This window comes from Pipistrellus kuhlii, unplaced genomic scaffold (genome assembly GCF_014108245.1).
Source record: "Pipistrellus kuhlii isolate mPipKuh1 unplaced genomic scaffold, mPipKuh1.p scaffold_m20_p_12, whole genome shotgun sequence".
NCBI classification, from domain to species: Eukaryota; Metazoa; Chordata; class Mammalia; order Chiroptera; family Vespertilionidae; genus Pipistrellus; species Pipistrellus kuhlii.
The window spans coordinates 28,338,293-28,482,471 of NW_023425427.1; the positions used below are offsets into that span (position 1 = coordinate 28,338,293).

The 144,179-nt window shown below is 38.1% G+C and overlaps 1 protein-coding gene across 1 annotated transcript; it reads right to left on the reverse strand.

Moving 5' to 3' along the window:
• Positions 1-2,915: 2,915 nt before the first annotated feature.
• On the reverse strand, positions 2,916-115,979 carry TMC1 (transmembrane channel like 1). Its single transcript, XM_036433796.2, has 20 exons — positions 115,822-115,979; positions 93,244-93,291; positions 89,788-89,959; positions 84,527-84,655; positions 68,637-68,727; positions 66,830-66,911; positions 56,514-56,620; positions 53,086-53,184; positions 40,783-40,925; positions 35,923-36,067; positions 34,935-35,129; positions 32,237-32,416; positions 31,956-32,117; positions 31,020-31,148; positions 22,357-22,424; positions 17,352-17,591; positions 11,908-12,033; positions 7,897-7,975; positions 7,746-7,797; positions 2,916-4,472 (listed from the first exon to the last, which is right to left on the reverse strand). Exons 1-20 carry the CDS (start codon positions 115,835-115,837, stop codon positions 4,450-4,452), a joined length of 2,286 nt encoding a protein of 761 aa, XP_036289689.1. The 5' UTR covers positions 115,838-115,979; the 3' UTR covers positions 2,916-4,449.
• Between the last annotated feature and the right edge of the window lie 28,200 nt (positions 115,980-144,179).

Here is a 144,179-nt window from a genome sequence, read left to right on the forward strand (position 1 = left end):
GAAAAGGATTCTTCCGGTTCCCAGATTTGTCAATTCCTGGCTGGGCCACCTTGAGCAAAAACACTATATCATTAAGCCACCACATTCTTTCATTCTCATCGTTTCTTGTATTTAGCCAATCCTATGCTTTTTCGTCTTTTAACAAAATAGTGTAAAAATGGAGTATGTAGAGCAGGTATGGATTATACTCAAAACTCTTTTGAAAGTGGTGTTTATTTCTCTAAAACAAGGGAATTATGATTGAGCTTTCAACTATCTAGTGCATAGTGATTTAAACACCTTTTACGGAGTCCCACTCACTCCCCACACGAGGTCTTAAACAATCAAAACCTTTCAAAGCACTGCCCTCTGGTTGACCCTTTCTTATCAGTTATGTTTCTGTTCTGATTCCATTGTCACCTCTCAGACAAGCTTCCCTGATTACCTTGCTAAAGCAACCTTCCCAGCCACTCTATCACATTTAATTCATTGTACCTTTTTTCTTAGTCATTGTCAGTAGCAGAAGTTGCTTTTGCTTCATTTTCAAGCATTTACTTGTGTGTTTATTCAGTTTGTTTTTGTGATGGTTTATTGTCTATATCCTCTTTATGGAAAGAGATCTGTTGTGTTCAATGCTGGGCTCCAGAGCCTAGTACAGTGCCTGACACTAAGTGCCCCACAGATACGCACTTTGTAGAGTAGTGCTTCCCACCCCATACTGAAGACTGGATGGTTATATATATTCCTACCTGTTATCTCCAAGGAGATTACACCCAGTCAGAAAACGAATAATCATAACAACAACAACAAAATCACACGGCCAATGGGTAACACTTTTAGTTGGGAACATCAGGAACAGCACTTGAAATCAAACTTTGGCCATCACTCCTAGTCCAGTGCTCTTTCCCTCCACCACTCAGCCCCCGCAATTATCTAGGAGCCTGCTGAGTTAAGATACATGGGGGCCCATCTGTGATAAAGGTCTAAAAGGCTGTTTTCACTAGGTCTTATCTATTGTTCCACTAGGGCCGTGGTCAGCAAACTGCAGTTCGAGAGCCACATGCAGCTCTTTGGCCTCTTAAGTGTGGCTCTTCCACAAAATATCATGGCCTGGGCGAGTCTGTTTTGAAAAAGTGGTGTTAGAGGAAATTTAACTTTAAAAAATGTGGCTCTCAAAAGAAATTTCAATCGTTGTACTGTTGATATTTGACTCTGTTGACTAATGAGTTTGCTGACCATTGCACTAGGGGCAAATAATCCCCATGGAATCACCTCACTCCACATTCAGTTGTGATCAGTTGAAATTCCAGCCATGGGTCCTTTTGCAGCGGGCCGGTTTTCATCTGCTGATGAACTATTTCAGGGTCACTTACACGTTTCTGAATTCCATCTCAAACATATTTATTAACCCTGAGATCAATAACTCAAACACCTTCCCCTTCAACCTATCTCCATGTGACTAATTCTCATTTCAGCGATGCCCTTAATTACTTCACAGAGTTTATAAGATGGTCAAGCAGAAAAATTGATTATACCATGATTGCAAATATTTTGCGCTCCTTAAAAACAAGGATGACAACCATGGTTACTGCTAAGCACTAGCTACATCCTAGGCACTGTACTATGTTCTATGCAGGCTTTATCTCTTTTAACCTCAAATAGAGAAGCCCTATGGAGTAGGACTCTTATTATCCCTATTTTAGAGATGAGAGATTTTGAGAGATTGAACAATTTCCTTAAAGTCACATGACATGTGTCCATATTTGCCTATTTTAAATGAGGATGCACATTCCCATGAAATGTTTGGTTGACCAACAAACAAAACATCAATGCAAAATTGCTTAATTATGAGCAACATAATGAACAATGTTTTGGTGCCTCCTAACCTGCAGTATGGAATCAAAAGATACCTTTTGCAGCTCTAATATTATCACTAATATTGCAAGCCAGCACTGAGCCCCGAGTCTGGCTGAGGCATTTAGATACATAAGTATGAACCAATGCCAAATTAGAATGAGTTAGCTATGTTTATTCAGCATCTACCTTCAAAAGTTCTAAAGTTTTGTAAAAATATCCAAAGTCCTATTAAGCAATTTTATTTTTTGATTGCAAATCCTGTATTCCTGTTTCCAGCAGAAACTACACAGCACAGAGAATAAAGCTGGGGAGCTCCTTCTTTTTGGTGCAATGCTTCATTGAACACAGTCCCACCCTCCCAAAACAACTTCCCAAACCCTGCAAATCCTGACCCATAGTGTTTCTGCCTACTGCAATGGGCAGGTCACCTGATTTGTGCTTGTTTTATTTATTCTTTTCTATATAAAAGGGGCACAATTATATCCTATCTCACTGGAAATCATACAGTTAGAATTTTGCTTTCCCTTTGAAGATTAAGGCATCCAAAATAGCTGCCAATTAATAATTATCCAGCATACTGGTGAATATATTTTCCTATCTGAAGTACTACATGATCTTGAATTAGTCTTTCCATTTCTTTCTCATTGCTTAACTTAAGCATAATGTGCTAGCTGGTGTAGAATATGTTTATTTACAAAAGAAATCTAGTTAATAAAATGGACTATAATAATGGAGTCTTATTAAAACGATGTATCTAGGTCCACAGGTACTTGTCCATGTACTAGAAATTGAAAGGGTAAATTTTTCTTAAAATGCTTAACTTAAATAAGGTAGGTATTTAGGTGCAATGAAAATCAAACTTATTTTTAACTTAGAGGAAGACGGAAATTGCATACCATAAGCATTTGTTCAAAAAAGTACGTTGCTCTTAGGAGATGAAATCCTTGGGGACAGTTTGTCATCTCTCATCATCTTCCTTATAAATTAGATCAAGAATAAGGGAGTGTAATTCCCATTGTAAATTTGGCAACACACATAAACCAATTCCCTAATCTTATTACTGCACAGTACTCCAATGATCCAAGTAAAAATAAGCACTAGCTTTATTAAATCATCTTCATTATAATCTAATGAGACAATAAAATCAGCATATCAACAAATAATTTCATTTCTTACATCATAGTAATATTTTCATGCAGATAACAGAAGTTTTTGTTTCACAATGCAACTGCTGTAAGTTAAATTGATTCAATTTAATTAATAAGCATTTATTCAGAGCCTACCTGTGCACAGCACTATACTAGGTGTACAAAAGAGAAGATAAGATTCCCTGCTCATTGGAAGCTTACAATCTGGATAGGAAAGATCCACACATACAAGAGACAATAAAGAAACATTACAATTCGCAGCAAAGTCAATAAATTAATAAAATCTGAATTAAAAACACAAGAGTCCAAATGAAGACTATCAAGGGAGTGATACAATTGGGAATAAAGACTAGTCTGGATAATTTGACCGGAGGAAGCAAGCCTGGACTTTGGTGTGATGGAGCACATGGGTTGGTAGAGGAACAGGGTGACCATTTGATGGCCAGTAAAAGATAGAAAAGGAGATATTCAAAGACAGGGCAATACAAACCAGCAAGTCAATTGCAGGGAATGGCAGGCAAATTGGCTTACCTCTGGAAAAGGATATGAGCTAGGAGATGTAATTGAAGTCATACAGGCCGGCTAAGAACATTCCAAGTCAAGTTAAACTTTAAATAAATAATAATGCTTAAGCACATCTATAAGCTGAAGCTCCACCCCCCTATAAAAGTGTTTTCCTAACCTTAACAAAAAGCAAAGCAAAACTATGCAATACGAGAATCTAAACTCAGGAGATATGATCATTGGAGGTCAAATGATCAGACTGTGATATAATAGCAATCACTTGTGGTATCTTTTTTTTTTTTTTTTTTACTCATAAAAGTTGGGTTGTCTAAGACCCATGTACCTCCTCAGCCTTGTGTTGATCTGGTCCTTAATTCACTTAGATATTTCTTCAAAAACAGCCATTTTATTTTATATTAAATCCAGCAGCAAATAAAAAGGCCTTGGGTATATGCTTGTGTGGGTCATGGACGGGAAGACAAGTACGGGGGAAAAAAGATAAAAACAGTGTGTTAATGAATGTTTAAAATGAGTACTTAATAAAGATATTTCTAAACCTGGAAAAAGAAGGTATAGTAGTTCTGCTCCCAGACAAGAACACTAAGGCAAAAGAAATGTACAAAGTGAAATGGGCATAAGGTTTCCAAATTAAACTATATTACTGAACCAAGTCCTCTTTTAAATTCAATTTGTTAGAGAAAAAAAAATAATGTCAGGGAAATTGGTCAGGGGAGAAAATGGCAGTGTGGGAACAAATCCTTAATTTGGATTAAGGTGGGGATCCTTCTTGTCTCAGTAGGTCTGGTGATGACTTATTGACCAGTCTGACCTTGATAATCCAGCAGAGTCAAAACAGGAGCATAGCAACTCCACAATGCTTGTTCCTGGGCCTTCACATAAGTCATTGCCTTTAAATAGCAAGGAGAAGAGTACTTCTGGGTCCCCAGCATATCTGTGAAAGTTACTGGCCACCAGCAGCTGCAGCTGTTCAAAATAAATACATTAATTAATAATAAAAGAGAGAGAAGATAAGAAGGAAGCAAATAAAGATGTTGCTTTCAGTGAGCTTAATGATTCTGAATGAGGTACCTTAAATCTATATTTTCCAAATGTGTTGCACATTGAACTTCTTTTTTTTAATTAATCAAAAATTTTAAAAATGTACTTTCATTGATTTCAGAGAGGCAGGGTGAGGAAGTGAGAGAGAAACATCAATGATGAGAGAGAATCACTGATGGGATGATTCCTGCATGACTCCTACTGAGGATTGAGCCTACATTACAACCCAGGCATGTGCCCTGACCGGGAATTGAACAGTGACCTCCTGGTTCATAAGTTGATGCTCAACCACGGAACCACACCAGCCAGGCCAGTTTCCTTTTTTAAGGTTATTTTTAAAATATTTATTGCTGAGAGTATTATAGTTGTCCTTCCCTATTGCTTCCCTCCACCCAGTTCCTGTCCCTCCCCAAGCCTTCACCACCCTATTGTCTATGTCCATAGGTAATACATATATATATATATATATATACATATATATATATATGTATTTAAGTTCTTTGGTTAATCTCTCCCCGCTCATACTCCTTTCCCTCTGAGATTTGTCAGTCTGTTCCATGTTTCCATGCCTCTGGTTCTATTTTATTCATCAGTTTATTTTGTTCATTAGATTCCACATATAAGTGAGATCGTGTGATATTTGTCTTTTTCTGTCTGGCTTATTTCACTTAACATAATGATCTCCCTCCAGGTCCCTCCATGCTGTCTCAAAGGGTAATAAGTTCTTATCTTTTTACAGCTGCATAGTATTCCATTGCATAAATGTACCATAGCTTTTTTATCCATTCATCTACTGAGGGATGTGTGGGCTATTTCCAGATCTGAACTATTATAAATAATGCTGCTATGAACTTAGGGGTGCATATATTTGTCTGACTTGATTCTTAAGATATAGTCCTAGAAGTGAGATCACAGTGGTTAAATGGGAGTTCCATTTTTAATTTTTTGAAGAAACTCCACACTCTTTTCCACAGTGGCTGCACTGTTTCTCTCTCTATCCCTTCTCTCTCTCTAAAAAGTTAATTTAAAAAAAAAAATCCTCTGGTGAGGGTTTAAAAAACAAATAAATAACAAATAAATAAAATGGGCAAAGAACCTGAATAGACATTTTTCCAAAGATGCATACAAATGGCCAAGAGGTACTCAATATCATTTAATCATCACAGAAATGAAAATTAAAACTGCAATGAGATACCATTTAATACCTATTAAAATGTCCATTACCAAAAAGACAAGAGATAAGTACTGATGAGCATGCCAAGAAAAGAGAACCCTTTGTACACTGCTGGTGAGAATGTAAACTGGTACAATTACTGTAGAAAATAGTATAGAGATTCCTTAAAAAATTAAAAATAGCCCTAGCTGGCTTGGCTCAGTGGATAGAGCATCAGCCTGCGGACTGAAGGGTCCCAGGTTTGATTCTAGCCAAGGGCACATGTCTGGGTTGCGGGCTCCATCCCCAGTAGGGGGCATGCAGGAGGAAGCCAACCAATGATTCTCTCTCATCAATGATGTTTCTCTCCTTCTCCCTTCCTCTCTGAAATCAATAAAGAAATATTTTTAAAAATTAAAAATAGGACTATCATATGATCCAGCAATCTTACTTCTGGATATATAGCCAAAGAAAATGAAATCATCAGTATTCCCACATTTATTCTAATATTATTAACAATAGCCAATGTATGCAAACTACCCAAGTCTCTATCTTGTCTCACGATGGATAAATGAATTAAAAATGTGATATATATACAGGACCTTCTGGACAAAACCAGGGCTGCAGGGAAACCTGGATCCTGGGTGCCTGACAATGGCTGGAGGGAAGCCTGGGTCCTGGGTGCCGGAGGGAAGCCGGTGCCAGCAGCCAAGAGAAGGAAGGCCTACTCTCACATGAGTTTTGTGCATCGGGCCTCTAGTTAATTAATAAATAATAAATAATAAACTGTTTTGTGTACTCATAACTATAAACTGACTTTTGCCTACCCATGTGGGGTGTGTGTGTGTGTATATGAGTGTATGAGTGTATGTATATGAGTGTGTGTGCGTATATATCCCAATGTCCCAATGGAATATAATAGTATTCAGCTTTATAAAAGAAGGCAATTCTGCCATTTGTGACAATATAGATGAAATGAGAGGATATTATGCTAAGTGACATAAGCCAGACAGAGAAAGACAAACACTACTGCATGGTATCTTTTATATGTGTAATCTAATACTAGCAACAAACTTGACCTCAGAGAAACAGAGAGGAGAATGGTGGTTGTCAGCAGCATGGGGGACAGGGGAAGAGGGGAAGGGTGGTGAAAGGGTATGGATTTTTAGTTATAAGATGAATGAGGTCTGAGCCTGTGATGTACAACATAGTCCCTGTATATAGTTAATACTGTACTATATAGCAGAAATTCTCTAAAAGAACAGAACTTAAGCATTCTCACCAAAACAAATAAAAAGGTAAATATGTGAAGTGCTGGATGTATTAATTCCCTCAATGGTGAGAATCCTTTCATAATGTATGTGCTCATCAAATCATAACATGTACACTTTAAATGTATTACAATTTTATTTGTGAATTATACCTCAATAATGCTGAAAAAAATGTAATGCATTTAAGAAAAAAAGTGGCTTAGTGACAAAAAAAAAATCTAAGGAAAACATAACTATTTTTCCATGTGGAACACAAAGCAGAGTAATTGTGAAAAATAGAAATATGCTTGGCTCTAATATTTTAAAAATTAACAAGATTAAAAAGAAAGGAAGGTTAATGAATCAGAAAAGGCTTTGACAATCAATGGTAGTGAGCTCAGAGGACCTTCATGGGATACTCCCAGTGTGTTTTTCTAGGTACAAAAATGTTCAAATGGACAGAAGAGAGTCTGCATTTGTATCTTATTTGTATATGACTATATTGTGGGGATTTTTGTTTTGGTTTTTATTTTTCCAGTCATTTTGCAAGATCACTTTTCTGTCACTACTGCTGAGTTGACATCCTGTATGTTCCTTTCTCCCGCTGGGACAACAAGCAAACCCCTGGAGAAGAAGCCTGAGAAGGCTAGGAGGGCAGACAGCAAGAATGGGGAATGAGTTGCTTAGTTAGGGTAATTATGCCACTGGGCGGCAAATGCCCCATTTAAAGAAAGAAGAGAGATCACACTGTGTGTAGGCAGAGAAGAAAATTGCAAACATAAACACATCTCCAACCTGCTCGAGCCGCTGCCATCTTTTTGTTTCGCAGTTTGTTCTCCAGAGCTTGCTACACAATGAGAACGGAGGGAAGAAAAACATGAAATTTGCTGGTGTTTCCCACTACCTCCATAAAGGCGGTAATTCTGTGAAATACATTGTAACCCACCTGTTTCATCTTCCTTTGTAGATCCAGGTTGGCTGCCTTCTGGCCCTTTGCAGTAGCATTCAGATAATAGATGGTCAAACTAAATTTTTAAAAAAGATAAGATAGATGGCATTTTTTTTCAGTTTCTTATTATTCCTCTCAAATTTACAGCCAGTCATAGAATGCTGGCACTGGAGTAGACTTTAAGGTATATTCTACTCTAAACCTCTTATTTAAAAGACAGGGTGAGCCTTAGCCAGTTTGGCTCAGTGGATAGAGTGTCGGCCTTGGGACTGAAGGATCATGGGTTCAGTCAGTCAAGAGCATGTACCTTGGTGTCATTAATGTCCCTCTCTCTGTGCATCTCTCCCTCCCTTATACTTTCTAAATATCAATGGAAAAATATCTTCAGGTGAGGATTAACAACAATAACTAGAAAGACTGGTTGAGGCACAGAGAGGTTAAAGAAGCGCACTCAGTTACACGGGGACTGGGCAGGAGAGAACCTGGGATGTTGACCCTCGAGTCTTGCTCTCCACAGCCAGGGGCTCTGTTCACTGTGCCTCGCTGCTGAATGTTGGCCACTTCTTGGAAATGTATTAACATCGGTTTAAATTATAGTTGAACGTAACATTTTAAATGGACGTCAATGGCCTCCAAGAGAATGGACTAACTACTGCAGCTTAGGAAATGTGTCGAATAAAGAGGAAACTGACTTTCTGCCTTCAATTCCTTCCTTTGGCTTTTATAACTAAGAATACAATCCTGTGTCATAATTAATTAACATAAATTTTTTTCTGTGTATTGTTTGTATTTCTTCCGCCTTCAAAAAGAAGATTCTTTAAAAAGGAATATTCTTGCCTTTAAAGTGACATTTACATTTCTAGGAAGAGCAAATTCCAGCCAAGCATTGCTGCAAAAATCAATATGCTCGTCTTTACTTAAAGCAAAACAAATAAACAAAAAGAAAGAAAAAAAATGCAATTTAAAAAAAGTAACTGGCATTGCTCTTTGTTGCAAATAACTGGATACTGAAGACATTTCCTCTGCTCACCAACGTGCCAGATTATATCCTTTGTGAGCCATCTGGTGCTGGCAACACAATTACTGATATGGCTTAGCTGAGTTTGTTTACCTCCTATGTGAGTGGCAGGAGTTTGAATGAAATTACATACATGAAAGCATTAGGTACAGTATCTGGCATAAAGTTGATGTTCAACAAATGTGTGTGTGTGTGTGTGTGTGTGTGTGTGTGTGTGTGTGTGGTACATGTGTGTGCATGTGTTATCTATAATAATAAAAGTATAATATGCAAATAGACTGACGGCCGAACAGTGGAACTACCGTTCGCACGCCCTTCTGGACGACATTCCGGATGACCTTCTGGATGAAGCTAGGGCTGGGAAGGTCTACTCTTGCCCGAATTTCGTGCACTGGGCCTCTAGTAGTAGTATAAAGCTTTTCTTAGAGTAGTGCCCAGAATAGGAGGGGAAACTCAGAGACCTCACAAGTCATTTGCAGTGCTCAATTTCTCTGTTCATTCTCCACTTCTTTTCCCATCTTGTGAAGTACCTTAAATGTGTATTCTTTATAAGTCATTTTCTCAACTCCAAAGGAATAAACTTCCTGCCTAGAGCTAACCTAAACTCTACTCAGTTACCCAAAACCACCTAAGATTATTTAATAGGTCCCACTGGGGAAATTCAAAAGGCTTTTAACATTCTCTAATTAAAGGCAATAAAAAGCCAACCTAGTTGCTTGGGCCCCATAAAGTGGAACAAGAGACCTCAGGATTTAAAAAATAAAATCACCAACAAAACTGAAATTTGGCTTTTAAATGAGAATATGAGAACTGAAATTAACCTTTCAGTCTCTCTATCTGACCTTCTTCTATCCCGCCTGCTTTCTTCTAGACCCAGTCACTCTATATGAGGTAGGCGAATGGTGGCCTCCAGGGCAAATCTGATTCTTGGCCTGTGTCATAAGGCCCATGAGCTAAGAATTTATATAATATCCTCAATTTTACTTCTTGGTCCACAAAGCCTAAAATATCTTGGTCCTCTGCAGCCCTTTAAGAACAAATCTGCTTACCCTGGGAATAGAGCATCCCTGACACATGCCTTCCAATCCTGAACATGCCCACTCATCCCAAACTCAGTGCTTGGTACTGCAAATGAGTGGGGGGAATAAGAGGTAGGAAACACACATGGGTTTGAATCCACTTATTAGCCATTAGATTTGGGGAAGATCTTCATGTGCTATCAATAATAAAGGCCAACTTCTTAAGATTCTTGTGCAAATTAAATGAGTTAATATGTGGGTAAGCACCTGCAGCAAAGGTCATGTCAGCTCCTTTTCTGCTCCCCACGACAGCTTATGAAAGACTTAGCTAGTGGCACTGGAACATTGTTGCTCCTTTGCTTAAAAATAAACCTATCAACTAGTTAAGAATATAGTCATAAAACCTGACATTAAGTTGTGTGTGTGTGTGTGTGTGTGTGTGTGTGTGTGTAATGAGATCTCATTTATACCATCACAGAGCTTTGACTTTTAAAAGCTGCAGGATACAAAACGTTCTCAGAAGCGCTCTATTGTGAAAACATGGAGCAGGAAAACTCACGTCAAGGCCATCTGGGAGAACATGCTGCCTCCTGCTTGTCATTTTCCAACACATCTGCACCAGAGACTTACTATCAGATCCTAAATACCACCCCATGACCCAGGTTTTAGTGGATAATAGTCACCTTTCTGAAGAATAAAGAAATATCTAAGCTATAGTCTCTTACTTTCTTAAAAAATTAGAATGGGATTTTGCAGAAAAGTTTCAGGTATCCAATTGAAATGAAACAAGTTGAGCTCCATTTCACCTAATTGAAAAATACTAGTCTCTAAAGAAAATAGTAATCTGTTTCCTGTTTAATTATCGCCCATAGTCTAGCACCTCTCCTTCAAAGAAGGCAACAGGTGTAAAGGGGTGAATGTTGGATTTACGGTCCAAGTCCTATGATTAGTATTTTGCTCTGGTCTCATATGGGGGAAATCACTTCCCCCCTCTGTCAGTTTCTTCATTTATACAATTGAAGAATATAACACATGCCTTCGCTGATGTGGCCTGCGACCATGACCATCACTAAGACAAAGGGAATAAGGTGCCTCAGACCCAGCTCATTTACCTCAAACTGTTGGGAGGTGTCTCACTAAGATTTCCTTTCATTGAAACGAATCCAACCCTTGTGTCAGCCTTGTTTCCAGTGTCCCTGAGGATGGTTTCATACGTGCCCTTCTTGACTGAGAGCAGTGGCAGTTCCAAACGTTCTATTGAGGAAGGTCTTGGGGAATAACGATAGCTTTTCCACAAGTCATATATTTTTACTTAGAATCTAAGTTTATCTGTGGTGGTCAAGAGTCCGAAGCCAGCGAAAGGAACATGGAAACAAAAGCTCCCTTCCAAGTTCTCCTCTAAGTATTACCTCTGACTTTGAAGGGACCAACTGGGTGACCTTTCCAAGACCTTCTGGTCCTCTGGACCTATTACTACAGACACACAGCTACTGACGGCTTCCTAGGTACCAGGACACGGTGATTTTTTAAATCCCCTTAAGCCCTGATCCCTGAAACATATTCTCAACCGGATTATTAACTTAGAGGCTCATCACTTCTGTGTGTGCACAGCCATCTGCTTTATGGAACAAGAAAAGGAGGGGGGAAGCTCAATGTGCTGATTACATCTAGCATTTGGCCCTTATGCTTCCCTTGCTTGTAGCTGTTTATCGATCATTATTTTGGTTACTTGGGAACAAATCTCATAATCCTAGGCAGGCAAAGACAGATGCAGATGGCTGTGAATTATGTCCAAGAGGATCTGAATAGGGCTCATAAACATTAGCCTCTCACGACCATGGAAATCAGCACTGAATCAGGTTAGGCTCTAGCACAGCCCCTGGAGAGAGGGAGAGAGCAGAGAAGGCTGAAATGGAAAGAGTGCCAAGAAGCACATGACAAAGGCCCTTTCTCTTAGGAGAAAGCACTTACACCATCACCAAAACCACAGCAATGACCAGTCCAGGATTAGAGAGCTGTCTCAAGATCTTCGCCATCCAGCTTGGGAAATCATGCTCCAGTGTTTCTCCAATGACTTCAAACATCCTATTTTTGCCACTGGAGAAAAAAAAAAAAGTTTATTTAAAACATATGGGAACCATGGTTACAGAAAAAAAGAATAAGAAAAACTAGAAATTTTTTGCAAACACTGCCTAGATACTCGTTAAGGTTAGGAATCTGATGTTTCGCTATAACTCATGGATGAGATGTGATACATTTCATCCCAACATAAACACATAATCAAAGCCTGTAGGAAATTCACCACAGAATCAGGAGATAAATTGTAAAAGCTGTATGTCTAAGATTTTGATTGAATTGTGTTTTATAAATAGCTTATCAGTCTACCCCTCAGCCAGCTCTCCTTATAGAAGAACACTTTCTTTGGGCTGAATAAACAGAGTGCTCAGTTTTTTTTTAATTTGCTGTGGAGATGAGCATAAGGAATAGCTTAATGGAATCAAATCCAAAAATAACCCAATACATCTTTTCCGTGCCATAGCTTCTATTTCATTTTCCACCAAATCTCCTTGATGAGAGCTATTAATAGGTAACCACACTGAATGATGAGTCCTTTCTCTCTCAGTATTTCTTCTAGGCAGGTCTTTAAAAAGTACCAATTCAGTTCCATTGCCAAGCACATAAAATGGGAGGAGAAGGAAAAATGAGCTTTAAAAGCCAAGGTCCTAAATGGGCTCATTCTCAACCCATTAAAATGAGACCAAAACACTATAAACTAGAAAAATGAGAAGAGATGCCTGTCTTAACTTAGTACATAATATTAAAATTATAAAGCAATATCCATCCTGCTAACTTATTTTTTTGTTATGCATATTGATTTTACTATGAAAAGATGTAATTTTCAGAAAAGACCCTAGGCGTTTTTATCACAAAGTTTTATGTATCATCAGAATAATGGTTGGTGTAACACAATATAATATCTTAGCTTCACTATTTTTTTATCTTTCAACATTCTCAATTACTAAATGAACATCCTCAATTACTAAATGAACATGAGCTGATCAATTTCTTTCTCCTGATCTAATAATATTTTTCAATAGCCTGAGAATGACTCCATAATTATCTTCTCAGGTGTGGCTGGACTACTGAGGTATAAATTTTTATTCACAATAAAGAGTTCCACACTAATTAGAAAAGCCTAAGGTACATAAAGGAGAATGAAGTTTATAGACAAGTTAAGATGATAGCAATTTATCACCTCCGCTAAAGTTTATTATCTTCAATATCTATATCCCAGTCATAGGGAATACAGTCGCTGTGAAAAGGTAAATGAGGAGAGAAGATAAGACAATCTACTCTCCCTTCTCCAGCTTGTCTGGCTGGAATGTGGTTAGAATGGGAATTGGGAATTGGAATTGTACAAAATATACCCTACCTACAAAGGTCTTTGCATCCTAGTGTGTACCAAGTGCAAAGTTATTGGCAACTCTGGGGATTCCTGAATAACTTTTCCAGGTCAGGTCTCTTACCAAAAATACTAGTAGAGCTCTCTTAATGTTATACCAACTATAGAAGCATATATAAATTCTTGTCAATACCTTTTTCTGACAGGTAAGCCAACATATGTCACTTCACAATATTTTCAGAAATCCTTTCCAGTCTGCTGTGACCATAAAGTCAAGTGAAATGCTACTGCACTTACTCTATAGTTTTCCCATGAGCATAGCTCCATCTGCCCTACATTGGTACAGAGCACACCTGTCTTTCCAGCCAGACTGGAAGCTCCGCAGAATGAAAGTCTATGCCCAAGTTAACCCCACTTCTGGCTTTGTGTTTAGTGTACAATTCATTAATTCAAGTTACTGGCTAACACTCTACTATGTTCTGGACTCAGAAAGATGAAAACATTCCCCACCTCTGGGAGTCAGCTACAATATTAAGAAAAATAGGTACATAGAATAATAGGATTGCAAATAAGTGGTGTAATAGTAGGATCACAATACAGTATAAACCTAAACATATTGTATGATCTCACTTATTTTTTAAAATCTTCATCAAAAGAAAACCAGAATGCAAAATACCAAACTGTTGAAAGTTGGTATGTCAGGACTTTGTGGGTTTGGGGTAGTCTTGTGTTTTTTGTTTTGTTTTGTTTTGTTTTGGTGAAAATGTTTCTACAATTTCCAGGTTTTTAGTACAAACACATATCACTTTTGCAGTCAGATGAAAATATATCTATAATAATAAAAGCATAATATGCTAATTAGACCAGACAGCAAAACAACCCTCTGAATGTTATTCTGGACATCCTTGTGGATGAAGCTGCAGTGGCTGGGACCAAGGCAGAGATGGTTAGAGGCGATCAGGCAGGCAGGCAAGCAGTAAGAGGCGATGAGGCAGGCAGGCAGGCAAGTGGTTAGGAGCCAGCGGTCCTGGATTCTGAGAGGGATATCCGAATGCCAGTTTTGGCCCGATCACACAGGGATCCCTGTAGGATCTGGCCTAACCTGGCAGTCGGACATCCCCTGAGGGGTCCTGGATTGCAAGAGAGTGCAAGCCAGGCTGAGGGACTCCCCCCCCCCCCCGCCCCCATGCATAGATTTTGTGCACCAGGCCTCTAGTAAATACATAATTACCATGATGTTAGCAGGGAGGGATGGGAGAACATAGAGAAGTCGAAAATGTTCAAGATTATTAATGAGAGGGCTGAGGGAGAAATATCAGGTGTTAGGAAATATGGTGGAGCATTTAGAAGATTCTTGTTCATCCAAACACCAAAGAAATGTTTGTGTGGTTTTTTTTTTTAAATTATTTAACTGTTTAAGGTAAATCAATGTAATAGTCTATTGGAATGATTTTCTGGGAAACTCACCCTCCCTAGCCAGGTCTTGTGAAACCAGAACAAGCTAAACTATCTCATCAAATTGCTTTGCAGAATGGATATTTTTAGTTATTGTAGTAGCCACCACACCTGAAAATACACCTGCATCTAGGAGCAACTAGATGGCGTCTCCATTAGCCTACTTTAAATGCATATTTGCCAACTGGCTGCCCGCCCAGGCACCAGGAAGTGTCAGACACCCTTTACTCAACGGGCTGGGCAAATCGCCTTAAACTCAGAGTCCCTAAGGATGGTAAGTCATGACCATTTTCACCTAATTTCTAAAGCAGAAACCCCTTTTAAACTTTTAAGTCTAAACAAATTTTTTAAAGTATATATTCTTTTGCCCCCAAATGAGAAAACTGGCAGGAAAAAAAAAAACACAAAACTATCTAAATAGGACAGAGATAGCCCCTTCTCCAATGCTCTATTAAAAATACTTAAATTTTCTTGATCTCAAAATAGTGATATATATTTAGTAATTCTGCCTAAGTTTTCCAATTAGAAAATACTTGTTCAAAATCATATATTATGCCTTAGACACAGACTGATTTTTTCCCCCATTACAACCATAGTAACTCGTGATATAATGCGAAGCAGAGGAGTTAGAGCTCAAAAATATAAAACTGTTCAGTCACTCTTAGTGTTGAGCTCAATGATATTTTTAATGTGAATATACCTGTATAACCACCACTCAGCTATGTGTTGATGTTGTGGGGTTTCCCTTATAGGAAGTTAAGTTCTTTTGATATGCTTTCCTAAGGATCAATTTCCAATTAAAAAGTTAGCAGCACACCTGAAACTTATCCTGAATACTTAGTTATGGGGTAATTTGCAGTTAACCAATATTTGTATGGCTTACCTCTTGAACTTTGTACTCTGAAATTTATCCAGGATTTATTAAGACCAATCTCTTTCAAAACTGCAATTTCATATTTAGTCTCCAGATGTCACTCTCTGCATTATTTATTTCATCCCCCTGGGGTGGGGGGTGGGGGTGGGGAATGAATAGGACTTGTCAACATCAGCTTCCTGAATTGACAGACCTCCAGCTGTTTTTGCCCAATCCACTGGCTTAACATTTTCTTTCTTTCTTTTCCAGTAAAGCAATAATAACTCAAACTATTATTAGAGTAAAATGCCTCCATTATACTTCAGCAGATGGGCAACAAACCTTTTGACTTTAATTTAGTAACTTGGGTTTGACAGCATGACAGGGAAATTATATGTGGCCATTATGGCATCACAGTTGACATTCACATGGCTTTTCACATTCATATTTTCTTCACAAAAAAGGAGGAATAACTCAAATGTACACTGCCCAGTGACTCAACATGCAGATCTTTGGGGGGGGGGGGGGGGGGACACACTTGTGGGAGATGCATCCCTTTAGGATGAAGTCCAATCTTCCAGATCCTGGGAACGTTGCTGTCTTGATAAATGTCAGAGAGCAAACAATGTCAGAAAACTGGAGAAGGTACTTTTCCAACTTGGATGAAAGTGCTTTCTTGACTCTTTATATTACTGCTTGAGTGATTTATCTTTGTTATTTAGGGAGAATTATGTGAGAAACAACTTTAATAGTTTATTGGCATGTGGCATGGATTATAAATTGTGAGACCCTCTTTATGTTATTATCTAACTAGAGGCCTAGTATACAACTGGGGGGTGGGGAGTGTCTTTCGGCCCAACCTCTGCCCTCTTGCAGGCCGGGACCCTTTGGGGGATGTCTGCCTGCCAGCTTAAGCCCTATCTCCCTGGGCCTCTCACAGTCTGGAGCTCTCACAGTCCGGGACCCATCGCTCCTTACCCCTTACCGCCAGCCTGCAGCAGAGGTAGGAGAGACTCCTGCCGCCACCGCTGGGTTCACCAGCAGTGAGCCTGGCTTCTGGCTGAGTGGAGCTCCCCCTGTGGGAGCGCACTGACCACCAGGGGGCGGACACTCAATGCAGAAGCTGCCCCCTTGTGGTCAGTGCACATCACAGAAACCGATTGTTCTGCTGTTTGGTCAATTTGCATATTACATTTTTATTATATAGGATAATGATTCCATGTCATAGGTGGCATGTGGTTAGTCTGCTATATTTATTTACGTTATATTTTATTTTTTCAATGTGGTGGTCCACATGAGACACAGCAATAGCTTCAATTGTCTGGATATGAAGGCCCAGCATCAAGAAAACCTTCACCTCCAGACTAGCTCTTTGTTATCTCCTTAAATGGAAATAGCTCAGATTAATTGTCCATATTTTACCTAGGCAGAACCTGGAGCAGTTAAATCATTTTCCCTTTTATGTTCCCCACATGAGAAAATTGATGGAACTTACCTAAAAATCTCCATGGCACAGAATGAGCCAGAATACCCAATACTCGTGCTACATACAAAAATGCCCCCTAGTGGCCAGTGTGCACATAATTAATTAATTAACACAGCCTTTGTTCGAACACCACCAAAATAACTCATACAATGACTGACCATTCCTTTGCCCAAACCTGAAAGAAAACTATGCCCAAATGGAATTTCAAAGACAAGAACCTGAAGGGGCCACAGTCAAAAGATGGCGGGAGGGAGACGATCATGTACAGGACAGGCATGGTGGACAGGAAGAGGATGAGCAAGAGCATGCCCAGGTAGAAATTATTCTTTCTGGAAGCTTTGAAGACTCTGGCCTCGGGGACGTTGCAACACATCACGGCCCAGCCCTGGAAGTACATGGATGTGTGGAGTCGAAGGATATTGATGCCTGGGAGGCTGGGAGCAAAGAAAGAGCCCATCCTAGAAAGGAAAGCAGAGCTCAGGTCAATTCAGGTCTTCCCTGCAGAACAAGGCCACACAGCACCTGTTTGTTTCACATCATGCTTATCTGCCAAAGGCAGAAAATGCCACTCTCAACCACACAAGCTCTTTTTATAAATAATGCATGTCCATCTTCTATACACATTTTACCATCGCCCCCATTATTATAGGTATTGTATGCATACTTCCTTCATAGAAACAATATAGATTACTAATCATATCTACTATTATTAGTAATTTTAAGTTATAACAGAGTAAACTATATATTTATGACATTTGTTTTCCTTCTGTCTCCTACTTCTAAAATAGACTTAATTTCTCATATAATTATTTAACATAGCCAAAAAATGAACTTTTTAATAACTGGCTCTTAAAAGGCACTCATTCCATTCAAATAAACTGCACATTTGGATTAAGTACTTTTGTCATGATGACAAATTCTCATTTAATGAAAGAGAAAGTATTACATCATGTATAGGAAATACTAGTGCTAAGAATCTTCTGATATTAGCCATGAATGAGAAAATGTGAATTTATTTGACTGTGTACACAAAATATAAGCATGGTCTCTTTGCAAATCAGGTGTGCCTTTCAGCGGTACTCTGCTGTGCTGATCCCCAGCTTTTCTGGAACCAAGAACGGGGGAAAAGCGCTTGAGAGTGTATGTGTGTGCATTTCCATTGAATGGTTTTATTTGTGGCTGGCATGTTGTTTTAGAGCTGATGGGAATAATGTATTTGTGTCTAATATGCTATGTTTTGTTGATATCCCACAGCAAAGCTTTATGTGCTTTTGATATAAAAATTCAACACATCTCAATTTTGTTTATCTGTCTACATTTTTACTTTAGCTTGTCCTGGAAATCCACTGCTTTGTATATAAGATCTTTTAAAAGTATTTTAAATAAGAACCACTTAGAAAACTTCACTAAGGTCATTCTTACTTTATGCCATCATTGGTTATTGCAACAAAATAAATTTTAATTTTCTTTGATGAGAAAATTCATTAGCACCATATTAATAGAAATTAATGAGTCCAAAACCAAAAAGAGGTTTTAGATGCTACTTATTTTAAAAGTTTAAGCAGAGTCCCATTTTTAAAACTGTCCAAACTATAATAAAGACCTGAACATTTCAAGTTAGAATTATAACTTTAATCCATTCAATGTAAATTTGGTATATTATCTGGGGATTGGAGCTGAGTTAGATGAAGAAATTAGTTTCTGCTATAATTGAACTTGTGCAACCCAACATTCAACAATTTCATTGAAAAGTGAAATCTTGTCACAATTCATATTGTCTTACTAGGATTCCATACAACAGGTCTGAATGATATTTCAACATACTGCATTGAATTGACAAGAGACTTCATAGGAAGTTAAACTAATATTTTTTTACTAGTAAATGGTATGAACTTTGGGTGATAATAACATGTTCAGATAGTTCTTCAGTTGTAACAAATGTAGCACTCTGTGTGGATTCAATAATGGGCAGTCTAATTTTGGGGTCTGTGTTTCATTGCTGATCAACTTAGTCTATCTGTGGGCACAATTTTGTACATAATTCAAGTCCAAGACTTGTCTAAAGTCACATATATTTGCATCTATACATATACATGCATCATTTTTTTTAATTTAAATTCTTTATTGTTTAAAGTATTACATAAGTCTCCCCCAACTTGACCTCTCCCCGGCTGCTCCCACCCCCAACACATGCCCTCACCTCCCCACTGTCTGTGTCTACTGGTTATGCTCATATGCATGCATACAAGTCCTTTGGTTGATCTCTTACCCTCCCCCACATGCATCATTTGTCTGTATGCATACATATGTACACACTTACTATATGTATGTACATCTATAGAGAAATAAATTTAAAAATTTCCAAATGAATATCAAATGGCACAGAGCCATTATCAGAACAAATGGCACAGAGACATAACCTAGAAAAACAGGTCCTGGCACAGTGATATCAGAACCTTAATGCTCACCCGATCATTGTTCATGATTCACCACTAATCAGCTTGGCTCACTAAGTCCCTTACCCAGACTTGATCCCGTCATCTGTCAGGCAAAGATCACAGTAATACCTTAGCCTAATAAAATGCTTTTCTTCCAAGAAGATCAAAGCAGATGAAAGCTTCTTTTATTTAGCTTCTCTTATTACTCTAGTGACATGGTACATGTCAGGCAAATTATTCACGTGTGATCAACTGAGAAAATGAGGTAGTGAAAGGGGAAAGATTGGCAGGAGGGTATACAATGAGGCAATGTTGGAGCAAAGTCCAAACCCATCTTCTCTCTCGCTGTGTGTTCTGCTACCTCTGCATCCTGTTACAGTACAGATAACTTGTGCTTTTGTCACTTAAAAATATGATTACAAAAGCCTATGCTGCCCATTTCAAAAATAATGAGGAATCTCAGAGGGAAGGGGGGTGGCGAGGGAAGAGATTAACCAAAGAAGGTATATGCATATTTGCATAACTCATGGACACAGACAATAGTGCTATGAATATCTGGGGGGTGAGGCAGAAAGGGGGAAGACAGTTTGGGGAATAAAGGGGGCATCTGTAATACTTCCAATAATAAAGATAAATTTACAAAATAAATGTATAATATAAAGTTTTACTGATGATTTCAGTCAATTCATAACAAACTGATTTTGACCTATAAATGTTTGACTTTAATAACATCAGAGTAAGGAATGTCCACTATTCAGAAACTCCTAAAGCAGTAATTGAATGTCTCTAGTCACAAATGAAAGAAATTAGATTCAAAATCCCCATGCTCTTTTGTTGGTTTCTGCAACAGGTGGTCAAACCCAGTTATCAGATCCTAATGCCTCATGAAATAGATTACCATGTGTGAGTGCCCCTGTGCAGGAAAGGGAAGCTGCACATTCCCCACCCCTCCCTCAGCAACTTCCTGGGAGTTAGATAAGAGAAGTTGTACAAGGGTTGGCCTGAAGGTGAGTAACAGTTCTTTTGCTTCTGGAACTCTGGTGTGTGCCTACCTTTGTCACTCAAAAAGCACATTCACTTTCTAAAGTCCTCCTCAGACCCATCAGAAGCAAGACTTTCAACAGCTCAAGGATGAATACATGGAAAGCAATAGTGCAATACTGCAGAGATTTTGATAATGGATCTACCTCTGAGCAAAGAAGGTTTTTAGATATTTAACTATGTTAATATGAACAATAGCGATATATAGAAACAGTTATGAAATTGCAAGTGAAACCAATCAGGCAGCCATTATAACAGCTTTTTTAATAATGAAAAGGAATTTCTAGGCAAATGTGTTGTCTAAATTTTGAAAGAACAAGAACATGTCCGCACAAATGGCACCCCCCCCCCCCCCCCTCCCCGAGCCTAAGGGATTTATGGCACTCTGCATGAGCCAGGGAGTTTTGAAACTGCTATCACACAGTGCTTTCTCATGCCTGTAGTGGCAATGTTGGAGCCCTGCATCAGCCACATTATAGACAGCAGAATCCTCCCCAGGAAAGAAAAGATCTAGGACCCACAGAAGCTGTTGCCTTGACTCTCTGTTAGTCATATGTTGGACCACCTTGACTTTCCTGTGTGTGGAGAATAAAAGATGCATTTCACTCCTTCATGACTCTTTGGACACATGAGCCATAACTTGCGAATTTAACCAAGAAGTACATTTAAAACACACCTGACAATGGATAACTTAATCTTTGCTTTGCAGTGATTGATCTAATGAGGCCCAGGAACTTGACAAGAATGGGTCTTTGGCTATGGTCTTTATATTGATAAAGTAAAACAATTTTAACATTTGCAGAAGGTCCAGCCTCACAAAGGTTTAATAATTCAGGACAGCCATGGTTGAAAGATTTGAGTAACATAAGATGCTTGTGCAAAAACTGAACTCGTCACTAGTACTTGTACCTAGGACAATGGTGTGATCAGTGGCACAATATTATATTAGACATCTATCAATGGGATAAAGAAGATCGATTGTAACTGCCTGTGGGGTTGGCATGATCTTAGTTGAGTGACAGATTTATAAGGCACATGGTCCCCAGATGAATTGCATGCTGTGATTCAATTTTTAAACTAAAAAAATGGCTTTGACTATATCAATTCATCTTAACCTGTCAAGGTTTTCAGAGAGAATGATTTCATTTTATAAAAGATATGATAATCCTTTGTACATCAAAAGGAATACTTCTGATGTGCAAATGGCCCTGTGAATCAAGTTCAAAAATAACAATCATATTTTTAACTTGACCTTCCTAAAACATATGTTTTCTCTCTATAAATTATTGGATTTGGTAAGATACTATTTTTAACAGTAGCTACAAGTTGTATTTTAAATGTATTCAATAGTTATGACAAGACAAAATCAGTTTCTCAGAAAGATCTCACATTAATTTATCCCATACTTACCATGTAGTAATGTGATCATCAATATTTCATTGTTAGATCCTAGAGTCACAGGACAGAATATGCAAAACGCTTTCCAATAATCTACCAACCAGAACACAGATGCCCATCACTTGATGAAGGAGGCTGGGCCAAACAGGCAGATCTACCTTTGAGGACCAAGACTGAAGATTTGAAAAAGAAAAATGTAAACGATTCAGAGCCATTCATCCTACAAAGGCAGATGTTGACTTAGACACAGATTGTGATCTCCTTTGACACCGGGTTCCCATGTTTTACGCAATATTGATTTTGGAGGCTTTTCAAAAAGTGGTAGACTATCCAACAGTTGGCCTACCAGATCATGCCTTGGTTGAAGATCAGAGCGAGGACATTGCCACTGATGTCAAATTCGGTGTATGAAGGCTAGAAGAGATATGGACATTCATTGGATTAGTACCTCACTGGGTAAATATTGAAAGGCAAGTGGTTTATGCTTCTGCATAAGTATGGCTAAACTCTCAACTATTTTCTTACAGCATAAATAGCAGGATGATCAATATAAAATAATTAGCAATAAGTTAAGTAATAAAGCACTCTTTTAGCATTGTAAAACTCATTTTAAAATGCTGCCATTCAGTGCTATGAAAGCATGGTGATGCACGCTCTCAAACACTGCTGGGGAGAGTAAATATCAGAGCAGCCTGTTAGAAAAACAATTTAAGGATGCATATTTAAAGCTTTAAACACCTCACTCCTGTTAACCCTGTTAAGTCTCAGAATGTGTCCTAACAAAGCTATCTTAAATGTTGAAAAACATAAACAAGCAGAGATGAAGCCATCTTAATATCTGATATTGGTTCAGTAACTGAAGTTTATCTATAATATGATATATATCACAGCTAATTACATCATTGTTGGAAGAATGTTTTCATACTTAAGAGAAAACTATATTTTAACATTAAACGAAAAATATACAATATTATTCATTCATTATTTTATAACTCTTTATGAAACTATGTATAAAGAAAAGACTTGGAAGTACTCAACAAAATCAATAGTTATTTTGTGTTGCCGAAACCAGTTTGGCTCAATGGATAGAGCGTCGGCCTGTAGACTGAAAGGTCCCAGGTTCGATTCTGGTTAAGGGCATGTACCTTGATTGCGGGCACATCCCCAGTTGGGGGTGTGCAAGAGGCAGCTGATTGATGATTCTCTCTCATCGATGTTTCTAACTCTCTATCCCTCTCTCTTCCTCTCTGTAAAAAATCAATAAAATATATTTTTTAAAAATAGTTACTTTGTGTTGGGGATAGGTTATAGCTTTTATTTTCTTCAAGTTTTGCATATTGTAAAATATTTTTCAATAAAAATATGTGAATTTCTTTTAATATAAAATAAATATTAAGAGTACAACCAAAGTTAAAGAAGTTATTTGCACAGTGTTTGTCTCTGGGATAATACCATCCTGCTTAAGGCAGCAAGGACCAGGCAGTTCTTTGTGCAAAGGGGCCATTGATAGGAACTGAGATAGGTATCTGTCCAAGGATGGCCCATCCAAAGGCTTCCTGGTGACGTATTAGGCATCCTATAAGGAAAACTTCTATCAATGGGATAAATGCTAATTAGCAAAGGCAATAAAGTTTGCTTCTACTTAATTTTTTAAAACTATACACTTATTGATTCCAGAGAGGAAAGGAAAGAGAGATAGAAACATTGACAATGAGAAAGAATCATTGATCAGCTGACTCCTGCATGCCCTACACTGGGGATCGAGCCCGCAAGCCAGACATGTGCCCTGACCGTGAATCAAACTGTGACTTCCTGATTTATAGGTTGATGCTCAACCACTGATCCACTACAGCAGGGCTTCTTCTATTTGATTTAAAATAGAGAATAGTCAGGAAGGAGACTGAGGCATTGGTAACAAGAGCAAAAGAGAACAGCAAAAAGATAGGAAGTGAAAGGACTGAGAGACCATGAGCATCGCAGGTCCCTGTCACTGCCCCAGATGTTGACATCTGCACATGTAACTTCAAGCCATATGTATCCTTATAACTCCCTCCCCAACACACACACACACACACACACACACACACACACACACACACACAACATGTAAATGTCTGTTATTCCCAAACCCAAGAACCCAAACATATAGTTGTAAGAAGGTAGATATTTGCTAAAGAATTCTTGAATCTAGGTCAACCTCATCACTTTCCCAAAGGCAGTGGTACTCTCCTAGTCAACTGAAGGATACAAGCAATGTGCCTTGTTAATAGATTCAGGGGATAAACAGCAAATGGCATAACAAAAATGATTAAATTATAAGATAAAAACAATACAGAATGAATCAATATATAGCCCTATTATACTAGGCAGAACAAAGATGACCTGGATGATTTCAGCACAAATTCACTCAAGATACTGCTAAATTATATAGAGAATGTTTGTTAATTACCTAGACCCATAACATTCATAAGATGCTAAAAAAAAAAAAAAAAAAAAAAAAAAAAAAAAAAAAAAAAAAAAAAAAAAAAAAAAAAAAAAGAGGCTTTGTTGACAGTTTTTGTCATAAAATCAACAATGAAAAAAAAACATGGCCTTCATGGAGAAAAAGAAATTGCTTCTAATCATGAGAAACATCAATTCTGAGTCTCTCTCCTTCCCCAGGAGAACTTCACTCTGGATCATATATTCTCCTCTCCTGGAGCCCTGAGAGATCACTTAACAGGTTTGACAAATGCTCAGCTGGGTGGCCTGTGACATCTGTGCACTTAGCGCAGCTCTGCTCTGTGTTAGTTCCAAAATCAAACCTTCAATGTTGGCCTCTTAGAAAAGTGTCATGATTTAGCCCAATAAACCACAGACAGTGAAAAAAATCCAACCTTTTAGGACTACATTTCTTTTATTCACACAAGCACTCAAGCCTCTTAAAGGTCATATGAGATAAGATATTTTTGTTATCAGGTGAGTAGAAAAGCTCAAAGGACACACAGGGTACCTGTTTGCAATGAGGGCAGCTGGAGAAATAGAAGCTTTGATGCATAAATTGACAAAGAGTATAGAGCAGCCCTACCATCGCAGGTGGCTTGGTGATACAGATACCTGACAGGCATGCAGACCTGAGAGTAAGACTCTGCCCAACCATTTCCTAGCTGGGTGAACTGGGCCGGTCACTAAGCTCTCCTGGCCTCAGTTTCCTCATAGATAAATTTATTAAACAAATTAGATTAGGGGTTGGTACACTATGGCCCAGAAACCATAGCTGGAGGATGGGGGGAAGAGGCTTAAAATTTTAAGCTTCTAATTATGGCTTGGACTTCCTGATGACCAGGCCTCATCCTGAAGCTCTCCAAGTTCACCAAAAGTTACTTCATGAGAACAAAAAATGTTCCTATCATCCAAGAAATTCCAAGGAGCTCTGTGTCAGGAACCAGGGTCAAAGACCAAATATTAGAACAAAAGATGTTCCTAACACTTTTATTGCTTATGAAATTATAAAGGTATTAGGAGTTTTGTGCCAGGAGCTTAGAATGAAGACCAAAGTAAATATTTCTCATTATATCACACCTGCAGAAGCAAAAACATTATCCAGTCAATTTATAGAGAAAGTTTGCTCACTTCTAAATAATTTCTAAAATCTCTAATCTAAATATGTAATTGGTTGAACATTAGACCCAATTATTAAAGAATTGTTTTTCTGTAAATACCTTAGAAATTAATTTAATTCTGTAGACATTAAGCTCAGAAATTTCCACTCTAAAGATAAAACAAATGCAAGACAGTACCCCCTTGCGTACACACACACACACACACACACACACACACACACACACACAATTCAATGCTCATTCTTTTAGAGGTGGATTTTTTAAACATATAAGATTATATTATAGTTTAAATTTTTAAGGCAATATTTTAATAACAACAGTGTAAATCAATTTTCAATGTGTTTAATTGCCTTTAAAATGTAAAAAGCTTAAAGGTAAATGAAGTGTGGGAAATAAAAAGGTTTTCTTGAAATCTGAGCTAATGAATGTTTCAAATGGGATGCGTATAATAAACTCACTAATAAGATTTTCAAGGGTCAGCAACCAAAGAGCCCATTTGGTTTTGGGCTAAGGTCCATAATTGTCAAGGGATTGGGAATTACCTTGTTTTATATTGGGATCTTTGTTTGTGATGGGCTAGTCAGTCTTCTATACAAAGGGAAGACATATGGTGCTCATTAGACTAAAGAGCCTGAGAAAACCCATTCTCTCTGCAAGTTCAGTTATTTGGGGCAGATCATCAACCTCTGAATATTGTGAAGTGCAATTTAGGATCTCAGATAGAATTCTATTATTGCAATGAACTGCCTGACTTTCTTCACACAAATCTCATTTCCCATGGTTGGAACCACTCCTCTTAGAGCTGCAGGCTGGCCTGCCTGTGCCTTTAATGCAATGCTTCTCAAGTATGGTCCCCAGATCAGTGAGCAGCTTTACCTGGGAAATTGAGAGTAAATTCTCAGGTCCAACCCAGATCTCCTGAATCAGAAATCCTATCCTGCCTTTAGGGGATTCTAAAGTACATTCATATATGAGAACCACTGTCTGAGGACAAATCCTAGCCTTATCTGCTAGGAATACTCAACACCTTGAGGTTTGCACTTCAATCCTAGTTGCCTATAGACAGATGCTGTCCAATGTTCAAGTGGAACTTCAAATCCAGCCTGTGCTGTCCCTTTTCCCATGGTCTCATCCCTTCAGGGGATACACATGATTTCTTACTGATTCTTTGTCATGACTTCTTCCTGGATGGCTAAATAATATCTTCTTATTAGCTAGAGAACATCAGTTTATCTTCTAATTCTATATCCAAATATCTTCTGCTAACTTTATTCTACTGCAAGTGACCTGTTTAAGTCTGGGAACACCTCAAATTGCAAATGCCATAGATTGGCCCATGAATTAGCCATCAGGTGGCAGAGTCCTTCATATGTCTAAGATTAAGCATTAAAGTGAAAACTAGCATGATGGAAATCTAGTTGATCAGACATGGGTTCTAGGCTTAGTTCCACCATTGATCAGCTTAATGTATTGAATATAATGATGGTATATTCATATACAGAATATCACACAACCATTTAAAAACTATGTCGTAAAAGAAAAGTTAACAGCATAGAAAAATGGTCACTGTTAGGTAAAAAAAAGTAGGCAACTAGTCATTAAATATATATTTTATATTTAATAAATGTATATTTCTTAAAATATACATTTTAATAAAATATCTTTTATCCACTTGAATAATATATAAAAATATACATTTATAATATATATTTTAAATATATGTTTATAAAAATCTATAATAAATCTACAATATTTGTTTATTTACATATAAATAAATGTTAATGCTATGTGATTCAAATAATCCAAATAAGCAATGCCATAGTGGTGAGATTACCTGTGATTTTTATTTTCATACTTAACTCATAGTGGATTTTACAGATATTATATTCTCTGCTTGCACTGCCCATGTTTTCCAGCTGCTGGGCCCTGTCTTATACCTTGTCCCTCACTGAGAATGCTTCCTTCCACCTCAAGCCTTTGAAATTCTGATCACCCTTTTAAGACTTGGCTCAAATGCCTCCTCCTCTGTCATGTCTGCATTTCTATTGACCTCTCCCCTTTCCCTCTGGAAGTCCAATCACAGTAAATTTCTCCCATGGCATTTGCATTTTTTGCTAGGTACTGACAATGGAAGTTTGCAAGATTAAAGAGTAGTAAGGAATGTAAGAAACTGGTGAATGAGTAAAACTGAAGAGGGCAGTGGTTTTTCAGCTCCTGCAAATTTCTCTGGAGTGGGAATATAAGTCTCTAAAGTTTCCAGGTCTTCCACTACATCAGGAAAGCAATAAGTCCATATTTTTAAAATGTAAGTCTTCCAGTTTTAAATGTTAGCTCATTAAAAACAAACAAATCACTCTATGGACCAAAGGACAAAAACCAGCTGTAAGGTGAATCCAGCTTGCGGGCCCAAGTGTGCAACCTTTCCTAAGACTTTTCTCTCTCTGTATCCTTTTGTCGCCCAGCACCAGAGTTTGCTCATAATGTTTCGCTTCTAGTAGGCATTCAATCTGTGTAAGTTGCTCACCTGGTGGACCAATGATAATCAGATCCATATCAGAGGTCCATCATCCAACTTTAATGCTTTAAAACTTGTTTTAATGCTAAACTTCTCTCCAAAGCACTTTCCAAAGGTAACATGGAAGAAAATTCTTTTTCTATGACTCAAGACAGAAACTTGTTGTTTTTCTATACTTTGTACTAATTCAAGAGCACTGTCAGCATTCAATGAATAATAAATCGATCATTTAATTACAGTGTTTATGCAGCCAGGTCATGTTGCATTGATTTCATATTTAAAGGAACATATTCTTGCACTTAAGAAGGGCTAAAAAGCAAGCATAAGCTAAGCAATAGTCTAACACAAAAAAGGGGGCAATTTTTATGTCTGCATCAGAAGAGCTGAATCAGGCAAGGAAAACAGAAATGAAACCAAGCCAGCTGAATACCTCATTGCAGGGAACAGGAAAGCAATGCAACAGCATCTTGGGTCTATAGCATTACCTCACTATCGTTCACCAAAGAGCATTACCTAACTGCTTTTGGCTTGTCTGAGAGCCACTTTCAGTGAGGATGATAGAGATGACCTAAGAGAAGGTACAATTTCAAAGTCAGATAGCCAGGCAGAGGAGCTAGCCCAGAGTCTTAAAGAGAGTTCTGAATGTAGGACTTGTCCTGAGACTTGGGGCATGAGACAGGAAGGAGATCAGCAGTAAAGGATATCACTTCACTAGTGAGAAGAGAAACATTGTGGGCTCAAAAAACATTAAGCCAGAGCTTACTCCATGCCTGGAAGCAAGCAGAAATCTGCCAATAGGTGCATGGTGTTGCCTTGATGGTGCTAGAATGAGGAGGTTCAACATTGAACCAGCCAGTCAACATCTAATGATTGCCATGTGACAGGCATACTAGTAGTTCTAAGCATAGAGGTCAAGGCCTCTGTGTCATAGAGCTTTCATTTTAACAGAGGGAGACACATAATAAGCACTTTAAAAAAAGGAAATGTCAAGCAGTTAAACATCATATGAAGAAAATAAAACAGTGTGCTGAGAGTCTCCAGTAGGCTACCTTAGAATGGGCGGCCAGAGAAGAGGTCTAAAGAAGTGACATAATATGAGCCTTTAATGACAAAAAGGAATGAGCCATGCCAAATTCTGGGAATGTGCATCCCTGGAGGAAGGAACAGCTAGTGACAATGAAAGGACCATCTTGTACTGGAGCATCAGAAAAAAATCCCAACATTTGTGGACTTTACAATGAAAGAGCAAAGGTAGTAAGAGGTGAGCTCAGAGAAAAAGAAAAGAAACAGATCATATAAGGAATTAAAGGGGTTGGAAATTCCTTCTAAATCAGCTACTGGAGGATTTTAAGCAAATGAGTACAACCAACCCTCAGGTCATATTTCTCAAGATGACTGTTTCATTTGCAAAAGAGGGACAGTGGGACGCTGGAGTGTGTTAGACCACAGAGTTGTGATATGTGCTTGCCGCCGCCTTCGAATCTTGTGTGGTGACCTGGGGTTGAGCGCAGACAGTGAGCTGGTGATAAAGTCAGAGAAACCTGACTTCCATGCTGTTGTCATGGGAAAGAAAGTCAGCTTGCTGGAATTCAGCTCCACCACTTGCCAGCGCCCTGTCTGCACCCTCGGCCTTCCCCGAAACCTCCTCAAAAGCCCCCTGCCTGTCTCTGCTGAGCTCTTCTTAGATGGTGAGCTTTATGAAGTAAGCACTACAGTTAATAAATCCTTCTATTTCCCAATGCACTGCACAGGGACTAGCCATGATACATGTCTAGGAGTTAATTTAGCAGCATTCAAGGCATTAATAGAATAAGAGGTTGACACTACCCATCCTGCCCTGTTTCTGGAAATGCCACAAACTTCATGGAGAGGGAACTAACTCTGGGTCCAAGACTTACTGTGTTCAGCCATCCTGTGCTAATTTGTGAGAATATTGTGAGCCAAGATAGTTATGTCTGACCCGCTCTGAATTAAAACCATACTCATTGGACTTTATTTATACTAGTTCTTCCCTTATCCACAGTTTTGTTTTTCACAGTTTCAGATATCCATGGTCAACTGTTGTTCAAAAATACTAAGTGGAAAATTCCAGAAATGAACAATTCGTATGTTTTAAGTTGCCTGCTATTCTACATAGTGTGATGAAATCTTGCACCCCCCTGCTCCCGTCTGCTTAGGATGTGAGTCATCACATCATCCATATCCATATGCAGATGCTGCCCACCTGTTAGGCACTTAGTAGCTATCTCGGTTATCACATCAATTGTCCTGGTATTGCAGTGCTTGTGTTCAAATAACATTTTTACTTAATAATGGCCCCAAAACACAAGAGTAGTGATGCTAGCAAGTAAGATATGCCAAAAGGAAGCCATAAAGTGCTTCCTGTAAGTAAAATGGCATGTCTATATAGGGGGAAATAGTGTATATAGGTTCGGCACTATCTGTGGTTTCAGGCACCCACGGGGGTTCTTGGAATGTATTCTCTGCAGATAGGGGGAACTACTGTATTGACATCTAAAAAGTAGATCAAGCCCTGGCTGGTTTGGCTCAGTGGATAGAGTGTCAGCCTACGGACTAAAGGGTCCCATGTTCAATTCCAGTCAAGGGCACATACCTGGGTTAGGGGCTCGATCCCCAGTAGGAGTCGTGCAGGAGGTAGTTGTTCAATGATCCTCTCTCATCATTAATATTTCTCTCTCTCTCTCTTTCTCTCTCTCTCCCTTTCCCTTTCTCTCTGAAATCAATAAAAAATATATTTTAAAAAAACAAAATAAATAATAAAAAGTAGATCCCACCCTCTAAATTCTGAGATGTTGTCTTCTTACATAGGGTGTGTAAACAATGAGCCACAAAAGAATAATCTGATAAAAGAAACATGAGTATCATACTTACATATCCATATTCTAAATCCCAGCACCAGCAGTAATTGCAAAATCTTACAAAGCATGCCCGGAGAAAGTCGCCAATAAGGATTGTGACATAAGTGGTCAAAACATCAGAAACAGTCAGCCGTACAAATTCCTGTGGAGATATTATCTGCATTACAATTTTCATTTTTGTCTTTAAATGGTCCTAGTGTTGACAGCAAATTTGCCATGTTTCTAAATAGTATGAGCATGGAAACTGCAAATTCATGGTAAAGAAACTAGGTAGGCATGTCTAGCAAATGAAGAATGCTTCAATCTTATTTTATTGGTCTAAAAATAATTTATTTTCTGTTTCAAAATAACTGTATTAAAAGTCCTATTACTGAGAAACTTTTATAACTATCATACAATAACCAAAAATAGGAAAATATTGGCCATGTGGAAGTTTAATTTTAATTGGCAAACAACAATATTTGTAAAGTTTAAAGACAAACTTGGAAAAAGCACATGCAGCATAGATGATAGATTTGTTTTGATAATACATGAAAACTTTTACAAATCAGTATGACAATAGATGGATGATCCAATTAGGAAAAGAACTGGCAAATGTTGCTAACAAGAAATCCTCAGGAGAAAATACACAGTCAATTAAAACATTGGAAAATTCTTAAACCCCAGAGTAATATAAATTAAAACAAGTTGCTTTATTAGAACACCAATAGGTAGTTAACAACTCACTTTGTTTGAAAACATTATGTGCAACTGTAAAAGGGATATAAAAGGGGGCATAAGAGATAATGTGTATGAAATTCACAGCCAGCACATGGTAAGCATTCAATAAATCCTAGCTGTATTTTATTAGTTTAAGCAATAAAAAAATTAGGCCACAGTTATAGAAGAGCTATTGACTCTGCTCTTTTTTAATCCATTAATTGTCATGCACTTCTGTTTGTGATATTACCTGTCCCACCATTGTTTCCCAGCAGGGTCCTCGAGGTACATCTGCAGGGTGCACAAAAAAGGGTGCCCCAGTGCTGTTTCCAGTGAGTGTTGCATTGTAGGCCTTGATCATGTTGGCTTCCCACAGGGTAATATTGACCCTTACTAGCTTTTCCTCTTCAATCTAGAAAGCAAAGCAATAGCAAAAAAAGTGAACATAACACAGATATCAAATGCATGTTTGGCAGTCTTGAGACTGAGAATGTAACAATGTGCTGATGGCAATCCAGACACACGATTTACCTTGTTGTTGATCTCATCCAACAAGGCAAGAATAAATACATACAAGTTGCCCAAAAGAAGAGCAAAAATGCGTATCAGTAGCCATTTTAGAGCAATGAGGGGATGGTAGTCTTCCAATTCAGCAAACAAGTCAAACAATGTTGGACAGAACATCCCCAGGAGGGACATGACCATATTCATCTATAAGGAGACACAAAGGATAAATTAGGTTAATAGTATTTAGAGATTATGATTACTTTTCTCCAGACTTTCGCAAAATTCCAGCTAAATACCTTTAATTTTTTTTATTAGACTAAAGAAGACTATCTCGTGCATTTTAAAAATTTAAACTTAATAAAACATCAAAGTCAATATCAACTTACATTCTTAAGATTTGGATATATATATATGAGCTTGTGTATGTGCCAGTAATAACAGTATTTCCTGGTATAATGAGGGATGCAATTTACATCACTCACTACCCAAAGAACCCATATTGTTCTGCATGGTAACTGATTCTGATATGGTGTTGCAGTACACAACACATTTTCAAAGGCAATGGAAAATGATCTGCTTGAAAAATGAGATCCAAATTGTAAATAATAACTTGACAATCATCAGCATATGAGTTAGTTTAATTATGACTTTTCTTGAGATGGGCTCAGGATTAAACATTGAATTTAGGGACATGCAAACTGTTAGGAGCAAAAAGAAAAAGTACTTTATCAAAGAAAATAGAGGACATCCAGAGAAATCAAAGAACACAGTATAATGTTATTGAAGCCACTGAAGCCAAGGCAAGACAGTTTCAAAAAATGACTGGCTCATGATGCTAAAGGCAAGAGAATGATAAGGGAGGGAGGGATGAGGTGGGAGAGAGAGAGAAATAGGGCAAGTATGAAATGTGTGTTCCTTCCCTCCTGATTGAGTGGCACCCTTATGATTATATTATTTGGCTAAATTAAATCAAAGGAAAAAAAATCCAGAGCAGATACTACTATTATGGTGGAAGAAAAGCCTTCCTTAAACTTAAAAAAAAAAAAAAAAGTATTTTTGGTAACTTTAGCAACTGTCTTTCCTAAATACCTGGCTCAAATTGCCACCATTAAACATTTATTTCCTATTTCCCCCTGTGGATTCCATATTTTGATTAGAAGTACTAGACTATATTTAGAAAATAATTGTCAATACGTTTTGTCCATTTTTGTCCATTTTTATTAAGAACATTATATATGCATGACCAGCAGGAGCTAAAAATCAGCATAACATAAAATCAGCATGATATCATTTCAGCCTAAAGTAAAAACTTGGCAGACCTTGTACAATCTTATATAAGGTAAATTTAACTCTGTTTTATCAAATTTATAGTTATGCATAACTGCCCATTATTACCTTTGTTGGCTCCTAGGACTCAGGGATCTCCTAAAATTGATATTAAACAGGTTCTTACAAAGAGTGACCCTTTACTGTGGTTCATTTATACAAAAATATGGTCAATATGAACCATAGACTAAAGTGGCATGATAATTATGCCTATAAATATTATCGCAACTATAAGAATTTTGACAGCAAACTTAGTAAAGGCTTTGAAGTTTATTTGTTTTAAGTATATGAAATATCTCCACCAAATGACTGTTTCACAGGTTTCCATGAAATATTTGTGTTATCATAGTCTCTTAAATGAATGGCCTTCCATCTACAAGGTTACCATGGCTAAATATAGAATGCTTTTGTTTGGAAGTTTTTGTTGTAAGTAATACCATTTACTGTCCAAAAATGTTTAAGGAGATTCTATACTTAAAGACTTAATCTTTTTGGTCTATAAAGCTCTACAGAAATTTCAGTATGGGAAGTCTATACTTTGCACAGACTAAATCTACCCAAACTTTGAAAATGCCCAAGTTCTAAATGGTGCCACATTGCATGCTGGAACATTTTATTAAAGAGAATAGGCCTTAGCAACAATATATGATCAATGATTTCCTGATTTCAAATATCAACCTCTGACCTCCCTTCTCTGATCTGCTAAATAGACAAATGTGCTGGGGGAGGGGGGAAATCACAATCATTTAATTCCTGGCAAAGAGCTAACCTTCCTAATTTGAATAGCATTCAGAGAGGGAGGAAAGGCTAGGAGGAGAAAGGGGAGATAGGGAGTTAGGCTGCTAGTAAAAAACAGAGAGAACCCAGACTTGTCCAAAGTCGAGGAGGCAATCTGAATGTGTCCATGAGAGAAACACAGGAACCAAAGCTCTATCATAGCCACTTCTGAGAATTCAGGCAACAAATGGCTCTTTCAATTACAGATGCAGGATCTCCAGAGAAATCAGCATAAGTTCATGAAAAGAGTGTGTGGCTTGAAACCAAGAATCCTACATTTTAACTCACGTTTCTCCATAGTTCTGTGACCATGAACATATCACCTAATCTCCTGAGAGTCCTCATCCCCTTGTAAACTGTACTGGTTGGAATATATGTGTGCTGACATCTCTCCCAACTATAACATCATAGAATGAACCAAAATGAAAGACAGCCAGTAGACAGCTTTGCAAATAAGGCTAGAATAGAGTGGAAAATGTGAGGGCAGGGTTGGCTAACTCACAGGGCAAATGGAGGAAAGAAGTAGAGATGGCCTTATTTAATGTTCTGCCATAGATGCATAACCCACAAAATGTCAAATGTCAGGTTCTAAGCATATAAAAAGCATGCAGAGACGAACTTCGTTTTTTTCCCACCACCCGAGGGTGTCGGGATCTTGCTGTGCAAATTCCTGGGATCTCTTCACAGCCCAAAAGATGAGGTATCCACTCGCGGCAAGTGTTAGAAACACGAAGAAGTTAGCGAGAAACCTCAGGAATCTGATCAAGTGGACGTTTTCTTCCACTTGGGCCGCTCTTTCTTCAATTATAGCTTCCTGTACCCAGGAAAAAGAGAAATATCTGAGCTACACACGTATCATGAACTCGGGAATTAATTTTGCTAACATCAGAATGTAAGATATGAAAATTAACTGAACCTGGGATTTCACAAACCAATGAATATTGCCAGTAAGTGAGAACAAGTAAGAGAAAGGAAGGATTCTTACAAACCATCTCCAACCAATCTAATAGGATAGTCTTCATTCTAAATTCTCTTCCAGTACAGTTTTCTAAAAGCTACAAAATAATACTTCAAAGTCATCTTAAATATTGAGCACTGTTCTGTTATATAAAATATCTGATTCTGATTACTAATGGTCCCCTATTTTAAGCTAATGGCATTATTTTAATACCAAACTTAGAGAAGAGATAGTGCTGTTGTGGGTCACCAGATATTTCCCAGTCATAATCAGAATCCTGCCCAAGTCCCAGTAGGCAGAAATGAGGAGTTAATCTTTATTTTAATTATCAAGATACTTAGTTAGCTGGGACATATGGGATTGCTTCCATTTTACTCTGACAAATATAAAGAAAAGCCCTAGGCAGTTTGGCCCAGTGGATTGAGCGACAGTTGGTAGACTGAAGAGTCCCAGGTTCTATTCCGGTCAAGGGCATATGCCTGGGTTACAGACACAGTTCCCAGTAGGGGACATGCGGGAAGCAGCCAATCAATGAGTTTCTCTCATCACTGATGTTTCTATCTCTCTCCCCATCTCACTTCCTCTCTGAAATCAATAAAAAATATATTAGAAATACAAAGAAAAGATTCTGAAAGGTGGCCATCTTTACCTTAAAGTTCATTGTGATAGAATTGAATTTGTTGTCTGCTGTTTCTGGATTGCCAATCAGGTAGTCCCAGCTGCAAAACACCTTCCAGCTGAAGTTAAAGGTGTTGTCATCACCACCCCCATCCTCACCAATACCTTGGGTCATTCTATAAAAACAGAAAGTTTAATCCAGCAACCAGAATACAAAAAAAGGGGGAGAGTACAGGGAATGTTAAAACATCTTAAGTATAGGTTAATTGGAGATGCAATAGCTAAAAGACATATTTTCAAACAGTTTTTTTTAAAAAAATAACCAGAAAACAGAAGTTTATTTTTAAGTTTTTAAACTGTGCACTTTTCAGGCTTTCAAGATTAAAAAGACTTGATGATTTTAAAAATTAAACAGGTTATATAAAAACACATATTTTTGTTTTCTTAGCCTCATATACTTGGCTCTTAACCTTTTGTGGGACAAGGCTCTCTTTAAAAATCTGAAGAAAACCATTGGTTGCCTCCCAGGAAAAGAAAACATGGGTAGGTTCTGACACTGTTCCCAGACTCTTTGAAGCTTCAAGATGGACGAAGCCAGGTCAGGTCAAGAAATAACTGCATACATTTCAATTCCCCCCAGAATGTCTTCCAAAAGAGTGATTGCACCAAATGCATGGCATTTCTTCATTACTCTGCAACTCTTGATCAAAAATCGAGACAGTAGTTACACATATTCTACTCGGTGATTTAAAAAATAATTTTTTGGATTAGAGAATTTAAATGCATTTAGTTGCACATTTATTTCAGTAGTTAGAGAACTGTCTTCTACTTATTCCACTTCCTTTTTCCCCCCAATCACTAAAAATAGCAAAACTAAAATTTCATATGATACATATTATTAACTGATCCTATAAGGCTTTGGTTTTTTAAACATGATAGTGATTATGGAACCCCAAAAGAAAGAAGCAACATGACATAAATGTAACATCATAGGTTGACAGGCATCTCTAAATTCATCTAAATCCCCACAATGTCCCCACTCCTTAGGAAAGTTTATCTATTTTAAATGAGATAATGTGTCATGAAAAAGTAACGAAATATAATTTGGTTCAAATAGGTCGTACAGTCAAATGCCTGTAGGTAGGTCATTGGGTATCTCTAATATTATTTTATCATCTGTAAAATAATTAAACAACAACCTACTTTGTCAAGTCTAGAATTAAGATAAATATATTCTCTCTTTTCCTAATTTAAAAATATTTATACGCATGTATTGAAGCTAGTTTATGGTGTATCTAGGTTTTTAATATTTAGAGGATAGATAGTTTATGTGGACAAAATTTTTCACACTATTTGAGGCTTGTATGTGCACATCATTTAGGTATTTGATGCTCTGCTATTAGCTTAGTCTATTATGGCCAGTCTCCTAAACAGAAAAAGGAGTATATCTCATTCAATGAACCTATAACAGGTGAAAACCTTGGGAACGCCTGTTGGGATAAAACAGACAGCAAGAGCCATCTCCATAAGGCATACCTGCCCTGAATGACAGTTATTTCCAGTGGTTTGCTACTCTGGATATGCCAACATTTTTAGCTCAAGAAACTGTTTTTAATAGGAATGATTAGATATTTAAATTACAGCACCTTTACTGTGTGATACAAAACTTCAAAGAGATGAGGACAACATATAAAGAGGTTAGTGGTCTCCATGTTATGTAACTTTTCATTATGCTGTATTAATTTGCTTTTTAATACACATGTAATTTTTTACTATGAATATTTCTAAGGTTCTGATGTGGTTAGTAATGTACACTGCCTCGGAAGGAAGGAAGGAAGGAAGGAAGGGGCTAAGACTATAGTGACCAACCATCTTGATTTTCCAGGGACTGAATGGGTTTCCAGGGCATAAGACTTTGGTGCTAAAACAGGGAGAGTCCTAAATCAATAAAGTTAGTTGCCTTGTCTTAAAACCTTGAAGTACTTTTTTGGATTTCTATCTCATATTACCTTCCAATTTCCCAATTAAATAATTAAAATTAGATATTGGCCATCATTTTATAGATGAGGATGCCTAGACAAACAGTATGGGCAAGATGTCGAAGTCCACCCATAGCCTAATTGATTTTAAAACCTAGATTTCCTTCTATTTGATTTGAATAATGTTACCCATAAAGCCACCCGTGTTTATTCCAATAATATATTTTATCGTGGTGGGGATGAGGGGAGGCAATGATAAATGATTTTGTACAATCACTTATATATCATTAATTCTCTTTTTACCAAGCCTTGTTCCCAAGCTAGGAGTAGGTAGGAGTTATGGATTGCTTTGTAACTGTTTTGCAATACACAATAATGAGTTTAAACCACTGGCACATCAGGTAACAAACAACCAAAGGTCCATGCCAGAGGGAGGGACGAAAGCCAGATTGGTTTCATTGGCATAATATGAATGAATTTAAGAGAGAAAAATGTGGATTTGGTGCCCTGCAACTATCCTAAATGACATTTCCTCTAGGCTGACATTATCCAATATGGTCACCACCAGCAACATGTGGTGACAGAATACCTGAAATGTGGTAATATAAAATACACATAAGACTTCAAAGAAAGTACCAAAAAAATCTCAATAATAATATTATTTTAATTATATTAATGCATTTGCTATATTGAATTAAATAAAATGTTATTAAAATTCAATAAATTGATGTTTCTCGCCTCTTCTCTCTCTCAAAAAAAAAATCAATAAAAATATTTTTAAGTTAATTTACCTGTGTAAATTACTATGGCTGCTAGAAAATTTTAAGTGAGATGTGTAGCTCATCTTGTATTTCTTTGCACAATTCTCTTCTATAACCTTAAAATTCACCAACTAGAAAATTATTGTAATGAATACACAAATCCATTAATGTGCAACTGCATAAACCTATGTGACTGCTCTGTCATTGGGGTTACATTTGATTCTTCAATAAACTAATGGGTTACAATCCTAACAAAATTATCAACAGTTATCAACAGTTATAAAATTATCAATTATTTACCTCCAGCCAGACATGTTCTCAGTATTAACTCATTTTATGTATTAACTCATTTAATCCTCATGGCCATCCTAAGATCAAGGTGTTATTACAGTTCTATTAAGAAGGAAACTAGAGAACAGAACATTTGTATTAGTTGTCAAAGGTCTTTTAGTCCATCTTAGAGCTGGGAGTTGAGTCCATGCAGACCAGCTGGGAATTCACAGCCTCTACAAAATCACTGAAAAGAGCTGAGTAACTGGACATACATGAACTCGTTTGCCCAGTGACTTAGGACAGTGAAGGACCAACTCAGAAACAATCTTCATGAGGCCTCTCTAATGTGACTTGCCCCCTTACTTTAGTTAGTCTTGCCAAATCAAAGTGGGGTCTCCATTAAGGCTTTCATCATGTCAGGAAGGGGCTTAAAACTAAATATAGTGTTTTTTGGTGGAATCAGTAATTGTGAATGGGACAGGATCCAAAGTGTGTCATAGACTTGTACACTAAGACAAGGCCCTTCCCTAAACTGAAGCAAATGGCCAATTCTCCCTGTGCAGAGTCAATTAAAGAGTTGGGACATTAATTGAGATGACTCAATTCTTTTCCTAAGCTAGAGAAGAGAACTGGCTGAAGGGCAGGTTACTCATAGCCCCAAACAACTGTGCTAGGTTTCCTCAGAGTATTACAAATACAGGGTGGGCAGACGTAAGTTCACAGTTGTGAGTATGTGACACACTGTGTTTATGCTTGTGTTATTATTTATTAATAACTAGAGGCCCAGTGCACAAAATTCATGCATGAGGAGTGTGTGTTCCTCAGCCCAGTCTGCACCCTCTCCAAACTGGGACCCCTTGAGGAATGTCCAACTGCCTGTTTCGACCCGATCCCACTTGGGCAGTCGGACATCCCTCTCACAATCCTGGAATGCTGGCTCCCAACCACTTGCCTGCCTGTCTGCCCGATTACCCCTAACCGCTTCTGCCTCCCAGCCTAATTGATGCCTAACTGCTCCCCTGCCAGCCTAGTCCCTCCCAACTACCCTCTCCTGCAGGACTGCTCTCCCCGCCCTCCCCCCCCCCCCCGAATGCCCTTCCCTGCAGGCCTGGTCACCCACAACTGCTCTCCCTTGCAGGCCATCTTGTGGCGGCCAACTTGTGTCCACATGGGGTCAGCTATCTTGTGTGTTGGAGTAATGGTCATTTTGCATATTACTCTTTTATTAGATAGGATTAGATAGGATTGCATTATTTTCTATACATATATTATAACTGTAAACCAACTTTACCCCCACCCTATGCATTTCAGGCAGAGGAAAAAAAAAAAGGTGTTTCATCAGTTCCCTATAAAATCCTTCTCTGGCTCTAATAAATCCTTTTCTAAGACAAACCATGATGATACCATTGATCAGGATACTCTTAGGGGTCATTTGTTTTTGCCACCTTATTCAGCTAAAACTTTTTGGATGAGCGATTATATTGGCTTTTTGAAAAAAAAGAACAGAGAGCAATTATTTCTGCCTATTGAACTGGTTCTGCAAGTCACAAACCTCTGTACGCAAAACAAAAGTCAGCAGCTGTTTCTGTGTCTTCTTTGCAACATTGATTCACACATCTAAGTACAAAAAGGCACATTTTAAAAATATGCTTGAACACAGGATGGGTATGCAGTGAGATGACCCAAAGGCCTGTACTCATAATCAATTCTTTTGTTTGGAGGATGTAATAGTCTAACATTAACATCAGTATTAGAACAACATTTTATCTCATAGACTCTGCATCCTCTAACTGTAGAACAGGGGGGGGAAATTACATCCATTCTCCCATTTGATTTCAAAAATCATTGTCTGTTTCCCAAGAGCCCAATGAAACTTACTCTCTAAGGACAACCACAAAGCTGTATCCGATGCAGCTGATCCCCACCAGAAAATAGGAGAGCGGCAACCTGAAATTCATCCATCCAATCGTTCGTTGATTGTCGTAATAGCCGTAAAAGAGGACAGAATACTGCGCCAAGCCCTAAAGTCCAACAACAAAGCCAGTTAGCAGGTGCCATGAAGAGAAACTCAAAGAAAAAAAAAAAGAGATGGATTTTTAAAAGGAATGACAAAATGACATTAATTTTCAAACTTGGGAGATGGCTCTGACATGAGCCCTATTGTTTTGCTTCAGAGACTGAACGTTTCAGCTGCCACATTGATTGGCAGTTACTTGGTTTACTTTAAATTCAGGGACTTCTAAATAGACCCAATTTTTAATCAAATACAGGTTTGCTCAGCTGTAGAGCCATTACCATGAAATGCCCATTGATTAGAACATCAAAACAAAAAGAAAAAGACTCATAGATAGAAAATAGATTGACAGCTGTCAGAAGGGAAGGGCATTGCAGGGCTGGGTGATAAACATGAAGAGATTTAAGCAACAACAACAAAAACAACAAACAAAAAACCTCATGGACACAGACAACAGCATGCTAATTCCCAGAGGGAAGGGGATGGGGCGAAGGGGAGTTAGAAGAAGGTAAAGGGGGATAAATGGTGATGGAAAGAGACTTGACTTGAGGTGGTGAACACACAATACAATGTACAGATGATGTATTATAGACATGTACACCTGAAACCTATATAAGTTTATTAACCAATGTCACCCCAATAAATTCAATAAAAACAATTGATGGTGTCATCAGACTTAAAATTTTAAGAACTTGCATGATATTTGGGGGAGGGTGTGAAACATGCTTCCTCAAATTGTGATGGCAAGTTTCCATTTCCAGTCGCCTGAGACTAGTTCTTCTAGTGCTCGCTTCGGCAGCCACAAATACTAAAATTGGAACGAGACTAGTTCTTCTAAAACCCAGAGCAGTGTCTTAGCTCGGGCGAGGAACAGGTGAGGTGACATTGGAAGTGATCTGCACAACCTTCTATTCATCAAGACTATTACATCCCATTACCTCCCATAACCAACATGTTTATTTGTATAATTACCAGTACATGCTCTCTCCCAAAAATTACCCAATGGGGTTAGAATCACCATTTCCCAAAGTCGCCTAAGGGGGACATACACACAACATGGGCATATTATGATGCTGCTTCCATATAGTCCTTCCATCTTTCTCTCCTCTTATTCACTGTGTTTTTTTCACTCTCTGTATAGAAACATTGTTTCTGTGTTACTATATATCCACTTCCTGAGCTTCTCTCTGAATTTATCTCTCAGGAAATAACTTAAAATGACTGTTATATAAAGTGAGGAGACTAACTTGTCAATGTGGAGCTTCCTCTTGAGGTCAAGTGAGTCACCCTTGAATACTAAAATATTAAATGGGCCCTAGCTGGTTTGGCTCAATGGATAGAGTGTCAGCCTGCAGATTGAAGGGTCCCAGGTTCGATTCTGGCCAAGGGCATATGCCTGGGTTGCGGGCTCAGTCCCCAGTAAGGGGTGTGCAGGAGGCAGCCAATCAATGATTCTCTTATCATTGATGTTTCTATCTCTTTCTCCCGCTTCCTTCTTCTCTAAAATCAATAAAATATATATTTTTAAAAGAAAAAGAAAAAATGTAAACAATAATTAGAAAAAAATTATTTAAAAAATTAAATTGGTTGACTAACATCAATTGTATCATGCCAGGGACTTTGAAGCCCACTGTTGAAGAAAGAAGGGAGAGGAAATGGGAGGGAGAGATGGAAGAGAAGGAAGAAGAAGAGGAAATTCCTCTATGCTAATTTCCAAGGGAATAATTAAGAGAAGTAATTTAGAAATTTTCCTTAAAAAAAAATTATGCCTAGATCAAATCAGAAATATGAAAAAAAAATATTGCTCCCAAAATCTGCAGCAAATTTATTTTGTAATACTCTGTGAGAATTAGCAGGGGGAAATATTTTCAGGAAAATCTCAGAAGAGCTCCTGGGCTTAAGTAGAATCAGGATGGGACAGGAGGGGTATACTCAAAACCAAAGTGGTTCCCTGAACCATATCTGCCTGTATCTGCATTTTTCAACTCAAGAAAATTCAACTCCAAACCCCAAAGAAAATTTGAGGCTAAACAACTGGTAGAAACCTCAAGTAGAGAAAGCAAGTGAGCTGATCTTGTGTTTAAGACAGGAAAAGATACCAAATAGACCTGAAATGACCAACTGACCAAGACCCAGAAATCTCAGGGAAATAATCATTGGGAAAACTTCCCTGCATTTGGTTCCATGCCATCTTTAAAATATATATCCTATATAATAAAAGGCTAATATGCAAATCTACTGAATGGCAGAAAGATCAGCTGCTATGATGTACACTGACGGGCAGACACTCAATGCAGGAGCTGCCCTCTTGTGGTCAATGTGCTCCCACAGTGGGAGCGCCACTCAGCCAGAAGCCCTGAGCCGGCTCATGACTGGCGAGTGCAGTGGCTCGCAGCAGTGCTAAGGATGTCTGATTGCTGGTTTGGGAGTGGGCCTAAGCCATCAGTGGGACATCCCTGGAGGGATCCCAGACTATGAGAGGTTGCAGGCCAGGCTGAGGGACCCCTGATTGCATGAATTTTGTGCACCAGGCCTCTAGTATGTATGTATTAATATGTGTGTGTATATATATGTGTATGTGTATGTATGTGTATGTATGTGTATGTATGTATGTGTGTGTGTGTGTGTGTGTGTATATATATATATATATATATATATATATTGATTTCAGCAAAAGAAAAAAAAAGGGAGAGAGAGATAGATAGAAATATCAATAATGAGAGAGAATCATCAATCAGCTGCCTCCTGCACCCCTCCTCCCCCACTGGGGATCAAGCCTGCAACCTGTGCATGTGCCCTGACCAGGAATTGAACCATGACCTCCTGTTTCATGAGTCAACATCAACCAATGAACCGCACCAGCTGGGCCATGACATCTTCTTTCACATTCATCTAGGGGAGGTCTCTGCTTCCTCTCAGCTATTTTAAATCCAATGCCCTGTCCAGAACCTTCAAAATGGCACTCTTGTCCCCAGGAAACAATAACAGACCCTGGTCAGTATTGGCACTTGGACCCTTGTGTAAGTTTAAAGATATCCTTAACTGTTTCATTTTTTTCCATAACCATAAGGCATTCATTTTATAATCATTTCCTGCACCTGACTCTTACCTCATTTCCATGCTATAGTCCTGACACTTGGTGATAATGGTTGCAGTAATAACATCAATCAATACATTTTGTTGAGCACTTTGCATGTGCTTAAAACCTGACTTCATCTCACAGAATCCTCACAAGGACCCAATGAAGTTGCTACTGTCAGGGGAAATAGTTTCCCTCAACTCTTAATGTGTTCTTCCATGTGCAGAAACTCAGAAATGTAATGCTCCCAGCCTCTCTCCAAGGCCTCATGCTAGCCCCAGGGAAGAGAAACCAGCTGAGAGCAGGACCTGGCTAAGCAAGTGGGCATGGTGTGGGCCACCACTCCTCCTCCCCCCCTGCAAGAGCACAGGCTGTGCTCTGCCCCTGCCGAGGGAGGCGCGTCCTGGCTGAGGGCTGCTGGGTAGAAATGCCTGACTGGGATGCCCGCTTGCCCATAAACAGATACCACGTTCTTTAATATCTGCTTTAACAAGAATAAAGATGGCATGTTGACCTCTACCTTTAGCTTTTTTTCTGGTTAGCACACAAGCTGGGAGGAGTGTTATTTATAACACACACACACACACACACACACACACACACACCTCCCTGCCCAACTCAGTAACTTGTCCAAGTTCCCATAGCTAGTAAATGACAGAGTGTGAACTTAAACTGGGTCTGTCCAATACATATCCCATATACTTAGCCACAGTGCAATCCTCCTTCTCCTGTGCTTCCGTTTCCTACCAGGCCTTGTATCACGCCAGTGCCATATACATTCCCGGTTAAACAAAAACACAAGGAAACCCTCCCAACTCAGCAGGAACTGTTGACCGATATCCCTGGATTGGACCTTGGTGGTGCCAAGATCTCTTGGAAAAGATCCCCGGGCTCCTTTTGAAAAGAGTTCAGAGGACCTCATCTCTTTGTTCATAAACATTACAACCTGCCATCTTTTTTCTAATTCATAACGACACCTCCAAAATAACATGAAAGGAGAAAGGAGCTATCCAACAAGCATCTGGTGAACTTGTTCGGTTAACACAACAGCCACTAGGGCTGCTGGCCCGTCTGCTGTATGCATCATCAACATATGTTTGGTGACTGGCACTTCATAAATGTTAGATCACATCCAAAGTTGCAAGGGCCCTGCTTTTTTTTTTTTTTTTTTGGAATCCTGATTATTTGACAAAGTCTTCTTCAATTGGCCTGTTACTTCATAGGCAGTCAAGTATAAATGAAAGAGGTAATATTGATGAGCATAATGTTTAAAAGCGTTATCCAATCCATCTTGTGGGGGTGACTATAACAGGAGTTGAAAGGCTGAAGAGAGGAGCACCCCTCCCTTTCCTCCCAGCCGGCCCACCACCCTCCTCGCATTTTTCTCCTTTCCTTAAAACTCTAAGAGCAGACATCTGGAAGTGACTAAAATAGCAGTGACTCCTAGTCCAGCCAAGGTTTGACTTCGGTTTCCATGTCAGCATGCATGGCTTCCCGTGTGGGAGCTCTCTCCCACCCCAAAATCTGTGACAGAGAAATCACAGCCGGAGCCAAGTTTCAAATGAGCACAGAGAAGTCCTGTCCAACTGTGGGCTCCATGCATCTGCATCATCTATTAAGACTCTAATTTCTGTTTCAATGCTGCAGCTGGTCTAGTCTATAGCCGTTGACACCCTTTGAGAAGAAAGAGAATGCTTTGATGATGTAGTTGCTAGGAAACAACCCACATCATTATTTATCTGAGTAACTTTTATTTGCCAAATGCTATACCTAGGTGAAGTAGAGGCTGGGTTATAGAGGCCCTCAAAAGAGATCTGCACACAAAATATTTTCTTCCTAAGTACTTATCACCTGAAATTATATTAGAACTCCATCCCTGTGGTGTTTCTCATGACTACAAATAGAGTGAAAGAAACATTCCATCTCCAGGATGGTAAATGAGTTGCAATATCTTTAGCAATTCTGTTTAAGTTTTAGCTAGTATCAGACCATTATTTTGAAAAAGAAGAAAAATCATGAAGTCAAAACTGTTTTAAGAAAGGACAATGTCATTTCCATGTATGCCAAGACACAAGAGAGAGTAGCACACAAGTTGGGGTAGAGTCCTGTTTCTCTGAGTTGTTAACAATTCACTTAGACCTTAGTGTGAAAAGTTTCAAGCATGGGTGAAAAAGAGCTGATGTCACAATATCTGATAGAGCAGGACCCGGGAGAGAAGCAAGACGTGAAAGGCTAACAACACCCCAAACAAAGCTTAACTAACTCCCCAGGAACAACAGCCAGCCTGGCCGACATGCTGATATCTAGTCCAGGGCCACCCTCCTTCTCTGCAATCAGACTCTGCAAGCTTCCACCTAATGCTCTGCTCACCTCTGAGCTTACTTTCCTTTTGCTGCAACCCAAATGCAGAGTCATGAAACAAATGCCATGTGGCTCTTTGCGAGGGAGCATGTTGATTACAAAGAGAAAGCTAGACAAAGCCTTAGCAGATCTAGTTTTCTCTAGAAGGAATAAACCCCAACAATATTATAGACAGTGAACTCTGGGCCCTCAAAACGCTGTGAAGTAGACAGTTTCTTCCGGTGCCAGCTATGTGTTGATGCCCTCAAACCACTTCCTCCCTCCCAGGCAGGTGGGTGTTGCTGCTATCTCCTTTCCCCTGCTGGCTTGTGGATACCTTGCTCTCACAATCAGGGCTGCCTCTCCTCTTACAAACCATTTTTGCATGGAAAATAGAGTTCATTTACTGGGTCCTCTCAGGAATCATTAAACTTCAACACTGAATCCTTCTTCCATGTGCCTTCATGTACTTTTATATATATATATATGCCTGTTAGTTTGGGAGTGTCATAATGGATGGCACATCCATTTAGACCATAAGGTCCCTGTGGGCAGGGATTATAGGTTAGTTATCTTTTTATTCCCAGCATCTGACATTCAGCTTATGCTTGCGGAATGACTGAATGAAAAAAAGAAATTGCTTCTATTGGTCATTAGCAATCCTCAGTTAGATTAAGTTCCTTTAAATTTTCAACTAAACCACTGTTTTCTAATTTTCTGCTCTCTATTACCCATTTTAATAAAACAGAGTAAATCATTCAAGACAGTAGCATGACTGACAATAACAATCTCATGTTGGTATATAATAAATCAAAACACAAAAAAAAAAATGTCTGAGAGACACTAAAGCTGGCAAATGCTTTAATTTTTTTCTACCGTCTAATCGCCTAAAGCTCTTACAAAATGAGACGTCTCAGGGCTATAAAATGAGCTGCTATGTATGATTTCTTCACACATAGGAAAACTTGGTTTTCTTTTATTTCACAACTTAGACATTGAAAGCATTATATTATGGGTGTCTGTTGTTCTTTGATTTCTGGACTTGTAAATCTACCTATTAGTTCTTTGAAGTTATGCAATATGAAGCATTGTGAATTCATATATGAAGTGATAGGTGTGGTCATTGGGACACAGCTCATACTGGGAATTACCTTAGTATTATCTATTTAAGAATGAGTTTTTGAAAAAAGAAAAATATTTTAAAAGTAGAGAAAATATTGAGACTACTTTTTTAAAAAAATGAATGAACTTGGAAATTTTCAACCCCATATATGTAGCCCACATTTTATTTCAAATACTTAAGATTAGCAAACATAATTTCAAGTAGTTTATAAGCAAATAATGTCTATTGGAGATATATTATGCTAGAACTTTAGGATAAAGTTTTTACTGAATTGCCTTTAAATGTTTATCAATTTAAATAATCTATTTATTATAGTATATGTACTGGACTTATGATTTTGGTGTTATTTGTATTATGCAATATAATTTAATTGTTTACAAGGTTCTAATCTAATCTAAATGGCTCAGCCTTTACTCTATTAGGTGGACAGCCAGTATTTAGATATCAGCAAATTCCTACCAGGTAAATTGAGCACTTCCAAACAATCTTAGTCTCTCACTTAGTCATAATGATAGATTATCCTTTGGTCTCACATTCATCTTTTCTTCATCCAATCTGTTGAGTTTTTCAAAATCCAAGTCTGATAATGCCACTATTCACCCACTACCGACTTAAATTATTTTTAATTGCTCAAGGGGAAAAAAAATTATCATGGCCTAGATTGTAGACAGCCTCACATGGTTTGTTAATCTTCTGTCTCTCCACTGCCATCTGCCCCTGACTACAGATCTGAAGGAATCAGTTTTCCAAGTTTAAGAGACCAGGATACCAAGAAAGCTAAGATAAGACCCAAAAATCTCTCCCATCACATTATAGACATGCCATACAGAAGTCTACTATAGGTACAGATTAGAGGATGCTCACCCCTTCCAATCTATGATCTCCAGGCCAGGGACAAGTATATCTCAGAGTGTACTTGGGAATCTACAAGCCCATATTTGTCCCCAAGAGGCCTAGCAGTCTGGCTTGAGGTCATTCTTTTGCCCTGACCAATGGATAATTTATGATCTAGGGCACATGTGTCAAACACAAGGCCCGCGGGCCAAATCCGTCCCGCCAGGCCTTGCAATGTGGCCCACACCGCGCTGTCATCACTGCACTCCGCTGCGTTTCCATCACAATGACAGTTTATGACTGTTCAGTAAACCATTCGGCCCGCGATTTAGGCTGGATTTTAGATTTTGGCCCCTTCTCTGATTGAGTTCGACACCCCTAATCTAGGGCTTTAGTCTCCGTTGCCAGCACCTGGCTAGGTTGAAACAATGGCTGTGGCAAGGAGGTTATGTTTGTTATTTGAAGCTTGTTGAAACTAAATATCAACAACAGCAACAGTTCTGATCTAGTCACATTTTCAGAGCCAAGAGAACCTGTAGCAGCCCTGTAGATGTACTGCTCAGATCCCTTTCAGAAGACAGTCTCCAGCTGCCACTTTGGATTGACCCAAAAAGATCCTGATGTGTTCATCCTGGGTACACACACACACACACACACACACACACACACACACCAGATGTTACCTGCCAATGATTGAGCATGGTGAGGAGTACTAGAGCCAGGTTATTCTTCAGTGACATGGGAGTCCTCCAATGGTCATTTCTTGCTAGGAGACTAACCATTAGCCCAGCCAAGACGTTTTTCAGAATGGTGCTACAGTCTGAGACTCTTCTTACCCAATCTTCCTTCCTTCTATCCTTTCCAGGTTGTCAGGCCTGCTTTTCCATCTGAAGATTCTCCTCTACCCTCCACCTAACCCCATTAGGCTCATTTTCCCCTTTCTCACTTATAGTCACCCCCTTGCCCCTTATCTCCTGCAACTAATATTGATCCTGGCATTTCTTTCTCAGGAAATCTGAAATGATTTATCCCTTCAAAGGACCCCCTGAAAATAAAGATGCATTTGAAAGGCTGCAATATTCCTAAAGGAAAAGATATGTTATTCCATGTATGAATCATAAAAAATCTCTCCTAAATGTGGTCAGTACGATAAGAGAAGAAAGAACTTAACACAACTGAGATATGTCTCAGAGGAGATGCTCTTACTTTGAAGATCACTACTTAAAAGAGCTGTTTATGTTGACTCTGGTGAAAAAAGGAACTGAACTGCTATTTGTTAACTTTCAGAAAACGTGTGACAGTCTCCTTCGAGGACAGACCTAAGAAGGAGATATGGCAAAAGTGGGCAGGACAGAGGAATAGGCCTTGAATTTGACATTAAAGTCAGCCACATTTTTTCTTGAATTTATGTCTCCTCTAATTCTAAGTGCTGTCTTTGCACTAACAAACTAACTTCTCTGAATCTTAATCTCCTCAACTATACAATGATTATTGAGCTTCATCTTGAAGGATTTAGTTATAAAATGTAAGGTCTGGGTCTAATGAAAACATAATAGGTGTCATTTTCCCCTCCTGCACAACAGAGCTTCCTCCACCTCCCAGCAAAGCAGGGAAGGAAAAGGTGGTGTACCACTTATTCATATGCAATGTACAAGATGCCCTCAAGCTAGAAAGCTAAGTGCATTCCCCTTTATCACAGCTCCAGTCTTTACAGTCTGGATGTCAGCTCAAGCTTTTCCAAATTCTCACAGTCTGATCTCATAGTCTGATGTCAGCTCAAGCTTTTCCAAATTCCGCCTCATTTCCTCACCCTCTCTCCATATCTAAACTATACAGTCTCTTCCTCTTTATCATTCCTGAATCATCCTTGTGTCTCCAAGTATCTTGCCAACACATGCATTTTCTTCTTACTGACTTAAACTCCTTCTCCTAATTCTACAGCTTCAAATAAAGCCATTTCTGCTCATTTGATTCATAGCATACCAATTAGATAATCTCTCTATTTCTTACTACTTCAATAAAATGTATTTCCCCTGATCAGTAAGATCAATCACTAGGTACCCAATGAAAGGATTAAAAATATGGTGCTTTGAGAAGCCATCAGACTGACTGATTTAGCATACTAGTATATCAAATGGTACTTGTCTACTATCAATTAAAGGGAATTTGGATGAGTTGTGATACATGCATATGAGTCACAGATCTCTGAGCTTGCAAGGAGTTATTCTGTCTGGGCAGAGAGTTTACAGGGGAAGTTTCCGGCTTCCATCCTGAAGTTCAACAGAGAAGCAGCTCCCCACACCCTGCCTCACCTCCATCCTGAAGGTTTTTCTGACCCTTCCCATTTTATAGCTTCCTCTGCCACAAGAGATCATGCATCTATTAACCATGTTTTATAAATATTTTCTGCTTCCTTTTTACCCCTGCATCTCTATGGCATTGTTTAGCTAAGCTGGCATATTAATCTTCTAAGATGCAACAGACCAATCCTTGGCCCAATGAGACTGTTCAGGCACCAGTCACCTCTTTTCCTGGGCCTGAGGCATGTCTTTCCCCCTGGCATCTCTGGAAGTGCAGAATTCTGAGTTTTCAGGGATCTCAAGGACATTTGGTCAAAGGTTTCCTCCATGGTGTCATAATAGATGGAATCCTGGGCTGTCCACTTACATCATCCCATAGTACAGAGCAGGCTCCTTTATGAGGTAATTGTTCTGATGATCAAGTAGAGAACTCAGGCAAGAGTAAATATCGAACCTGTAATTTTGTTTGAGAAACTAATTTGGGAATTGCATGCTTACTATAAAAGGTGAAAATGGGACCCAACTGCCTCACCTCCTTCTCCCTTTGTGAGGAAGATATAGTACTAAATGAAGTTAGTCTGTGTTCCACGAATGCGCAGTGAGAAGGCTGTTGGAAATCACTGCAGGAAAATCAGTGACAGGAACAGGCATAGAAAGAGCACTAGATTAGGAGCCACTCATTAACCATAAGATCCTGAATGTGCTTCCGTGACTCATTTTCCCTAACTTTATTATGTGGGACATGGGATGGAAGATCTCTAAGGACACTTCTGTCTCTAGAAAGCTCTTGTTTTGTGACACATATCAAACGATTGAATGGTTACAGAGTGTAGAAATTTTAAGAAAGTCTATAAGTGAATAATATCAGCTTTATTTTTTCTTGACCTTTTGGCACTCTTTCATTGCCTCATAATCATTTCCAGGAAGGCTTGGAGTTCTAAAGGAAAATGAATATCGTCAAAGCCACCTTCCTCTTCATCTTTTCCAACTGACTAAAATCTCTCAAATATCACATGGACATTTCCCCCAAGACTTTCAATTTCAGTTTTTTTGAAAAATGTGTATGTGCTTAAACTTCAGAAATACGTTTAAAAATTAAAAAGACTTTTGTTCATATTTCTAGTTCTTCCTTTCTCTGATATGACAAACATCTAAAAATGTCAATAATATTACTAGTTCCAATTTTTATTAACTGAACTTGAAGTTTATTAACTTGCTAGTTAGAGGATGAGAAAGAGAAATCAAAATTATTTCAGGGGGACATAGTAATAATTTTTTTGAAATTGAGGAATGGAGGAAGTAAGAAGTAATAGGGAACATAAAAGTGAAGAAATAAAAGCTAATTTAGAAGTCATCTACTCTATGAAACCTAAACCTTCCTCAAGGTTCCCCACTATCTTTTTCTTCATTTTGCTAACTTAGTACATAACATATTGTATACTGGTTTCCCATGTATTTTTCTTAAGTTGTCATGAGTACCTGGTGATCAAGAGAATCATGTCCATTCATCTTTGTAAACCAGTATATATTGTATTCCATAAATAAACACTGAGTTGAAACAAAAAATGACAATTGACAGGGGTGATTTTAGATTCCAAATGCTACAGAGCGAGGACTTTATTCTATATTTTGCTTGTTTATTCATAGACTAGGAAGTTTCGTAAGGTTTACATTTTCTGGTACTGCTCACATACATTAATTTCTATTGTTCTCATCTCAAGGCTCTACAAATGTCTGCCCCCCCTCCCTGTTATTTAGATTGCCAGTCAACAGGATTCACTAAATCCTCCAATGGTTGAGAAGACAAAGGGGTCAAAGAAGATGCAGTGTACATGTACTGGTAGTCTCTTTAGGAAGCTCACAATTTAGAAGCTTAAGGACCAAATTCAAAAACATCTGTGAAATTTGCTGAAGCCGGTTTGGCTCAGTGGTAGAGTGTTGGTCTGCAGACTGAAAGGTCCCAGGTTCAATTCCGGTCAAGGGCATGTACATTGGTTGCGGGCACATCCCCGGTAGGGGGTGTGCAAGAGGCAGCTGGTCGATGTTTCTCTCTGATTGATGTTTCTAGCTCTCTGTCTCTCTCCCTTCCTCCTCAGTGAAATATCAATAAAATAAATTTTAAAAAAATCTATGAAATTTTAACACTGTAAACATGAAGGCTGCTTATTGTTTTTTGCTCCTTTTTCATTCCCTGGTCTACATAAAAATTTATTATCATTTTTATTTTTCAAAAATTCCTGGAATCATTTAATCATATTATCATCTCCCCAAACCCTATTTACTCTCCTTCCCTCCCTCCCTCCCTTCCCTCCTTCCTTACTTTCTTCTTTCCCTCTCTTCCTTCCTCCCTCCTTCCCTTCCTCTTCCTCCTCCCCCTCTCAACAGGGGGAATGTTTAAGATTTTCACCCCCCACCTCCCGCCAGAGGAGACCATAGGGTTTCTGAACAAGGAGAACTTCATCTACCCGCACAGCTGTGTGGAGACACTTACGTTGAAGTCGTACAGCACACCAAAGTTCGCTGCCGACGCCTCTTCAGCTCTGGGAACCGTCTTTCTAGGTAAACTGCCATATGGCAAACCCCAGAGGTACTATATGGAGAAGCAAAGAAAGCAGTTAACAATTGGAAACAAAGTCTGAACCACACATGTGATCACAAATCGTTTTTGTTTAAAAGCACTTCTGAAGCCTTTTCATAAGGACTGTGGATCTCCATGTGGGGTCCCTCTTCTGGGAATCTCCCATTAAATTCAGAATTCCAAACAATGGGAATGCTAAGGGCCCTGTGCTTTGAGTTCAGTGGACCACCAACAGTTGGGCCAACCACAGTGCCCAGAAGGCTACCCACACCACCTTCAAACTGGTCTGACTCATTTAGGGAGGTCTGAAAAGGACAGTGTCATTTGAGGACTTTAGTGTTCTAGAAAACCAGACTACCCACATCTTCATGCAGGTGGGCATGGGAGAAGAATCTCTCCCTCATGCCAAGGAAGAGCGTTCTCAAAAGCAGCACTCAGAATTTGAGGGTGATAAGAAAGAAGACTGATTATGAACCTGCCTCGCCACTAATTCAGGATTACTCCCTGATCTGTGCTATCAGAGTAGAACAGGTTATTAGGGGCAGAGACAGCCAGTCAGGGAGTTAAGAGTAGTACCCTGTCAGGAGCTTTGGCTTGCCAAGCAGATGCTGCTTCTTGTATGAGATGAAAGCTTCCCTTCCCTAGGGCTGGGGGTAGAGTTTGAATATGGATGGAAATCTGGGTGACTGGGTAAGGCTGGAAATCAGCCCCTACTCCCCTTTTCCACACAAGCTGCTCTGTTTCCATGGCAACCCTGAAGATCCTCTGACTTCCTGGGATAAACAGAACAGAGGTTAAGTTCTACCTCTTTTATCTCACCCCAAAGTGGGGACCACAGAGGACTGAAGAGATTAGGGTTTGCCCAGGGACACAGGAACTTTGGGCAAAAGGGAATATGCATCAGAGGAATACTGGGTAGGGCTGCTGGATGGAGGCATCTGAGAAATGGAGTTTTGTTACCAGGAGGTGACTAGCCCTGGCCTCTGTGATTCTGTAAAGGTGGCATGAAGGATACCCATCCTCTTTTGTTCTTTCTCTGGAGTCGGTAATCATTGCCAAAAAATACAGGATGCCCCTCAGCATCTAACACAACCTGTAAAAAGCATCTCAAGCTTGCCCTGGCCAGTGTGGCTCAGTTGGATAAGCATCATCCTATGCACCAAGAAGTTGCCAGTTGATCCCTGGTCAGGATTGTGGGCTTGATCCCCAGTAGGTGGTGTGTAGGAGGCAGCTGACTGATGTTTCTCTTTCTCATTGACAACTTTCTCTCTCTCTCTCTCTCTCTCTCTCTCTCTCTCTCTCTCTCTCTCTCTCTCTCTCTCTCCCTCTCCCTCTCCCTCTCCCTCTCCCTCTCCCTTCCTTCCTTCCTTCCTTCCTCTCTCTCTCCCTTTCTGTCTCTCTAAAATCAATTTTTTAGTAAAAAGCATCCAAAGCCAATATGCTTCCCAGTTCTAGGACTATACCCAATTGAACACATATTAGCTCCCTCCACTGTATATCATCAGGGATTCTGCAATTTCATATAGTTGGAACAAATTAGCTTCAATCTTTCATTTCCTCCACATGGAGGCAGCATGGGGTGGGAGAAATAGTAAATTCTGCTGAAAACTCTTCATGGTTATATATAACCTGAGTCTGACACTAAGATGTATCACAGTAGCCAGTGTTAAAGTTTCAAGTTTCCTTAGAGAGATGAGCAAAAATAAAGCTGAGGTTAATCTGAAATAGATAAAATACAAACACATTCTGCTGCATTCCCTGAAAGTTTTCTCCTTGGAGATGAACTGTACAGGAATTCTGATCTATGTCTACTGTTTTCTACAAGCCAAAAAGCTATAGAACCCCCAGGATTACCTCAAGGATTATACAACTAATAGATTAGGGTGCAAAATCTGAAGGGGAAAAAAAATCACTCTGGGATTAAAACGAACAGTAGTTAGCATATTAATGCAAAAAGACCCATTGGAAAGCCAATGGACTTTGATATTCAACAGGGCTGAAAATCAGCATAATATTGCCCTGCTATGGGCTCAATGGCTGAAGGCAGTTCCCTAACCTGATAATCCTTTACTGTTTACCAAAATTTACCTTTGATATGCCTCTATGCATTACTGAAGGGAAAATGTGTATTCAAGTGAATAAAAGCAGATGACACCCGGGTTTCGGTGAGCTCTTCATGAAAGAGACACCTCTGGCCCCCCAGTGCCTTCTAAATTCATATTTCTTGTATAGCATTTTTGTTTGTGCATCAGCCCCTTCTTCAGATCCTGAACCCTAGCTGTAAAAGGTTGCAACACTGGAATGCTAGCTAAATCCATTAAGCATTGTGGACTCGATTTTCACATTTTTTAAATGGGAGAACAAAAAATCTTTTATAGTCTACCTCATAAATTTTTTGTGAGACTCATTAAGCATAAGAAATGAAAGTGTTTTACACTTATAAAAAGCAAAGAACTCAATGAATGTAAGGCACTATGAGTATGATTATGCTAATGGAGGCCGGATACTGAAATGGGCCCTGATTATGAAACCATGGGGATAAAAATTTTTAACACCAAGTTTTGGCTGTTTTCAATGCTGTACTGAACAAATTGGTTTTGAAATATTGGTACCTACAAAGACCCTTTGCAGATTAAATAAAGCCCAGCTCAATTTATGTATAGTAAACATCCAAGAGAGTTTTGAGTCATTTAACTTCACCTGGGTGAAAGACCCCAACCTCACTCTTGCTTCTTGGCCTTAGCTAATTCTCCCCATATCAGCTCAGGGCTTTTACTTCATCTTCAATCTGTTTTATTCTCCTCTCTGACCTTGGTCCAAAGGGTCTCCACCTGTGTGTGTGTGTGTGTGTGTGTGTGTGTGTGTGTGTGGATTATCTTACTTTGGAAGAAATTTACTCATTTATGTTTCTTTAGTATAGAAAAGCTGGATGCCTTGAGTTGCATTGAGAAGCATTTCTTTCCATGCAAACTTGGCAACAAAGCTTTCCTCTTTCTTCCTTTTGGGCCCAGGGACCACCTTGGGAATCTGACAAAGCCATAAACCATTTCCCATAATAATGTACATGTAAACATACACATGACATTTTACAAATGACTTCAGGAGGTTCAGACACCCTTTAGAGCAAGGATGTCTTAGGACTTTTGGTCCATGCGCACCATTTTGAAGACTAATTTTGCCACAAATACTATGACTCTAAGGGTAGATTAACCTCTTTGGGGTGCTTACCATCTACTGGAAGAATATGCATTCTACTCTTACAGAAAAAGGAGCTTTTCTAAGAGGTGATCACATGGGAAACCTGTGGCAGTATGTTGTGTAAACTAGAATCAGAGTCTTACCTCTGGCAACATGATGAGGCTAAATGTCAGAACAAAGAGAACCATATTTACTCCATACATCCATCTCATGAAGAGGAAGTATGAAGCCACTGATGAGCCAAACTGACCTATTAAAAATAAAATTAAAAAGTTAGGAGCTTCTGGGTAAGATGGTGTATAGGTAAATGCGGTACTCAAATCCTCCCACAACCACATCAAATTTACAACTAAACTAGAGAATGACCATCATGCAGAACCATCTGAAATCTAGCAGAATGAAAGTCCTACAACTAAGGATTTAAAGAGAAGATACATGGAGATTGGTAGGAGGGGCAGAGACACAGAACAGGCTGGTCCCACACCCACACGTGATGGATGAAAATCAGGAGGGATATATCAGCTGCAGTGGTTGCCCTGAGGAGCAAAATCTCCTGGCCCCTACCAGGCTTCCAAGCCCAGGGTTCCAGTGCTGGGAAGAGAAGTCCCCTTAATCTCTGGCTGTAAAAACCAGCAGAGATTTTGAGTGAGATTAGGCTTCTGGAGTCCCAAACAGTATCTCTTAAAAAGGCCACACATGGACTTACTCACTCACTCCCTGTCCCTCCGAGCTCCAGCACTGGGGCAGCAGCTTGAAAGGAAACAGGGCAAGAGCCGGAATGGTCCTGGGGATGTGAGTGCAGCACAGGGAGTATGGTCAATAGTGTCCTAACGGCTGTATGGTGTCAGGTGGGTGCAGGATTTGTTGAGATGATCACTTAGTAAGTTACATCATGTCTGGTCACTGGGTGTACACCTGAGGCTAGTATAGTGTGGTTTGTGTGTTTTTAAGGGGAAAAAAGGGGGGGAGGAAAAAATTAAAAAGTTGAAAGGACAAAACAAAAGCTATGTCTTCATAACCTTCCAAAATCAATCTGCTCATTGCAATATAGTACTGGTTCCATTCACATTTACTGTCTCCAGCATTCTTCTTTTTCTATTTGAAAGAGAAGGTGTTAATGATGGAAGTGCTCTCTGTTGTGTAGCTGTAGTTGTCATAAATGATCACGACCTATACCTTATACTCCATCCCAGGAAAAGCTGCTTTTTGTTTAGCAGCTAGGATTGCCATCTGAAGAGCTTAGTTTATTCTTTGAGTTACTATAGTTAAGTGAGCAAATAGTATATGTAAAGTGGTTACGACAGTGCCTGGTCAGTAGTTAGCTACCATTAAAGTTATACATACTTGCTGCACTACATCTTCCTTTCTCCCAGGCAAACAATACTCTTCTCAAAAAGTTTACTACATCCCTTATAAATGGTTGTCCTACAGGCCATCTTGTGCCATAATAGTGGCATTTTACAAGTACAGTGCAAAAGCTGAAGGTCATCCACTTCACACATTTTCTGTCAGGAATTATCTTAGATGTGAAGCAGTGTCACAGACAGGGCTACTTCTTAATACAACTTACATTTTAGTGAGGTATGAAAACAACAAATATGTGGGAATTTAAAAATTAAAAAAATAAAGAAATATATTTAACATAATCCTATATAATAAAAGCCTACTATGCTGTGTCCAGTGGGCCAGTCAGCCATTCAACCAATCAAAGCATAATATGCTAATGATATGTTAAGGCTACCTAACTGCTCGCTATGACGGGCACTGACCACCAGGGGGCATATGCTCCAACCAGTAGGTTAGCTTGCTGCTGGGGTCCAGCTGATCTAGATGAAGCAAAATGGGCTGGATACACCCTGGAGCCCTCCTACAGTCCCTCCCTGGCTGGCCAACCTCCCGCATCCCTCCTGGGGGATCCCTTGGCCTGGCCTGCACCTTCTCACAATCTGGGACCCCTCAGGGGATGTTGGAGAGCTGATTTTGGCCTGATCCCGCAGGCCAGGCCAAGGGACCCCACTGGTGCACAGATTCATGCACTGGGCCTCTCGTGTATGTGTGTGTGTGTGTGTGTGTGTGTGTGTGTGTGTGTATATATATATATATATATATATAAATATATATATATTCTATTGTACATTATATATTATATGTATATGTATTCTATATATTACACATTTTATATGTGTGTATGATAATGAATTATATATATAATATATATGGATGTAGCATATATATTATATATAATATGACATACTTTTATTACTATAAAAATTATACCAGATAGGAGGAATAAGTATTGAGATGGGTTGCTTTAGATAGCTGGTCAGGAAGGTAACATTTGAGCAGAGATCTGAAGCTGGAGGAAGAGGTGGAAACACCCCCAGCTTGGGGATAATAGTTCCTCAAGCAGGGGAATGAGTGAGAACAAATACCATGAGGGAGGCAAGAGCTCAGACAACTGAGGAACAAAACTAAAGCCTGTATGGGAGCACTATGAACAAGAAGTTAGACCCCACTGTGAAGGGCCTCCTAAGGCAAGAGAGAAAGTGAAGATTTACGTCAAATGAGATAAGAAGTCACTGACAGGTGTTAAGCAATGGAGGGAGTGGGCAGTTGTGACATTTAAGAAGTCACTTCATCTCTGGAAATAAATTGAGGGGGTAGGCAAGAATGTTTTGTCAACTTGCACCTACCGCAAGCAGCATAGAGTGAAGTGATCTGTTTGATACTTTTGAATGAGCAAAAAATAAATAAAAGCATTCTCTTAAATAGGAGAATAGAAAGGGAAGAGAAAACAGGGACTTGAAGTCTCAGGCTGAGAGTTCATAGAGTTACAGAAGCCAAAGATCATCTGATTATCACTTAAGGTTCGGCATCAAGAGGCTACTTTTCCCTGTCTTTCCAATTCTCATTTTCTGTTGCCCCCAAAGAACAATGAATAGCTCCAGTCACCTGCTGCATCATTCCTGTCCTGTCTCATTCAGCAAAACACCTCCAGGGACCAATGCTCCCCTTGGGCCCTCTGTCTCTGAAACATGAAACATGAAACATGACAGGAGGAGGGAGGTTCACGTGGAGCAAACTGCAGCCTCTGCTGACTGAGATGAGATGGGGCTCAATGGGAGAGTCATACCTCTATTGTTGGAACTTAGTCTAGTCTTTAGGTACCATCTTACTTTTCCCCATAGCCCAGAGGCTGTTTATAAAGAAATTTTAAAGGAAGGTAATATCTGTATAGATGTTTTAAAAGATATCAATTCATTTGAAGTCTGAATATTTGGATTCACTTCACTTTGGAGACGGGTGTAGAGTTCCAAAATTGTGTTATTTTCGTAAGCTTGTTCCACCTCTCCCCCACCCCCACACCTGCTTTGCAAACAGATGCACTGGCCCAAGTGCAGAAAGACCGAAGCAGATCCGCCCCTCTCAGGACATCTGATCGTTGCTTGGCTCCCAGTGATTTCATATCGTTTCATGGCTCTTATCTACGTTCTCTGGTAACTATACCTGAGGAATGCCTCAGCCAGGTTCACTTGTCATGTTTTATTGAAAGCAGTGGACTCTTTCAGCTTGTTGATCGTTACAGTGACTCACTGACTGGAGAAGAACTAGGTATCTGGGGTAAGCTCTCCCTTGGAATCACACTTGACATCCTCTGGTGTAGAGTCCCAAGCACAGGATAGGGGCCTTTCTTCCTTCCTTCCTCCCTCCTTTCCTTCCTTCCTTCCTTCCTTCCTTCCTTCCTTCCTTCCTTCCTTCCTTCCTTCCTTCCTTCCCTCCTTTCTTCCTTCCTTTTGTAGTTTTGGTCTTCTAATTAATACTACACTCTCACCCAGTCCCTAACACATAATCCCTGGCAAATGAGTATAAATATATCTAAAGGTTTAAAAAAAGAAGAAGAAGAAAAAAAGAGGAGCACATTAAATGTCTCAGAAAGTATCCTCTCTCCCTATAATCCGTATCTATTATAGATAAAATATACTTTAAACTCCAAATCTTCCAAACTCCAGTTCTCAGACTTGAAAGTGGCTTCACAATGATTTTATTTGGGAATAGAGAAGCCATATCTATCTGTTTTCTTTACTGAATCCAAAGTGTAGAGAAAATAAATTGCAGGGAAATCAATTTCATTAAAACCAGAGTAATTGAAGGAAAAACCCAGACACAAGTCAAAAAGACCACAGAATCCAGAAAACAATGTTCCTTCCACATGACACTTACCAATGGCAGAGGGGCAAGAATAAACAAAAAGAAAAAAGAAAAGAAAAGAAAAGAAAAGAAAAGAAAAGAAAAGAAAAGAAAAGAAAAGGAAAGAAAAGAAAAGAAAAAACAGCTTAAAGGAGAGAAAACGATTCAACTGGTTGGCATTAAGTTTCTATAGGACCTTTCCCTATCTCAATGTAAAAATGAAAAAGAAATTTTCCCTCTTTATGTCCATTTATCCTAGCAGTTCTCTCCTACTGGAGGCTGTTGACAAAAATTGGCATTCACTAAAAACAGAAACCTTAATACAGTATGGCTAAAAGAGCATGATGAAAAAGAACAGCCATTTCCATGTACTTAGTCTCTCAGATAAAACTTACTTATTCTTGTAAAGAATAAGAATGAGTGGTAGTAGTAGTAGTAGTAACTGCTAATACATAGGGTAGGGCAAAGGTAGGCTTACAGTTGTGAATACATGAAACACAGAGTTTATTATTCAATTATTATTTATTCATCCTTGTATTATTTTACATACAAACAACTATAAACCTACTTTTGCCCTACCCTGAATGTTGATGGTCAGTGTTGTATAGTAAGAACTTGGTCAGCATCAACTCGTTTTACTGCCTCTAGAACCTGGTGAAGTTAAGTATTATTAGTCCTGCTGTGAGGATGGGGAATTAAAAACACACACACAATGGAGGCAACGTGAATAGGTGGGTTGAGGGGGGGCATATATAAGGCTTTAAAGATCTAAACCTAGGGGAAAAAACACAACTTAAACACAGACATTAAACTGAACCAAGACTTCATTAGTAACAATAATAGCTACCATCTAATGAATCTTTGTTTCAAAGAGCTCTGAGACCTCTGCATGTTAATTCATTTAACCATCATCAACTCCCTGTAAGAAGAAAATATTGTACTCATTTTACAGAGACTTGGGAGCATAGGCTACACAGCTAGTGAATGATGGAGCCAGGTAGTGTTGATTTATACATGTTTGTCTCCAAATCTAGATCTCTCTTAGCCACAGTACTATATTACTCCTCAAATAGAATCATAGTTCAATTTTAAAAACTATGTATATATAATAAATATGCAATAAATTTGTGCCTGAAAGGATATAGGTAATATCCATTGAGCCGCTAAAGTCAGTCAAATTCGCCCATTTGGATGGTACCCATAAATGACTAATTCTTTTTCTATTTACTATCCCATCTAATAAAAGAGTAATATGCAAATTGCCTATCAGTCCAACACACAAAATGGCCACCCCCATGTGATCAAAGATGGCTTCCCCCATGTGGACATAAGATGGCTGCCACAAGATGGCCAGAAGAGGAGGGCAGTTGGGGGCAACCAGGCCTGTAGGGGAGAGCACTTTGGGGGGACCTTGGCCTGCAGAGAAGGGCAGTTGGAGGAGACCGGGCCTGCAAGGGAGGGCAGATGGGAGGAACTAGAACTGCAGGGGAGGGCAGTTGGGGGCAACCAGGTTGGCACCAGCGGGCAGTTAGGGGTGATCAAGCAGTAAGAAAAGGCAATTAGGGGCAATCGGGCCAGTAGGAAAGCAGTTAGACGTTGATCAGGCTGACAGGGGAGTGGTTAGGCAGTGATTAGGCAGGTAGGCAGGTAAGCAGTTTGGGAGCAAGCAATCCTGGATTGTGAGAGGGACATCCGACTGCCCATTTAAATGAGAAGTACCAGATTGGAGAGCGTTCAGGCTGGGCTGAGGGACAACCCCCTTTCCCCCCCACCCTGCATGAATTTCGTGCACTAGGCCTCTAGTAACTATCAATAATAAAATGCTGTTTCTATAATGTATTATTAATAAAGTCTTTAGTATGTATTAATGTAAGGCCTTAGGCTTATGCATATTCTTGTTCCTGAATTTTCTTGTATTTCTTTTAAATAAAGGTTAAAGTTTCAGACTCCCTCTGGTTATTTATTACTAAGGCAAAGCAATTTGTAGTCTATCATCGTGTATAATTTCCTCTTGAACAGATGGGTAATGATAAGCAGATAAATGTGAGCATTTCAAAACTGGAAAATACCAATTAAATCACCTGCTGCAGGAGTACAATATAAATGCCATCTCCTTTGGCCAGGATACAAAGTAGTTTCTTTCCAACTGGTCTAGGGATAGGGAGTTAAATGTGGCAAGTTTGTGTTTTCTGGAGCCCTTAAGATAACAAAGAAACTTGAAGGAGCATTTAAAATCTGTGCTTATGATTGCCTAGCTGAAGATCTTCCCAGTCTGAAAAAACAGGCCAATTATACCTTCATTTTGATGCTGAATTCTATTAGAGAGAAGTAGATTTTGATTCTAACTTATAATCTCCAGCTTGAAAGACACTCAATGATTTAATCCATGATTTGAATGGTAATGTTAATGTCACAATGGGTATAGGTTATAATTCCCAGGAGTACAAATAGACAGCTTCTTCAGTAAAATGAGCAATACCATGTAGTTAATGATGTGAATTACTTCAGGCAACGCTGGCGTTTTAGGCCTGGTCGCTTACAAGGCTGGCAAGACAGTAAAACTCCATGGTATCCCCATGTGATGTAGAATTTCACAGCACTCCTTTGTGGTTGGAGTTATCAAATCTATTTCTGTATATTAGAAAAGCTGGTAGTCATCAGATGAGTACCTGGTCCACACTGGTAAACGGGATCCAGATCTTATTGGGGTCAAAAGGGAAGCAGCATACATTTCAGACTTAATGTGAGTTCCCCTCTTCACAGGCACACACTAAGTCATTTGAATGTAAAATCAATGAAAGCAGAGTTTTCTCCTGTGTTGGTCAGCACAGCATCGCTAGTGCCTAGCAACATGCCTGATAACAGGAGGTGCTAAGTCAGTATTTGCTCAATTGACTAATCAGTCAAGTCAAGCTTATTCTGAAGATTAGATGAGGTATTATACATTAGATAATTCTGACTTCAAAGGAGATTAAAATAGTTCTGATTCTTTTGTAAGTGTAAATGGTCATTTCCTTAGAGAAAATTAATTTGTATTAGTTTTATAATATAAAATATATAATTTAAAAATAGGGTACTCGTTTAACCTACATTTTTTCTGAAAAGAACTCACAGAAAAAGTTAATTATGAAGTCTCTCAATATAAATCTGCTTTCCATTTAATGATTTCAATCATTTGCATTCAAAAGTATAAAGTAAAGAATGTCATGTGCTTGCATATATATCTAAAACTGATAGTAATTTATAAAGTCATAGAATCTTGAGTTGAACAAGGCCTTGGGTAGTAACTAGTTAAACTGAATTTTTTGAAATTTTGGAATTTTGCAAACTCCAAATAGGGGAACAGAGAGCCAGAGATATAAAAGGATTGCCCAAACAACAGAGTCAATAGGGCAAAAGACTTCAACCTTTAGAAAAACAATTCCAAGTCCCACTTCCTCCATGCAGGTCAGCTTCAAACACCATCGCAGACACATGCTTTCCCTGTCTTTGGTAGGCTATTTTCTGTGAGATGGTGAGTCCAACCCAATGACTCTGCCAGTATACTCCTAGAAAGGTTTCAGACTTTTCAACTATCATTAAAATCATAGTATTATTAGAATCTTACAAAATGTGAAATGTATAAGTAAATAACTGTCTTAAAAAAATAAATACTTGATAATACTTATTATGGAAAATAATGCCCCAAATAGAATAACTATTAAAGAAATCTACAACTACTCATCATATATAGACCTGGTAGAATTCTCCCTAGGACCTGGTGCAAAAGAAGAAATCTATGTCTTCTTCAAAGTAGAAATGGGCATAACCTACTGGGAAAAGCACATGCTTTGGGGCCCAGACAGACTTCACTTTATATCTCAGCTCTTTGACTAACAAATTCTGAGACAACTGAGCCACAACTCTAAAGCAGCGAGGCTTATGTGCACGTGGCAGGTACATAAAGATTAAATGAAATAATGTTTGTAGAGTGACTGATTCATGATGGCGTTCAATAAATTGATGGTTGTGATGATGATAGAACAGAAAATTAAGGTCAGTTCTCCACAGGGAGGCAAAGCACCATTAAAGGTGAAGAAAATAGGACCACCTAATAAAATATTAAATTACATATTGAAGGGAAAATAACCCACATTTGCTCAAATTGTCCAGTTTGACTGTTCCAAATTTTCTGGGGGAAGAGAGGAAAAGGAAAGACAACTGAAAGGAGTGTAAGGTAGCTCTCAATTTGATTTTCCCACTGGAATATACATGATAGATGGTGTAACTCATTTTTCCAAGCAACTTCCGGCAATAAAAATAATTCCATCTGTTTCTATCACACTCAAGGCAGGCTATTGCAACACCAGTGAGCATGGCATTCTTATTTAGGGCTGGAACCTGCTCTATCATTAATTATAAATATCTTGGGATACATCTCATAACTGATCAAGATTCAACCCTATCATTTTCAGAAATGAGTAGACTGTGGCCCAGAAGGATTAAATGACTGGCTCAGTCAGTGCCAACAGCTAATCTATGGCAAAGCAAGAACAAAACTGTAGCAGGATCTTAAGGTACCATATTTTAGCTGGACAGTTAAAACCTCATGAATCCACGATGTCTCAATTTTTTTTTAATGTATCTTAATCCCTTCAATTTTATAGAATGGTAGATATTTGGAGAGTTTGTTGATATATAATTTTACTCAACACATATTTATTAAGGCCAAACATGTTCTAGGCCTAGTGATCCAAGAGTGAATAAAACAAAATCTCTGCTCTCCTGTCTTGCAGAAGAAATGGACGCAAGTAAAATAAAACAAAATGATATTAAACATTCAATCAAAAGACAGTATTTGAGATCATTGTAAATGTTGAGGGAAATAAAGCAGAAAGGAATGGTACAGAAAATATGTTGGAGGGAGTGTAGTTATTGAGCTGATATATTTTGATTCATTGCCATTTGCTAGCGAGAGATTGAGGGCTGGGAATAGTAACTCTGAAAGTGTGCACAATTGTGTCAGTGAAGCATCCAGCAACTGTGCTATCTCCTTGTGGAGGCCCCATTTTAATAATGCAATGCCACATTTACCCAGCGGAAAACCAAGGCAAGGGAAAATCAGGTCCTTCTCAAAACCTTTAGAAACCAGAATATGGCAAGATTGTGCTCAAAACTGGTATGGCCCAGTGGAAGAGCATCAGCCTGGGAACTGAGGGATCCTGGGTTCAATTTCAGTCAAGGGCACATGCCTGGGTTGTGGGCTCCAACCCCAGTAGGGGGGCACTCAGGAGGCAGCCAATCAATGGTTCTCTCTCATAATTGATGTTTCTATCTCTCTCTCCCCCTCCCTTCCTCTCTGAAATCAATAAAAATATTTTTTGAAAAAATGGTATCCCTTTTTCTTTATATTCTTTGTTTTAAAAATAATTTATTATTATATTTACAATATATTTTTTTATTTTAGTTGCCTTATTATAAGCTTGAGAATTGTTCTAAATAGGTTTTTATTTGAGTACTAGGAGCCCAGCGCACAATTTGAAATCACACAGTACCACCCACCCTTGAGTTGCCTGTCTGGCCCTGTCTAGCTCCCTGGGCCCCTCACCAGCTCCACCCGCTGCTGGTCTGGCCCTGCCTCCCTCTCTGGCCCTTGAAGCAGCCATGGCTGCCACTTCCCTGCCCCCAATGCTATGTCCAACCTCCTCCTATCTGGTCAACCCTTTATGGTGTCTGAGTTAATTAGCATACTTCTCTATTTTATATATATAACAAAATATATACACTATGAATCTTGTATAAAAATGAAGGCATAATTTGATATTCAAATAGCAAGTTCCTGGATGATTATTGCTTATTCTACTTTAGAGGTTTGAAAATGAGGCTCTAAGAGTTCTTCATTCATTTTAGACATTCATTTTGATTATTGTCTAACATGGGTATATATATATTTTTCATTGTCATGTTCATTGCCCAAGTAAAATCTCTGCCTTCCCATGATATGACTCGATGTCATTGTGCACAATAATGACTTTTCTGTGTAGGAGAAAGAACAAGGTCAGAAGGGGGATATTCTGGTAAGAAGGGAGAGTGGGATCTTCAGAGCTGTGATGGGTAAGTACTAGTAAGTCTTCACAGTGAGCAAAAAAGATGTAAAATGAAGGTTTATTTGTTTTCTTTATGTGCCTGTGAGTTGTACAGGCACATAAAGCCCACTAAGAAAGGCATCTGATAAGCTTAGGAGACATTTATCTAGGACAACCTTCCCATCTGAGATCTGTTGAGTACTTACTTTCAATTGCTTTGATTTTATTTTCCCATGGGACACAAGCAGCTTTGAAGTTCTCAAAATCACGGAGAAATTTGACCCATTTCTGAAAAGGAAGCAAAGAACATCAAGAAAGCTTAACTTCTTGTTTGTTAAGATGTTCATCCCCAACCCTATCCCCAAATCTCACAAAACACTGAGCTTGGAAAGAGCTCTCTGGCACAATATGTTGCTGCTTGATTAAAAAAAAAAAAAAAAAAAAAAAAAAAAAAAAAAGGCAAACAGTACTTGCCTTCCTGCTCTCCTCTCTACTACAGACCAATTTAGTTCAAAATTTTTCACGGATCCTTCTTTTACAGAATAAGTGCTTAAAAATACATGTTTATTCTGTTGGACATAAGAGAGCAGGGAGTGATTTTGCATCTAATATGGTGATCAGAAAATGGTATTGACTAATCAAATAAATATTCATTGCATGAAGAAATTAATGAAATATGAGTAAGACATAGATCGTGTCTTGAAGGTCTTCTGGGTCTATTAGGATATACCATATAAAACAGGAAAGTTCAATGCAGGATGATAAGTACTGTATTGACAGGGACATTTCACTTTGGGAGAGGTAGAGCAGCAGGCTAAATGGAAAGTTATGGTGTCCTAGGAAAGGGAAGAAGAAGAAAAAGTCATGAATTTGTTTTTATAAACGAACTTCCTCCCACTTTACCCCATAATGTTGGGCCATCCGGAGAATCGCTTGGAAGAATGGGGGCAGATAACTTGGCATGTGTGTACATTATGCTGGATAATGTGTGAGTTGCACAGGTACATAAAGCCCACATATCAATATGAGGCAAGTCTGATGTTCAAAGATTACATAAATGAGAAACATCCCAAATGTCCATCTACAATAGAATGGATAAATAAATTGTGGTCTCTTCATACAATGGAAAATAACATCAATAAAAATAAACTATAACTCCTGCAACATGGATGTATCTCATGAACAAAACATTGCATTAAAAAAAAAAAACAGAAACAAAAGCATAAATATTATATGATTTCATTTGCTTAAACTGTAAAAACAACAAAACTAACCTATGACATATATATGTATATATAATAAAAATATAATATATATATTATATTCAAGATTTATTAACTTTATTCACAAAACATCTTTATGAAAATATATTTAGCTTATTTGTAAAGAGGAAATAATAGTACCATGTACCAAACTTGCTGTGATAATTAAATTTAAATATAATTTTATAGAAGGATTTAATTCAGTGCTGGGCATATAGTAAATACTAAATATTAGTTTCTCGTCTATATTTTCCAAAAATCCATATTGCGTTGGTATATCATTTATATATTTTTTATTTACTATCCAATTCACACAGTTTATGCTCATGGTAGAGAAGAGCTACATATATGGTTCTATTACTTGTAGACATTTTGAGAAAGAAATTTTGACCCTGAAACCCTTAACTACCAGGTAATGAAAATCAAAGATAGATTCTTTTACATTTGGGAGTGATAAAATTATACAAGTAAATATTTTGCCATGAATCAATGTTTCTGAACTTATTTTTCAATTTAACTCCTCTAAGGGTACTTTTAGGATTTTTTTTTTCTTTCTGAATCACTCCTCCAATCCAAGTTCTAATATCACAGAAATAATGTATATGTACTGTGTATAGATATGTGCTTTAAACATATAAAGTATACTTTTTTCTCTTTTTCTCAGAACAGTCAATTTTTTCCCTTTATAAGTCAATATGGCCTCCATTGAAAATATATAGCATCAACCAAACTGAGTTATGAAAATACTTACCTTGGCCATCATCATCTTAAATGCAAACCACCGCTTTCCTTTTCCTTTCCCAAGAGCTCCTTCATTCTCACTCACAAATTTCTTTGCTTCCCTAAGAAAATAAAACAAAATAAGGGATAGGTGGAGGTGGATGGAGATTAATAGAATATAGAGATAGTGAAAATTTAATTTTATTAATTTTTCAATCTTATTTCTTCCAAACCCTTAACAAGTGAATTTAAGCTGTATTTCATAACCTAGGAACTTGCAATGGATATTTAAGATTTTTAAATTTTTTCCAATAAGAATAAGATAGTTTGTGCTGGCTTATTTATCAGATGAAGTCATTGAAAAGCAAAGAATTTTTACTAAATGTCAAAAGAGAGAACCCAAGCTCTTCTCATTTCTACCACATATAAAATTGAATCTGAACTTTATTTCAGATTTTGGCAGTCAAAATGTTTATTTTAAAATACATTCTTTCCTTCTTTTTTAAGGGTTATTATTAAAAAAATAAATAGGGCAGAGAGTTTAGGACAAACTGACATGCAACATATTTATTGACCTGGTATTTAATCTTGTAAAAGCAATCACAACTTAAAACAGAAAATTCACATTATGTAAAGCAATGTGATTGAAGGAAGAGGAAAATGGGAAGGAATTCTTTTTAGCCCTGCATTTAGAATGGGCTTCAAATTCATACTTTACCATCATTATCAAATATTTATACATTTACAGTAGTTATATTAGTGTCTTTGTATATATGTTAAAAGACATTTATCAAAATGGTTAATATAAACATTCTAGAGGCCTGGTGCATGCATTTGTGCACTGGTGGGGTCCCTTTGCCTGCCTGTGGGGATCAGGCTGAAATCAGCTCTCTGACATCCCTCAAGCGGCCCTGTATTGTGAGAGGGTGCAGGCAAGGCCGAGGGACCCCTCCAGTGCATGATCGGGGCTAGGGAAAGACCACAGGTAGGCTCCAGGGCATGTCTGGCCTTTCTTGCCCAGTCCTTATCAGCAAGACCCCAACAGCAAGCTAATCTACTGGTTGGAGTGTCTGCACCCTGGTGGTCAGTGCACATCATAGTGACTGGTCAAACAGTTGAATGAACAGTTGGACACTTAGCATATTAGGCTTTTATTATATAGGATTGAAAATGTACAATATTTGTAACTTTGGTCAATTTTGTTATTGTTGTTTATTTGATATGTGAAAAATCTTTATAAAGTATAGGTGGGCCAGGCTTATTTTGATGTCACAGGGGCCATAGAGAACCCAAGAGATAAGCCAGATCTGGATTGTGATCATACAGGTACAATGCTATTGTCAGCTGGATGGCCCCTGGAATATGCAGTTTTACAGATAAGACCATTCAACACATGGCTATAAATAAAATAAATAAACTTATTAACAAACCCTTTAATGTAGTTACTGTGTGGCCTTCAACAGGTCAGAATTCCCCAACCAACAGATAAAAATCAGGCAACTGCTTCCCTCCCTGCTTGCCAGGATGGTGGCAAGAATAAGGTAAGATCACAGATGTAAATGGTTTACATTTACATCACAGCCAATCTTACAGTAATGTTTGTTTTGAAACTGCAAATTTATTCTGGTATGATTGATAGATTATGGAACAATTTGAGCGTAACACAAAATTTTGTTTGCTTATACGTGATTTTATAAAAAAAGATAAAAAAAAGATTAAAAAAAAAGAAAAAAAAAAGAAAAGAAAAAAACAACACACACACAGAGAATGCCGAAAATTGCATCCAGCTAAACCTAGCAATATAAGAATGAACAAAATGCACACACCTCATCTACCAGCTCCCTGACTGTACCATCTAATTTAACAAAACCACATCCATTCACAGCTGGTGCTACAATGACCCTCTTTCCACACTTTACAGTAACACAAATTGCAACCCTGCTAAAGCATTTCCACAGCAAACTGCAGGTCTTTTTCAAGGTAAGCTGCCACATTTATTGTTGCATTTATGTATTTCTTAACCATTTAGCATGTGTAAAATGTTGCTGTCATTTTTACGTCTATCTTTCTGTGTGTCACTGAAGACATTTCTAAGTATTGTACCCCTCTTCCCATTTTTCCTATAAATGCTATGGTTTTCATTGCCTGATTTTGCATATTGTAGTGATTTTTAGGAATCCATGCATTATATTAAATATCAGAATTGACTATAATTCAATTACTTGGCATCAAGAATTTTTAAATTCATAAAACCAGTTATACATAGGAATTATCACATCATTCTCTATTATAATAAACACATAAGTAGTAAATCAAAAAATCTTCTTAGTAAAGCTTGCTTTTCAAATGTCAAGTCCCTATTTCATGGGTATATTCACTACTCTAGATGCTTTGCATATAATTGAAAAGAAACTCAATTTGGCCTATTACAATTCTATTACTAGATGAGTGGCTGGTTAGAAAACTAGACTTCTCCAAACAGCTGGAACAATAAAGAAAAGGCTATTCTACTCTATATTTCTGATAAGATTTTTAATTGTGAGCTGATGATTATGATACAGAAACAACTGTTATGATTTAAGAGAGAAAGAGGAAGGTCAGGGTTATAACCATATTAAAATCACCAGAAAATTACTTATAAATTCATTTAACAATATAGAAACTGATTTACATGGTAGTCATTGGATTTGTCATTTATTATGAACATGATTTTCCTTTGAAAAATCTAAATGAGATTTTATTAACTATCTCCAATTCCCAAGTTGTCCTGATGTTAGGCATAGTTTCATATTTCCTAATGACTGCCCTCAATATAAAAGTCTGGACTTCACTCTACTCCACATAATCTCAGGTATGAATTTCTTCTCTTCCTTGATGTCCTAACTCCTCCTCCATTCTTCAAGAGGTCTCCCTGAAATTTAACTCAAAAGGGATCCCTGAACAGCCCTTCTACCTCCCCTTGTTCCCCACTGCTCATCTTGGCCAACATAACTGCTAGTCTCAATTCATTAGGAATCTGGGTAATGACTTTAAAACAAAGTCAGCAGCCATGGGTGGGTAGAGAGTAAGTGTTTAGTGAGAACAGACTCTTGATTTCCCTAATTTGATGCTCTTGGGATATAAGGAAGCACTCTTGCTGCTCGAAGGCTTAGAAGAAAGAATACTGGACTGCATGTGGTCAGTGACTCAAGGAGAGAGCATGCCTTTGTTCTTTGCAGTGAGCTGGCATGATGTCAAGATGAAGAAAACCAGCCTCACCCAATCCCTAATCCCTGATAACAGATTTCTTCAACAGAAGTCATCTTTCATTGTGCTATTAGAAGCAAAATGCAAAAAGAAACTATCCAAAAAGGAGATAATCAATGACTGATATTTATCAAGCTGAAGTGCCCGTGACATATCAGAAAGCAAGAAAAGAAAGTGCAGTGTCTTTAAAAAATTAAAAAGCATCAACATTTCTTCATATTTTTCTCGTAGTTAATCCATTTTCCTACCATTTTATATTTATCCAGATAACTTAAAGTGATTTTTCAACATGGCTAAAATTGAAGTAGACTTTTGTGGATAAGCTTTGAATACCTGTTGGCCTCACACCATTCAAATTTCTGACTGAAAAATGTGTGTCATCCCCTTTAACTGCATTCAACAGAAGCCACCTGCCAAGACTATAAGCTGGTCTCCAGGTCTCAGAGCTCAAGCAAGCACTGGTATAATATGCACAGCTTTCTGGGCTGTAACCCCAGACCCAGGGATAAATAATTGAGCGAGGTCTATTTAATGACAATGATACCTGGCCTCATAATTCATTTATCAGCTGCTCCTGTTGGTAATTAGAATAATAAGGTTTCATGGGCTTTCAAGAATGCTTTCACAGTTAGGGGAAGGAGCACACTTTGGCCTAACTTACAAAATAGATAATTTAACCATAACACATGATACAACCCTGACTGCCCAGGGGAATTAGGGCTTGTTAAATTGCCTTTGATACATTTTCATACCAGGAAACATATTCCCTGTTTGGGCTCCATCAAGTTGACTTTTCTTTCCTCTTGTTTTCAGTTTAATAGTATGATTGAGCAACCCATTTGTTGCTGAGTAAATGAAAGACATTTTAAACTTGTCTTTAAAGAAACTGTAATCAAAACTTGTATTCTTGAACACTACCCAGAAAAGGGATAAGAAGAGAAGTCTTTTCTTAATAAGCACATTTGTAAAGTTGTATGAGTTCCCTGTAAATGCTGGAGATTAAACCCTTAGGAGATAACATTGGCATATGTGTTCTCCCATGCAGTGGATTTTCTTGTTCTTTTGTTGATGGTTTCTTTTGCTGTGCAGAAGATATTTATTTTTATGTAGTCCTATTTGTTTATTTCCTCAATTTCCATTGTCCTGGGAGCTGTATCTAGAAAGATATTGCTATGACATATTCTGATATTTTGCTGCCTGTGGTTTCCTTTAAGACTTTTATTGTTTTCCATCTTATGTTTAAGTCCTTTATCAATTTTGAGTTTATTTTAGTGTATGGTGTAAGTTGGTGGTCAAGTTTCATTTTTTTGCATGTATCTGTCCAATTTTCCCAACACCATTTATTGAAGAGACTGTCTTGACTCCATTGTTCTTCATCTTTGTTCTTCTTTTTCAGGATTGCTGTGGCTATTTGGGGTCTTTTTTTATTCCATATGATTTTGAGAGAGTTTGTTCTAGATCTGTTAAATAAGCCATTGTTATTTTAATGGGCATTGCATTGAATCTATAGATTGATTTGGGTAGTATGAACATTTTAATGATGTTGATTTTACCAATCCATGAAAATGGTATATTCTTCCATTTATTTATGTCTTCCTCTATTTCTTCTTTTAATGTCCTGGCATTTTCCAAATACAGGTCTTTTACCTCCTTAGTTAAGTTTCTTGTTTTGTTGCAATGGTAAATAGGATTTTTTTAAAAAATTTCTCTTTCTGTAAGTTAATTATTGGTGTATAAAAAAGCCATACATTACTGGCTTAATGTTGTATCCTGCTACATTGCTAAATTCATTTATTAATTCTAATAGTTTTTTATGGAGTTTTTAGGGTTTTCTATGTACAATGACATGTCATTTGCAAATAATGACAATTTAACATAAGGAAGATAAACAATCCAATCAAAAAATGGGCAAAAGACCGAAATATACACTTTCCAAAAAAGGACATACAGAAGGCCAACAGATATATGAAAACATGTTCAAAGTCACTAATCATCTGAGAGATGCAAATCAAAACAACAATGTGGTACCATCTCACACCTGTCAGAATGGCTATCATCAACAAATTAACAAATGACAAATGATGTGGAGAAAAAGGGATCCTCCTGCACTGCTGGTGGGAATGCAAACTTGTGCAGCCACTGTGGAAAACAGTATGAGTTTCCTCAAAAAATTAAAAATGGAACTCCCATTTGACCCAGCAATCCCACTTTTAGGGATATATCCTAAGAAATCAGAAATACCAGTCAGAAAGGATATATGCACCCCTATGTTCATAGCAGCACAATTTACAATAGCTAAGATTTGGAAACAGCCTAAGTGCCCATCAGCAGATGTACATCTACTGTGGTACATCTATACAATGTAATACTATGCTGCAGCAAAAAAGAAGGAAAGTTTATCATTTGCAACAGAATGGATGGAACTGGAGAGCATTATACTAAGCGAAATAAGTCAGTCAAAGAAAGATAAATATCACATGATCTCACTCATATGTGAAATATAATGAACTACATAAACTGATGAACAAAAACCAGACCATCCAACCTCAGGGAGAAGGTGGGGGGGGGGGAGAAAGGGGGGTAGTGGTTAGAGGTCAACCAAAGGACTTGTATGCATGCATAGTAGCATAACCAATGGGCACAGACACTGGGGCAGTGGGGGGCTTGTCCTAGGGGGTGGGAGTGGCCAGGGTGGTGCCAATCGGGAAAAAAAGAGACGTATGTAATTTAAACAATAAAAATTAAAAAAAAGAAGGAAGGAATTCTTATCATTTGCAACAGCATTGTTGGACCTGGAGAGCATTATGCTAAGTAAAATAAGCCCCTAGGAGAAAGATAAACACCACATGATCTCATTCATTTGTGGAATATAGTGAACAACATAAACTGATGAACAAAAATAGATCCAGAAACACAGAAGCATCCAACTGGCTGTCAAACCTCAGAGGGAAAGCAGGGAAGGGGGAAAGCGTAAGAGATCAACCAAAGGGCTGGTATGCATGCATATAAACATTACCAATGGACACAGACACTAGGGGAGTGAGGGCATGTACTGGTGGATGGGAGTAGCTGGGGAGAGGTCAATGGAAGAAAAAATAATAATAATATAATTGCTATGTATAGGTCAAGGGAGGTACTTAAAGTATCAGGGGACCACTCTGCAAAATATATGATAATCTAAGCACAAAAATTAAAAATTAAAATTAAAAAATAAGCACATTTGAAAAATTTGACCATTTAAATTAACTAAAAATTAGAACTTTGATATACCTAAAATATCAAAGAAATTTGGATAATTGAAAGAAAATTGCGGAGGTAAAAACTAGTCTAATATGCAAAAACTAAAATAAGGACTATAGGCCTAGCAATAAAACTCCAAAGTTAGATGGTAGAATTATTCAAAATCATTATAAAACAGGAAGTGAGCCAAAACTGGTTTGGATCAGTGGTAGAGCGTCGGTCTGTGGACTGAAAGGTCCCAGGTTTGATTCCGGTCAGGGGCATGTACGTTGGTTGCGGGCACATCCCCGGTAGGAGGTATGCAAAAGGCAGCTGGTTGGTGTTTTTCTCTCATCGACATTTCTAGCTCTCTCTCTCTCTCTCCCTTCCTCTCTGTAAAAAATCAATAAAAATATATTTTAAAAAATAAATAAATAAAATAAAACAGGAAGTGATTGTTCAAAACATCCTATCTAATAAAAAGGGAACATGCTAACTGACCCTCACACCATTGCAAAGATGGCAGTGCCCATAGCCAATAGGAGGGAATATACTAATTGACTGCCCCGCCCTCAAAGATAGCGACACCCATGGCCAATAAGGATGGGATATGCAAATTGACTGCCACGCCCTCAAAGATGACAATGTCCACAACCACAAGATTGCAGCACCCAGTACCCTCAGCCCCACCAGGGCAGCAGGCACAGGGCAAAGCTGTCACTCTGTGCACCTGCCTCCAGAGTCCCCCAGTCCCCTCAACCCCCTAGCTGCCCAGGGCTGGTCCGAGGTGCAGGCAAGCCTCAGATGGCAGCTGCCCAGCCACCCACAGCTCAGGTAACCAGGGCCAGCTGAGGCTTGCACTGCTGGCTGTGGCAGCAGCAGAGGTGTGATGGGGCATCAACTTCCACTGATCTCCGGGTTGCCTCCCACCCCTGAGGGCTCCTGAACTGTGAGAGGGGGCAAGCTTGACTGAAAGACCCCCTGCTCCAGTGCATGAATTTTCATGTACTGGGCCTCTAGTGTTTTTATAAAGAGAATGCTAGTGGCAATAGTTGTAATGGTTAAGATGCTCAGTTGCTTTTTCTATCAAATAGAGAAAGTAACAGTTATTCCACTGGGTTTTTGCATATTTTATAGAAACTAATGCATGCATGTAAGAATGAAATAATGTATGTAATGTATTCATGGCAAACAGTAAGGGCACTATAAATAGTAGTCTATATATTTGTAAACTTGGTAAATTGCCCTTGGTAAATAAAAACATCAGAAACAATCTGAGAACAAATAACAAATAAACAAAGAACAGGCAAGAATTTGCCTCTTCATTTATATTACCTCTATGAATAGTTTATATGTCTAGCTTATTTTGGTGTGCTTCCATTTGTATAGTACCACTTCACAGATTTTATATATATATATATATGTATACATATTACATATTACATATCACATATCACAAAGCACATATCATATACCATATATCATATACAGAGAGAGAAGAGACAGAAACAGAGAGAGAGAATCAAGACCTCTAAAGTTTTTAGTAGCAATAAACTTTAGAATGATCTGTTCACAAAGAGTTCTTCAGACAATTTTTTTACTAACTCTGATGATACTCATGGAAATGTGTGAAAGCTATAATAGATGTTAGCGTTGGTGAGTAACTAAAGCATTGCTTGGATAGGTCCAATGTTATATTAAGTTCAAAGTTACTAGCCATGGAAATTCTCCAGACCTAGGAGGGCTTCTTTGCTCCTTGGGGCTATGAAACAATGCTCATTTTCACGGCTGCCTTAAATGTCAAATAAAGATTCCATCTCAATTTTGGTTATACGCTAGAGATCAGTCAAGCATCTCATAGTAATTTTAGATGAATCAAAGGTGAAATGACATAGTTAGACTTCAGTGGTTTAACAAAATAAAGAAAGCACATAGACCCTCTTTGACTCACTGATTAAGTTTTATTCTAATTCTGCTCTGTACATGGTTAATTTAAGATTCAATATATGATTTAAAATATATTCCTTTGTATTGTAATAGCAATGGAGTGGGGAGAGAGGACCACACAATTTCCCCAGGACCTAAAGCTTTTGCTGACTTTGAGGGATTGGTCACAGCACAAGTTCGTTTTCCGCCACAGAAGAACACCAAAAATTCTAAGATTGTCAGCAGAGATAATGTACAATGAAGTTAAATAATGAATTCTTTCTCAGAGGAAAGAATTACAGTACATTTACAAGTATCTCCCCATATAATCTTATTAATCCCTATAGTAAGAATTTTAATTTTGCTTTATTTTTGTCTTTGTTTTAATGAATCAATGCAGCATGCAATTAATGACACTAATACCTGAAAGCAGGGGTGGTATTATGTGGGCTGTGAGCAACTAGGCCCTATCCCTAAGACTCCTAGGTATATTCTAGCCTACATTACCTTTTGTTGTTTTGTTTTGTTTTGTTTTGTTTTGTTTTGTTTTGGTTTTAGCAGAAATGAGACTTGGAAAGAATGTGACCATAAGTCACAAACAAATCTTAAGATCAGGAGTCCAAAAAGAATATTATAAGCTAAATCTAAAACTTACCTCAACTATTCCCATCACTGAATATTGGCAAAATGGCAGTGTTACCTCTACCCCTGGGGACCCCACTCCCCTAGACTGTGGGAAAACAATTCTCAGAAACAGATAAAAATAGCACTGAAAATATAAATTGCTGTACATAGCTGTAAGAGGAACCTATCCAAAATTCTGGTCAATAAGCAAATTTGTTTCATTTTTACCATACTTTCATTCCTCCTTTTAGCTGGCCATTTTTTTCTCTAAGTATTTATTCAGTATTTTTATGCTCTTAGGAATGTGTTCAGTGCTTTGAAAGAAATAAAAGAAACATGTAGATTCCTTCCTAAAGCTTAAACTCTATTAAGAAAAATGAGTTGGAAGCCCATAAAACTGTTATATAGCAGTGCAGTGCAGCAGTGAGGTACAAAGGGAACAGAGAGGGGAGGCCTGAGAGCTCGTTTGAAGATATTGTAGACGAGAAAAGAATTCAGCTAGACATTAAAGGGCTGATAGAATTTGAGTAGGCAGAGAAAGGCATTCTAGGCATCGGTTTGCCGGAATTTCCCTAACAAAGGAGGTATTTCCACCATGAATCACATATACAGTCTTATATTCTTAGATACACTCACATTCAGCTCTTCACAAGGCCATGTACGGGGCTTGGTAGATAGGCTTTGCTAATTCTGGTGGTTCATGTGCATTTTAATCAAATACATCTAATCACAAACATCTGGGTACTGTGAAACAGGATACACAGGGTGCTGCCTCAGAGTGAGAGGAGCCATTCTGCATTGAAAGGCTAGGTAAAATATTCCTGTACAAGACTTATGTGTTCATATTTATACTTTGATAAGCATGTCTAAGTATTCTGAAAGATTTTTTCACATGTTGTGTGGTAATATTTAGCAGTGCTAAAAAGCCTTCATTTTATGTTAAAACTGGGTGTTCTGCCTTTTGATCCATGAGTCGGCAAGAAATTTAAAATGATGGCAATTCAGTGAGCTCTGCAAATCATCGACTACCTGGTAAATGTGATTGCCGCCCCAGGACGGACTTAGATCTGAAGGTCTGTCCTCAGCACTTGGCAACACAACACCCACAGAGCACATCCTACTCCTATGCTGTGTTGACTTGCAGTCTTAATATTCCAGTTTCCTCCCACAGCTTCCCCTCTAATTTTTCCAGATCCCTGTGACCAATCATTGGTTAAACAGAACTATAGTAGTGTATACATAAATATAAAAATTAATCATCCAAAAAAATCACATATCTTTATGTAGATACCTGAGTGTGTATGTGTAGTTGTCTGTGCAATAGTATATACATACACACATTTATATACATGTGTATATGTAAACTCATGCATATATATTGTAAAAGCATAATTAACATGACTATTTAAAAAGAAGTGCCTATTAAATTTTTAGCACTGCAAAAGGGAAACTTAGACAAATTATATTTGATTTACAAATTCTTTTCTTTCTTTCATATAATTTATGATAATCTAATAGAATGTTTTCTAAATACTTACTTTCAGTTTATGCATTTTAATGAGACTTAACCACTTTTATTCCATAGCAGCAAGCTTAAGTCCCCCAAAATAGTATTCCACTTGCCATTCCTTGGTCATATTCAGAAAGACATCTTCAAAAATGCCTTGATTATTCTCTTAAAATAAACCTAATCAAGTAAAGGGTTATCTTCACAATCAGTACCCTATCTGAGAACTGGATGACATTTCCCCAAAACAACCAGGGAACATTTCTCAAACGAATCTTATTTTTGTACTTATCGAGTACAGGTTTGCTATTCTTGTACTGTTATTGTATTATGTCAAATATATTTGAAAGGATTTCTTCTTAAATAATTTTAAGTGATAATTAATGAATTTCTCCATTTAATCACCCTTCAAGAATAATATATTTATAGACAGCTGAAATGTTAAAGAGTGCAAGTTAGGTTAATTGCTATAAAAAAAATTGGAGAGTGGAGTTCCCTAGCAAGCTGTAAAAAACTGATGCAGTGTGTGTTACCATATATAACACACTAAATGATAAGACCCTAGGAAATAAAGTACAATAAAATGAAATTAAGATAATAGTAACCACACTTCATCTGGAAAAAACTTTAGAACTTTCCTAAGTCTAATCTTTTCTTAATTATGATTATTATACAGTATACTACTATAGAAAAATCCCTGATTTAAATTAAATTATATTAAATTTATTTTAAATTAAATTATATTTAAAAAATTAAAATTTATTTTAATTTGGGGGTGTTTGAATTCTGGATGAATATATGTTTGTAGAAAGTAGTGAATAAGACTGATTGCCAAGTTTCTTGGACAATATCTTTCAATAGTAGCATTTTTTAGATCAGTTTTCCCAGTATCATTATACCAACTTCCTGGGCAGAATGTCAGGCTGATTTAACGAGGCTGTGTGCTTTAGATTCTGAGGTTGGTGGAAGCATCATAAATTCCTTAATAACTTTTCGAAAGAGATGAAGCCGGTGGGCCCCCAGAAAAGGCTGCCAATTCAAAGTGAAGAATGGAACATCTCCAGGTAAAATGGTGCAGTATAGATAAGAAAGATTAAGTAAATCATGACATAAATAAAGGAGGAGAATTCTTGGTAGGGTTAGGGTTAGGGTTAGGCACTTGAGGGAGGCAACTGATCAATGTGTCTCTCTTATGTCGATGTTTTTCTCTTTCTCTCCTCCCCATCCTTTTTCTTCTTCCCTTTTACTCTGAAAAGCAATGGACAAGGTGATCTGGGGGTGAGGTTTAAAAAAATAAAATGGCTTCTATGCTATGCTATGCCAGTCCCATGCAATATTATACTTGGAGTGTACCCTAATGTGTAGACTTATAAAGTGTGAGAACTGCTCCTTCCCCCAGATAAGCTTCTTTAAATATCTAGTTAAGTGTTGCTTTTTTAAAAACTGTGTTGTTGTTTTTTTTTATGTGACTAGGCACAGAAGCATTTTTATTTCAACTGAATGCTTTATATGGAAGCACATTGTGGAGAAGAGAGAAACCTCACGTCTCCTGCTTAAAGTTGGCATTGTGACTGAGCAGCCCTCTTCCCTCTGCCTCCCTTGGGATGAAATCACTGGAACTCTGAGGACAGCTGTTTGAAAACCTTAAGCCACAGTGCAACCCCTTCATTTTATAAATAAATAAGCCCAGGCTCATTATATCAAAGTCCATGTCTCTTTAATTTTCAATCCAAATCCTATTCTATTCTACTAAAACAAAATAAAGTGGTTACTTATTTAGGTTTAGTCATGAGGGCTTTTAATCTACAACCCAGAATGTTCTGATACAGTGAGAGGTTTTAGGTTTCAGGATGAGTAATAAGTAGAGCTGTTATTTTCCACCCAGGTGTTGCATTTCACCGGTGGTGGCTGCTACCTGTTTGGTGTGGCCACCTCTTACAGGCAGGACAGGCCTAGTCATCAAACATCTGAGTTAAACCCATAAGAATGAAGAGTCTAAGGCAATCACATATTTGAATTCTGTAGATCAAAATGAAACATGGGCATCCATTTACCTACTGTTTGACAAGTGCCTACTACCGTGTTTCCCCAAAAATAAGACATCCTCCAAAAATAAGACCTACCACATGGAAAGATAAGACATCCCCTGAAAATAAGACCTAGCGCAACTTTGGGAGAAAAAAATTAATATAAGACACTGTCTTATTTTGGGGGAAACAGGGTAGGTATCAAGCCTTATGCCGTGACCTTGGGCAAGTTTCTTAACCTCGGTCGGCATCCTTGAGTTTTCCTGACATATAATTGAGATAATAGAAGTACTTCTCAGAGTTATAGAAAGGATTAAATCAGTTCATAGACCTAAAGCAATGAGAATGGTACCTGGTGCATACTAATCATTTTATAAATGTTAGCCTTTTTCATTAACTATTATATCATAATTTCATTTATCACTTGCAACTATCCTTCAAGGTATTATTCTTTCATATAAAGAAAACAAAGCTCAGAGAGGATAAATTAAAATATATATAAGAATGGGAGGATGAAGGGAGGTTGAGTAAGGAAGAATGTCATATTAATGACTAGCTGACAGTTTCAAGCACCCATTTGAATGGAAATAAAATCCTAAAAGTAACTTTCTTGGCTTCACTGGGTATTTCATTAATAAATCACCAGGCCTAGTCAGCCAATGGGCAGCTTCCAGAAATACTGGGTCAAAAATTAAAGCAGTCAGTATTATGGTTAAATAAACATTTTTGGGCCTAGCCACTTTGGCTCAATGGATAGAGCACTGGCCTGTGGACTGAAGGGTCCCAGGTTTGATTTTAGCCAAGGGCACATGCCTGGTTTGCAGGCTCGATACCCAGTGTGGGGTGTGCAGGAGGCGGCCAATCAATAATTCTCTCTCATCATTGATGTTTCTATCTCTCTCTCTCCCTTCCTCTCTGAAATTATATATATATATATATATATATATATATATATATATATATATATATATATATATATAATATATCAATAATATATTATATATTGTATATACACACACACACATTTTTGTTATCCAAATAAATATTTTTTAAGTGGCTTCTCCTGCCCTGGCTAGTTTTGCTCAGTGGTTAGACTGCCAGCTTCGGACAGGAGGGTTAGAGTTAGGGTATTTCCCAGCTACTAGAACATACTGTGTTCTGGCACTGTGGTAAGTGTTTTACATAAATTATCTCACTTAATGAGTCCCATAACCCTCAAAATTCATGTAATTTCATAAGGAATCATAAGAACTACATAATTCATTTAAAATTGCACAGCTATTAAGTGAAAGAGCTGATATTCAAGCTTAAGTCTGAAGCCAATGTATATGCCACTGCCTCACGTGGGAAACAGGCAGAGGGTGTGGGAGATGGATTTCTAGACCTCCAACAGGTGCAAAAAGAAGAGACGCTCTGTGGCATTCTTACGCAATTGCATACCATGCTTTGAAAGGTCACAATATTATCGCTTTCCAATAGCGTGACTTTCTATTTATAGTCCCCTATGGTTCTCAGGTTTGGGGATTTCAAGGCCAATAATATTTCAAAATATATTTTGGGAGTCAACATAAGGCTGCCAACCTTCTATTTTGCCAAGTAAATATATTTTTAAACCTATCACTTAGCATCATTGCCACTTCAGTGAATGAAAACTTTTAACACACACAATCGCACATGCACATGCATTTGTAGCTCATGGAGCTAGGAATGCCACTTGCCTTCTTGTGTGGCTGGCATGTACATGCGCACATGCAGGACTTCCCAGCAGCAATTGTGTGATGCAAAGTGTGCTGGGAAAACCATTGTTTGAAACTTGGAAAACCTTAGTCCACAACACAAAACAATACCATTATAAATGATGACTAGGTCCCTTCCTCACAGGGTAAATCTACACTATCTTATTCTGAATTTGAAGTGAGGCCCCAGAAGTTTAAGCAATTTCCTTAAATAGTACACAAACTTTTCAGAGGCAAGAGTAGAAATGAGTTATCATGCCAGCTACTTCGTTCTCTTTTCATCACCAGGGACAATAATACTATCACTTTCACTAAATATCCTGTCTAATAAAAGGGTAATATGCAAATTGACCATCACTCCAACACAGAAGATGGCTGCCCCCATGTGGTCAAAGATGGCTGCCACAAGATGGCTGGCAAGGAAGGGCAGTTAGGGGTGACCAGGCCAGTAGGGAAGGGCAGTTAGGGGCAACCGGGCTGGCATAGGAGGGCAGTTGGGAAAAATCAGGCCAGCAGGGGAGCAGTTATGTGTCAATCAGGCTGGCAGGAGAGTGGTTAGAGGGTGGTGATCAGGCTGGCAGGCAGGCGAGTGGTTGGGAGCTAGGAGTCCTGAATTGTGAGAGGGATGTCTGACTGCCGGTTTAGACTGGCAGTCAAACATCCCCTGTGGGGTCCCAGATTGGAGAGGGTGCAGGCTGGGCGGAGGGGTTAATACAAATTTCATGCACCGGGCCTCTAGTATAAAATAACATTTAACATTGTAAGTTTAATAGGCTTATGGAGGGATAGCTATGGAAATGCATCACTATTTTTTAAAATGGTTGAATGAAAAAATGCAATCTGTTACAGGAACTTTTGTTGTGCAAACATGACTGTTATCATAGACACATTCCCTTTTTTAACCCCTCCCCCCTCCCTCTCACCTACTACCACGGCAAGGGAGCATAGTATGATTCTCAGGGGTGGATTCACTTCCATCCTCCAGAAAAGGATAAGCATTTGACTTTTAATATCAGAAGTTCATAAATCTGTGTGTCTCTGAGTACATTTGCTCCTCATCAGTACTCAATATAGGAGTGAAATCAGGTCACTGTCAGGTAACCAGGGACTAGTCATTAACATAGTCCTTAAGTAGAATCTTATTTCCTGTGCTGTTGGCTTACCATCCTCCCTGTATTTTAAAAAAAGCTATCACCTAAAATATCACGTGAGGCTGGTACTCTGTAAAGAAACAAGAGTGTGCAATCTACACAAACTTGTAAAGTTCAAATATATCTTTTTCAGAGGATAGTAATGAATGTATTAAACTAAGGAAACTCTTAGTATAATGAATAAACAATCAAAGGTGATCACAGGCATGATAAGAATCCAAACAATAAATTTGCTTATAGTTTTAAGTTTGTAGTTATTAGCCCAACTTCTCTAATGATATGATATATATATATATATATATGATATATTATACATGTACATATGTCCATGATCATTACATGCAATGAGTATTATATGTATATTATAAGTATTATATATGCGATATATCATATATAGCATTATATGTTAAATATAGGTAATACACAGAGGATTTAGGCGACCAATATCAAAGACAGCACTTCTAATTATAAAAACGGCATCCTACTTGAGAACTTCAATTTTCTTCTCCATTTTCCAAGGCTTGCATTTGACATTAGCAATCATTTGTCTTTGCTCATCTAATTCTGCCTTCAATCTTTCCAATTCCGCTTCATCAAGTTCATCATCGTCATCCCTTTAAAAGGAAAAAAAACACACAATAAGTTTATGTCTTACTTGACTTCCAAACTTAAAGAAAAAATGGTATCAGAAACTCAGTCATTTATCGACTTGGCTGTATATAGTGGCTGCTGATATCCATAAGCATTGGGGCTTGCCCCTGAACACAGATTCAGGATTTTCGGAATTTCCATCATTTTAAAGAACAGCATTTACATTCTGATGGCCAGAAACTAAGCTGTTCTGATATAAATAACCCACAGACTCAAACTCTCAGAATAGTTACAGATCTATCACTCAGATTATTTTCTCTCATCTTTGTTCCTTATACACTGTCCCTACGAATTCCACATTTCATTTTTAAACTTTATTTCTCAGTAAGGATAGTAAATTAGAGATGAAGATGTCTTTGAAGTGCCCTTAAATTTTTAAGTTAGCTTTTACTAAAGAGAAAGAGAAAAGTTGAAATAGAAGAAAAAAAAATCATTTCTCAAAGCTCACTTAATCTTGTAATTAAGCTCAAAACCTCAATTGATAAAAATTCAATATGAATTATATTTTGTGGAAGTGAGTCCTTTAAAGAGGCCTTGAAGAGAATTTAATTCTTTTCTTTTCTGTGTTTCTTGTTTTGCTAAAATATTCTAGGGTCCAGAACTCGAAGAAAATGAAATGAAAACATGAGCAACATAATTTTAAATGGAGGAATGTAATGCCATATTGCAGAGATCAATTTTTTTGGTAATATTGTTTCTTCAAACTCACCTTTTTTGTACTTAATACTGCAATGCTGGGCCTGGAATTCTAGGCACATTTCTTCTTTGTCAGCTGGCTCAGTACTAGGTTACCAATAGGTTAATACTAAGAAGGAACTTGGTCTTTCCTTTAGTTTTCTGTTTGTTCCTCGGAGGTGATGCCTTCTACTTATCAAAGCTTCTCCCCTCAAGGAGCTTCAGGCCTCCCACAGCTGCACAGGACTCTAGTTAGCCAGTGTTCCCAACATTAGCAGATTGAGCTTTATCACTTGAGCATGTCCCCTCTGCAGTGGCTGATAGCTCTGTAGGTCCCTTCTCCATGCTTCTCAGTTTTAATTTCAATCTCTTTTCATTGTTGCTCTAGCCTTGCCCTTAGGTGGTAGCTATTTCCTAAAGTTGCTATCACCATGATATGTTAGTGATCTCTTTTCACTTTTCCAGTAACCTAGTTAACAATTATGTATTATTTATCAAGCAGTCCCTCTGTTAAGTGCTCTCGGTTCAATTAACTTGATTTTTTTTTTCTTCAAAACAGACCCTCACAAAGACATTGGCATCTGACTCAGACTTAGTCAGAAATATATTTTGCTGCTCACTAAGCTTTATGACTAAACACAGTAGGAATATGGCAAAAGCTGTTTTTGAAACTTCCAGCTGAGAAACATGAGAACATACCCATCCTATATAATAAAACTCTAATATGCAAATTGACCAAATGGTGGAATGACCAGTCCCTTTGACACACACTGACCACCAGGGGGAAGACGCTCAACACAGGAACTGCCCCCTGGTGGTTAATGCACTCACACAGGGGGAGCACTGCTCAGCCAGAAGGCAGGCTCATGGCTGGCGAGCATAACAGCGGTGGCGGGAGACTCTCCTGTCTCTGCGGCAGTGCTAAGGACCCCTTGGGAAATGGCTGACTGCTGGTTTAGGCCCACTCCTGGGAGTCAGAAATACCCTGACAGGTCCTGGACTGCAAGTCGGACATATCCGGAGGGGTCCCGGACTGTGAGAGGGTGCAGGCTGGACTGAGGGATGCCCCTCCCCCCAAGTGCATGAATGTTGTGCACTGGGCCTTATGAGTGACCCTATAAAATGACTTTGTAATTCCTCTCTTCTCACTAACCCACAGGTTTAATCATATCATGATTACTATCATAAAACAAAATTTCATATTAACCTTCCCAAATAGCATTTGCTGTTGACAATTAGGTTTTTGGCCAATTCAGATATTTTTGCTTAGAATAGTTATCCTGACTCAAGAGAACTATAAAATAACACTCGAATAAAATCATAATAAATATTTTCAATAACCCCTTTTCTGATTATCCCTATGAGAACAGTTTTCTCTTCTCCAACACTCCTAAACCTCCTTATATTTCTTCTGTGGCACATTTATACTGTCTTGTTCCATAATACTTTGAGTCTACGTGGCCTCTCCCTTATTTATAGTATAAACTTCTAGAGAATGTAGGCAATTGTATGTTCATATCCATGTATTCCAAAGACGAGCAAATTATCTTCCACAGACATGGAGCTATAATAGATAAATATTTATTGAATGTGTTTATATACAGACTTTTTTTTTGGATGATGTGTTATCATTATTAACCCAGTGCTTAAAGTTTACTGAACTATAACAATGTATTTTAGTATGGTATGGAAAGACATCTATTCTTACATTAATTGATCCCAGATTGGTACATTTTTAAAGTTTTTGTTGTTAATGACTGACGGCTACAGGTGAATCATGCTATGCTACAAGGTATAGCTGTTGGATGAGCTATCTTCACATATTATTAAAATATTATTAAACAGCAATTAAAATATTATTCATCAGTATTACAAGGAGTCTGCTTTTCTAGGAACCACTCAAAAAAAGTGCTAATCATATTAAAAGAATATAGCACAAACATGCTTCATCTTCTAAAATTTAGGGCTAATTTATGCAAGCATAGCTTTCTATCTTAAGTTTGATTTAAACAACAGTTGTTAGGAAAAAGGAGGCATAAATGCTGAATTTCTCACTGCTATGAATATATTACTTATTCATTTAAAACTAAGTCAGGAATAACCTGTAATATTATTAGAAATATTCCAAAATGTCTAACAGGGCAGTGTTTTTTAAACATCTCCAAAGATAGCACTATAACCTTGGTTTTAGTTGGTTTCAAATGTTTGGTCAGCAACAAGAAAATTCCCTAAGGTGTTTCACTTGAACATTTAAATTTTAAAAGAGCATGAATTAATTAATCTAAATAAATGTGCTCTGATTTGCCTATTAATCAATCTTTCTCAAAATATATTTGCTAACACATTTTCTTTTTTAAATGATAGTTGTCTTCAAAATGAACAATAGAAAATGGACCTTTAAACAGATATCAGAACTAGTGACCATCCCAAATAATTTATGGTACTATTCAAAATAGTTGCACAAATTTTGACAACAATATTATAACTGGCAAAACCTACGAAGACAAACTTCATTTTAGCCAAGTATGGCCCCGTGGAGGAGTGGGTAGGTAGGGAGGCAGGGGTAGGTTTCTGAGAACCAACTAAGGATGGACACTGTCAAAAGAACAAGATTCCCTCAAGCAACAGGGGCCAAGACCTGGCTGCTTCTTATGGTCCTAAGCCTAGAGGTTGAGCAGTTGACATGAGTGCCTTAAGCAAACTGAGAAAGCAGAGAAATCCCCACCCAACTCACTTTTCTAAAAGGACCTCTTATAAGTAGAGAGCAAAGGCAAATTCTAGAATACAACCTATGTCATGCATATGTACTGGTGATGTTTTCTCAGTGAAATACTACTGTCAGATATATAAGCTTTACTAATAGAAAATATTACTAAAAAATAAGTATTAAGACATGGAATGTAAAGTGTATATTTTTTATTTTTAAAGGAACAAAGCATAGACATAGTTTAAAAGAAAACACAAAAAAATGCCAGCCAGTCCTGGCTCCTGTGGCTGGTGGTTGGGCATTGTCCCATGTAGCACGAGGTTGCTGGTTCGATTCTCAGTCAGAGCACATGCCTCAGTTGGGGGCTCGATCCCTGGCAGGGGGTGTGCAGGAGGCAGCCAATCGATGTTCCGCTCTCATATTGATGCTTCTCTTTCTGTTTCCCTTTCACTTCCTCTCTCTCTAAAAATCAATAGAAATACATTTTTAAATGCCAGAGTCAAAACTTAAAGTAGGTGGTGTCTGGGTTATGAAAGAAAGAAGAAAGAGAAGGAGTCTGGGAAGAAGGAGAAAGAAAAGAAAGAGAAGGAAGGAGAAGAGGAGGGAAAAAAAAAGGGAAATTTAAAAACATATATTAATAAAAATATAATAAACAAAGGTTTCTCTTTTATTTTAAAGGGAGCCACACTATTAATATTAAGCTTCTCAAACTGACATAATTTTCATACAGTTGTTTTTCATTGTGGTTACTTATAAGAGGAAAATAATAGCCACTCACTGAACACTAGAGTGTGCTATCTTGAAAGGCCATCTTAGAAAGTTCCTCATCATTTAGTCCTAAGAGTGTTTGGGAGGAGATCTGCTCACCTGGTAGTGATTCGTGGTCCTATTACCTGGGATTGGCAAGAATAGGTTGGCTATTCTCTTAAAACCTTTCCAAGGGATCTATGATTTCTATTATTAGATTTGTTTACACACACAGTTTTCCAACCTGTCTGCTACCTACAAATTTCTGGAAAGCAAAGACCAGAAAATTATTTTCTTGGATTTTCCCTAAACATCATTTAATATATTATTCTACATAAAGTCAGCACTCAGTAAAATGTTGGCCTGGTGGGACTAAAAAATAAATAGTGTATTAAAAGGAAATGACCACCCCAATCCTCTGTTACAGGGGGCTGTACACTTTTTTTTTTTTTTCTGTAAAGGGACAGATAGTTAATATTTTAGGTTTAGACTGCTACATACAGCTCTGTTCCATATTTGTCATTTTTTTATTAAAATAATAAGAACCATTGTTAGATCTTGGGCTAGAATTAACCATAGTTTTCCAATTCCTGCTCCATAAAATAAAATGATTGGGGCTCATTGCTTAGGGCTTTTCTACTTCAATAATAACGCATATAATCAATGGGACCTATTTAAAATATTTAAATTAATTATATGTTAATAACTATGTCAGATTAGATCTCTCATAAGGAAATTCCTCTTAGGCCATTTTTAATATACATTGATTTATGAATTCTATTTTAATATTAAAATACATTTAAATAAGTGCAATAAAATGGCAGTATCAGATTAAGCCTGTCTTTCTAAAGGTCGTTTTAATTACCAATTTTAAAGCCAAAGAGTTCCTAAGGGAAATCGTCTTCTTTTAGCATCAGGTGCTTTTGAATGAGCAACAACTTCAGTTAAATATCAGAACTAACTTACGCTCCCCTCCTCAACTTCTTCTTTCTCTCTTTTTCTCTGGCCTTCCTCGTTTCTTCATCCTCTGGTTCAGCTGGTAGGTCTTCCTCTTTAATAACATCTCTGGTCCGTTTCCTCTTAGGTCTCATGCTTTCTCTTCGAGGTAATTTATCTTCATCCTCTGATTCTTCTTCACCTAAACACACCAGTTGATGCTTCAGTGAGCAATATCAGGAAGTGTTCTTTCCTGCTATACCAATTGTATTCTTATTTTTTAATTACACTGTCACAGAAATGACACCACAATCCAGCAATTCTCCATATCAGGATATACTATGCTATATATATATTTCATAGCCTGCCATATACATACATTTACCTAAATTATCATTTCTTTTGTGGTTCATCTACTCAAAAATGGAATGTGAAGCTACAATTTTTAATAACCTTTAGAATTCCAGTCTTCATTTACTTGGGTAACAAGATGACTTGGAGTTTAATATCACTGTATGACTTTTAAACCAAGTTTAGAGGTTACCAATCCAACACATAGGGTTGACTGATTAACCACTATGTGTGTACTACTACTTCTATCTTAGAACAAAGCATAGAAATGGCAAGGAAAGGCTACAAACTAGAATAATTTTGAAGACATTAACTTAGCCCTTGAGATTTCTCTTAATTTAAATTATCCTCATTCTTGATTCCAAATATTTCTTTCTTCTTTTTCCTAAATATCCCTTTTTCAAATGAAATGGATAAACTGATAAATACATTTGCTTGATCATTCAATCCTAATGAAGAGACATAACTTATAAATACAAATTCAATGTAAACCTGAAAGAAATAACGTTATTACTTTTTTTTTTTCAATTAACAATGCCTCATTTGTCTATAATTTCTTAGGAAGCTTTCAGGTAAAGAGTAGAAAGAGAATTCAGTTCCTTCCTTCACATTTTATAACATATAATCCTACTTCACTTTTATCTTTTTAAAATTTAATATTCTTAACTTCTTCTAATATTTAGAATCAATTATTATAAAAATTAAATATTACCCATACTTATTAATACCCCATTATTTAAAAGCTACAGTAGGAAAAAATTTATACTTCAATGGAAAATTATAAATTGTCTGTAACATAGCCTTCTGTGTTATCTGATTCAGATTTTTGGGAACTGCTTTGTAATTCAGTAAATTATATTTAATAGATAACTGGATAGTAATGCAAAATAATTACTGTATGCAGACACACAAAAAACTCTATTTAGTAGACAAATAATCATCCTCCACCAAAAGAGAAATAAATAAAAATAAAAAACAACCCACAAAACAGTCATGTCTTCATTTGCACATCATTTCAATATTCCTGGTCTAAAATTATGTCTATTCTTTGGATTTTGAACTGTAATAATGCCTCATCAGATTCCTCATTTAATAGTTAAATATGGTCATTTTTGCATATATGTTTTATCTTTTAACATTTGTTATCTAAACTTTTTTACTGATATTTCAAGTCATTGCCTATATTATTAAAGTTTGGTTAGCATAGAAACCAGGTTTTGAAAACTACTTTGTTATCAAAACCAAACGTGATTTTCCACTGGTGAAATATTGTGGCAAATGCCATAGGTTATCTGTGCATTCTGCCATTCTGAAAATTTACTAAGCCTTTCTTAGGCAAATTAGTCACTGATTATAGAAAGGACAAAGCTTGACAGGGATTGAGAAACAATTTCACCCACAAATAACTCAAGAATTCAAGCAGCCACTTAATACTCTACATTTTAGTATATTTTGTATTAAAGGTAAACTATTAAACTTGCAGAGTTTTACCTTGGATGAAAAGTATATCATTAGATTTATCTTTTACCACTTAAGAACAAAAGGCAGTCTTTAGTGCTTTAACTAATTTCTAAATATTCAAATTCTAAAAATATTAATGTTTGCAGTCGCCTACTAAATGCAGATTTGCATATAATGTTACCTTTTGGAATGGTCGCAATTCAGTATTAAAGGGTAGCAGAATATGCCACTTCAAAGTAAGACTATTGGAGTTTAAGATGTACTACCCCAGAATATGCCATCTTGTTACGGTGATTACTTTGGGCAGTAGACACTTTTAAAACAGCAAATTCAGGAAGAGGCTTTCTCAGAACTCCCTTATCTGCCTAAGGACACAGCCTCCAACAGGAATTCAATTATCATAAATCCTCTCCTGAGGAGTTTCATCCCCAGGGAAGGTTGACACATCCAAGGACAGAAGACTAGAAATAGATACCATATTCTGGCAAACTTTGTCACAAACTATCATACTTCCCATGTATTCTTCAAAGGGCCCATTCATCTTTCCTAAAAATCATTTATTCTCTCTTAAGTTTACTTATTTTTTTCCTAGGTATTATCTTATATATGAACTATACGTGTTAATAAACTTGTTTGTGTGGGTTTTTCCCCCCTTGTTAAACTGTCTTATATTACAGGATTCTCAGCTAAAAATTCAGAAAGGTAGAGGGAAAAAGTATTTCCCCACCCCTACAGTATTCAAACCATGGTATCCAAGATATGCATGCGAGTCTGGGCTTTTTTCATAAATTATTAAAAACAAATGGCATTGTGAACATTCACTGGTGGCCATATTGAGGTCAGGTTATTAAATTCATAGTTGATGTATCATCTAATTGAACGATTCTCTAGATGCAGCTTTTCCTTTCAGTTTTGGTAAATTTGAAGCTTTTGCTCACATAATGATTTTTCTCATGTTCTAGCCTAGGGGTGTCGAACTCAATCAGAGAAGGGGCCAAAATCTAAAATCCAGCCTAAATCGTGGGCCGAATGGTTTACTGAACAGTCATAAACTGTCATTGTGATGGAAACGCAGCGGAGTGCAGTGATGACAGCGCGGTGCGGGCCACATTGCAAGGCCTGGCAGGACGGATTTGGCCCGCGGGCCTTGTGTTTGACACATGTGTTCTAGCCCATGAGTGATCTGCATGGGGTTTCAATCCAGGCTCTTGAGCTGAACCTACAGAAAGTAAAAACAACGGAGCAATTTGGACAAATTACAAAAGAACTTGCTGATTCATTTTAATTGAACCACCTGCTCAGTCCAGTCAACATGGCCAATCTGTTTCATTGTAATAGTCTCAACCTTAGAAAAAAGATTTCAGGACAAAGACTTTAACAGGGAAAAAGAGAAATAAAAAAGCAAGTTTTCCAGACTACCAACTAACTTACTTGATCATGGGTAACTTACGAATTGGGTGGTGTGTGTGTGTGAGTGCGCCAATGGAATGGAATATGGAGTAGAGATTCTATTTGCTGGACTTGATCTCTTTTGTGAGACCATCAAAAAAGTGAATCACACATGTTCCTGTACTTACATGTGGTAGCATGATCCCACAAAATAAGAGGGTGAATGCCCTGAACTCGCTGCTTTTCCACAGGAAATTTATCTCAAGTGCGTCCCTCCCCACTTACTTGAACTTTCCTCGGTATCATCTTCACTTTCCTCCACTTGGATTTGTACTGTTAAAGAAAGAAAAAACATAGTGAATCTTTAAGTGATGGTACAATTGTCAGGCACTGTTTTTCACTGTTATTATTTTCATAATAAAGTTAATAAAAACATTTTCAGTAAAATTGTCCAAATGAGCACTGTTTATTAAAAATCCACAGCTACAGCTCCTTATACAGTGTTGAATAAAGACTTTTCTACTTCATTGCCTTCGAGCATTTGCAAAACATCAATTATAAGCCTGTCAGATCAATTTAAAATAGCTTCAACCAAAGTAAATTCTGTTTTGCAATAATTAGACTTGGGGTTTGTTGAATTATTTTACCCTATGAAAATTAAATGTTTATTAAAGCTATATCCACATGCACAATTTGGTTATTATAACCAAATTAGCTTATTAAAACAGAGAATATTTCATTCTAACCAGCTAACCAATGTCAAAAGCCTTTCAAAAAATGCTTAAAGGCTAGTATTTCCTATTTCAATAGTTTCTGTAAGTATTATATAGATACAGCCTAATTTTCTAATATATGATTTACCTTGACAATGGGAAGATAAGTGATATTACAGCTCTTTCTAAGACAAAGAATATTTATTCTGTTTATCTCTCACCCCATACTTAAAAAGTGCCTTGTTTTCAGTTTTGCTCCATTTGTATAAAGGAATATAAAGATTTCATAAAAATTTTAATATAAAATCATATGGGAAAATATATTAATTGGCAGATTTTTTTTTTCTTTGTTAACTATTGCTCATTCATTTCAAGTTTAGTTAACCAGAGACAAGCAAAGCTCTGTGACTTGGCATGGTAAATATTACAGCAGTCTATTTCCTTAGAATCTTGGTCTAGTTAGTAACTTGCTTATAAAATATTGATTTTATCATATTTTTATTTAAGGTGGATGAGCATAAGTTTAAAAAAAAATCAAAGATGACAATGTTGCTGTGAGCATGGGAAATAACCTCCGGTTTTGTTTCTGCTCACACACTGTCACAGCTTATTATTCAGAACTTAACAGGCATATTGAACAGACAGCACATGCCAAGAGTCTAAATTCCATTCACAAAGAAGATTATTGTAAAAGCACTCTTTGCCTTTAAAAGGCATCTGCATAAAAATTTTTAGAATATGCAAAAATGTTATCACTCCATGTCAGCCATGCAGTGTGAAAATAAGTGTTCTTTTGTTCTGAGTGGACATATGCCTTCTGTCACTGGCTGTAGTTGCATCTATACACAAAGATCTTTAAGTCATCACTGAGAGTTTGCAACAGGGAAGGCAGACACGGCTAAGAAGATATTCTATATTCAACAATAGGCCATGGTTTTTCATTTGCAATTAATGCCACCTCCTCCAAGCTTCTTCAGTCAAAGGGAGAATTCCCTAGGAAGGCATTGTAATGCGATAAGATAAGCCTTGGAGGAGGGTCTGGTCAGTGTGTATAATACAGAAACAGCTAAGGACGCATAGCAAAGGCTGCCACACAATCTATCTATTCTACAACACACTAAAGTAAAAATTCACACTAAATATTGTGCTGATTTATGATAATCAACCCACCAGACATGATTAAATACTGTTAATTCAATGAAATAGAAAAAAACAACATTTAAATGAACAAAAATATAAGAAAATCTTTAGGAAAGGTCATATATTAAATAAAAGTCCCAGAATGAAATGTACTAAGCCAAAGAGAAGAGCAACAAAGCCCTTTCCTCTGATGATAGGAGAGAGAAAAAACAGGGCTGGAACATAGGTCATCTTTTCAGGTACGAGAAGGATAGTCATAGACGACCATTAAATGAAACCTAAAAATCCATTAGAGGAGACATCCTGGTGGCTGCAAGTAAAGAACTAAAAAAGAGCCATGGTTTCTGAGCCATGTAATGGGGAGTATTGCAGACATAGCCCCTCCCCTCCTCTGAGTGACTTTCTAACAGAGTGTCTCAGTTGGTACATGATCATCTGCACATTCTCCTTAAATGCCCTCTTTACTCAGTCCAGCCTGTTGTCTGGCGGTTGAGTCAGGGGTCATGAATAGTCATTTTTAATAGTTATTGTGATCATAATTGGTTTGTTCTTGATGCAAAAGGTCAGCAAAGGCAGCCTAGCTGGTCTGGCTCAGTGGATAGAGCATCAGCCTGCGCACTGAAGGGTCCTAGGTTTGATTCCAGTCAAGGATAAGTACCTTGATTGCAGAGTCCATCCCTGGCTCTGGTTGGGTCATGTGCGTGAGGCAACCAATTTATGTGTCTCTCTCCCATTGATGTTTCTCTCTGTGTGTGTCTCTCCTGCTCCCTCCCACTCTCTATAAAAACAATGGGGAAATATACTTGGATAAGGATTAACAACAACAACAAAAGGATCAGAAAAGGCATCATCAGAATTGAGAACTAAACTGCAGCTCTATGGCCCAGCTGGCTTGGCCCAGTGGTTGCACATTTACCTATGAACCTGGAAGTCATAGTTCAATTCTCAGTCAGGGCACATGCCTGGGTTACAGGCTTGATCCCCACTGTGGGGCATGCATGAGGCAGCCTATCAATGATTCTTTCTCATCATTGATGTTTCTATCTCTCTCTCTCTCTCTCTCTCTCCCTTTCTCCCTTCCTCTCTGAAATCATATATATATATATATATATATATATATATATATATATATATATATATATAGGACAGGTGCACAAAATTCATGCACATTAAAGGGGTATTAATTAGAGGAAATATTTTAATATGGTTATTTGCCCTTTCTCTGTAATAGATGAAAGAGATGAAAGAGATGAAAGAAAATTAGTAAAATGTATATGAAAATCTTCCTCCTGTCAGAGTCTGGGGCATGCCACGGGACCCGGAGTCAAGTCTCCATCTACCTGTGGCACCTCAAAATTGCACAAGACCCAGACCCAGATGGCCCTACCCTTGTCAAGCCCTGCCAGGCAGGAGGGCTCAGCCTCTGTGCACCGCAGGATGGGGGAGGGGGGTGCAGCCTCAGGTCCCTATCAAGCCCCTCTTGGGTAGGGGGCACAACCTCATGTCTCCTGGCCCAGCGCCAGGCAGGGAGTGCGCCTTGAGATCCTCTGTCAAGCCCCATTGGGCATGAGACACAGTCTGAGATCCCCAGTAAGTCCCACCAGGTAGGGGGCATGGTCTGAGATTCCCCTGTCAAGCCCCACCATGTGGTGGACACAGTCTCAGGGCCTCTGGAGCCAGGGTGAGGGTCATGGCCTGAGATCCCCTGGCCCAGGGCAGGGGGAGCAGCCTGACGTCCCCTGGCCCAGCACCAGGATGGGGGATGTATCTTGAGGTCCCCTTTAAGCCCCTCTGGGTTGGGGGGCACAGCCTCAGGTCCCCTGTCCAGCCCCACCAGGCAGTGGGGCCTCAGCCTCAGTCCCCTGCCCTGGTCCAGTGCCATACAGCCTTAGGTCCCTGCTGATTGCTCGTTAAGGCTCGTTACAGAAATTTGGCCTCCACTGTGGTTGCAGCCATCTTGTGTTACAGAAACCCTGCCTCTGCTGTGGATGCCACCATATTTTGTGACAGTATGGTGGTCAATTTGCATATTCCCTATTTATTAGATAAGATATACACTGTAGCACTATGACTAGGATATTTAAGACTCCATTGTGAACCTCAGACCAAATTTGATTCTTTAAAATATATTTTTATTGATTTCAGAGAGGAAGGGAGAGGGAGAGAGAGATAGAAACATCAATGGGAGAGAATCATTGATCGGCTGCCTCCTGCACGCCCCCTGGGGATCAAGCCTGCAACCAGGGCATGTGCCCTTGACCAAAAGGGAACCCAGGACCTTTCAGTCCACAGGCTGATGCTCTAGCCACTGAGCCAAACTAGCTAGGGCCAAACTTGATTTTAATGAGCTATTATTTGGCCTGAAAAACAACTGTAATGCTGGTCTGTATCTACTGCAACTCAAAGTGATGCTAAAGAACCAAGCTAAAATAAAACCTCCAAGACAAAAAGCCTGGGCAAAGACACTGAGAGCCCTTAAATGAGAGCTAAGACTGTCTTTCCCTTCTCAGACAATGTTTGGCATGGCCTCTTGCCATCCCTCCTCTCAGCAATCCTAGTAGTTTATTTCCAACCACATGATCCCTTCATGCTTTGGCCGCTTCCCAGCGCCTATTGATTATGTACTTTAAAAATAAACTCTCTCCTGCAGAGTGTCTTGGAGGACAGTGAATAAGAGGACAGGGAGGTCCTGTCAAAATGCTGGAGGCAGCAAGCTAAACTACATTGAAGTAAGCTCATTTAAGACAGGAATATGCAATGGGAACAGATGAACTCCTAGGCAACCCAGATCCTCGTTTCATGCAAATAGACCCAGTAATTAAAAACAGTAAGAGGAAAACAACAGCAAAATGTCACATTTCAGAAGCATTGGAATCGTTCAGCAAAGCGGATGCTGTTCCAGGCTTTCTTTTTCCATCTATAGCACTGCAAGGCGTTTATGGTGCCTCTAGATCAGAGTGGCCAAGTGGCTGGAAGAGTTAAATGATATTTCCTGTTCCTCTGACCCACATTTGTAACTCTTGAAGGGATGTTTGCAGCACCAGGTAATTACTTTGGAAACTAGAAATTCATTCATTCCATTAGCATTTATGGTACACTCATAAGAAAGTACAGAGCAAAATTCCCAGGGATGTGAGTTTGTAGACTGTAGACAAAAAGACTTTGAGGAGTCTCATTATTTTGTAGAAGTGAGATCTATAATTAGTTATGAGTATCTTATCTACCTTATTTGGTTTTTATGGCAATGTATTATTTACATTTTTTAGGCTTTTGGAGAAAATTCTTTTCAAGGTTCCTTTTTTGTGTATGAGTAAATGTCAACATCGAGCCCTTGCATATAAATGGGATACCTTTCACCTCAGACTAAACTGCCTGAAAGAGATATTAATCTATTCTGTATCAAAGACATTTCCAAATCAGCATGGGGTGTGATGTGGGATGTGAGAGGAAGGGAGAAATCAAAAACAACCCAAAGGATTTTGGCCTGGGCAATGAGAAAGATAGATTTGCAAGAAAAGGAGAGGGGAAAGCTATAGAGAGAATAGCATAAATAGGAAAATCAGGTTGAAGATCAGCTTAATTTGACATGTTGGATTTAAGATGCCCATTAACCATCCAAGTTTAAGGTGACTTAGCAGTGGGTATTTGTATCTAAAGTGCAGAAGAAAAGTTTTGGCTGTAAATAAAAATTTTGGAATTATTAGCATTTTTATGTATTTAAAGCCATAAGACTAGGTGAGATATCCAGGAAAATGAATGTAAAAAACAAAAAACAAACAAACAAAAAAACACAGAAAAAAAGACTCCAGAGTTAGGAGGACAGGGATTAAAAAAACAACCAGAGACTGAAAATGAACAATCAGTGAAGTAGGAGGAAAATTGAATAAAAATGATGAGTAACTATGAAATATTGAAGCATAGTTCTTCAAATAGTAAGTTATATATTGGAGTATTTGTGAGAAACTGCAATTATATATTTCATGACACCATTAGTCTACAGAAAGAATAAAAATGGCTTTTTTATTCTGTATGGTTTGGAGGGTTGGCTTTTTTTTTACTATACATATTTAATAAATAAATAGCTATTTACCAAGGCATTTACAGCTCTGTGTGGTTACAAAAAGGTAAGTCTTGCTTTTCCTTTGCATTTAGATTATTTGAGGAAGGGACATTTCTTATTTAACCATGCTGTCATAATATAAATTCAGAGTGTGTGCTCTCACATTGCAATTACCACCATAAAGGGCAACCACTGTAAATAAGTGTGCTGAAATAAAAATACATTCGCGTATGTGGGTTTTTGTGGCTAAAATCTTTTATAGCAATAGGATACCAAAATAACACCCAGATGAAAATTATTCATTATAAAACCTTGGCGGCTATGCTTAGATCCTTGGATTGCTTGGAACAAAAAGGAATGTCTCTGTCCCCCAAAGCATTTCTGCAATATTTGAAGTCATAAAGAATGGTTGTCAGGATTTATAGTTAAGCAAATAAAATGAAACATATATTAAAAAAAATAAAAACACTAAAGAATTACGAAATGACTGAAAGCAGACAATTGTTCCTAGAGCATAAAGAAGCAGGAAGCAAGGCTGGCTGAACTCTGTAGAGTACTCTCAGGCCTTCCTAACACTGCTTTTGTTCCCATAGATGATAATTACTGCTCATTAGCATACATTAGCAAATGTTAATGAGTATCTTATAAAGAACAAAAGGCAGTGCCTGTAGCATAGTCAGAAAGAAGGCTGAATGGTAAGGAAAAGGCAGCAACAGAGGACAGAGAACATGAGTGGGTTAGGACTTGGATTTGTAGTTTCCTGAAATTTGAGAAACTTGTCTTCCTGACAAAATAGTAAAGCACCCAGAAGGATAAAATAATTTACTTCATTTTATTTTCTAGAAAAAAAGAAGAGAAAGAAAAAAGACAAAGCAGTCATTAACTGAAAATGAATCTTTTTTTTTCCTACGCTTTAGCTGTTTAGGAGAAATTGCACTTTGTAGGATTTGCTACTGAATTAGGAATATTAATTAACATTGTCATCAGTTCAGGAAAAGGAATTTTGAATTCTAGGTGTCCTCATTATTTTGTAATCATTGTGACCACCCATCCACCCATTTCAGTTTTTCCCACCACAGACTCAATTTATTATATTCAAATTATTATATAATTTGAGAGATATATATATGTAATTTTATTAAATAGATCACATAGAATGTGGCATATGTGCTAATTTCTATCCTCAGAGCACCTGGTTAATTCTAGCTAGTAATCCACAATGTTAACATCTGAGGGACTAGTCAGCAGCACTGGAGCCATCTCTACCTCAGATTAATACTAGATAGTTTGTTAATTGAAGTAGTGCTCATTAGAAGTGAACTTTGTTAAATTAAGTGTTACTATGTATGTTGGTTGGCTGGATACATTGAACCCTGTCCTGGTTTTTGGAGGGTCAGAGAATATATTAGGCTCAATAATCATCTTTTAGAATGATGGGCCCAGTAGTCTGAAATGGTCTTTTGTTTTGGCACTAAATGGAAGGTTTTGTTATCAAACAAAACCCAAATGAAGTGGGCATTGTTATTCCCATTTTCCAGATAAGAAATCAGAGAACTAGAGAGGAGAAGTGGATAAACAGCCTCAGTTAGCACAGCCAGTAATTTACAGAGTTGAGGTTTGGCCTGAAGTCATCCCAAATCCATCACCAAGCTTTATTGATTTTAAATCCTTGCATCTATCTGTCTGTTGCTCTCAGTCACCACTGTCAACATTACAGAAGAGCTATCATTGCCTCTTTACAGGAAAACTAAATTAGCTTCCCTTGTGCATTCAACCCATTTTCCATGGTGCAGTCCATTGTATGCAAAATGACTTTGACATTTACTTTTTAGATTGTGTTTGCGTTTGGCAATATATAAACTACAAGTTTTCAATTCTGCAGCAAATTGCCTCTTAATAACAGCCAATAGGATATATCTTATCCTCTTTAGATGACTTCATAAAAAAATAACAAATAAAATAAAAACTTTTATATCCTCAAGGAAATATGTTTCTCAAGAATCTCCAAAATTGCCATTCATTGTAGAGCATCAAAAGAATTAATATAATAGATTTCCCCCTAAAGTATTATATATTACATTTTGCACAAATAACAAATGCTTTGGTTTCAGTACCCCTGAAATCTATATAATTTTGTTAATAACAAATGTCACCCCAATGAAAAATGCATTAAAAATGTAAAAATGACAAAAAAAAACCCCAAAAAACAAAAAAGGCAAGAAACTAGGTACATATAGAATTTTCTTGAGTTGGATAAGAGTTGGGAGTGTTACCAATGTAACAATTTTTTTCGTACTAACATGCAATGTTAGTATAGATGTTAAAGAATAATATTAAAACGAAGAAAATAATTTATATCTGTGACTCTATGATTCATTCCTGGGATCATTTTGGTCACAATTATTAAACATTTTGCATGAAGATTATAACTAGTAATTTTTCTTGAAATATTAATATTATTGCATGTAATATTATTATATTTAAGATTTTTGTCTTGAATATTGGCATTTATTGCATGTAACATTTTTATATTTAAAACAATTTTTCTTGGAAAAAAATTAATTTTCATTTCTAAAAATAAAAAGATTATAACCAATGATTTCTAATTATCTTTCTCTTTTACAGAATAATCAGTGCCAAAACTGACCACGTTTTGGCTCTGATATTCTGCTAAATCACATTTCTCTTAAGGGTCAACCAATTCCTGGGTGAAATTGATACTTCAATGAAAAACAGAATAGCATATAACCTATGACAATAAAATTGAGACCATAAGTCTTTTTTATTAAAAAAATCTAAAATTATTTAAGACTTTTCCTTGTGCAAAACACTTTCCAACTAATCTCATTTCACGTCCTGCTCATAAGAGTGCAATAAGATAGTAATTACTAACATTATTTTACCTGTGAGAAATCTGAGGCTCAGAAAAATGAACTGACTCGTTAAAGTCTCTATAGTAAGAAAGCGGCAGAACCACAATTCTAAGCCAGGGGCATGAGTATGAATTCCAAAACTCCAATTCTTTTACAATATAATTTATTATTCTTCTAAAGTGAAGCATTGTCTTCAATGTGGAAATGGACAAGCTAATTCAGGATACACATCCAAGATTTACCGGGTGTACCAGTTAATAATGCAGAATTTGTACTCAAAGAAAACATGATAATTTCAAGAGAAACATCAGAAGTGCTTTATGCAAAGTAATGTCCATTGCTACCTACACATTTCCCTATCTTTCAGGTAATTTGAGGATACCATCCCAATAGAACTTTTCTTGTTTAGAGGCAAACCATTAAGAGACCCAATTTTCCACTTCTTCATACGTTTTGAAGTGCTGCTCAGAAAGTGCGTGTGCCATCGACCAGAACAAGTGGTAATCTGAAGGAGCAAGGTCTGATCAATACAGCAGGTGGGTTACTACTTCCCAGGCAAGATCTTTTAATATGTCTTTAACTGGCTTTGAAGTGTGTGATGGTGCATTATCATGAAGCAAAATTACTTTGCTGTGTCTTCTGGAACATTCTGGTCGTTTCATGATCAAAGTGTGGTTCACCTTAATTATTTGTTGTTGGTAGCAATCAGTATTGATGGTTTCACCTGGTTTTAGAAGCTCATAATACATTACACTTTCCTGATCCCACCAATAACAGAGCATTGTCTTCTTTCTGAAGTGATTTGGCCATTTAGTTGATGTTGATGGTTGACCTGGATCAACCCATGATTTTGTGTGTTTGGGATTCTCAAAACTTTTCATTGCCAGTCAGAATTGGATGCAAAAAAGACTTTCTTTTGTGCCGTTGAAGCAACATTTTGCTGATGACTTTTCAGTTTTCCATTTGTCTTTCGTTCAGTTGATGTGGCACCCACATTTTTCTTCCTTTAAAATATTTCCCATTGCTTGTAGATGATCAGAAATTGTTTGCTGAGTAATATTTAACCTTACTGCAAGTTGTTTTTGAGTTTGACATGCATCTTCATCCAATAATGCTTGTAATTGTTGGTCTTCAAACTTTTTCAGTTGACCTGAATGTTCTGTCTTTCACATCAAAATCATCATTTTTAAAGTGTTTAAACCAGCATTCACAAGTGTCTTGAGATGGAGCAGGTTCACCATAAGCTTCCCAAAGTATTCAAAAACACTTTTCTTCAAAATAAAGTAATGAATTAAAACTTCTGGCAAATGCTCTTTTTTTTGGCATGAAATTCGACACTTTTAAATGTAAAAATATCTATGATGTTAACTTCAGCAAATTTGACATGAAGTTTTGAAGCTTGTTGTCAATACAACAAAATAGCATACATATTAAATCACATATATACCAACATATGTGTAACTCCATCTATGGAAAAAAATCCACATTATTAACTGGTACCACTAGTATCTGTGCCTGATGGAACTGACTATTAAGATCAATAGGTTGCCCTAGCTGGTTTGGCTCAGTGGATAGAGCATCAGCCTGTGGACTGAAGGGTCCCGGGTTTGATTCCAGTGAAGGGCACATGCCTGGGCTGCAGACTTGATCCGCAGTAGGGGGTATGCAGGAAGCAGCTGATCAATGATTCTTTCTCATTATTGATGTTTCTATCTCTCTCCCTCTCTCTTCCTCTCTGAAACCAATAAAAATATATTTTAAAATAAAGATCAATATGTTCTAGTTCAATTCTTTTATCCTATCAAATAAACTCTGGATATAAATTGTTCAAACAATTTGGCAAAGATCACCCAGCCAATAAATGGCAAACCCAAGATTTAAATCTTAGTCTTCTATTTCCATCTGTTTTCACACCAGCATTATAAAAGTTCACTGGAAAGGTGCAAAAGTCTCTGCTACAAAATCAACAATGATTAATGAAAGCAACTTAGCAACACAGTGTGTCTGACATAGGACATAAACTTAGATCCAAATTCAGGTTTCCACCATCAGCTTCAATTGCTACATGGTCAAAATGTGATAAACACAAAATGAATGGAGGCACCTCTCACAAAGCTTTAACATAGCAGATGCTCAATGGTGCTTGTTCAATCAATCCCATGTAATAATGAGGTAATATGCAAATTGACCATCACTACAACACAAGATGGCCATCCCCTGAGGTTAAAGATGGCCGCCCCATGTGGACAAAAGATGGCTGCCACAAAATGGCCAGCAGGGGAGGGCAATTATGGGCCATCAGGCCAGCAGGGGAGGGCAGTTGGGAGGGACTAGGTCTGCAGGGGAAGACAGTTGGTGGTGACCAGGCCTGTAGGGGAGGGCAGTTAGGGGCAATCAGGCCAGCAGGGGAGCAGTTAGGCATTTATCAGGCTGGCAGGGGAGGGCTTAGGGAGTGATCAAGTTGGCAGACAGGCGAGCAGTTGAAAGCCAGCAGTCCTGGATTGTGATAAAACAGTCGGACATTCCCTGAGGGGTCCCAGATTGAAGAGGGTGCAGACTGGGCTGAGGGACAACCCCCCTCCCAAGTGATCTTATAATGATTTTATAGACTATGTATTTTGGATATAAGATGTCTAAAATAAATGCCTTACGGACGCAAACAAAGAGGAAGATAGACTGAGATGAAATGAGCCAAAATTTTAAGTCATATCTAAATGATGAGATTGTAAGAAGTTATTTCCTTCTTCTTTAGTCTTTTTCTGCATTTCCAAATGATTATAGTAAGTGTATATTATCTTTAAAAATACAAAGTTGTGTTTTTGGTTTTGTTTGAAAAGAATGACATTTAGAAAGACAAAGAGTGAGGAGAAATTCTGAGGAAAAGCTACAAAAAGTCAGAAGTTACTACTTAGCTATGTCTTGTAAGACCTCATGCAAACTCTTCTGTGCTTACCCTTGCAATTATAAAACATATCCCATGTCTCTACAAAGAAGGCCTGAATTCTAAAACATCATGAGGGGGAAAAAAAGTAAAAAAAAGAAACAGGAACAGAGCAATCAGTATTTAGCAAAAAACATTTGATTCCCACAGTGGTAGGAAGAAAGAAGCCAACTCATAAAATGTTAATAGTGCTTTCTTTAGCAGTGGCTAAAATGTTCCAGCTTGTAATAGAGCTCAGGAAAATGCTTCTGGAACATTCTGGATGTTTAAAGAGAAGTGATGAGAGAGGGTGTTAGTCAATTAACTCTACTTTGTCTTAGTTGCCAAATTAAGAAACCTCAGTTGACTATTTTATTCTTAGGTAAAGCTCCTGACATGATCCTTATTTTATAAAGAAGAGATCAGTAGTAAAAGGTGGTTATGATATTTATCCATTAATTGATTCCAATAAGAATATACTTAGTGTCTATGAAGGCAAACAAAGCACTAAAAAGGACTGTACAGCTTAGTTGAAGGAGCATTGTCTCATTCTTAGAATCAATCAGATATGAGTTCAAATCCTAGCTCTGCCACTCAAAAGGTGTGACCACAGTCACCTTTTTAACCTCTCTGAGCATTAGCTCCCATTTCAATAAATCATGGAAACAAATAATCTCAGAGGAATGTCGTGATAATTAAATCAATAAAATACGTGTGGCAGTTTCTGATATATAAAAGGCATTCAAATCTATATTAATCTAATGACACCTGAGGACCCATAAAGCAAATAAGATACTTCCTTTTCATTCCAGGGGTTCTCAGTCTTGCTAGAAGACAAGCTACGCACATATAAAACATTTGGTGTAAGGAGGAATATATTTGATTACCTGATATTTAATGTCAAGCATAGGAGCTGAAAGGAGATATCCCAGAGTGGAAATGATCAGAGTAAGCAGCACAAAAGAGACATACTTCAACTGAGTCTCCAGGTGTAGGATCTTGGAAGTCATCAATTTCATCCTAACAACAGGAATAAAGCTGAACAAACCGAAAATCAACAGCTCTTCTTAGATCTGTCTGAGAACTGAGGTCACTGGGCAAACTGCAACCCACAAAACTGGAGAGAGAGACAAGAAAGATACAGCAGAAACCTCTGCAGGAACTGTTACTGGGTAGGGAAACCTCAACTGTAATTGACAAATTACTGGAGGCTCCTCTGGACAACTCTGAGAATTAAATTGAATCTCTAACAAGAGAGTAGAATTGGTGGAGGGGAAGGACAACTCCACTGGGGAAAGTGAGGGTGGAGGTGAATTTAAAACAATAGATGCTGTTACATGACCATGTTACTCATAAACAATTAAAAAATTACAAAGGATTAAAAATGCACAGGGCCCACAGAAGAAAACAGTGATGGCTGTGTTATTAATGAATAAATTCATTTAAATATGGTGAATTGTATATAGATGTTTGTCTTCAGTATTTACCATGATCCAACTACACAGGGTAGTAAAAGAATTTTAAAACGTATACATCTGCAAAGAGGGAACATCAGCAGATGAAAGCTGTCTACAAGACTGCAAACATGAGAAAAAGAAAAAAAAAGAGGTGTCCGGTTTACCTAAGCAAAGGAATGTAATAGTGCATGTATATTTTTATAGTGAATGTAGTGGGAATGAAGAGGAATGATCTGATTTACACTTCAGAATCTAGGGGTCAGACATTCCAGGTAAAGGCAGAGGTGAAACTATGGGTAGAAACTGCCCTAACCTGAAAGCAACCCTGGAAGTTCCCTTTGTCACTCCCACCTCACTGAGGATGCAAAAGCAGCCAGATTGGGGGATGGGGTGCATGGGGGAGGGGGGGGCGACCACTACCAATTACCATTAATTTTCTTGCCTGCTTTAATTTTCTTCACAGCACCATCACCACACAGCATCAGGTTATCTAGTTATTTGTTAATTGATCCACTCTTTATTTTTCCCACAAGCAAGTACGTTCCAGGAAGAAAAGAGCTTTGTTGCTCTTCTTCAAATCTATCCTTAGGGCCTGGCAAAAAGTAAGAATTTAGTAAATATTTGAAGCATGAATGAGTGAATGAATGAACGAATTAACAATAAGAATATTACCAATACCTTCCAGTCTCATACTTGCTCCATTTTCTCAAGCTTTGGGGCCTTTGACTTATAGAAATCTTTTCCAAGAGGAAGAAAGATCATGAGCAAAGTCACCAGGAAGAAGGCACAGGCGGAACAGACACTTGCCAAAGGCCAAAGAGATTAGGATGCTTCTTCAGGGCTCCTCCCTAATTTTGTTAGAGAAGATTCTATATTTTCCTCAACTGCATCTCTCATACCTCTCAATACCAAAGTACTTTTAAATGGAGCTATTGTAAATCTTTCCTCTTAAAATTTCTGATATATTAATTTGCCATCTTCTCACTAGAGCATTCATGCAGCTGGCACCTCTGCACGTCACATATCCCAAGCGTCCTCCATCCGGAGGAGATGCGACTGCAAGGGATAGTGAAACAATTAAGGCTGGGAGCCAAAATCCCATTATGCAAGTCATTCTTCTTCATAGAGAAAGTTAATATCACTCACCCCTGAATGGGATAATTTTCCCTCCTACCAGTCGGTGCTGATAGCACACATGTATTGAACACTCTCACCTACATCTAGACATGGACCAGGAGAAATATTTATTAGGGAACAAAAATCTAAACAGGTGTAAAGGAAGCAAACTACTGAAGATTAATCTCCAAGTCTCTAAACCAAGGTGGTATGATGCCAGTCAGGTCTCTTAACCCACTACGTGAGCCACCAGTTGCCAGACTTGTGGATTCCAAAAGAGAAGTTTGCAGTGGTCCATTGCAGTTTGCAGATGCTTCCACACATCTCACCCCAGGTTATTTGAATGCAGTGTAAAGCACCCTGGATGTGATATTCTATGCTTGAAATATCTTTGTATCACTTTCAATAGCAATCTATCTAAATAAGTCATGAAGTCTAAAAACATACTTTCTGAAGTTCTCCCTTTGGTGTCCTATAACCTACCAAGGAAAACAATACCAGAGGCCAACCTCCATGTCTGACACCTCCCAAAGCAGAATTAAGAACAAGGAGTCGAACCCTAGACTAGAACTGCCTCTTCTTATATCCATCAAAAAGCAGGTCTCAGAAGGTGTCCTATAAAACCTAAGTCCATCCTTCTTGTGAGGATATTTGGTATTAAAAATTAGCCACATCCCTGCTTTCCCACATTTCCCAGTATAATCAGTGACACGATATGACCTGAAATTTCTAGAAGAATCCTGATTAAAAATATTTTTCTAGCTATGATCTGTTATTATAATTTTTTATGTTTCCTTATTTTAAAAGTAGCCAATTGTGGAATATATAGCTTATTAAGTGAATATGCTTTCTTTCATGTCATTAAAACAAAACCTTTGAGTGCTATTAAGCATCAAAACATGAAAGATGAGCTCTGACACATACAAAGTTTCCAAAAGAGGCAGGACAAATGTCATCTAGTAAAAGAGATCCAGATTTGGACAAGATAAGTCATTCCCATATTTTCTTCCTGTTGGCAAATCTGGACTGCTCCATCAGACCTAACTGAAACATCCTTCAAGTCTATCAACCTATTTCAGTTCTGATTATGGGCTCTGCAAACAACATTTGCATTGTACTCTGGTTCCCCTTTAGGGCAAAAATGTGCTAGCCAGCAGACACAAACCATCCATCAGCATAGCAAGTAGCCAGTTGACTACAACAAGCTCACCTAATCCTTGGACTTTTCCACTCTTGTGAATTTGAAAACAAAATGTTACAAAACAAAATTTTATTATGAAAGTTTTTAACTATGTAAAGAAACTCACAAATTGGGGGGAAATGATTTGGCCAAGTGTCTCAATATTTGGGCTGGAAAAAACTGATCACTACCCGTATTAGGGACATAAATAACATCGTCACTCCAAAGCACTTGAAAAGTGACATGTAAATGTTGCAGACTTAATGCCAAAGAAAGTATAAAGAGGAAGAAATAGAATCTTGCTGAGGAAAACCAGAAAGCATCAAAGAGGAGGTGGTAATCAATTGAGCCTTAAAGATAGGCAGAGTGTTGATAAGCAAAGATTGAAAGAGACTAAAGTGACTACTTCAATAAAAGAAAATGTAGAGGTTGGAGCATGTGCTCAGCATGCAGGGAATGAAGTAGGTCAAACAGATTAAATATGAGTTCAAAGGAAGACTAGATTCAAATGGCAGAAAGCCATGACATACCAGTTTGGAGAATCTAAATGTTGCATGGCAGCAATGCAAACCATGTAAGCCTTCTGATAAAGGAAAAGACACAATGGAATGGTACTCTAGGAATTAGACAAGATCTGAAAAAATATGAGCCAGGGCTAGAAAACTGAAAAGTATACTTTCTTTTTTAAAAAATATATTTTTATTGATTTTAGAGAGAAGGGGAGAGAGAAAGAAACATCAATGATGAGATAGAATCACTGATTGGCCTCCTGCATACCCACACTGGGGATCAAGCCCACAACTTTGGCATGTGCCCTGACCAGAAATTGAACCGTGACCTCCTGGTTCAGAAGTCAATGTTCAACCACTGAGCCACATAGGCTGGGCTGAAAAGCACACTTTCAACTACACATAATTTACATTCCAGTGTAAAAATCACATAACATTTTCCACGCAGATACCTGATGAAAGCAGGCTAGAATGAAAACTGGAAGACAGAGAGCTTTAGACTACTAGATCCTAGATCATGATGGTATGTATTATAATACTAGAGGCCCGATGCATAAAATTCATGCAGGAGTAGGCCTTCCTTCCCCCGGCTGCCAGCACCAGCTTCCCTCTGGAACGCAGAACCTGAGGTTGCTTTCAGCCACTGGCAGACACCCATGACCCAGGCTTCCTTCACAGCCCAGTTTTTTCTAGGAGGTCGTCTGGAAGGATGTCTGGTCTAATTAGCATATTATGCTTTACAAATTGAACTACTTCATAATTTTGAATGGAACTTTCAAGCATCTCCTGGAGGGTCCAGGATATGTTTTTCAGGAAGAACCTCACCATGAAGATATTAAAAACTAGAATATATTTATTTTCTAAGTATCCAGTGGAAGTTTAGTATTACCAATATCCTATATAATAAAAGCCTAATATGCAAATTGTTTGACCAGGAGTTCAACCGCTTGCTATAACATGTGCTGACCACCAGAGGGCGGCACAGAACATGATGGGTGTCAGTGATGCAGTGCTGGCAGCAGGCAGCAGTAGAGGCGCTGCCAGCCCCAAAGGGCCCCTACAAGAGTGGGCTGCGGCAGGATGGTAAAGCAGGTGAGGGGTGGTGCCGGGCCACAGCAGGATGCCAGGTAGGGCTACAGGGCTGCAAGGCTGTGGGCATGAGCTGGGGTCCAATCCCCAAGACACCCCCCCACCCTACCCATGCAGGAATTCATGCACAGGGTCTCTAGTGTATCTATAAGAAACTTTTGTGTGGAGTCAGAGAAATTCTATAATTCTAAAACTATTTATTGGAGAGGTGGAGCAAAAGCACAAAAGCAGGAAACCTTTTCTTGCTTGAATCAAAAACATATTTTCAAAGACAGACAGAGTAAGGGGTGGACGAAGATGCCATGTATTAGTCATTGCCTCTCAAAAGCCAGATGTTTAAGAACTGGAAAATTGACTAGAATGAAATTCAGTAAGTTCAATGCAAAGGAAATATATTTGAAATAGGGAATTCCATTTCACAAAATCACCATATGTAAAGGCTTAATTTGCACACAATATTGGCTGTGAGGTGAAAAAAAAAGTGAAACAGAAACAGAAAAAAAAATCAACTATTGTTATTGGGAAGGCTGTTTAATTCTTTATTACCTAGGAAATGTTATGATGTTACATACATGGGGAACACATTTTCAGTTTTGACTTCAAGCAAAAAACTAGCATTACTATATAGGGGGCAGAAAGACCTCTTCAAACTAGACAGGAAGGTTGTAGACAACCCTCCCCTCAAGGGGAAAGAACAGACATGAGAATTAAGAGACCATTACACCTCAGGAATAGAAAAAGACTTGTGTAGCATCATGAAGTCATTCTCAGAGTTAGAAAGCAAAGACTGTGAACTCTCTGCCATAGGTAATTAAGGCTCCGTAATCACAAATAGAGATCCCAGCTAAGATTAGACCAGGAACAGAATGGAGCACACAGATAGTGGATGAGCCATACTACCCTATAAAAAATTCCTTAGCTGTCCTGCTTTAAGGTTCTAACCAGTTCTCTTTATAGGAAGAACTGGATATTTATATCAAAATATATTATATGCCCTGCTAACTATAATTACAGTTCACTTCAATAAGTGATCCTCTGTGGAAAGGGTAAACAAATGCTACCTTTAATCAGGCTCCATCAGATTTCACTTCCCCAGCCCTAGATAACATTTTAGGCAGATCCTGTAGCCTTCTGGTCATTTACAGTTATAAGAACCATATCACCTTGATAATTCATATTCATTTTCTGGTATTAAAATATTAAAATATACAGTTCAATATAAATTAAGACTTCAGTCTTATATCCTATTCAAAGCATCTCCTTTTTACTCCTGCCAAGAACCTGGTCATGGAGACTGAAGTAGAAGAGGGAATTGAAGGCATCTTTTCGACCATTTCTTTTGATTTATGCCTCCTCCACTCAGTATGTGGTTTCCAGTTCATGCATGAAATAGAATAGTAAAATGAGTATTGGAAGGGCAAAAAGTTAAGCATTTTTGCTCATACTGGGTGACCACCATGCCTTATTGTGGTTCATCTCATGGGAAAGTTTTGTACATTCTTCAGAGCCATCTCTTTTGCACTGAGGAAACTCTCACACTTTGGTTGTTAACTTGGTTAATGCATTCCACTGAGGGTCTTTTGCTAAACTTCCTTATATAATTCACCCCACAGGCAGCTTCTGTAGCTGTACAATCCTCATCCCTGAAAACAACCTTCTTGGGTGAACAATTACCAAAATCACCCAATCCCTGATACTTTCCACTGCATCTACTTGGCTCAAGAGGAATGTATGGATAAGTTATGAAAATATAAGCTGTTTTCAATAATTCAATAATATTTCAAATCAACACATATTCCTATTTTCAGGTAATGCATATTATATAACTTAGCAAAAACATTGTCTATAACAAAGAGGAAGAAAGGGAGAAGAGAATTCGAATTTGTGGAGGATTTTGTGCATATAAGTAAGTTAGTCTAAAAGAGATGGAATTATTAGTTCTAGTGAACAACTATCACTTTATTATCCCAATTAATCTGCTTTTATGGGAACTTTTCTACCAGCCTCTCTCTATTTTCTATGAACTGTGCCCTGATTAAAAGCAAAACACACACACACACACACACACACACACACACACACACACACACACACGTTTATTCATCCACATAGCTGAGAAATGAAAGCTTTAGCCACTCTTAGCTTCTCCTTAACCTGTTTATAAAAGAGAGAAAGTCACAGGGAGCCAGAAAGAATGAAGCAGATTTATAGAAGTAAGAAACAAAGACAGTTTTCTGGGTTTGCTATAGTGCTTTAGTCTCCAGGTCTAGCTGAGCTTGAGATTCAACTTCATTCTTGCTTTTGGATTCTATGAGTGGATGCCACCTCTAGCTTTATTTTAGCTTTAGGCTCGCTAAGTTGCAATATGTTATCTTTAACCAAATTGCCCTTAGCATACCCATTCAAGATCTAATGCCTGCAAGAAGTGAAGAAAGAATTCAAACCTGGGTCTGCATGATCCCAGCATTTGTCCCACTTTCCACACTGCCAAGAGATAAGGACATGGTGTAGTGATAAGAGCAAGAACAGGTTTGTAATGCAAAAACAGAAGTATAGCAGTCAGAAAGTTGATATAATCATCCAAACATACTCATATCTGTTCAGATTTATATCCACTGAATGTTTCAGCTCTACATCTAAGGAATGATCTAGATAAATTGAAGAATGTTCACTAGAGAGCCATAGAAAAAGATTAACTAGTTGGAAATGAAAAAAAGTACATAGTGTATATTGCCTCTACAATTCAATTCACACTTCATATCCTGCACTCAACTATCCTTCTCATTATGGTCTAATACTACATTTTAACATTTTCTATGTATTTTGTCTCATTTCCCCAAATAGCTTATGAGCTTTTTCAAGTCAAGGAGTATTTGTTATACTTTATGTTGTATTCAATAAGTATTGTGTTAAATGCATAAAAGATACATAGCTTGTTCAAACCCAGGGAGATAAGAGGATAATTTAATAACAGTACTGGTAAATATGAATCTCTACATTGATGGAAATTGATTTTCCTCATACAACAGCCAGAAGAGGAAGAAGAATTCATTTTTCTTTTCCCATTATAATATTCCACATGGATAAACTCAATATATATGAATATTGGCATGAGGAATCCAGATACTAAAAATCTGTATCACTGCCTAAAAGCCAGGTCTGTGAGAACTACTCCAAAGTATAAAAATATGTTTGTAGATATTCTCATTTATCTGCTAACATTACCTAAAAGCTATGATGAATAAACGGAATCAAATAATTAAGCCCAAGCATACTATAAACATAATATTGGAATTTAGCTTCTAGCCATAGTGAAGTAACTAGAAATACATTAACTCTCTTACTTTAAGCAACTAGAAAGTCAGATAAAATACGTTTAATGTCTCTTTTTAGACATTGTGCAATAGACAGCACAAGACAGTGATCTCTGAAAGGAAAGCAAATGCAATTAGCACTGACATTGCCTGATCAGTTTTTCCTGAGAGTTTCTAGGTTGTAACACAGGGAAAGGGAATCCAAATGGAGGCTTTAGGTCTCACTGAGATGAGGAGACACTGTTCTGGTTTTAGGGAGCCGAATGCATAATTTGTGTTGTGAAATAACGAAAAAGAAAGGAGCTACCAAGAAAAAAGCCCTGGAGATCTACAGAAAAACCCTTTGGGGCTGAGTACTGACATGTGCCTACATATGTGGTGACTACACAGCCAAGGAAAGAACCATGAGAGAGGAGTGGGCAGGAGAGTTTCTGGAGCTCACAAGAGTCAGGAGTTCCAGTTTGCCACCAGTCAGAGAGGAGAGACCTCCTTATCCATGGAGCATCGGTTAGAGTCCTTAGAAGGTTACTGCCTAGGCCAAATTAACCCTGTGCTGAACTCACCTTAACAAAGTTTAACAGCAACACTCAAAAACATCCAGCTAATTAAAAGTAACTGAACTGCATCCCAGAAAATTATCCAACAATGTATTTAAAAAGACAAAAATAATCCAGAACCCAAAAATGTAAAATTCAACATTACCAATAATGAATAAAAAAGTTTACCAGGTAAGGAAAAAAGAAGGAAAAATAATGCCTCACAACCAGGAGAGCAATTCATGAATCAATAGAAACAAATACAGAAATGACAGATGATGGAATTAACAATAAACAGCTATTATAAATACATTCCATATGCTTAAGAACATCATAAGAAAAGTATATATTTTAAAAATGTAATTCAAATCCTAGAAAGGAAAAATACAGCGTCTGAAATGAGAAATATACCAGATGGGGTGAACAATAAATTAGACATTGATGAAGAAAAGAGCCCCAAACTCAAAGACATAGGTATAGTCCAAATCAAAACAGAGGGAAAACAAGATCTTTTTAAAAAATGAAAGCACATCTGTGGCCTGTGGGATGATATTAAATAGTCTGAAATATATGTAATTGGAGTCCCAGAGAAGAAATCAGAAAAAAATGAGAAAATTATGGCCAAAATTGTTTTACATTTGATAGCAACTATAAGCCCAAGATCCAGGAAGCACTGCAAATTCTAAAGAGAAAAGAGACGAGTAAAACTATGTCGAGGCACAGCATAAACAAATTGCTAAAAAGACAAACAAACACACAGTAATTCTGAGAATACCTTAAAAGCAGCCAGAGCAAAGTGACACAAAGACTGATCAAACTTTTCATCAGAAACTATAAAAAGAGAAACCTCTAAAGCACTGAAAGGAAATATATATATGTGTGTGTGTGTGTGTGTGTGTGTGTGTGTATTTCTATTTCCATAAAAAATACATGTGTGTGTGTGTGTGTGTGTGTGTGTGTGTGTGTGTGTGTATATATATATATATATATATTTCCATCAAAAAAGTCTTTCAAAATTAAGGTAAAGACTCTCTCAAACATACAAAATTTGAGTAAATTCATTGCCAGCAAACCTGTATTACTTGAAATATTAAAGGAAGTTATTCAGGCAGAAGAAAAATGATACCAGATAGAAATTTGGATCTAAAATATGAAGAAAAAACACTGGAAAAGATAATATATTGGTAAATAAAAATGAGCCTTTTTATCTTTATTTTAAAGATATATGAATATTTAAAGCAAAAATAATGATAAATGGTAGATTTTAAAATATATGAGGGATTAAAATATGTAAGAGCAATAACACAAAGGACGGGAGGGAGAAAAAATTATACTATTGTAACATTCTTAAAATATATGTAAAGTAGTGTATCATTACTTGGATGTTGAGTTCAATAAGTTAAAGATGGAATAACAACAACAAAAAAATATATCCTAACATACCAATAGTGGAGACAGGATGGAATTTAAAAATACTTAATCAAAAGAAGGTAAGAAAAGAGAATAAAGAGCAAAAAATAGGTTTTTATGTCTCTTTTCTTCACTTGCTCTGCCTTAATCCTCTTTCCTCTCCTTTTCAACTTTACTTAATCCAGACTGTATTTAATCCACAAACGAAAGCAAAGCAGGTCTCCTTCACCAAGCTGTCCCACACACCAATCTCAGGGTAGGACACTGTTATGGACTGAACCCCAAATTTGAGTTGCTGCACTGGAATCTCAGTGTATTTTGGTGAAACCATAGGTGCATTAAGGAAAAGAAGTTGAAGAAATATTAAACCCTTCCCAATTTCTTAAGAAACTCACAAACACACACACACACACACACACACACACACACACACACACACACACAAGGAAAAGCCCCAAAGAGGGAACAAAAATTGTGAAAAGTCTTCTCAGTGTCCAATCTCTAAGAAAGGTAGGATATTCTACAACAGGTCTTTATTTGAAATACCTTTCTTGGGCGGCATCCTGGGGGTGTCCTGTCAGAGTGCCTCAGCCCCCGAATGACCTGGAGAAGGATGGCAGGTTGAAGAGACAAATGTTACAGGTGTGGCCCAGCACATCCACACACGTCTGCCTGTCGCTGAAGGCGCTCCCTGGTGCCATTTCACAGTCTGAAACATAAGAAGGTACTAATTTCCTTGCCATTAAATTTTCATGAATGTTTACTTTGCCATTTAGGGATGGAGTATGCAGGTCAAAGGGGCTGTATTTGGAACTTTTGTGTGAAATAAAACAAAACTGATCCTATTCAAAGCAAATCTGGCTCCATCCCACTCTGTACATGTTTGCCTGCCTAGTTTTAAATCCCTTTCATTCTAGGGTTTTATCCTTATTACATATATTGGGGGCAGTGTAAGTGAGTGCACTCTTAGAAAGGTGAGAAATACTGACCGCTAAGTATACTGGGTAAATTAAATGGGTAAATAAAGAAGAGACTCTGACACCTGGAGTTTGAACTTAAGCCACAAAGCTCCAGGGCATTCTCCAATGTGAGGAAACTTGGAGACGATATATTCATTTTCTCAACTTCTTCGAAAATAAAACTTGCTATAAGAGGAAATTGTTATTTCCTAGGCAAAATCTTAAGACTTTTTTTTTTCTATCAAAACTTCTCATAGAAACGTAGTCATCTTTTCTTATAATGGTGAACAAAGTAGATTTTCATCATTAAAAGAATAAAAGGGACAGAAAGGGCTGAAATTTAATGTTGCAAAACAGGCGGTCTTTTTGAGAGTGAGGACATCGGCATTCTCTGGTTACTTTGGTGATAGCCGCTGCCCTTGGCAAGAAGGAGCAGTGTTCTGAAATGGATCCTGGTGGCACATTTACACCAGACCAGCTTTTGGCTTCACAAATGGATTCTTTTAGAATATAAAGGTCAGTTACATAGATTTTAGCTGAAGTAGTTTGTAACGTCCTCAGAATTATGACTCAAATTAAAGCTCTGTACGGCTTGTGCTCACAGTTTTTTTTGTTTTGTTTTGTTTTTTCCCCCCCCTATTTGGACACTAGACTAACTGTAATGATAAAATAGAATATTACTTATAGAAATACTCATATTTATAGATGCCCAGAATGGCTCTTTAACTTGGAATTTTTAAAGAGATTAAGAAGTTTTATTGCAAATCATTGGGGCTATAATCTAGAATAAGGAAATTATGTAATTTAATTTATATTAAGTTATATTATAAAGTTGCTCTAAATACTCTTTTGACAAAAAAAACATAATAAGCATATGAATAAATTAACAAATGTTCTGTAAACCTTGCATCCAGAAAATTATAATAACAATACTAAATAAAATATTAAAGACAGAAGCGATAAAAGAAAGAATAAATTCAACTACATTATTTTAAAAATATTTATTATTAAATTGATTGGGGTGACATTGATCAACATAAATATATAGGTTTCAGATGTGGGTTTCTATATTACAATACCCATACATTACACCATAAGCCAACTACATTAAAATAAGAAATTTATATTTATCCAAAGATGTTTCAAAGAAATTTTTCAGACATTTAGAATTTTAGAAGATATTTACAGTGCTTCATAAAAGTATAAGAATAAAGAATTTCTACTACCTACCAACAAAAAGATGAGCACCCCAAAAGGAAAATAGGGCAAAGATTTGAATATATAAAGTGATATGTAACCCAAGAAAACAATGAACAAAAACAGGAACAGTAATTTCACAATGGAAACACGGAGCCAATAGAAATGTAAAGAAAGACCAAATCTCATCTAGAGAAGCTCAAATCAAGAACACGAGCATTATGCGCATGTTGCTTCAAAACCTTGGGAATTCCCTGGTGAAATCTGAAACTGGCCCCGTACAGGGAGGTCAGGGGGAAAAGAAGCAGGCGACTCCAGATTGGCAGGGGGCTGTGTTAACAAGCAAGGGAATTTACAAGGCTTTGTCTTGGGCAGCCACCATAGGAGTAGATCTCTGCACCTGCCCACCAAAATTTTAAAAGTTTATGTAGAGGCCTTTATGTGTATCCTTCAAAGGGTCTCAACAACCTCCTTACTGTGTCAGGACTGTCCTTGAGACAGCTTCTGATATGGGGAAGGCTAATGGAACATACATTCCATGGACAGGGAAGGGGGGGAGGAAGCTTTGGTTGCTCAGGTCCTGCTCAAGGGTCATGTCCTCTTGATGACCTCCTCCAAGACTCCTCATGACTGGCTCTTACAACCTTACATGCACCCTCCTGCCCCTTTCAACAATGTGCCCTGAGCAAGGGGTTTCACCAGCATGGAAGTGACTCCTTGGCAGCTATCTGGCTGCACTACAGGCAGAAACCATAGCAACAATGTAGGCACATGCAAGAGAAAAACACAGATTAAGAGAATGCTTCCCAAAGTAAGTAACAATTTTTCCATCAAAGCTCCATCATCCGTACCACTGATTTATTAAATTCCTTCAGCTGGGGGTTGAATCACTCAGGGTGTGTTCACTTGTATCTACATGTACTTTAATAAAGATGATACATTAGCTGAGTCATCAAGTATAAACACACAGCATTCTGCTTAGATAATGGCACAGGTGCCGCCTTGTGAGGCAGTAATAACCTCCAAGGTCATCCTATTTGGGAGAACAGCTTTTCTCATTAGAGACATTTCAGTGTTCAGCAAGGACAGGCTTACTAGCTATCATTTAAGGCTTGTTAGGTGAATGTTCTAAGGGCTTCTTTGTATGCTATAAGGTCTCCCAGGCTAATGGACTGTGGCAGATGATCAATCATACCATTGGAAAACAGAACGTGCCCCTCTAGCCCTGAGAAGAGGGAGGTGGGCAACTTTTGTAAATATGGGACAGGCTCCCTCCTATACCCGGGGAAAATCCAGGGTGCAGCAACTAAACAACCTAAATAAAAGCCGTGGCTAAAGATCTGTGCCACACAAATATTAGGTCCCAGTTGGCACTACCCAATAACTATCTTGGCAGTCCAGCCAGTCTGCCAGTACCAAACTAGTCTCTATCCTTTAATGTGACAGACTGCACAGTTCCATGATATTCATCCTATATCCCCTGGCACAATTGGCTTGGTTCTGTTTACAGTGGTTTTTTGTTCCCAACACAGGAGTGCATGAGTGCTGGTGGGCAAGGTGCTGCTCTGCTGCAAATAGGCATCCATTTCATCAAAGTGGGAGCCTGAACCCAGCAGAGGTGAGTTGATGGAAACATTCTCAGCCCACGCTGTGATGGGAAGGGAAGTTCTTACCATGATATGCAGCTCCTTCATGAGAGGTTTTTCCTAGAGGAGTGCTGTGCCCTCTAGTAGGAGCTGTTTCTCTAGGGTAGTGGTCGGCATACTCATTAGTCAACAGAGCCAAATATCAACAGTACGACGATTGAAATTTCCAATTTTTTTAAACTTAAACTTCTTCTAATACCACTTCCTCAAAATAGACTCACCCTAGCTGTGGTATTTTGTGGAAGAGGCATACTCAAGGGGCCAAAGTGCCACATGTGGCTTGCAAGCCGCATTTTGCTGACCACTGCTCTAGGGCAGTTGTTCTCAACCTTTCTAATGCTGCGACCCTTTAATACAGTTCCTCGTGTTGTGGTGACCCCCAATCATAAAATTATTTTTGTTGCTACTTCATAACTGTAATTTTGCTACTGTTAATGAGTCATAATGTAAATATCTATTATTTCTGATGGTCTTAAGTGACACTGCTAGTGGGTTCTCAACCTGTGGATCGTGACCCACAGGTTGAGAACTGCTGCTGTAGAGCCAGGGGCACATTTCCACATCATCCATGTAAGGGGTACATTCTGCTGACATGGGGAAGGAGAACAGGGACAGATCTCCAGACATTGCAGCGTTGTGCAGCTGGCCTTGGGAAAGCACTTGAAAGCTCCATGTGGCCCCTCCCAGGGGCATATGCTAAGCCCGGTACAGCACGGTACTATGACCAGGGTACCCAAGATGGTGGCAATGATGGACATACTGCATAGAATTCCCGATAGTCCATGCTCATCTACCATGAGCCACATGGCTTGTCTACTAGCCATGCCAGGCTATTGAAAGCACTATGGGAAGGGTATACAATGCCTATATGGTGAAGTTCCTGGACAGTTTCTCCTATTTCCTTATGCCCCCAAGCAACTATGTTTTGAGAGTTACCACTATTTGATGAGGTTCCAGCTGGCATTTCACCTCAGCACTGGTTTGATCACTCTAACTTAAAGGCAGAATTCACTGACCTTGATGGATGTCAATGCCCAATATGTTCATATTCATTAATATTCTCTTTAGACTTCCCCACCAGCCCATGGGTTCCATGTGGGCAGGAACACCTCAACTTTAATTTCTAGATTCCACATCATTTATCATTTTGCCTGGAAGTTCAGCAAATAGTTCATTGAATATGGATGGTATAGTACAACTCAGCGCCATTCCCAGGAGTTGTCATGACTTTGAAAAGCAGATTGTTTGAAAAAAAATATAAGCTTCAGAGTCAGCCAAACCTAGGTTCAAATTCCTAGCTCTGCTACTAACCAGCTCAGTGTTCTTGGAATAATTACCTAATATTTTTGAAATACCATTGGGACAAATGGTGATCATAAAACATATTTTATAAGATAATTTCAATTTAAATGATATAATGAATATCAGTAAAGAATCTGGCATATAGTAGTGGCTCATAAATAGTATATATTTTTCTAGTTATTCCTGAATATTCCATTCTGTGTACATGTCTATTCCATGTATACTTACATTATCCTATATAACAAAGAGGTACTGGTAATATGCAAATTGACTGTCATGCCCTCATACAAGATGGCCACCCCCATGTGGACACAAGATGGCTACCACAAGATGACTGGCAGGGGAGGGCAGTTGGGGGTGATTGGGCCAGCAGGGGAAGGCAGGTGGGGGTAATTAGGCTGGCAGGGGAGCAGTTAGGCATAGATCAGGCTGGCAGGGGAGTGGTTAGGGGGTGATCAAGCTGGCAGACAGAAGCAGTTAGAAGCAATCAGGCTGGCAAGCAGTTGGAAGCCAGTAGTCCCAGGTTGTGAAAGGGTTAGGCCTGATCTCTGTGAGCCTGGTCACCCCTAACTGCCCTCCTGCAGTAGCAGGCCTAAACCAGCAGTCAGACATACCCCAAGGGATCCCAGATTGGAGATGGTACAGGTTGGGCTAAGGGACACCCCCTCAAGTGCACAAATTTCATACAGTGGGCCTCTAGTAATACATACAAATTCAAATAATTTGTTTCCTATGTGTGTATTTTCCTTTGAATCAGAAAGGCTAAGAGATAAGATCAATTGTACTGTCCATATTCTTGCTGCCTAGGCGAAATGTTCATTTTAAGTAAATCTTAGAAAAGAATCTGTTTTAATCATAGTTTTTTTGTTTTTTTGTTTTTTAAAAAGGCCTATATTTTCCAAAGGCAAGAGAAATAGGTTCTCTGTAAAATATCATACAATCTAATCATCTACTGCTTAATTTTTTGGTTGTTTGCCCCACTGTACTATGGCTGAATGTATTTATGGACTTGAAATTACTATAAATAAAAGTCCTCCTATTCCTGATGGCAGTTAAAAAGCACTTTTGGAACATGCTCTACTTTTCATCTCTAAAAATATACTCATTTGGGCCACACTAAAAAGACTGACATCTTCCCAGTTGAAAATCCTATTTAAATCGGTGATACCTTCAGTATGGTCGCGAGCACACCCCCCCCCCCCCCCCGAGCACACCTATGATGTGACCGCTCTCCCAGCTGCACCCTCTGAGGTTCAGCTTCTCCGCCCTGTCATCACAGGGCCACCACTCCCACGTGCCTTCCCTATGCCTTCCTGGAGGCCAAAAAGCAGCTGCATGCATCTGCCAACCAAATGAACCCAGAAGAGAAGTCACAAAGACTACATGAATGAGGACAGCTCAAGTATTTGTGCAGAATAAATCTGGCAAGATCTTTTTCCTTCTACCTTACCCAAAACCCCACTTTAAACTGTTTTAAGTTCCTTCTGATGACAACTTAGACCATCTTCCCCAGGACTTTGTATTCTTAGGCTCACTCCATGAATTCTACTTAATTAAATGTAGAAGGTGAAGCCTGAAGTACAGTGCTGAGCACAAAAACGTGCTCAATACTTAAGTATTTGGTTTCTTCCTTTCCCAAGCCCCTCTGAACACTCTGGATCATCCCCCACACCCCACAATTCCTTCTACAGAGAGTCAGAGTTGTTGCCCCAGGCAGGATTTCGCAAATACTGAGAAATGCCCAGGAATTTTCCATTTTAGACATTTCTGTCATCTAAAAACATGAAGAAATGCCCCCAAAAATATTTTCAAAAATAGGAGTACATTTTAAACTTTTACATCTAACAAAAGAATGCTTTTAAGTATAATACACTGTGTGGTGATATTTATTTACAAGGACTTCATAGGATTTGTAAAAAGATACTGCAGCCAGTGTAGCTGAGGAATGCAACAGGAGTTAAAGTATATGCTGCGTATTATCTTGCAGATCAGTTAGTTGTGTTTTGTCAGTGTATAAACCCTTATCTGAAAGTGACATTTGAAATATAAAGTTCAAGTCCTTTGAAACTTCCATGCTCATCTTAGTTTTTGCCTCCATGCATCTATGAAGAAGCAAATAATGAAGGAGGTGGGGTAAGATTTCCTCCTGAAGCCCTGGCCAGTGTGGCTCAAGTTGGTTGGGTGTCATCATGTGCACTGTGCACCGAAAGGTTGCCAGTTCGAAACCTCGCCAGGGCACTTACCCAAGTTGTGGGCTCAATCCCCAGTAGGGGGAATGCAAGAGGCAGCCGATCCATGTTTCGTTCCCGCACTAGTGTTTCTCTCTTCTTCTCTGTCTAAAGTGCAATAAAAACGTATTTATTAAAAATTTCCCCTTAAAAAGAGGTGGGAAAGAAAAGCGTAGAGAAGCCTTTATAGGTCATTACAACAAGATCTACTTAGAGGTAGAACTAAGAAGAATTCCTCTCCACAAACCCCTGGCAACTCATTCATTTTGCCAAGGAGGCCTTGACTCCCACTTGTATAAGCAGAGTCCCCCACTAGCCTCCCAAGAGGGTGAACTGGAATGGCAGCCTTGACAAGCAGGCCAATGAATTAGCAGGCTGTGCCAAGGGTAATTTTCCCCAGACTTCTCTGGCAAAAGTAAGATATTCCCCCTGCAGAGATGACTCAAGAGGTTATAATGTTTGAACTGAGACTATTTTCTGAAGTGATTACAAGGCACCAGTGAACACTGAGCACTGGGTACTATTTTAAATAGTAAAGTATTTTAATTGCAAGAGAAACAATATGAGATTTAAAGTAACTACAATAATACACACAGAGTAATATATAACTGGAAACTGCAGGTTAAAGTATCATAGTGAGTCTACATCTGGATACTATCTATTTATATTATTGTGGAATTATAGGTTTCAAGACATGATGTGATTGCTATGGGCTATTGAATTATAGAAAAATAATTATATATAGACAAATGGTATGGAGATACCCAACACAATGTAGTAAAACAACACTGGCATTGGTACCCTCCTTCTCAGCTTCTCTTCCCTCGTTAACTCTGCAATGTGGCTTCTGCCCCCATTACTGTCTAGCCCAAAATTTTCCTGAAACTACTTTTCAGGGAAAACTCATTTGTTGCTAAATCCAAGGGACATTTTTCAGTCTTTGTCTTACTTGGTTGCCTCACAGGATTTGACTGGAAAACAATCCTTCTTTCTTCATGCTCTCATTCTTGTCTTCCTGACATCATCTTTCTTAATTGTCATCTGATCACCTTGACCAACCACCCCTACCCCTAAGTCTCCTTGCAAATGATTCTTTCTTCTTGATCCCTTCAGTGCTATTACTAAAGGTGCCACTACAGGTTCTTTTTCTCCTTTCTCAAAGTACATTAGCTCTCTGGTGATTACATCCATTAAAATGACTTCAATGACTTTATCCTCGCTAAGGAATTTCCTCATCTATACCTCCAACTCAGAGCTCTTTCCTGGGCTCCAGACCTATAAAGCCAACTGCATACCAGATACCAGTATCAGGTACCTATTATTATACAACAAACCACCCCCAAAATAGTGACTCAAACAATGAGAATTATTTATTTTATGTATGAATCTGGAGCTAGGCAGATTCTTAATGCATACACAGCAATCATGCAGTTGTAGTGAGACAATGGCTGAAAATGAGGTCATCTCAAAGTCTTAATTCAAATATCTCTCACCCAGGTCAATAGCTGGAGACTTGAACTCTTTCTCTATATGTATGTATGTGGTCACTCTATATGGTGGCCTCCAGGTATCCAGACTTCTTACATAAGAGCTGAAAGCTCTAAAAATAGAACTCAAGTTCAGAATTGATATTATCATGTCCAGAATTGATCTAACATTCACAACTAGGCCATGTTATTCTCCTACTGGACATAAAAAAAAATCTCATGAAATACCAACCTCAGACAGGGTTACTCTGAGACCATGATGAGATTAAATAAAACAAGGCCACTTCATAATTTGGTCTAAGCATAGACAAAGTCAAGGTCACTATGGCGCCCACAAACAATCCAACCATAGAATTACTCCCACATTCTGACAGCATCCAATCTAAACAAAATCCCTGCTTTCTTAAACCTTTGCCTAAACCAACCAACCAAAGCCCAAATCCTATAATAGGTTCTTCCTAATACCTTCTTATTGAAACACCCCATGGTTCTCTAGGATATATGTTCTCCTTGCTCTAAGTAATAAATACAAGTTTTTTAGCTACAAATGTGTTCCTGGTGGGTTTTTGCTGAAGGGTACTGACAAATATAAGAACAAGTGTCTCCAAAAAAACAAGTATAGCATTTTCTAAACTAGCCTTGTGCATAGCACTATATCTGCCTTAGTCTGTTTGTCAAGATCATCACAAAGCCCCATCCAGATTCAAGGGGAAGAGGTGAAGACTCCACAGAAAGAATGCAAAGAATTTGCAACCTGTTTTAGAAACACCGCAACATCTACATTCAGATGTCATACAGGTACTCAATAGTCCTCATTTCCAAAATCAAACTCATGACCTTTTCTGTTTACGTGCTTCTCACTAACATCCACTCACACCCACCTGTCCCAGGAACTTAACCTCCTCCTCTCCAGGTCATCATCACCACTGTGTAGTCTTCTCATCCCTCACCAACTGGGTCTTGTAGGATAGATGTACTTGAGCCACACACAGGCACTATTGTCAGAACACACTGCAGGTGAGTAATAGATTTGAGCAGCAACACTGCATGTGCCTACTCCCTATAGGCAGCGCCACAGATGCTCCCTGCAAACCACCAATGGTGGAGAAATAATTCAGTCTTGGTTCATTACCGGGTTGGTGTAATTGATTAGCACCAGCCAGAAATAGACCACTATTGCATTACATCCCCACTTAGGTGGCCTCAAAGAAGAAAGGTAAAAGGAAATCTTCCTGGTGGCAAAGCAATGAGCAACATACTTGGTTGTCCACTTCATATGGAAGAAAAGATCTGATCCTCAACTATACACTAGCTTTTACTCAATAGTAAATGTCCTGTGCAAAGATTCAAACATTTGAAAAATTTTGGACATACTAGTATAATAATAAAAGGTCTCCAGAAAGTTGTGCAAATTCTTGTTTGTTCCAGCAGAACACGGATGTAAGAATAAGCAGACTCTGGCAGCTCTAGGATGTGGATGTGCCAAACGAATCCTTAGACAGTGAGTGATCTTAGCTGACTGCCCAGCTCCTATTCTCTACTCATTCCCTATGGAGTCTTTCTCTCAGGGGATTTTGGTCTATTTGTTTTTACAATGACTATCAAAACAGAGATAAAAATTAAAGCTCTAAGAATTGGGAAAACATTTTAATGAGACTTGAGGATATCCACAAGTACTATCTGCTTTTGTTTAATATCTGATTCTCAAAGGAAATGTGATTCAGGAAAGTCAAAAGTCGTGTGCACATTTTGGAATTAAGGACTTACAAAATATTCAAGCAGTCCCCCACTAATGTCAAGGTTGTCCTTTGATCCCCTAACTTACAGGGTTGTTGTTATTATCTGTAATAACCTCTGAAAGGCATACAGAAAGAATCAATAAATAGCTTTATTTCCTGAGAGCATTGCTGTTAAATTGCTAAGTATCCAAGTGTATGTTTTTCATATACATTTCATTTTGCCAAAATTGTTCTCATTAAGGATGCAATACACCCCTCATGCCCAAGAAAAATAATGTATTACAATAAAGTATTATGCTCTGATGACTATTAGTTACAGATTAGATAGTATTTCTTCCCAGATTCTTAAGTAATAGCATTTGTCTTCTTTAACTGCTTTCACTGCAATAAAAATTTCAATGCAAAGAGCAGAGATATTACATGATCTTTGCATTCCTCTTTATTCTCTATCCACTTAATCTGTATTACTATTGGGGTACTTATCTTACCCATGTTGTAATAAGATATTGACACTGTGTCTTCATCTTAAGAAGACTGTGTGAGCAAGAGCACATTTAGAGTAAACTATATCTAGCATTGTGCTCTACATGAATAAATTCCTTAAAGATCAGGGGCTGCCATCAGAAATGCTTTCATGGGCTAGACATGTATTATAAATGAATGAAGCTGGAGCAGTTCAAAATAATAAGGATCCATGAGTTACATACAACATTGGAACAAACATACCCCATCTGAAGACATTTATACATAATAACATAAAGTAAAATATTTAATAAACATAAATGATAAGATAAACCATACAGCTAGGGGTGGGGGTGGGAATCTACAAACTACATTAGATTCTAAGACAACTAGCTTATGACTTCTGTATAAATCTTGGGTAAACTGAACTCAAAGTTGAATTAATGCTAAGAAAGAACTAAATATAGATTAACCAAAGAAAATCAGGACTCAGACCAGAATCAGAAGGACTGATTCTATCTAGCTCAGTCTCCACAGCTCCTCATTCTCTTGCTGTCTCCCTTTGGCTTCCAGAATGCCAGCACCTCCCATTCTTCCTCATATCATTCATCCCTATGGACTACATTGCCTGCCTTTATTATAGTAAATTCACAAAACACAAAACCTACCCTTTTAACCACTTTAGGATGTGGAATTCGGTGGCATTTAGTACATTCACGATGTTTGCAACCATCACCGCACTCTAGTTCCAGAACATTTTCATCGCCCCAAAAGGAGACTCTACCTATTAGGCAGTCATTCCCAATACCCCTTCCCCCAACACCTGGCAGCCACTAGTTTGCTTTCTGTGAGATCTTTATTTTTGCTTTTCCTTGCACCCTTTGTTCAGCCAACATCCAAAGAAAATCAGCAGAACTCAACTCTGATAAGGTAGGAAACCAGCCAGAGTTAGGGCAGAATAAAGCTCTCTTCATGCTCACTGGTTTCAGAGTTAAGGTAGGAGGGGGAAAACTAGTATCGAACTCCTTCGATCTCCTAGTTTCTCTGTTTTAAAGCACATTTTACTTTATCTAGTTTTCTTTTTTTTTAAAAAAAAAAATATGTTCTTATTGATTTTTAGAGAGAATAGAAGAGAGAGATAGAAACATCCAAAAGAGCATCCATCGGCTGCCTCCTGCACACACCTGGCATGTGCCCTGACCTATTGTGAATTGAACCAGTGACCTCCTGGTTCCTGGGTCAATCTCAACCACTGAACCACCCTGGCGGGGATCTATCTAGTTTTCTTGTTCAATTGCTTTTAAAACAAATATGTTTAATACAATAAATTTGAAAATACAAGCCTACTAAGATCATTTTCCTATAGAGGTTTCTTTTCTGTTCTCCACTGAGTGTTTCCCTTCTTTATGCCCTAAACTGTGGTTGATTATACTCTGCTGCCCCAGCAAACACTTTTTGCTTTATGCTTCGAGTCAGCTGAAAATGAATTTAATAAGCCTGATGTAAATACTCACACTCCCTCTTGTGCCAAAGCACTTTCCTTGGCTGCATCGGGATCAAGGATTGATGGTGTCAGTCCCCTTGGGAATTACGTAGCTCACCTTGGAGAAGGTTCCTAGGCCAAATTTCTCTCAAATGCTGAATTGCCTGCTAGTTACAACTATGCATAAAAGATACCTCTTGCCCAAGCAGTGTGGCTCAGTGGTTGAATGTCTACCCATGAACCATAGGTCACAGTTTGATTCTTAATTAGGGTATCTGCCTGGGTTTCAGGCTCCATCCCCAGTAGGAGGACATGCAGGAGGCAGCTGATCACTGATTCTCTTTCATCATTGATGTATCTATCTCTCTCCCTCTTCCTTCCACTGTCTAAAATAAAAATTTTTAAAAAATATCTTGAGGTGCAACATAATCACTATAAATCTATACTGACCAGATTTAAGCTTTATAAAGAGCAGTCCATGATAAAATCATCTGTACCAAAGGCCATTTTTCTCTAGGTTTGGGAAAGAGACACATAGCCTTCTGCACACAGATGGAGGATCCAGGTTAACTTCAAAATAATGCAAATGTAATTTTAAAATTATAACCACATTTTCTGTTTTTGACTTTTTTCTTTCCTTTGTTTGGGAAAGATAGCTTTGGCCTACTCAACTCACTCTGAGGGGGCAGGGGATTTTCTTTGCTCATCTTTAAAATGAAAATAGTTGAACCAGATCAGTAGTTTCCTAGCCAGAGTATCAAATCTCTGAATGCAGGCATTTTCTATAGTCTGAAAAATAATATATCTTTCCACTCAAATCTTTTCTATTTCAAAAAATACTTGCACTTTGGGGTTAAATGAATATTTGGTGAACAACATCTTTTCTATTAAAAAATATAAAACTATGCATGATAACTATACAAAATTGGAAAATAAAGAGATGAAGTAAAACTGCCTGCAATCCTGCCACATAGATATAATAATTACTCACATTTAATGGTGTATTCTTATATCAATAGTTTTCTTTCTTTGCATATTTTATTTTTATATTGGTACATATATTATTTTTAACAAATGGAAATTTACTGCAGGCATGCTATTTTGTAATTTTTTTACTTAATAATACACTGAGAGGCCAGACTATTATAATCTCTGAATGTATAATAATCTGGCCACTCAGTGTATATCCTATATAATAAAAGGCTAATATGCAAATTGTCCCCTCAATCAAAAGTTCAACCAGCAGGCAGGCTGGCCAACTGCCCATGTCCCTCCCCCTGGCCAGGCTGGCCAGACCCCATCCATGCACGAATTCATGCACTAGGCAATATATATATATATATATATATATATATATATATATATATACACACACACACACACACTCACTGAATGGCCAGATTATTATGCATTCAGAGATCATAATAATCTGGCCACTCAGTGTATATTGTAAACATTTTCCTAAATCATAAACTATTTTTCTACAAGGTTTAAATGACATTCCTATATATGAGTATATATTGTTAGTTTTAAATATTTAAGTTGCTTCTAATGTTTCATTATGTTTAACAATGAACATCTATGAAAGAATTATTAAGTATATTCACATCAATGTGAATTAAGAATTGTCATTCCTGCCAAAACCGGTTTGGCTCAGTAGATAGAGCATCGGCCTGTGGACTGAAAGGTCCCAGGTTCGATTCCGGTCAAGGGCATGTACCTTGGTTGCGGGCATTTCCTCCGTAGGGGATGTGCAAGAGGCAGCTTATCAATGATTCTCTCTCATCGATGTTTCTAACTCTCTATCCCTCTCTCTTTCTCTCTCTAGAAAATCAATAAAACATATTAAAAAAAAAAAAAGAATTGTCATTCCTAATAATGTTCAAATTATTGCATCTCTGGATGGTGGGTAGCTCCTGAATTCTTTTATACAACCAGGAGAGTCTTTTATAGCTTCCTTCTTTCCAGTATGATCAATAGCACAGGCACTTTTGCATGTGTTCTGACAATATCTGAATATTAACCAATTCCCCAAGGAGCCCTCATTCTTTTTAGTGGAAATGGTATTTTGAGAGCACCATCTGAGCACAAGGGGAGTTTGTTGCTAAAGCTACTGGTTTGGTAATTGTTGCTTGGTCTTTTCAGGGAATTGAACTAGAAATAATTAATTTTTAATAAATTTATGATAATAAAGTTATTACTAACTTCTTTAATTTTATGTTTTATCTGTTTTTGTTTACTCTGACAAATTTGGTTCCTAATAATATAATATTAACATAATCATATTTAGCTTTTATTCTAATATCTGTATATCCATAACTTAAGATAAAGTAAAACATGATTACATTAATATATGCACATATAAAATACTTCTGGAGTAGTAATATCAATATTTTTTCTTAATTGTTCTTATTTTTTTCATTTACAGTTGAAATTTAATATTATATTAGTTTCAGGTATAAAACATAGTGGCTAGACATTTATATAACTTATGAAGTGATCCCCCTGATAATTCTAGTACCCATCTGACACCATACATAGTTATGACAATACTATTGACTATATTCCCTATGCTATAGTTTACAATTTTGTAAGTATTCTGTAACTGCTAGTTTGTACTTCATATTCCCTTCACCTTTTTCATCTAGTCTCCTACTCCTCTCCTACCTGGCAAGCATCAGTGTTTGTTTTGTTTTTTTCTGTATCTGTTTGTTTCTGGTTGTTTTTTAAAATTTATTTTGTTCTTTTGATTAGCCATATAAATGAAATCACAAAGTATTTGTCTCTCCGGCTGACTTATTTTACTTAGCAAATTACTCTGTAAGTCTATCCATATTATTGAAAATTATATGATAAGATTTCATTTTTATGGCCTAGTAATATTCCATTGTATAAATGTAGCACATCTCCTTTATCCAATTGTCTATCAATGGACAGTTAGGTTAGGTTTACATCTTGGCTATCCAATATAATAAAAACCCTGTGACTGAATGGTGGGATGACCAAAACGATCAGAATGACCACAGCCCCTTGCTCAGGCCAGCCCTGCTCCTGAGTGGGTCCCCCCACCCCAATACGGGGCAGGGCCAGCTGGCAAACTGCCCACAGCCCCTCGCCCTGGCTGGCCCCACCCCTGAGCGGGCTCCCACTCACTGCCTAGCTCCTTGGTGCATGTACATTTAATGAAAGCACAATAAAATAATTATCAGTCCCTTCTGTCTCCAACCAGAGTCTCTAGAGGGCTCTACTAAAACTGCAGCCAAAGTGTGGAATTCTCCCTCCATGGCCTGAAGCCCCAAGAGACCTTCCAAATTAGCCAAAAAGACAACCTAAGCATTAATTGGATGGTGGTCCTTTGCTAAGGAATTTGAGAGGCTGGGTGGGGATTTTGTAAAATTTCGGTGCTTTGCAGATTAGGTGAGCTTTCAATATTTCTTTAAAAGGGGCAGCAAAGAGGACCCACAGGCTGCCATGAGCAACAGAAAAGAATAGGCACATTCAAAAACAGAAAAACTTTGAAACAAACAGACATCAAGATCATATAGGGAAATGAGGGCAGAGCCCAGGGAAGAATATAAAAATCATTAAAGGGCCATCATCCATCTTGATATACATTTGAAAACAACACATAAACAACTTCACCTCATGGCACCTAAAGTGCAAAACTGTCCTGTTGTGGGTTTTCTTTTGGCCATCCTTAAAGTATAATTAGATTCAGCTGGGGGAAAGCTATAGTTTCCAGCCAGCCCTACCTAATGGGCCCCCATTGGAATGGGCCCACTGGACCCCACCCATGCATGAATTTGTGCACTGGGTCTCTAGTCTATATATATAAAAACCTAATATGCAAAGTGTTCCCTCAGGAGTTTGACCAACCAGGAGTTCAATCATTCACTATGACATGTGCTGACCATCAAGGGGTAGTGTATAACAAAGGGAGGCCCCAGCCGGCAGCTGTTTAGGGACCCTATCTATGCATGAATTTCGTGCACTGGGCCTCTAGCTATAAATAATGCTACAATGAACATAGGGATGCAAATATATCTTTTTGAATTAATGTTTTGGATTACTTTGGATAAATACTCAAATTGGAATCGCTGAGTCATATGGTAGTTCTAGTCTTAATTTTTTGAAGAACCTTCATACTATTTTCCACAGTGACTACACCAATTTATCATTCCACTAACAGTGCCTGAGGGTTCCATTGTCTCTACATCATCCCCAATACTTGTTTTGATTTTTTGATGCTAGCTATTCTAACAAGCATGAGGTGATATATCTTTGTGGTTTTAATATGTATTTCTCTGATGATTAGTGTCAATGAACACCTTTTCATATGTCTACTGGCCATCTTAAATATTATAATTATTAACAGTAATTATTGAAAACTATGACTGTTGCTATTATTTTACCTTTATTTATATCTCACTAGGGATGTGCAGTCAAATTGCTGGGTTTTTAAGTTTCTGGAGAATATCATGCTAAGCAAAATAAGTCAGAAAAAGCCAAGAATCATATAATTTCATTCATATGTAGGACATAAAAGTGAAATTATAGACACAGACAACAGTATGGTGGTTACCAGAAGGGAAGTAGGGAAGTTTTCCCTACTCTTTTGCTCTTATAAATCATTCTGTAGTGAATAGCACTGCATGCAATTATGTTCATGTCCTATCATTTTGTAAAGTGCATGTAAAAGCCTATGTGATGAATGAAATTATTTTGAAACATTACTGAACCCACACTGGTCTTTTGCCATTTGGTATTGTCTCAGCTAACATATTTGAAACATGAAACTGCTATCATGCTTGGGTCTAAAAAAATCTCTAACACTTAAACAGTGTCCTTGTACTAGATTATCAAGCATTTTTTCATGCCCAGAAGAAAATGTATGGATAGTTCTTAAAGAAAATCCTCTCTTTCTCATTTTTTAACTTAATTTTGTATATTATAATAATGTTGCTTACATATGTAACACAAAATGAGATATAAACTACATATGATTGTAGTTCTTCTATAAAAAGACTAAGCACCTTTACAGACTAGAAGAAAACAGACCTACAATGCTAATAATGTTGAGTTCAACCACTCTAATTCAACTGGACAGACGGTAATGGCTTTTAGAAAGAGAAGCCATTCCTTTCATTGTAAACATTACACTGACTTGGAAAGAGGGGAGGATAGGTCCTTTGGAATTGGGGTCACCCATTCTCCTCTGCCCTTTTCATGGTTTGACTTTCTCATCACTTAACTCCATTGAAATGACTGTGAAAGCTGCAGCACATCAGCCTATCCCGTCATTTGGCCTCAATTACAAATGTGGTTGGCCTCTGTTTCCATATGTTCTTATCCAACAATTGCAGACATATGACTTAGCACTAACATGATATGTCAGTACTAGGCTCTGAGGTTCAGTTTGATGATCACAAACATACATACACACAGATTTTCATTTTAACTTTCCCCAGTGTTTCAAATCTAGTATGAATAGAGCTGAGATTCAAACCCAGATCTTTCTGTTCCACTCTACTATCCAGACTAAAACAGGGCAGTGATTTTTCATGAACTAGGGAAGTGAAAGCAGAAGTGGCTGTGACTCATAGGGAAAGCCATGGGATCCGAATCCAGATTATTGTAGTCTAGCTCTACTAGGAACTAGCTTTGTAAATTTGGACATGTCTCTGAATCTCTCTGGATTTCAGATGAGGAAGCTATGAAGGGATCTAGCCATGATCTAACCCAGGTCTCACACATTACGAGGACAAAACACCTCTTTTATGACAAAGGAATGACTTAAGCAATATTCTCTCTGTTCACTGTGGAATTTCTGATTACACCTAAGTGTCAACCAATAAGGTCAGAAAAGGACTGAGAAATTATTTTATGAATTTTGGAAGTATCTATTCTGAATAATTTAATAAGATTACTATTTGATTGAAGAATATGGTTTAAAAATCTGTACAGTAACTTGGAATCACCATGAAAGAGTAGAAAAGACCTATTAGAAATCACTCAGTACAGTCTCTCATTTGATTGATGCAAGTTAATGATTTCCCCAAGACCACACAGTTTTGCTTATATTACAGATGGTATTATGAGCTGGGTTATTAAGATCTAACATACCAGAGTGCTCTCAAAATCATTTTCTATTCACTACCAAAAATACAGAAAAGGAGAGCAGTAGGAGACAGTTCAGTGTAGGCTGTGAAATTAAGTTACCTTTGTGCAAATTCTAACAACACCATGTACTGTGTGATTTTGAGCTAATTACGTAACCTCTTCAAGCCTGAGTTTTTCCCATCTGCAAAATGAGGGTGACAATAATTGCACATACCTCCAGCTTCTCACCAGAATTAAAATAGTAAACCATGTAAACTGTTTAGTATATTGCCTGACACAAAGGAAATAATATTAGCTAAGCTTTAAGATTACATTGTATATTTATTATGCTGGCTAAATTTGGTTCAATTGCACTTCTTTTCACTGGTATTCAGGATCAGAATTATTCTAAAATGATCTGTCACGCATTGCCAATCTATAAGTTAGAGTGTGATGAAAGTTCCACTTGAAAAAAATAAACTCTAAAATTAATTTTGAGAAGATGAGCCCAGGTATAGAGCTGTTTTCCACTGCAGTACATTAAAGTCAATTATTCTCTTAAGAACCCCGCAAAAATAACTGTAAGATCACATATCAGTGACATTTCACCCACTGTTCTCCAAATTTTTGTCCTCCATTAAGCAATCAACTTGAGTTTGCCAGTGTATGGACATTGTTTTAACATCACTATATTTAACCGACAGCGATTAAGTCCATTTAACACACTGCATATGAGTTTCAAAAGGCCTGTGTGACTATTTACCTTATCTTTTTGGACCTTTAAAGTTAACAGCATTGGTTGCAATAGAGCAGTGATTTCCAAAAGTTAAGCATCTCTTCAAGGCCAAGCTGTTCAATTGATCGAAATATGATGTCATCCAGACACAGACTTCTATGTGTCCTTGCTCTTCAACTTGTCCACTAACATGTGCAGGGATGGGGCTTGCAGAGGCTGGAAGGAGGTGGGGGTGGGAGGCTGGAGGATGAATACCTGAACCTGAGAAATATTAGAACACTGAAAGGGAGAGGAGATGAGACATAGTCCCGTCATTAAGCAAAAAACATCAGTCAAAAGACATATCGGTTTAATTCAGGGAATATAAATGTTGCAGTTTTCCTCTGCTTCAAGGATAATACTCACAGTACAATAACCTATGTTGAAGCTATCCATTTCTCTCTTTCCCCTTCTGAAGTTTTAAGCCAGTCTTAAACACAGAGTCCCTGAAGATTAAAATCAAAAGCTAGCTCAGGGGCACATTACTCAACATACTTTCCTAACCATTCATTTCCCAGCAGTCAGTCTTCCTCCCTCTGGCCATTAATAAAGTGTCTTAGACTCTCCCAACTCCTGAGACCATCATTAATGCAATTGATTACACCAGGCCGCACCACCGTCCTCCCCTCCCCCCCAGAGACACACAAATAAAACACCCCCCTTTCAGTATTCTAATGTGTTTCAGGTTCAGCTATTCATCCTCCACCTTGCAACATCCACCACCCACCCTTATACCATGTTCATATTTATTCCACTGGACCAAATGTAATTCTTTAACTAACCAGTTTCTCTTTTTATGTTTAATATCTTTTTATTGATTTCAGACAGGAAGAAAAAGGGAAGAGCGGTAGAAAACATCAATGATGAGAGAGAATCATTGACCAGCTGCTTCCTATATGCCCCCTTTTGAGGACTGAGCCTGCAACCTGGGGAATGTGCCCTGATTGGGAATTGAACCATAACCTCCTAATTCATAGGTTGATGCTCAACCACGGAGTCATGCAGACTGGGCATAGGTGGTCTATCTTAACTAGCAAGCTAGGAAAATCCAGGAAGACACAGCTTCAGAATGCCAGACAGACACAACTTTGCTAAAAGAGGCATGAACACTTCCTTTATCCACTCAAAAGATACTGAGGGAACAAAAAGAGTAAATTAAAGGTAAATTAATATGATTAACACAAGGATGAAAAAGTTGTTGAGGAAACCATCACAGTTCTTAATAAATACATCCTATCCTACTTTTCTAAGGACTACTGTAAAATGGTGTTATAATTAGAGCTAGAAAAAACTCAACTCTACCTGTCCTAATAGCTGTAAAATTAACCCTCTGATTTTCTTCACTAAAGTCACAGTGACATGATGAACAAACTGACAATCTCCTTAATCTCTCCAAGAACAGGATTCCTTGACCTTGGCACTACTGATATTTTAGGCAGGATCATTCTTGTGGGGGGGGGAGGGCGGCTACCATGTGCATTACAGAATGTTTAGTGGTATCTCTGGCTTCTACCTACTAGATGCCAACCCCTCCTCCAGTTGTGATAAATAACAACAAAAAAATCTCCAGACGTTACCAAACATCCCACAGGGGACAAAATGTTCCCAGATTGAGATCCACTCTCACAGATTAAAGAGAAGAGTGCTTGTCTTAGATCAGGGGTTAGTAAACCACAACCCATGGGCCTGTCTTCGTAAACGAAGTTTTACTGGACCACAGCCACACTCATTCATTTACTTGTCAGTGGCTGCCTTCTCACTCAAACAGCAGAGTGGAGTAGTGATGACAGGGATTGTATGAGCCATAAAACCAAAAATATTTATGATCTGGCTCTTTAGGAAACTACTGTGCCAACCCCTCTCCTAGTCTTTTGGTTCCAAACATGTTTTTTAGTGATGGTAAGTTTTTGTAATGAAATCTTAAATAAAACTTGTGTCAGACAGGGTCCAGATGGAACATTCAACTTGGGTAATTTAAGGAAGTGAAGCATGTGCAGAATAGTTTTTGTAGGCATTTGTAAAGGTGTGGCAGAGGATAGAGAAATCAAAGGGCCGAGAAAGGTGAGCATTAGTACCATCTATAGATCTGAAGGGGAGAGGACCAAGGCGACACTGTAGGAAGGGAAGCAGAGGAATGAATGGCTCCCTCACAGTCTCCCTCTATCCAATCCCACGCTAGAGTTCCCCAATGGCCAAGTTCAAACTAAAGCCAGAGGGCCCAGCCAGTGTGGTTCCCTGGTTGAACATCGACCTATGAATCAGGGTATCACTGTTCGATTCCTGATCAGGACACATGCCTGGGTTATGGACTTGATCCCCAGTGTGGGGCATGCAGGAGGCAGCCAATCAATGGTTCTCTCTCATCATTAATGTTCTATCTCTCCCTCTCACTTCCTCTATGAAATCAATAAAAATATATTTGAAATATATATATATATTTTTTAAAGCCAGAGGGCAAGATAACCTGTTGCCCTTATAGATCATCCTCCCAAGTCACAGAGCGGGTATAGAAAGGTAGAGTGTGGACCTGGGGAGCAGACAGGACTTCCCCAGCCTAGAGCCCTTACATCTGAAACGGGTCAAATACAAGCTGCTGTGATGGTCAGTGGGAGAAGGTTTTGAGATCAGTACAGATTGGCCTTGATCTCAGACCCACTGATCCACTTTGAAACAGGGAACATTTTTTAAATCCTGTCCTACATCCCCTTCTGGCCTTCTGCCTTCATTTGTCTCACTTCTAAAACAAAATCCCACAGGCAGATAGGTGAATGCTACATTTTCTAACAAACTACAACCCTTAACCCATTTCCACTATTCAACGTTTAACCCCAAGTACCAGCCACGCCTCCCAAATCTCCCTACCCTCTACTTCTCTGCTCACATCCTCAAGCTGCTAAACCTTGGTAGAAGAATGTTAAGTACCCTGATTACTGAATCCATCACAATGTCATCATATCAGACAGCAGGGGCCCAACTGCTTGCTCAGCTTCCATGAGTTTCAGCCCTTAACTAAAAAGTGCCCAGAATATTTTGATCACCAAGTCTGATAGAGTATTTCCCACAGCCTCATCAACTTTATCTTCTCTGCAGCAACTTTATCTTCTTTATATCTTTTGATTTACTGCTTCCACTGGCTTCCACAGCATCACATATTCTAGGATGGTACAATTGAACTGAGGCATATTGGGCATCAATGTTTCCTCCTTGATAATGAGATTATAACTACAGGAAGCTTCATCACCAAGTGATGCTGGCCCTTTTATTATATGCTAAGACGATAACAGCTTTCAGCCTAAGCAGGGCATAGTGGTAATCAGAGGGAAGGCTTTATGCTTCACTTCAGAATGCAAACATTTTTGTGACCTAACATGTCCATGAAAGATGGAGTGTATGAGAGGGAGAGAGGGAGGGAGAGAGGGAGAGAGAGAGAATGAGAATTTGCTGAGCTTTATATATATAGATGGTTATGGTTAAAAAGAGGGGAACAGACAAAGAGCCAGTAAAATAAGCAATAAAAACCCCTGGTGTGTGGTCAGGCATGAAGTTGTAGCTTCAGACTTCAGTGACTCTAGCAATGAGTTAATAAGCCAGTGTCATTTTAGATGTTCAGAGGCCAAAGCACTTATCCAAAGTAATGAACATGGCAAGATCCCCTGAGTCCGGATCATACTCTTATTCCCCAAGATGCCTAGCAGAGCCATCTGTACTATTTAAAAAATAATCTCCACAAAGTTCTCAAGACCACATCCATGCACAGCATTGTAAATGCCACTGAATAAAATGAAAATAAAATGATCTATAGTGAGTGACAATTTATTCTTTCTCCCACCACTTCCCAAAACTAAAAGCCAGAACTAAAGAGTAGATGCTCTTTATTTTTGTTATGACTCAGCAGATTTGGCCATTTCTTTATGGTCAGAAATGTTCACTGGGAATGAAGTAAATTTCTATATCAAAATATTAGTGTTTTCACAAAGATTTATGTCTATATACTACAAGGCAATATTAATCCTGAAACACACCAACACAATGTCCCCAGTTCCAAAGTTTCTGGACTGGTGGAATGTTTGGGACATAGGAATTAACTAAAACGAGAATCACAGCAATTCACTAGTGTATATGATTCTGAATTTAATCTTAAACCATTACCTACTGGCTGAGTGACCCTGGAGCGTGTTACTTTACTTTCTCAGATCTCACTTTCATTTGTAATAAGATCATGGAGAAGGCAAAATAATTTTCCCTCCACCCTTCTGAGTTTCAGAGGGGACACTTGTAATAAAAGACGGGTTAATAAGAGAAAAACAAACAGAAAATGAGTGGCTCTCTAGGAGGCAGAGAACTCCCACTTAAATACCATCTTCAGCCAAAGACAAAGGAAAGAAAAGTGAGAAGCGGCCGGTTATGGGGAGGTTACCAGGAAAAGTTTGGTAAAACAAGGTTGTTTTGCAGATTGGAGTCTGGGGCCTTCTCCAGCGATAGGAGCTTCTCTTTAGATACAGGGAGGAAGACACCCTTACACACGGGAGAGTTCCTTTGTAAATGTAAAGTTTCTTTCTACTCTATCTTCAGACCTTGTCTTATGCCTGCTGTTTCTCAAAATAATCAGCTCAAAATAATCTCTATGCCTTAAGAGGCATATTTGGGGTGATAAGTTCTGCTACCCTTCTATATGATACTAAAAATGCCTGCATCGTAGGGTTACCACAAGAATTAAATAAACTAATACAAGTGAGATAGTCCGAACACAGTTGGAACACAGAAAGTGCCCACAAACAGTTAGCCATTGTCATTTCAGAGCAGTGGTTCTCCATGTGTGGTCCCTGTTACAGTATCACCTGCCACAAATTCTCAGGCCTCATCCCAAACCAACTAAATCAGAAACCCTAGGGGCAGGACTCCAGCTTCTGTGTAAACAAACCCTGCAGGTATTCTGATACATGCTGAAATTTGAGAACCATGTGTATAGAATAGGCTGAAGAAATAAAAGAGTCACACTAGTCAAGCTGCTAAATTACTAAAATCAAGTCGGTTGAAGTATGAGGACAAGAGTCTATTCTTGTTTTAAATACCCTAGGAACTCAAACTTTTGAACTTTCCAGCCTTGCATTAATGCCCAGATATACAATACACCTCCAGATAACCCTCCGATTACTTTCTGAAGGACTAGGGAATGTCCACTTTGCCAGACGACCTGGCATCCATTATCCAGACCATTGATCATCTAAAGGAAACATGTCAAATTCACAGGACACATGCCTCAGTTATTTGGCCCGTGTGAGCCTTTGAGTTTGGCATGCTTGATCTAGAGAATTACCATCTTGGACCAATCCAGAAGCTAAGAATGCAGGAATGATTCCTGTCAAGAAGGTAATTTTTACTATAAGAACTCTTAGCTTTTCTTTCTTCTTCAGAACACTCTGGGTATTGCCTCGTTGTGCTCACAACTTGCAAACCCTAAAACCCTTGAATAAATCTTTATTTCTAGACAAAGCCTGCAGACTCTTTTTAATTTTGTTTATAAGGGTAAAACAGACAACAAGTTCAAGTTGGCTGCATTACTAAAAATTTCTGGGTTTTGTGACTATTTACATGCATGAGAATGCTTGGTTTTGTTTTTTTCTAAATAACCAAGAAAGAATCACAGCAATGGATTGAGAACTATAGGATTTCTGTAGGATAACTTTTACCATTGCATTTTTGACTTGCTGGATAGAATATTTCATACCACATGATCATGCTCCAAAAGATCCATTATCAAATTCTGTTCATGTATTTTATAAAGCCAGAGATACAAAGGGAAGCTTATTTTAAAAGAAAGCCTAGAGTGGTAATTGTGAGACTATACATTTGAACAAAGACTATTATTCCTTAGACTTAAGCATTTTCATAAACTATTTTGTACAACTATAAGGTTGAAACATAGGCATATGCTGAATCAGTGACAAAGCAAGTACAGGCATGTAATACAGAATTTCTATACCTGTGCATTTGGTTACTTGAGTATAGTCAAAAAGGTGTGTATGCAGTTAAAGGTAAAATTGCCATTTAGAACAAAGTAAACTAAAGTATATATTTTTATCACTTCATCCTCCACACTGCTGCCATAGAGATTTGTCTACAGTATACATTTAATCATGTCATCATGCAGCTTAAAAGACTTAAATACCTCCCTTAAGCCTGGCACACGAGAGCCTTTGTAATCTGGCACCTGCCAACCTTGTTACAGACCCTGATCCTATAATTACACTTCCTCCTTGGAGCCTTCCTGACAGCCCACTCCCCATCACTGGGTAGTTGGTCCCCCCTAACTCAAAGCTTCGGGAACACTGTATGTTCACTTCGTACTAATTTTTACATTGCGTATAGGTATTGTTGGAATGTCTGTCACTCAACAAGAATTTTGCTTAACTTTTACTGATAGCAAAAAACTCATTTTCATTGTTGGATCCCCAGTAGTTTGGCATAAAGCTCAGCACAAAAGAGATGCTTAGTAAGTAAAGGCTTTTCATGGGTCTAAAATGTGAGATCTATGCATGAACCAGGAAAACACAGCCATCATCTGGAGCTTCTTCCAATCACAAAAAGACCAAGTCTTTAAATTCAGGAAAAAGCTCCACCATTTCCAAGGTTCCAGTGGCCTTCTCATTCTAGTAGACACATTATCCAAGGCAGAACATCCTAACTGTTGCCACCAACTTCTGATGGCCACTAAATGTTCATTTCATTTAAGATATCCTGACCCTAAAAATTACCACGTCAGTTGATATTGGTTCAAAACACTCAATTAAAAAAATTTTACATTGATTTCAGAGAGAAAGGGAGAGAGAAACGGAGATAGAAACATCAAAGATGAAAGAGAATCATTGATCAGCTGCCTCCTTCACACTCCCCACTGAGGATCCAGCCACAATTCAGCCCTGTCCAGGAATTGAACTGTGACTTCCTGATTCATACGTCAATACTCAAACACTGAGATATGTTGGCCAGGCAATTGAAACCCCAAATTTTTATCCCAGGTCCTAAGTCATGAGTTTCAAAACTTAAGTCAAAGCTGCAAAATTAGCTGGGCGTCATAGTTTAGAATCAACTGACCCCACATGTGTTGGCCTTCTAAGCAACCCTCCTGACTCCAGAATCTTGGTAGCTACTTGGGCATAACCACCAACCGCAGCCCTGCTACCATTTCACTGCTTCTCAGACTGGCATTTAAGAATACTTTCTCTTCTCAACTTGGTTCTGCTCTGTGCCCCTGATATTTTATTCTTGCTAAATCACTGAGCCTGAAGCATTTAGTTCAGGGTAGCTGAGCTATCCAGCCAGATATTGAAGCCTATTTCTTCCCCGGAGCACTCAAAGTTTAAAAATTACAACAGCTTGAATTAGTTGCAAATTGTCTGAGAATATCCTATTTGTATGGTTATTTATGATCATGTCCCTATCTACTGTCATTCCATCAAGTCAAAAGATACATTTCCAGTTTTTAAGTGAATTGGAGCAATAGATGGGATCTGAATGGAATAAAAATAATTCATTAGGGTCTGCCTTGAGAAACCTATTGCTAGTGTCCTGTTGATTCTGAGATATCTGAGGTTCCTCCTTCCCCTGAAATTTCTGTGATGCTCTTTGGCAATGGTCAATGGAAGCCTTACTTTTCTCATCTTTGCTGGACTTCTGTGATAACTAACTTACATCATATAAATAAAGTAAGATGTTGGTACACACCACCCACATTGTAAATAATCAATAAATGGCAATTATTGCATTTGGAATTGGAATAGTTTACTAGGGCTGTTATAATAAGTATTAAAAAATGGCCTAAAACAATAGAAGTTTAATGTCTCCCAGTGCTGGAGGCTAAAAGTCTGAAATCAAGGTGTTGGCAGGACCACACTTTTTCTGATAGCTGTAGGGGAGATTTCTTCCTTCTATTATAGCTACTGGTGCTTCCCAGCAATCCTTGCTTTCTTGGCTTGTAGACACCTTATTCTGGTCAGATGGCCGTCTTCTCCCTGTGTGTCGCCACACCATCTTTCTTCTGTGTGTATCTGCTTCTGTGCCCAAATGTCCCCTTTTCATGAAGATACCAGTCATAGGATTAGAGCCTCATGATCTCATTTTAACTTCACTGGCTCTCTATAAAGATCGTATTTCCAAATAAGGTCACATTCAGAAGTACCAAGAGTTAGGATTTCAACATATATTTCGGAGGAGTGGGAGACAATGGAACCTGTAACGGAAGTTAGCAGAAAATGTCACCCCAAAATATGCTACTTTAGTAAGCTGATTATTTTATGATGTAGGCACTTTAGAAACAACAAATATAAGGAGACGTTCTCTGAACTCCGTTTATCTGCCCAAGGACAGGTCCTCCAAAAGGAACTCAAGACTGACTCTTATCTCAGGATAGAAGACTGGTAGTTGACACTAAACCCAGATAAACTTTGCCACAAACTACCAAATCTCTAATTTAAAGGCCCATTTTTCTATGGACACATTCATCATTCCTAAAAATCATGTACTCTCCCCTAAAAGGTCTACATCCTCCCTCCCTTTGCACTATTAAGATACTATTTAAGATTGAATTCTAATCTACTGAACTTAAGTTATTTTTCCCTGGCTACCTCTAATGCATGTTAACAAAAATTTTGTTTGATTTTCTCTGGTTAATCTATCTCTTATTGTGAGGGTCTCAGCTAGAAGTCAGAGGGGTAGAGGGGAATTTATTTTTCCTTCCCTACAGAGTCACAGTGGTAAGTATATAAAGTGGTACTTTGGTGTGTTTTTTTAAAATAACTGACACAATCTGTTTTGTTGACTACCCTTATCTTGCTGGGTAGCAGGTTTTCTAATTATATTTCCATCTAATGTTAAAATTTCCCACTTCCCTTTGGTTATTAAAGCAATCAGACAAGTTACCACCTCAGGCTCTGGCTGTCCCTGGAGTGCACCTACTTGGGGGTGAGGGGCATGAGCAGGGGCATGCTGGTAAGCCAGCTCTCCCACGGAGAGAAAATTAAAATGCTCCAGTTTGTAGCATTTTTTTTTTATTTCTACTGTATGTTGAGTGACATATTGAGTATTCCCACCATGGCTGACTCAAGCTACCAATGAACAACTGGCAAAATCCCTGACATGTAAACCTAATCTCGTGAGCACACAGGAACTGTTTCCAGGATACCACTGAAGGCTTGACCTACTTTCTAATGACTGCCTTCTCCCTTTCTCTTCTCCAATTTTCCAATGTGTGCCTCCCCCCAAAATGTCAGGCAAAGGATGAGGGAGGGAGCAGCGCTGACTGATTTGAGAAACTACAAGTTGTTGATGGCAATTCTGATACCTCTTTCTGATAGTTGTTGCTGCTCTTCCACCACCAACACGGCAGGCCACTGGTCTCCTGGACATGCATGAGTTCATTCATTGGAGGGTTCTGAGGAGGCCTTCTCTGCACAGTCTCTGGTTTGACAAACCCAGCTTCAGCTTGGTCCCCTGTACTCATCTCACCAGCCCTTTCCTTTGGCAGATTC

Coding starts and splice junctions, on each gene's coding strand:
- TMC1 (XM_036433796.2), bottom strand. Junction 32,118..32,236: donor TGGATGAGATCAACAACAAG/GTAAATCGTGTG, acceptor TTTGCTTTCTAG/ATTGAAGAGGAAAAGCTAGT. Junction 22,425..31,019: donor GGGATTTAGAATATGGATAT/GTAAGTATGATA, acceptor TATCTCTTCTAG/CCTTCATACACCGAATTTGA.